Genomic DNA, 144,179 nt, shown 5'->3' on the forward strand with positions numbered 1-144,179 from the left:
AATCTCCAAATATAGACAATACCTAAGTAATGCTTCCACCTAACATGATACAAATATCCTATGTGTAATACATCTGAAAATGCACTAACTCACCAGAAAAGGACACAAAGTCTTTGGGTATTCAAACTTCTCTTTGATAGCCTATAACTTAAATACTATGGTGTAAAGTTAACAGTTCTTAAATGCTATGATGTAAAGCTAAGACATCTTATATGATAAAGGAATGAGGGAGAGAACAAAACAAAGTTATTTGCTATATACACATGAACAAACATAATCATAATGAAATAAGGAAGAAATACATGTAATAATTATAATTCTCATTTCTGCAACTGGTTACATGGTAATAGTTGGTTTGGTAACTACTTTCTTTCACTATCCATTCCATATTCCCTCTGCCCTTAGCAAGTACCTCAGCTGGTCATGGTTCTTTTCTCGGTCGAGTGACCTAAATATTCATTTTTAAAGAGTCTAGGCCTTTATTAGTCCTTCTTAAATTGAGTTGTTGTAGTTTTTCATTGACTTTAATCACAGAGCATGGTAGTACTAAGACATCCCCTAAAGGATCTCCTGTATTCCACACATACTCTTCCTTACCTCCATTGTGGAGTAGCAGTTCAATTTCCCCTTGGTAATCGGGATCAATAATCCCAGCTAGTACAGCAAGTCCCTTTATTGACTATTGATTCACAGACATGTGGAGCCCAAGTGGCTGGTGGCAGTCTTAACTTCCAGTTCAGTAGAATCATTGTTACATTTATTGCTAAAAGCATTCCTTCCTTTGGAACTAAGACCTTGATACCAGCAGAACATAAGATCATGGGGAAAGTAAGCAAAAACTTTGCTAGTGGATCACTAGAGGTGATAGTGATGCCACTTCCATTTCCACCCTTTGATTCCTGGACTCTTGAATCCTGGATATGGGAAAAACAGCAGTGTAAATTGGATTGCTGATTTAGAGCACATGCAGCTTCCTGGAGAACATTGCTGCTGTGTGGAGTAGCTTATAAGACATTGCCACCTAGTTGGTGCTATAACTAAGTCTTCAAAAGACCGTTCTATTATCTTATCAAGCTAGCTGCTTCGGGACAATAGGGAACATGGTGTAAAAACAGTGAATTCCACAAGCATGAGCCTATTGCCACACTTCACTTGCTGTCAAGTGAGTTCCTTGATCAGAAGCAATGCTGATGGAATACCTTGATGGCAGATAAAGTATTCTGTAAGTCCATGGGTAATAGTTTTGGCAGAAGCATTGCAACCAGGGAAGGCCAATCCATATCCAGAGTGAGTGTCTATTCCAATAAGAACAAAATGATGCTGCCTTACATGATGGAAGTGGTCCAATGTCCTGCCACCAGTGGTCTACTGGTCCTGCCACCAGGTAGCTGGTTGATTACCCTGGGGAATGGTGCCATTTTGAGGACTCAGTGTTGGCTTCTGATTTTGACAGGGTTAATCTCTTCAGAGAGGGATGGAAGGGCTGCCTTTACTGGCAAAGAAGACTCAGTTGAATTTAGGGGTTTAAGGTCTCCAGCTTCATCAGGATCTACCCATATGTTCTCATTCAAATTTTCAGAATACAGTTCGTTCCCAATCAATGCCCTCACTTTAACGGTAGATACCCCGGAAGTTGGGAATTCAATTTACATTGTAATTCAGTCACTTACAGGATGGGATTCTGGTTTTGTTTTTCAGCAATCTTGGCTCTGTGGCTTGAGAAGATAAGGGTTTCCTTCAACGTAGACATATAAATTTTTAAGTCCTTTATGCAATACTTGAGCTGGAAATTTGAAGCCCTGAGGTCATCCCTTTCTTCCTCCACTTCCTCCAGCACAATTAGGAGAAACCAAGCAATCTTGCCATTCTACTCATTAGTCTGACAAAAATGTTCTAAGGTATTTAATACATGGTCACCTGGAACCTTGACTCTTCCAAGTAAGTGATTATGAGTATCCAATGATGATATTTTATGTATCTCTGTTGCCTCATCATTCCACGGACTGTCAGTGCTCTCTTTACTATTAGAAATGAGTCATTAGTATCTTTAAATCTAATCAGGTTAGAGAATTAATTCTAAAATCCCAGAGCTCACACTTAAGATTCTTTATAGAAATAAGTAAAGAGAGTGAGAATAGTGCAGTAAGGATGATTTAAGTTTAACATTTAAAATTGATGCTGTTTATTCAGATAACTTAGTTATATTTTAAATCAGAAGTATGGGTCAGATCATGGGATATAACTTCTGAGAATATATATGTATTTTTTCACACATTCTTATTTGTAAAATCAGGAGGTTCATTTATCTTTCTGAATCATTTGCCAAGGATAAATTGGCAAGTCAGTACTTGAAAGAAAGATTTGATTGTCTTCAGAACAAAAAATTAGGAGTCATTTCATCTTTAATCAATAAGTAACTTTACAAAGATTAAATCTAATTTTTGATTAGATTAAATCTAATCAAAAGAGGGGTCCAAAAAGTGGACCCCTCTTTTGCCCCCAATGTTTAGCACTATAAAATTATAAGTGTATTTTCATTGGAAGAAACATTCTTCAATAAACAAAGTAAGACATTGTTACCAATAAAGTAATAAAAATTGGGTAATAATCCATGATACATTTTTCTCTCATTACCCCCAGCTAAAGGAAATCCAGTTCCCCAACTATAGTTATATTTACATCAAAATCCCTAACAAATGTGTTGTATAATTAGAATTTGATTTGTATCATAATATGGTAATCTCATACTTGAATAACTGATTTTGGTCAAGGCTTCACATAAAAGATATTTCTTCACTTTTTAAAATTTCTTCACTTTTGACACAAGATAGAAATTATATCCTATTTACTTACATGAGTGATTTATATTCAAAAACAATCTAATATGTGGTGTTTATTTTACTGAATGTTTAGATTTAAATACTGAGGTTTCTGTTCAAATTATGAGTTCTGTTCTGACTTTGTAAGAAATTTTACATATATTTGAAATAAAAATATGTTCTGAGTAAACAAATATTGCTATGGGAATTATCTGTTTAGATTTAGAATAACTATTCCAACTGTAATTATTACTTTTATATTTTGAAGTACACTGAGATAGTTAAAGAGTAGCAGATCTTTTAAAATAGTATTAATGTGGTGGCTCACACCTATAATCCTAGCACTCTGGGAGGCTGAGGTGGGAGGATCATTTGAGGTCAGGAGTTCGAGGCCAGCCTGAGCAAGAGCGAAACCCCATTTCTACTAAAAATAGAAAAAATTAACCGGCGCGGTGGCCCTCATCTGTAGTTCCAGCTACTTTGGAGGCTGAGGCATGGGGATCGTTTGAGCCCAGGAGTTTGAGGTTGCTGTGAGGTAGGCTGATGACGCGGCACTCTAGCCTGGGCAACAGAGCCAGACTGTGCCTCAGGAAACAAACAAACAAAAAGACAGTATTAGCGATGTGAAAAAAAAATAAAACAAACAAAAACCTTACTGGAAGGGCTAAAGAGCCTAATGGATATGACCAAAGAGGGAATTCTTTATTTGGGAGATGTAATCATGGAATTCTGGGCCGTGGGCGGTGGCTCATGCCTTTAATCCTAGCTCTCTGGGAGGCCGAGGCGGGCGGATTGCTCGAGGTCAGGAGTTCAAAACCAGCCTGAGCAAGAGCGAGACCCGTCTCTACTATAAATAGAAAGAAATTAATTGGCCAACTAATATACATATATAAAAAAAATTAGCTGGGCATGGTGGCGCATGCCTGTAGTCCCAGCTACTCAGGAGGCTGAGGCAGAAGGATCGCTTGAGCCCAGGAGTTTGAGGTTGCTGTGAGCTAGGCTGATGCCACGGCACTCACTCTAGCTTGGGCAACAAAGTGAGACTCTGTCTCAAAAAAAAAAAAAATCATGGAATTCTTCCTAAATTAGAAAGAGAAATTATAAAAGAAAGTTTGCATGACATAGGAATTAAATCCAGCAGATCCAATATCTACCCAAGGTCTACAGAAAATAAATCATTAAAAAAATAATAGAAAAAAGTTTTCCTGGAATCCTAGCTCTTGGGAGGCCGAGGCGGGCGGATTGCTCAAGGTCAGGAGTTCAAAACCAGCCTGAGCAAGAGGGAGACCCCGTCTCTACTATAAATAGAAAGAAATTAATTGGCCAACTGATATATATATATAAAAAATTAGCCGGGCACGGTGGCGCATGCCTGTAGTCCCAGCTACTTGGGAGGCTGAGGCAGAAGGATCACTCGAGCCCAGGAGTTTGAGGTTGCTGTGAGCTAGGCTGACGCCACGGCACTCACTCTAGCCTGGGCAACAAAGTGAGACTCTGTCTCCAAAAAAAAAAAAAAAAAAAAAAAAGTTTTCCTGGAAATCTTGGTCCTCTAGATCTAAATGACCCACCAAATGCTGAGTAAGAAAAATTTGAAAGCACACAAAAAATAGTTAGACACAGCCTAGTGAAATTTCTTAAGTGCATAAACATAAAACCCTACAAGCTTCCAGAGGAAGAAAAAAGGTAACTTTTAAAGAGAAGAAAATTAGAATGTAATTGGATTTTCTTAGTTGAACAACTTTATGCTAGAATATAATAGAGCAATGTCTCTAAAGTTCTGAAGAGGGAAGATCATGAACCTAGAATTCTGTACACAGCATGTGTAGTAGCAATACTTTGTGAAGTTTAATGCAATTATTAAGAAAGAATTTCTAAAATTGTAGTGACATACTATAATACAAGAGTAAGTAACAGATGGCCGGGCGCTGTGGCTCACGCCTGTAATCCTAGCTCTTGGGAGGCCGAGGCGGGTGGATTGCTCAAGGTCAGGAGTTCAAAACCAGCCTGAGCAAGAGCAAGACCCCGTCTCTACTATAAATAGAAAGAAATTAATTGGCCAACTGATATATATAAAAAAAAAAAAAAATTAGCCGGGCATGGTGGCGCATGCCTGTAGTCCCAGCTACTCGGGAGGCTGAGGCAGAAGGATCACTCAAGCCCAGGAGTTTGAGGTTGCTGTGAGCTAGGCTGACGCCACGGCACTCACTCTAGCCTGGACAACAAAGTGAGACTCTGTCTCAAGAAAAAAAAAAAAAAAAAAAAAAAAGAGTAAGTAACAGAGTACTAAAACTGAAATTCAAGGTGATGTGAAGACATTTGGAAGTGGAGTTAGGATAGAATTGAAAGCATATTACAAGTTATTTCTTTCTTTTTTTTTTTTTTTGAGGCAGAATCTCACTCTGTTACCCCGGCTAGAGTGCTGTGGCATCAGCCTAGCTCACAGCAACCTCAAACTCCTGGGCTCAAGCAATCCTTCTGCCTCAGCCTTCTGAGTAGCTGGGACTATAGGCATGAGCCACCATGCTCAGCTAATTTTTTCTATATATTTTTAGTTGTGCATCTAATTTCTTTCTATTTTTAGTAGAGCCGGAGTCTCGCTCTTGCTCAAGCTGGTCTCCAACTCCTGAGCTCAAATGATCCTCCTGCCTCGACCTCCCAGAGTGCTAGGATTATAGGCGTGAGCCAACATGGCCAGCCACAAGTTATATTTTATATGAGATTGGGAGATAGTGATATTGGTAGAAAATATGTAATTGTAGCCACTAATGTAGCATTACAATGTAGAATTTTCAAGTGACTAGAGGAAAAAATATGTCAAGGAAAAAAACCCCCCAAAAGAAGCAATAAGAAATCATGATTAATAGAAAACACAAAAATAAGATGGCAGGAATAAAACCCAAAATAAGTATTCACAATTAACATGGATGGTTAAATCCCCCTACTAAAATACAAAGACTGTCAGATTGGGCTATCAGGCAAATATGAATTAGAAAATCAGAATTGCTAAAATTAATGCCAGATAGATGAAATTGAAAGCAGAAAGTATTAAATCATGTAAATATAGTTTTTTTTTTTTTTTTTTTGAGACAGAGTCTAGCTTGTTGCCCAGGCTAGAGTGAGTGCCGTGGTGTTAGCCTAGCTCACAGCAACCTCAAACTCCTGGGCTCAAGCAATCTTGCTGCCTCAGCCTCCCGAGTAGCTGGGACTACAGGCATGTGCCACCATGCCCAGCTAATTTTATATATATATTAGTTGGCCAATTAATTTATTTCTCTTTATAGTAGGGACGGGGTCTCGCTCTTGCTCAGGCTGGTTTCGAACTCCTGACCTGGAGCAATCCGCCCGCCTCAGCCTCCCAGAGTGCTAGGATTACAGGCGTGAGCCACCGCGCCCGGCTTTTTTTTTTGAGACAAAGTCTCACTCATTTGCCCTGGGTAGAGTGATGCAGTGGAGTCATCATAGCTCACAGCAACCTCAAACTTCTAGGCTCTAGTGATCCTCCTGCTTCAGCCTCCTGAGTAGTTGGGACTACAGGCACAAGCCACCATGCCCTGCTAATTTTTTCTATTTTTGGTAGAGGCTAATTTTTTTCTAGTTTTGGCAAAGATGGGGTCTTGTTCTTGCTCAGGTTGGTCTTGAACTCCTGACCTCCAGCTATCCCCCTGTCTTGGCCTCCCAGAGTGCTAGGATTATAGGCATAAGCCACTATAATAATGCCTGGTGAAGTTATTTTATATTTATAAATGGTATGCTCCACCAAGAGTATGTAACAAGAAACTTCATTCATCAAACAGCATAGCATTGAAATATATAAATAAAAATTATTATAAATATAGCAAAAGTCCTATTATCTAATGAAATTTGGACTGGTAGCTTATCAGTTAATTGAAAAGTAATTGAAATATTGAAGAAAATAATTAGATATATTAGGCATTTTAACTTCACATTTATAAGTTTACTTTCATTTGGCCACCTTTGATATAGGACCAACAGCTTTCCTTTGAGTATAAGTCTTTTCATTAGAGTTTCACATCATTTTCCTTGTATAAACCACATCCATGATGCATCATCTATAATTTTTAGTTTTTTTAACTATAGGCACAATACTGTGCAGCAGATCTCCAAAACTTCTTCATCCTGTATAACTGAAATTTCATATAACATCTATAGAACACTCCTGAACATTTTTCCGAGTAGACCATATATTAGAAGATTTTAAGTCTCAATATATTCAAAATGATTAAAATTATACAAAAGGTGTTTTTTGACCACAATGGAATTAAATTATAAATCAACAACAAAAAATGGGGAGAAATTCACATATATGTGGAAATTAAACACACGCCTATGTCTCCAGTGGGTGGCTAACAGACATATAGATGTCTGTTAGTTCTTGTTGATTTATAGTGGTGTTGAATTCTTATATTTCCTTGTTGATTTTTTAATCTACTTTGTTCTATCCATTGTTAAAAGTGGGATTTTGAAGCCTTCATCTATTATTACCAAATTATTTATTTCTTCCTTCAGTTCTGTTTTTGCTTTTTGTATTTTTGGGCTTTGTTATTTGGTACATATATGTTTATAATTGTTATATCTTCCTGATTTTTTTCATTAGTATAAATGGCCCTTTTTTGTCTCTAATAATGATGCTTGTTTTAAGGTGTAATTTTTGGGGTATTGGTACCCAGTTGGTAAGGTACCCAGGTCCCTTTTGGCTACTGTTTACATTGTATATATTGTTTTATTTTTCTACTTTCAACTTATTGGTGTCTTTGAATCTGAAGTGTATCTCTTACAGACAGCATATTATTAGGTCATATGTTTTTATTTATTGATTGATTTTTAATTTAATTTAATTTTTTTTTTTTTGAGACAGAATCTTGCTTTGTTGCCCAGGCTAGAGTGAGTGCCATGGTGTCAGCCTAGCTCACAGCAACCTCAAACTCCTGGGCTCAAGCAATCCTGCTGCCTCAGCCTCCCGAGTAGCTAGGACTACAGGCATGCGCCACCATGCCAGGCTAACTTTTTATATATATATATTAGTTGGCCAATTGATTTTGTATTTATAGTAGAGACGGAAACTTGCTCTTGCTCAGGCTGGTTTCAAACTCCTGACCTTGAGCAATCCACCCACCTCAGCCTCCCAGAGTGCTAGGATTATAGGCGTGAGCCACTGAGGCCGGCTGAAATCTATATGTTTTATTTTTTTAATTTTTTTTTTTTTTTGAGACAGAGTCTCGCTTTGTTGCCCAGGCTAGAGTGAGTGCCGTGGCGTCAGCCTAGCTCACAGCAATCTCAAACTCCTGGGCTCAAGCAATCCTCCTGCCTCAGCCTCCCGAGTAGCTGGGACTACAGGCATGCGCCACCATGCCCAGCTAGTTTTTCTATATACATTAGTTGGCCAATTAATTTCTTTTTATTTATAGTAGAGACAGGATCTTGCTCTTGCTCAGGCTGGTTTCGAACTCCGGACCTTGAGTGTTTAGAAACAGGATCTTGCTCTTGCTCAGGCTGGTTTCGAACCCTGGACCTGGAGTGATCCACCGGCCTCGGCCTCCCAGAGTGCTAGGATTAAGGCGTGAGCCACCGCGCCGGCCAGAAGCCATTTATTGGTTAAAAGTTGTACTTAAGCTCCCCTTAGCCAATTATATTTTTAGTGAGTTTACATATTTTGCCCCTCCCCCCCCATTTAGTCACTGGTAGCTTGGAGCTTCCTTCTCCCATTGCTCCTGCAAGGGCATAGCCTTGGGCATGCACACATTCTTCCAGACTTCGAGGGATGACTGTGATTTTATTTTTAATCTTGGCTTTCTAGGATTTGTTCCTGGGTCAGAGTAGCTTATGGTACAGTCAGTGCTTGGTCAGAAGTTGTACTTAAACCCCTTGTGCCACTGGTGCTATCACCCTATATTTATGGGTCTGTGTGTGGCTTGAGGAATCCTTTCAAGCCTACTCCATGCCTTTCTCTGGTTTCTCCTAAGTGAATGCAGCCTAGTATATACACAGTATATACACATATATACATAGCCTTCCTGACACCCTCAATTGTATATCCTTTCAAGAAGGCTCTTATAGGTTGTCTCTTCCCCTGGCTACTTTGCTATTTATCTTATGTTAGTGCTACCAGCATCCTCTTAATTATTCTCCACCAAGATCTCTGCTGTTTTCAACAATGCCTGTAGGCATATATTTTTACCTTTTCCAAGTTAAGTCAGTCCTCTCAGGCAGAGCCGCAGAGTCCCTCTTTCTTATGTCTTGCCTTTCCTCCTGGGAAGAACCCTGGAACTAGAAGATGAAGACTCTTCAGACTAAATGAAAATGATATCAGAGGAAAACCTGGACCTCAGGAATGGAGAAGCAATAGAAATTGTAAATATCTAGGTAAGACTTTTTTCCTTCTTTTGTTCTTTACAATAACCATTATACTAGTTTCCTTTTGCTATAACAAATTGGATAATAAATCACCACACACTCAACTGCCTCAAACAAGACAAATTTATTGTCTTACTTTTCTGGAGATCAGAAATTTAAAACAGTTTGACAAGGCTGTGTTACCTCTGGATGCTCCAGTGGAAAATCTATTTCTTTACCTTTTGTTGCTTCTAGAGTAGTATCCATTAGCATTTCTTTCTTCTATTTTTTTTTTTTTTTTTTTTTTTTTGAGACAGAGTCTTACTGTGTTGCCCGGGCTAGAGTGCCATGGCGTCAGCCTAGCTCACAGCAACCTCAAACTCCTGGGCTCAAGCGATCCTCCTGCCTCGGCCTCCTGAGTAGCTGGGACTACAGGCATGCGCCACCATGCCAAGCTAATTTTTTTTTCTATTTTTAGCTGTTTGGCTAATTTATTTCTATTTATAGTAGAGATGGGGTCTTGCTCTTGCTCATGCTGGTCTTTAACTCCTGAGCTCAAGCAATCCTCCCGCTTCAGCCTCCCAGAGTGCTAGGATTACAGGCGTGAGCCATCGTGCCTGGCCCATTAACATTTCTTGTAGAACATATCTGCTGGCAACAAATTTTCTTGGTTATCCTTCATCTGAGAATATTTTTATTTTATTTTCATTCCTGAAAAGTATTTTTGCTGGACATAGCTTTATAAGTTGGCAATTCTTTTCTTTTAACACTTTAAAGCTGTTCCATATTACTTGGCCTATCCTCCCCCATCACTCTAACCTCTGATTCTATCATCATATGTCTTTCTCTGACCTTTCTACCTCCCTCCTTTCTTTTTTTTTTTCTTTTGAGACAGAGTCTCACTTGTTGCCCAGGCTAGAGTGAGTGCCGTGGCATCAGCCTAGCTCACAGCAACCTCAAACTCCTGGGCTCAAGCAATCCTTCTGCCTCAGCCTCCCGAGTAGCTGGGACTACAGGCATGTGCCACCATGCCCGGCTAATTTTTTTTTCTATATATATTAGTTGGCCAATTAATTTCTTTCTATTTATAGTAGAGACGGGGGTCTCACTCTTGCTCAGGGTGGTTTCGAACTCCTGACCTCGAGCAATCCGCCCGCCTCAGCCTCCCAGAGTGCTAGGATTACAGGCGTGAGCCACCATGCCCGGCCTTCCCTCCTTTCTTTATAAGGATCCTTGTGACTACATTGGGCCCACCCAGATAATACTGGATAATCTTTCTATCACAATTCTCTTAACTTAGTCACATGTGTGTGCAAAGTCCCTTTTGCTATATAAGGTAACATAAACAGGTTTCAATATGTAGATATTTTGGGAGGACCATTATTATTCCCATCACAGTAAACATCAAGGGTCCAATGATTCTTATATAAAGTGTTCCAGAACATAGAAAAAGGTAGAAATTTACCCAATTAATTCCATAAGGCTAACATAATGCTTATACCAAAATAAAGAAGAATAGAACTAAAAACGTAAACCAGAAGTCAATCTAACCCATATAGATGCAAATATCCAAAACAAAATATTAGTAAATTCAATCTAGCATTGTAGTAAAATAAAAGAATAGTGAAAATAGCCATATTTTTATTTCTTTGCTATCTTATGTTAAATTTTAGCATCAATGTTATGGAGGCTATGCATGGGCTCAACAACACGGACTTTCACTCACCAAGGTTGATCTTGTACTAACACTGCAGAGTGTCCAACCAACCTGACAGCAAAGGAAGACGTTGACGAGCCTCTACAAGACACCCTTATATTCTCTGAGGGTATCAGCAAGCTCCTATGGTGGTAGGATTATTATATGGAACACCTTTCATAGTGATGAGAACAGGAATTTTTCCTCCTATAATAAATATGGATTCCAGACACATATTTACCTTTTTTACTCACAATGATTATGTTAGTGCCATCATTTGTGGACTTCCAGAATGCCTTAATTATCAGAGCAGGACAGCAAATGGGTCAGAGGCAGAAACAAAAAGTCCCACCAACCACTGTACTGTCATGGAATAATGCTAATTTAGTCATATTCCGCACCTAAAACCTGATTTATAACAACCATTTATTTATTTATTTTATTTTTTTTTATTTTTATTTTTATTTTTTTTGAGACAGAGTCTCGCTTGTTGCCCAGGCTAGAGTGAGTGCCGTGGCGTCAGCCTAGCTCACAGCAACCTCAAACTCCTGGGCTCAAGCAGTCCTCCTGCCTCAGCCTCCCAAGTAGCTGGGACTACAGGCATGCGCCACCATGCCCGGCTAATTTTATATATATATATTAGTTGGCCAATTAATTTCTTTCTATTTATAGTAGAGACGGGGTCTCACTCTTGCTCAGGCTGGTTTCGAACTCCTGACCTCGAGCAATCCGCCCGCCTCAGCCTCCCAGAGTGCTAGGATTACAGGCGTGAGCCACCGTGCCCGGCTATAACAACCATTTTTTAGTATTTTTCATATACAAGAGAAAAGGAGGAGAAAAATGAATGATCAACAAAGATATGCTTAGCTGTTACAGTTCCCCTCTGAAGTTAGCCATGATGTAGTGAAGGTTAGGGTCACTACATCAGGGACATAACTTTAACCAGGCTGCTGTAAGGGGAATATAAAATAGGTAGTAGAAGAATAAAGTTATGATTACTGACTTTGGTGTTATGTTTCTGCCTCTTTATTGGATAAAGGGCAAGAATGGTGCTGAAAGTGAAAGGAGTGGACCATGCTGGTTAGTCTTTATTTTCCCACACATCCTGATCCATTTGCTGTCCTGCTCTGTCCGGTTCTGTGCCCTGGGAGACTGACCCTTATGGACTGCATCCCCCAGGATCCATTTGTGGTTGGCTTTCCTTGGGTTTAACCAATGAAATGCACTGAAAACTTTGGAGGGCAGAAGAGAGAAGACAAGGTATTTCTTCCCCGCTCCCACTCTGATTTGGGCTATGTCTTATTGGCAGTGATTTCATTCCTTCAAGACTTAAATTAAGCTCCCTGAAGAAGGCCTCTCTTCCATGACTCTAGCTGTCACTAGGCTCCAGTAATATTAATACTATTTCTTCCTCTTGCCCTTTCAGGCCTGGATAACAGATTCTTGCCATTGCTAGTCTCTGGGTGCCACAAAATCCCTTGTGGGGTCTCTCAATCTTACATATACCTCTGTAAGTAGTCCCTACACTCAAGTCTCTTGAACCCTCTGAGTTGAATTTGTTTTCCCCACTAGGATTCTGACTCATAAATATATGCTAGCGTAAGGCCTAGAACTATTGTAGTAATTTTGGTTCCATCAGAATGTCTAGCTTGAGGATGAAGCATATATGTAAGGAAGAGTATAGCAGAGAAAATTATAGGAAATTGAAGCAGAATTATAATCAAATCATACTTTAAGCCAGATACAATTTATTTTTTTATTTTTATTTTTATTTTTTTTTTTTTGAGACAGAGTCTCACTTTGTTGCCCAGGCTAGAGTGAGTGCCATGGCATCAGCCTCGCTCACAGCAACCTCAATCTCCTGGGCTCAAGCGATCCTCCTGCCTCAGCCTCCCGAGTAGCTGGGACTACAGGCATGCGCCACCATGCCCGGCTAATTTTTTGTATATATATTTTTAGTTGGTCAATTAATTTCTTTCTATTTTTGGTAGAGACGGGGTCTCGCTCAGGCTGGTTTCGAACTCCTGACCTTGAGCAATCCGCCTGCCTCGGCCTCCCAAAGTGCTAGGATTACAGGCGTGAGCCACCGCTCCCGGCCAAGATACAATTTATTGAATAGGTGAATACTTCTTAAACATGACAAAAACATATACATTTCTAACAAGAAGCCCTTCATGCTTAAGGGACAAATACTAGAAGCATCTCCATTAAAATCAGGAAAAAGATAAGTATGACAGTTATTTCCACAATTACTAATACTGCTCTGGAAGTACTAGTTAATGCGATTAGGCAAGAGAAAGAAATGTTATTTTAATATTGGAAAGGAGGCAAGATTATTATTACCACAAATGAAACAAATCTAAGAGAATGAACTAAAAACTACTTGAAACTGTAGGAACTCCATAAAGAGGCTGGTTATGAAATCAATATATGAAAACTAATCACTTTCACATCCACTTTGACTTTCATATATAAAAATGATAAACAGGCCGGGCGTGGTGGCTCACGCCTGTAATCCTAGCACTCTGGGAGGCCTAGGCGGGCAGATCACTCGAGGTCAGGAGTTCGAAACCAGCCTGAGAAAGAGGGAGACCCTGTCTCTACTATAAATAGAAAGAAATTGATTGGCCAACTAACATATAGAGAAAAAATTAGCCGGGCATGGTGGCACATGCCTGTAGTCCCAGCTACTCGGGAGGCTGAGACAGTAGGATCGCTTGAGCCCAGGAGTTTGAGGTTGCTGTGAGCTAGGCTGACACCACAGCACTCACTCTAGCCTGGGCAACAAAGTGAGACTCTGTCTCAAAAAAAAAAAAAAAAAAAAGATAAACAAAAAATGTAAAATAAGAAATCCAACTTATAATAGCCATGGGAAAAGATAAGCTACATAAGAGTAAACTTAACAAAAAATCTGCAAGACATATCAATTCATTCAGCAAATTATTTATTGATAATTTTATTATTCCAGGCAATGTTCTAGGAGCTATTTTTTTTTAATTTAGAAACACTGCTGAGAAAAATAAATGAAGACAAATAACTAGAAAAACTGTGGTTCTTGGATATAAAGATATTCTTGCCAATATGCCAATTAATCCTCAGTTAATTTATAAATGATATGTAATCCAAATTGAAATTAAAAACAGGATTTTCAGGGGACTTTAACAAAATAATACATTTTAATCTCTAAATAAATACATATGAGTAGGCAGGTAAATTATGAAAAAGCAGACTAATTAGAGAGACCTTACTCTTTCTGATATTAAAACATATTATGAAGATACTGTAATTAAAACAATTTGGTACTTAAAAAGAAATAAAAAATAATAGATTAGGCCAAGCGCGGTGGCTCGCGCCTATAGTCCTAGCACTCTGGGAGGCCGAGGAGGGCGGATTGCTCGAGGTCAGGAGTTCGAAACCAACCTGAGCAAGAGCGAGACCCCCATCTCTACCATAAATAGAGAAATTAATTGGCCAACTGATATATATAGAAAAAATTAGCCGGGCATGGTGGCGCATGCCTGTAGTCCCAGCTACTCGGGAGGCTGAGGCAGCAGGATTGCTTGAGCCCAGGAGTTTGAGGTTGCTGTGAGCTAGGCTGATGCCATGGCACTCACTCTAGCCTGGGCAACAAAGCGTGACTCTGTCTCAAAAATAAATAAATAAATAAATAAATAAATAAATAAATAAAATAATAGATTAAAAGAACCTAATAAAGAGTCAAGAAATAGATCCAAATATATGTTGATATTTATATTTTGAAAATTATGATAAACATGGCATTTTAAATCAGTGATTTAAAGAGGGTATTATTTGATAATTAGCATTAGGGCAGTTGGCTAAACTCTTGGAAAATATAATTTCATGTGGACCAAAGATTTAGATATAAAATGAAATAAAAAATTAGAAGAAAATACAAGGCCGGGTGCAGTAGGTCATGCCTGTAATCCTAGCACTTTGGGAGACCAAGGCGAGAGGATCACTTCAGAGCAGGAGTTTGAGACCAGCCTGAACAACATAACAAGACCTTGTCTCTACAGAAAAGTGCAAAAATTATCCGGGTGTGGTGATGCACGCCTCTAGTCCCAGATACTCTGGAGGCTGAGGCAGGAGGATCATTGGAGCCCAGGAGTTTGCATTGAGGTTGCATTGAGCTACAATGACACCACTGAACTCTAGCCCAGGCAATAGAGTAGACTCTATCTCAACAAGCAAACAAACAAACAAAAAAACCAAAACCAAAAACCAAAAAAAAAGAAAAAAAAAGAAAAAGAAAGTCTTCTTAAGAAGACTTCTTAAGCTGAACACAAACCGCAAAAAAATAAAGAATAAAATTGATAAATTTTATACCATAAACATGAAAAAATTCTGTATAGTAGAAGTCCAAAGAAGATTATAAATTGGGAAAATATTTATAACACTGATGACAAAGGACTCACTTAATTTACAGAAAGTTCTTATGTATAATAAGAAAAAGATGAACAGCCTAGTGGAAAAACATGAGGAAGAGCAGTTTACAGAAAGAAATATAAATGGTTAAGAAGATGCTTAATCTTACTTACAATGAAAAAAATTAAAAATTTTGGAGCACGACATAGAACGTATATATGTGTGTGTGTGTGTGTATCAAAATTTAAGAGGTGAAAGTTGGCAGAATGGACAAAATTTAAAATGAACATCGTGTTATACAAAACGACAGTGATCTGGCACCTCTTGTATTTTCCTGGATAGAGCTTGAGCCCATCCTCCGAAGTGAGGTATCACAAGAATGGAAGAACAGGCACCACATATACTTGCCATCAAATTGGCACTGACTGATCAACACTAAGGTGCTCACACAGTAGTAATATTCTTTGGGGGTTGGGGTTTGGGGGTGGGTAAACTCACAACTAATGGTTGTGGTGAGCATTGGTAGGGGGGGCAGGGCTCGCCTCAAATCATGGTTTGGATGTGGCAAAGTCATAACATGTAACCAAAATGTTTGTACCCCCATAATATCTTGAAATAAAAATAAAATACAACAAAATGAACGTCCCCTTGACACAGTGATTTTACTTCTAGGAGTTTATCCTAAGGAAATAACACTACAATTGCCAAAATATAGGTATACAAAAGTCTTCATCGCAGCATTTTGGTAATAGATCAAGATTGGGAAGAGGCTAAATATCAATCAGTAATAGATTGGTTAAATTCTGGCAAATCCTCACTACAGAGTATTAGTGTATCTGATAAAAAGATGTATGTGTTGGCCGGGCGCGGTGGCTCACGCCTGTAATCCTAGCACTCTGGGAGGCCGAGGCAGGCGGATTGCTCGAGGTCAGGAGTTCGAAACCAACCTGAGCAAGAGCGAGACCCCGTCTCTACTATAAATAGAAAGAAATTAATTGGGCAACTAATATATATATATAGAAAAAATTAGCCGAGCATGGTGGCGTATGCCTGTAGTCCCAGCTACTCGGGAGGCTGAGGCAGGAGGATTGCTTGAGCCCAGGAGTTTGAGGTTGCTGTGAGCTAGGCTGACGCCACGGCACTCACTCTAGCCTGGGCAACAAAGTGAGACCCTGTCTCAAAAAAAAAATAAAAAAAGATGTATGTGATATATTAGGAAAAACATGTTTTACAGAATAATACACATAGTATAGTCTTAAATTATTTTAGAAAGAAATATGTGTACACACACATATAATGTATCTACATATGTATTTTTGTTGATATATATGAAACAACAACAAACCTGGAAGGAATCAGCTGAAAAGTTAGCAGTGATTTTCACAGGATTTATCCTAGGATTGAAGTGGCTTGGTTATCACAGTAATTATTGGAGGGGTGAGGAAATTGAGACATTTTTATTTTCTGCCCCTCTCTTTCCTAGTTAACACTTGTTTTCCTTCATCTCGGCTCAAAATTTTACTCATTCTGCCTCAGCAAGGAAGCCTTCCCTGATCTTTAGACTGTGCTACTTCTTTTACTATATTATTTCTTTCCTTCACAGTATTTTTATCAGTTTGTGTGTTTGTGTGCTTATTTCATTAAGGTCTTATTTCCACTGTGAGAGCAGAGTCTGTGTGTGTTTTTGCTCACCAATATATTCCCAATAAATTCCCCACTGTGGCAGATCTCCCTGCTTCCCTCCTCCTCCCAATATCATGATGTGGGCAATTAAATTTTTCTCAGTCTAACATAAAGGGTTATGAATGTGTAGCTGTAGGTGTCCCCGCAAAATCACACATGCACAGGTGAAAAAGAACACATCAGAAACAAACAGCAAATGTCAAATGGTGAAATATTAATAAATGGTGAAATATTAATATTAAGGGAGTTCCCATTTACTTCAATCACTAGTATTTTTTTTTTTCTCTGTTTTTTTCGGAGAGCTGCCTGTGCGGAATCACCACTATTTTTCAGTGTAGTTCTGGAAGTTCTGGTCAATACAGTACGTGGAGAAAATGAAAGAGTAAGAGATATAAATATGGAAAAGAAAAATTGAAAAACCGTCATTTGCAGATATTATGTGTGTCTACTTAAAAAAACCAAAGGTTAGGTTCTCACTGTGTGTGGGAGAGTTAGGCAAGACAGAGGTGAGAGGCCCAGCGGGCTGCACTTCTCAGGCCAGGTGGTGGCAGCACACAGTGGTAGGAGCAACGTGCACCCCTCCACTCACCGTGAAGAAGGGCAGAGGGGTAGGTGGGAACAGTAATCCCTACTGTGCATCGCTGAGTTACCTTTCAGTGATGTGGGAATTTGGGGGAGGAAGGGATAGAGCCAAAGGTATTTAGTGAGGTTGGTGCCTGAATGCAGGGGGTGAAAGGGGCTGGAATGTGGGAGGGGCGGGAGGGCAGAACCTTCCCCTGCTTTTTACAAGGCAGGCAGGATGAGACCATTTCTGCGCCACAGCTGCCTCAGCCTTAATAGACTGGAATCCAATCCAGGAGCAGGTGTTCAGAGTAGCCATTAAATCACAAGAGGCTCACACAACAGACAGCCAAGACTTTGGGACATGAAACAAATGTTTTGATTTAACTGAACAAGACAGGATTGTGTTGCTTTTATCTTATCAAATTGCAAGTTGATTCAAAAGTAGAAAAAGCAATGAATCATTTGTGTAAAATGGCCAGAATTATACAACTGGTCGTCTCTTCGTGGACTAATTAATAGATCATGTAAAAAATTCCAGTTTTCAGTTTTAAAACAAATTAGTAGGTTTTGAAAGCTGTGATTTGGCTATAACCAGTAGAAACATTTTGCTTGTGTTACAAATAAATATAATGAAATTAATGAGGCCTTTTGGGCTTTTCTCTCCCACTTAAATTCTCCTCCACTCAAGTGAAAATAGCATCACTTCATGTTCTCAGTATAAAAGTAATGTATTACTGATTTTTCAAAAGTGAACAGAAAAGTTTAAGCAAGACACTCCCACTACCTATGTCCTTTTCTGAGATCCAGCCCCTCATTTGGTATAAGGGTGGAGAAGAAATGTTGGAACTTCATGCCTTGGAGGAGTGGGCAGTGAAGGGAAAGGCAGTTGCACTGGGAGTAGGGAAGAGGAAAAAATATTCCTCGAAGAGGAAGAAAAAGCCAGTGGACATGGGAACAGATGAAGTCTCTCCCTGTTAAATAAAGAGAGACAAATTCCAACCACAGGGAGAAGCCACTTCTGGACTCCAGGATTGGCAAAAGGGATGAGTGGCAGGACCCGGTGTGGCAGGGAAGGAAAGGGGAGGGCCGGCTCCTGCCGCACTGCTGGTGGGAGTGGTAACTGGGGTCCTGATCTCACGGGTGACGTGGCCCTCACGTGAGCAGGAGCCGACGTGTGCAGATGTCCTTCTAATCCTGGTCTTCGTTTGGTCGAGCTGCCCTCTCCCTGTTGCCCAGAGGGCGGGCCCGTGGCCGTGGCCGAGGAAAGGAGGAGGAGGAGGTGTATGCCTGGATCCCAGCAGGTCTGTGTGTGGATGGGCGCTGCCTGGGGATCCCTGCGGTGCGGGCAGCGGAGGATGGAGGCCGAAGGGGGACCCAGCCCGCTTTCTCCACACCCTTGCATTCTCCCTGGCCCTCCCTAGAACAAAAATGGTGGCCCTTGGGGTCGGATTTCAGAGGAGATCCCAGAGTAGGAAGGGGGCGGAGGAAACCCCTTCGGCATCCAGGGCCTTGAATGGGGGAGGGCCGGTATTAGGATTCGCGTCTTGTGTGCGGACCCGTCTACCAAGCCAGAATCCTGCAGCTGTGCGTTTGACTGTCATCCCCCTTGTCTTTCCGTAGAGCGTTATGCCATTTGGAGCAAAGGAATAATCTGCCTCGAATCCCTGCAGGTCAGTCTGGGGAAAGCTGGAGTTGCCCCGCGGCCCCCGGAAGGGTGGGGTTGGCTGAGGTCCTCGCCTTAACTTGGACCGGTTAATGACTCTCCAGCAAACTCACTGCCATTCTTAGCAGGAAAAAGGATGTAACAGTGCCTACAGGAAAAACAGTTGTCATTGGGGGTGGGGTGCGCTAAGGGGAGCGACGGAAGAGATTGTTTGGTCTTCTTTCCTTCCTCGGGTTTTCCATTAGCCCTCGCTGCGCCCTCCCTCCAGCGGTTACCAAGGGGTGTGGTTTTGCTGGGAAAATGGCCGCCCTCTGGCCCGGGGATGGGGTGGGGACCGGAGGGGGCTGCACGCCGTGTAGTGTAGCGAGAGGGCTGGTGCCAGCCGAGTCCAGAGAAGTGGGGGCAGGGTGAGAGACAAAAAGGTAAAATCCATTTGACAACCAGGACCCTGAATTAGGAAAAGCTGGTATTGGGACTCTCCGAAGTGCTGCTCGCCGAGCCATTTGTCTCTGCTGGGTCGACTGCGTCTGTGAATCTTGTGCCTGAAGGCCAATCCAACCCTGGGAGCAGGAAGAAGAGGAAAATCGTCCAGAACCAAGTAGGTGAAAGTGAGGGCCATGGCACGGTTTGGGGACCCCTGGGGTGGAGGATGACGGCGACAGCAAACTCCAACGGGTCCATGCACCTCCTTCTCCTTCTCCTCCTTCCTTCTTTACAACATTTCGGAGCTTGCAAAAGAAAGTGCTCTTCAGGTACTAGACAGGGAAGATAGTGGCTGGGAGGGGGTGGGGAGCACGTTACTCCAAATTACTGTTTGGGGTACAGTGTCCTTGGTGTTGGTGTGTCCACCAAGCACTCAGTTCCAGAGTTAGGTTTGGCGGAGGCGGAAACCGAGAAGAGGGAGGAAGGAAATTGCTCCCGAGCAATAGAAGTTGGTATAATTGGAGGGCGGTTGTCCTGGTCCCTTTGATTTGGTGGGGGTGGCAGAGGTAAGGGCGGAGTTAGACACTTTCATGCACTTCATGCCTGTCTGGCTTCTAGATATTCTCACTTCACCACCATCCATTTTGTTACAAGGAAGGGGGTGTGGGCGTCACCTTCAGAGGATGTGACCCGCGGGGGTTGGGGGGTGGGGGGTGACAGGGTGAAGTGGACAGTTAGAGGAGAGGATCATCAAGGGAGAAGGTGGAGGGAGATAAAGGAGATAATGAATTTCAAAGCTGCAGCTCGCAGCAGCTTGGTGAGGAGAGGGGTAAGGGACTGTGGGAAACATTGGGCAACTCAGGACAAGGGCTAGGGATTCAGAACAGGGACACCTGCCCTGTCCCGGTGAAGTTCATCTGTTCCCTGAGCGCTCAGTACCCCCCTCCCCACCCTGTTGTCTGCAGGTTTGCAGGACGCAGAAACGCCTGGACCTCTGTGGGTGTATGTGAGGGAGCCACTGCCCCCAGGACATCTGAAGGGTAGGAGTGGTAGGGAATCGATCAGATACTTTAAATTTAACGTTCTGAGGTGGGGTAGGGGAACTTAAGGGAAATCTGGAGATGGGAAAAATTTCCAAAATTAGCTTCCCGATGGAAGAAAGGGATCAGTGATCTAGATACCAAGCCTTGTGAGTCCCTACCAATATCCCTGTATTTTTGTACGTTTGTCAGTCTGTCTGCATGCAAAGGCACAAAAGGAGGAGGAGCCTGAAGCCTGAAATCTTTCCTTTATTCCTAGGTCTTGTTGTCTCTGCCACCCGCAAAGCCAGTCAGTAGCTGAAGACTCCGTCCCCCTCTGGGCCAGAGCAAGCCTGTTCTGTGTCCAGGTTAAGAGATTCTCCCTGGCTTTACCATGGGCCGCACCCGGGAAGCTGGCTGTGTGGCCGCCGGCGTGGTCATCGGGGCTGGTGCCTGCTACTGCGTATACAAACTGACCTGGGGGAGAGATGAGAACGAGAAAATCTGGGAAGACGAGGAGGAGTCCAGTGACACATCAGAGACTGTGATTGAGACTGGGAAAAGAGCTAAGGCTAATGTTGGGGCAGGGTCTGGGGCCAAAGTTCAGGGTTCTTTAAAGGCCAAACCTGAGGTGAGTTTGGGACTGGAGAGTGGTCCAGGTGTAAAAGTGAAGTCCCACGTGATACCCCAGAGTGGAGGTGGCCTAGAAGCCAAGGCCAAGGCCCTTTTCAACACCCTGAAGGAACAGGCAAGTGCAAAGGCGGGCAAAGGGACCAGGGTGGGTTCCATCTCTGGGAACAGGACCCTTGCATCAAGTTTACCTTGCCCAGGAGGCAGGGGTGGAGGCTGCCACCCCACCAGGAATGGTGCTAGGACTGGGAGCAGGGCAAGGGCAAAATCCAAGGGAAAGACCCGAAGTAAGAGCACCAAGGCCCTACCTACAACATGGCCTGTCCGCAGGTGCAAGTTCAACTTTCCCTATAAAATTGATGATATTCTGAGTGCTCCGGACCTTCAAAAGGTCCTTAACATCCTGGAGAGAACAAATGATCCTTTTATTCAAGAAGTAGCCTTGATCACTCTGGGTAACAATGCAGCATATTCATTTAACCAAAATGCCATACGTGAATTGGGTGGTGTCCCAATTATTGCAAAACTTATAAAAACCAAAGACCCTATTATTAGGGAAAAGACTTACAATGCCCTTAATAACTTGAGTGTGAACTCTGAAAATCAGGGCAAAATTAAGACATATATCAGTCAAGTGTGCGATGACACCATGGTCTGTCGTTTGGACTCAGCTGTGCAGATGGCTGGATTGAGACTGTTAACCAACATGACTGTGACTAATCACTACCAACATTTGCTTTCCTATTCTTTTCCAGACTTTTTTGCTTTGCTATTCCTGGGAAATCACTTCACCAAGATACAGATTATGAAACTAATTATAAACTTCACTGAAAATCCAGCTATGACAAGGGAGCTGGTCAGTTGTAAAGTACCATCAGAATTGATTTCCCTCTTTAATAAAGAATGGGATAGAGAAATTCTTCTTAATATCCTTACTCTATTTGAGAATATAAATGACAACATAAAAAGTGAAGGGCTTGCATCATCCAGGAAAGAATTCAGCAGAAGTTCACTTTTTTTCTTATTCAAAGAATCTGGAGTTTGTGTTAAGAAAATTAAAGCATTAGCAAGTCACAATGATCTGGTGGTGAAAGTAAAGGTCCTAAAAGTATTAACCAAACTCTAATTTGGAGTCTATCCCAAAAAGTGTTGAGGCAACTTTTGAGTTTGAAGTTGTGAACAATGTGTTTTGTAAATTTTTGTTTTTCACTGTGTTTATGTGGCAAAGAGATCCTTTCAACTACTATTTTGGAATAATGAATATTGATGCTGATTGTGATGGTCGGGTTTAAGCTGGACCATTTTAAGGATGCCAAATGAATATTAGAGCTTGTACAAAGAAAGGGGTTATTGATTTGATCTTGCTACTTAGATTGAGATATTTTTACTCTTTCCTCTACCTAAACTGACGGTGAACTAATTATACATCATAAATAAGCTATACTTTTGTATTGGTTTACATTTGTTAATCTAAGACTGTGTTTCATCAATAAAGTTGTGTTTTAAGCAGCAGAAAAAAAGACATTGTCCTTGTTCTTGAGTTTATGATCTGTTTGGAAAGGCAAATATATGGAAACAAAGAGATATTGATAGTAACAAAACTGAGAGCCACCAATCATGGTCAGATGCTTTCCGTTAGTGCTTAGAGGTAGCAGAGCTGCATGCTACAGGGCTCAGGGAAAGTTTTACAGAGGAGGGGGACACTTAAGTAAGCTGGGATAGGACACCAAAAGGTCAGAAGGACATTCAAGGAGGGAGGAGTGGTGGGAAAAAAGTGCTGGAGGTAGGATTCCGGCTCCAGAGAGGAGGTTGGCCTGCCTGGAGTGGAAAGTGTGGGAGGGGAGTGATGGCAGATAGAGTAGGGAAGTAGGGCTGAGTCCCCACTGTGGAGCACCCCCAACTGCTAAACTGGGGTGTCTGAATATTACCCCATCCACCCTGGGAGAAACCAGGGCCTTTCATGATCAGAGGAGTGACAAGATGAAAGGAACACTATGTGGTTGATTGGTGTGCAGGATGGGTCAGAGCAGGGGTGGGGACAGGAGTGGTGACTGGAGATCAGAAAACCAGTTAGGAAGTGACCACAATAGTCCAGGCATGAGATGATAAAGGCATGAAATTTCACCGGTGGCCATGGGAATGGTAAGGAGAGGATGAAAGTGAGAGATCCTTTGAACCAATAAGTGCTGGGATCTATTCTGGGGACATACAGGGAGGGCCAATTTTATTTTAGGGATCTGGGGGCATTTGATAAGAAAACATCTTCCTCCTTGGTCAATCCTAGTGTCTATGTAAGTGAATCAGATAAGTACTACTTTGAAATAACAAGAAAATATAGTAGAAGAAAGAACAAGTTTTCATGCTTCTATCAGATTTCTTTTATAAGGTTGGTTAAGGTGGGGCCTTTATGGAACAATCGAGAGTGCTGTTGGGGTCCACATTGGAGAAGACCCCCCTCTCTCCCACCCCATAGTGTTGATGAGGGTGGTAAGGGTGTGTGGGGAGGGGCACTCTCAAACTGCAAGTGGGAGTGCACATTGGTACAAGGTCCATTGGGATACAAGCTTCAGAAGCCTTCAAGATGTACATCTTGACCTGGTAATTCCACTTGAATTTGTCCTTAGGAAGTAATCAAATAGTTGGCTTGTACAAAGCTGTGCATCTTCAAACTGTTTTGAAGGGTGAAAAATTGTAAATGACTCAAGTATCACAAAATAGGCAGCTGGCTAACAAATTAAGGTATGTCTATACATTTAAATATTCTGCAGCTGTTGAAAATATTGATGGACATCTACACTTATTTTTTTTTTTTTTTTTTTTGAGACAGAGTCTCGCTTTGTTGCCCAGGCTAGAGTGAGTGCCGTGGCGTCAGCCTAGCTCACAGCAACCTCAAACTCCTGGGCTCGAGTGATCCTTCTGCCTCAGCCTCCCGGGTAGCTGGGACTACAGGCATGCGCCACCATGCCCAGCTAATTTTTTATATATATATCAGTTGGCCAATTAATTTCTTTCTATTTATAGTAGAGACGGGGTCTCGCTCTTGCTCAGGCTGGTTTTGAACTCCTGACCTTGAGCAATCCGCCCGCCTCAGCCTCCCAAGAGCTAGGATTACAGGCGTGAGCCACAGCGCCCGGCCTACACTTATTTACATAGAAAAAAATCCAGTGTATAATCTTAAGTGGGAAAGGTGGTTACATGACTGTATACACAGTATACCCCATTTTTGAGAAGTATAAAATATTTACATGCATTACAACTTCTGAAAGGCTGTATACCCAAATGAAAAGAGTAGTTATTTATGAGTAAAATGATAATGTATGAATTTCATATTTTAATCTCTTTTTATCACCTATGTTTTCTTATTTGTATTCGATGTTGAGTTTTTGTGTTATTGGAAAGAAAATTGTTGGATACAGATAATGTTGGTAATTTCCATTTCCATTAAGGGGATGATAGAATGGGAGAAGGGACAGAGTTTATATGGATATGTTTGGAGCACATACTGAGTGGAAAATACTTAGATCAAACAGGAAAATGTGTTAAAATGATAGATGTATTGTGAAGATATGGATAATGTCACATTGAAGTAATGTATGTAAAATGCTAACACATTGTTAGAGGATAGCAGTTAATTACTGAAAGTGAATGCCCTTAGTTCCCTAAAAAACACAGTTGATGATTTAAGGTTTACCTTTTTTTTTAAGGCGTCATTCTACCATACATAAGTGGCATTTAATAAACTGTTAAAATAATTCCTCTGATGAATAGGGTCTTTGTTTCTTAATAACTTAACTTAATAACTTTCTTAATAACTAAACATGTTTTCTTGATGTGATTTTATCAATTTCTACAACATCCCTGATGTCTGGGTGATGTTAATAGGGTTTAGACATGAAGTGTAAGTCAATATTTCTCAAAGCAATGTTGGTGAAATTCTGGGAATACAGGTATATGTTTTTGGGTTTCATAAGTTCCCTATAAATGTCTTTTAAATGTTCTTTTTTCATTATGCTGCTAATTTAAAGAAATTCATTATAAATATATTCCATATATTCAAGTGTTACCCAGTGACCTAGAAACCAAACTTTGGGTTTATGTTAAATATGGTCATGGTACTAAGTAGCATGTTGTATTCATTGGTCATAAGATAGAGTTGTGTTTTTTTTCAAGATCTCTAAAGTCACAACGCATCTTACAATTTATGGCACTTTAAAATTGTGTCATAGTTTAATTAGAAGTATTTTTTTTATTTCTTAGTGGTATATAAAATAATGATGTATTTAATAATCAAAGGCATTGTAGATCAATGAAATTCTGTTTCTCGTTAATGAGAGAAATATAAAGATATACTTAATTTGCAAGATCACTCTATTAGTAAGAGGCAGGGTTAGTGGCCTTCCAAACTTGAGCAATTGATTGCTTTAACATTGCTTGGTATGAAGCCAAACACCTGTATAATACCTCTATAGGTAAGCAACACAAAACCACCCCTTGATGAAGAGGGAGATGGAGATGAGATTCTTTATATTGAGCCCACAACTTTATAGACACCAACACAGCAAGGTGTAGAGGAAAGAGCAAAGTCTCAGGAACTGTCAATAGGTGAGGCTCAGGTGAGGAACAGAGAAACTGCGATTTATCTTGTTGCTCCTGTGTGACAGGTAGGATGAGCAGTTTGGGTATGGAGCAAATAAAAATAAGTTCTGTGTTGATATGTCAAACTTCAGGTGCAGAGTGGTTTTTATACCGGGGTGAAGGTGAGGTTAACTGGAGTAGTACACAGCCCCATCAAGGCAGGCACAAGCCTGACTAGTGACCATCTGCTCCTTTCCCCCTCCCCTTGCTCCTTCTCGCTCTTCTTTCCTCTCCCTCCCTGGCACTTCTGTCTTTATTTCCTCCTTCTGGGAGATCATTGGTGGTAGCCTCTCTGTGCTTCTGTGTCTCTCGGAGTGACCATTACATTTCCATGACACCATGCCATGTTCCGGTGGGCATTTAATACGGAATAATAATTGTGGTCTTAAAGGGACCTGGGTGTGACTGGATGCCCAGGTTTTTTGGAACCCTTGTTGAACAGAACAGAGACTGAGAAGGAGCTAGTCTTAGCGTGGCACAGCCGTAGGTGTGCTGCATGTACTTTTGATGTCCCACACCTGGTATTATTTAGACCGAATAACCAGGATCTTGGGAAAGTGCTGTGTGAGACAGGTATGTGACTGCCTGGTCCAGGCCACATGCTGATGTCCCAATGTTTGCACATAGGAGGTTGTCATTGTCAGCCCTTTGGGGAAGGGCAGACTTCTAGGATTGTGGCTATGATTGCGGGGGCTCACGGGAGCAGGGACGAGGCAGTGTCCTCTCTTAAGAGAGGATGGCAGCTCCTAGTGCCAGGTGTGGTAGTTCACGCCTGTAATCCTAGCACCCTGGGAGGCCGAGGCTGGTGGATAGCTCAGGGACAGGAGTTCAAAACCAGCCTGAGCAAGAGTGAGACCCCCCCACCCCGTCTCTACTAAAAATACAAAGAAATTAATTGGCCAACTAAAAATATATAGAAAAAATTAGCCGGGCATGGTGGTGCATGCCTGTAGTCCCAGCTACTTGGGAGGCTGAGGCAGGAGGATTGCTTGAGCCCAGGAGTTTGAGGTTGCTGTGAGCTAGGCTGACACCATGGCACTCTAGTCTGGGCAACAGAGTGAGACTCTGTCTCAAAAAAAAAAAAAAATAAATAAATCTTTTTAGCAGGTGGTGAGCAGGCGGTAGGGGGGAGGAGGAAAGGGATGTATGTTTCCATAACGTGTACGATGCACACCACCAGGGGATTGGACATATCGGGGGAGGGAGGGGGCAGGGGCAATATTTGTGACCCTAACAATATTTGTACCTCCATAATATGATGAAATAAAAGAAAAAAAATAAAAATAAAAAGAGAGGATGGCAGTTCCTGGGAAACCAAGAAATCAGAAACTCAGAGGACATCATGCTATTTGGGTTTTGTTCTCCTCTAACAGTTTGAGGAATCCAAGTGTGTCTATTCCAGTCCAGACACGTTTAAAGGTGATTTTACAAAGGTGGAGTTCAGTTCTGCTGTAAATTATCAACCAAAGTGTCATATTTCAAGGTTCAGGAAATTGGTTTTCTTTTCTTTTAAATTCATATTTTACCTATCTTGTTTCCAAAGAGATTCCAAGTGTAGGTTTAGCAAATTGATGTGGTTCAGACAATTTTTTTGTTTAGAGCTCTCTTGCATTAATTCCTCTGCTAAATTCCCTTGAGAATGGCTTTTAAAATGGTTACTACGGTTTACAACACTAGCTTTTTACATTAATCTTGCTTCTCATCCCAGGCTGAAGGTTTTCTCTGGTTTATCTAATGGTGGCTCTTTCTTGCTCCTAAGCCAGAGCTGTCTCACCACCATCCTGGGGTCCCTGGTCTGCCCTGTCCTGAGGATGTGGTATTAAACAGGGTGAGAAATATTGACTTCTCAGAGTGGTGTCCCTCTTGCTTGACCCTCTCTGTTGGGGCCCTCTCAGGCCTTGTGCTAATGGCTTGGGCAATGTGTGTGTGTGTGTGTGTGTGTGTGGTTTGAGGATAGGTGTGGGAGGAGGGAGAAGGGGGAGGAGAGGGAAAGAAGCCTTATTAGAGGGCAACTCTATCCTGACAGGTTCCTGCAAATGTAATTCATTCCACCTTGAGAGTGGGCTTAGTGTCATGCTCTGGCCCTGTTGACCACTGACATTTTAAAAAGTGAAAGAGTCAACGTAATAAAAGCATCTTTCTTTGGCCATAGAGCCTCCTTGTTTATTGAGCATTTCTAAGTTTGCAGAGGATATAACATGTTATCAAATTAGGTGAGATTTCCTTTTGAAAATAGAAAACAGAACAATAATTTATGTTATTGTAGAGAATATAATTATCGAGCAGACCAGATTCTTAGTGTTTGCTGCTCAGAATATTCTCTCCCAAAGATCAATTTACATCAGAAACCAAGTTTCATAGAAGGCTGTTTATTTAGCAATCACAGAATTTAGCCAACTTAGCTAAAGGTTGGTGCCCTCAAAGTAGGAGAACTTGGTGGATATCTAATTCACTTAGCTATGTTCATGTTTTTTTCCTTTATAAATGATTACCTACAGGTGGTCAAATCTTACATATTTTCCCTTTATGGCTTCTAGGTTTTGGGTGATGCTGAGCCATCTCTAGGTTATAAAAATAGACTCATATTCCCTTTAAGCTTTTGATAAACACATTTCAATGTTTTCTTTTAAATTTTTTTGTATTAACACAATCATGTGTATCACAAAGTTGACATCCATTCTCAATGCTTTTCTTTCCCCAGACAGACAGCATATTTTGTAGAAGAAACGTTATATTCTATTAGTCTTTGGTTACTTACAAAATATTATTTTTCTCCATAAATAGAAACATTTTTTTCACAGTTACTACTTTTGAGACATGGTGTACTGAACTACTTACTATTGGTGAAGTCCTATACCACAGAGCTCATTTTATTAAAAATAGAATTCATAATTTGTGTGGTTTCTTAGCTCAGGTTTAGAAAACAGAGCCTGGGGCATAAATTTACTTGGTGACACTGTTGGGATGTACAGTACAAGGAAATAAGAGTGAGGGGAAAGGGGAAGTGAGGCAGAGAACGACAGAAAGCAAATACAAGGGGGTGAGTTATGCATCTGGATATAACTTTTCAACAAAAACACAGCTGGTTACTTTATCGCATGTGATGTCTTCAGTCGAGGCATATAAAATTACTGCATCTAAGAACAGTTTATCTATATGGAAGGAATGAAAAAGAATTTATCTGTCAGGTCTTTTGGGTAGCCAGTTTTCCATTGATCAAAGTCTGCTCCATGGGGCATTAACTACCCTGTACTTCTGTGGGTCTAGTCTGGCTAGTTTGCCAGACTAGTCTCTCTTTGTTGGGTGATTCCTCAAGCTATGGCTGGAATAGCAGTGGCAGTGGCCTGGGCTTTATGAATGCAGAAACAACATGAATGAATAGGAAGTAAGGAAGTTGACCAGGGCCCAAGATAGGGGGTGGGACCAAGTGGATCTGGGACGGCACATAAATTGAGTTAGGGAAGGCTGTGACACTAATAACTGTGTTATGAGTCCGTTATGAAGGATCCTAAAACACCATTGGGTAAGCTACAATATACTTTGGGCTATGAAAATTCTACCATTTGTAAAAGATGGTCTGGATCAAGAATTCTGAGTCAGGAAGTAAAGTACTCACAATATCTTCCATCTCAGGACACATGACAATGAATGAGCTAATTAGTGCATCTGAGCATGTTAAAATCTGCTGGCTAGGCCGGGCGCGGTGGCTCACGCCTGTAATCCTAGCACTCTGGGAGGCCGAGGCGGGCGGATTGCTCAAGGTCAGGAGTTCAAAACCAGCCTGAGGGAGACCCCGTCTCTACCATAAAAATAGAAAGAAATTAATTGGCCAACTAATATATATAATATAAAAATCAGCCGGGCATGGTGGCTCGTGCCTGTAGTCCCAGCTACTCGGGAGGCTGAGGCAGGAGGATTGCTTGAGCCCAGGAGTTTGAGGTTGCTGTGAGCTAGGCTGATGCCACGGCACTCACTCTAGCCTAGGCAAGAAAGCGAGACTCTGTCTCAAAAAAAAAAAAAAAAAAAAAAAAATCTGCTGGCTAATCTCATTTTTCAAGTTCCATGTTATCTGTGCCTTGTAACAAAGGACAGGACGTTGGTGTCCTAGAAACACCAAACAAGCTATTGGATCTTGAAGACATGTGCAGTACTAACCAAGAGATCTTTGCAGACACCTGCAAGAGAAAGTGACATCATGTGTGACATCCTGTCTGAAAGTGGGTAAGATGCAAATACAACTTTAAAAAAGTTATTGAGTGCAAATAGAGAAAATAATATAAGAATAAAATGGAATAAGTGTAAGAGAGAAATTGGGACTGAGATGATTGAATTCTCATTGTGGCATTTGATTAATTTGTCATGGTGTATTATTTCTTTACCATACTTCTGGATTCTTTTTGTTATTACTATATTTAGAATTTTGCATATGCATTCATTGATGGGATTAAGGTATTATCATCAAGTGTTTTTTTTTATCAAGTGTTTTTTTTATCCTCAAGTTTTTTTTTATCAAGTGTTTTTTTATCCTCAAGTTTTTTTTTTTTTTTTTGAGACAGGTGTCACTCTAGAGTGTGGTGACCGATCATAGCTCATTATAACCTTGAACTCCTGACCTCAAGCGATCCTCCGATCCGTATCGGCCTCCCAGATTGCTAGGATTACAGGCAGGAGCCACCATGCCCACCCTTTAAATCAGTAGACTTTGAGTAAAGCAGATCACCGTCCATAATGTGGGTGGGCCTCATTCAATCAGTTGAAGGCCTTAAGAGAAAGCAAACTTAGGTCACCCAAGGAAGAAAGAATTCTGCCTGCAGACTGTCTTTGGACTCCATCTGCAACAGCAACTCTTTCCTGAGTGCCCAGACTGGCCTACCCTACAATTTAACTTGATACCTTCCATAATTGTGTGAGCCAATTCCTTAAAATCTCTCTTTGTCTGTCTATCTCTCTCCCGCCCCCATGTATATATATATACACACACACAAACACACACATGCATATTCTGGAGATATATATATATTCATTATTATTATTTTTTTTTGAGACAGAGTCTCACTCTGTTGCCTGGGCTAGAGTGCTGTGGCATTAGCCTCACTCACATCAACCTCAAACTCCTGGGCTCAGGAGATCCTCCTGCCTCAGCCTCCTGAGTAGCTGGGACTACAGGCATGTGCCACCATGCCCGGCTAATTTTTTCTATATATTTTTAATTGGCCAATTAATTTCTTTCTATTTTTAGTAGAGACGGGGTCTCACTCTTGCTCAGGCTGGTTTTGTAGCTCCTGACCTTGAGCTATCCCCCCACTTTGTTTCCCAGAGTGCTGGGATTACAGGGGTGAGCCATGTTGCCTGGCCAGCATTTTATAATCTTGTCATTAAATCTCAGATTTGGGGTGGGCCTGAGCTCTTGGGATGTGACATTCAGAAGTACTTCTTTTTATTTATTTATTTATTTTTTTGAGACACAATCTCACTCTCTTCCCTGGGCTAGAGTTCCATGGCATCAGCCTAGCTCACAGCAACCTCAAACTCCTGGGCTCAAGCAATCCTTCTGCCTCAGCCTCCCGAGTAGCTGGGACTACAGGCATATGCTACCATGCCCGGCTAATTTTTTCTATATTTTTAGTTGGCCAATTACTTTCTTTCTATTTTGTAGTAGAGACAGGGTCTCGCTCTTGCTTATGTTAGAGCGGGGAACCGTAGGACCACAGAACAAAGAGACAGGGTCACTGAGGCTGAAATCATCAAAAGGAATTTTATTGACTAGCTCGAGCTAGGGTCCAAGTCCCAGAGCACCGATATGATGGCCTCTATTGGGACAAAGACCCCCACGCACTGGGGGACAGAGCCCTTTATACCCTAGGTGCATAACTGGCCACACGCTTGACCTTTACATTGATTGGCTGGCCCCTTGTGCCCATGCACTTGCCTTTTACACTGATTGGTTGGCCCCTTGTGCCCATGCGCTTGCCCTTTTGTTTCATCCCAAAATTTACTTCGATCAGCCTGCTCAACCCAACTTCCTAAAAACAAGCAATATACACAAGCTAAAAGAAAGCAATTAGCCTGAGGCTTCACACTTAGGCTGGTTTTGAACTCCTGACCTTGAGTGATCCTCCCGCCTGGGCATCCCTAAGTGCTAGGATTACAGGCGTGAGCCACTGCACCCCAGAAATACTTCTTAACCCTTTCCCCCTCTCTTTATGTGAAACAGAAAGTGTAGTTGGGGCAGGAGCTGGCTAATTGCTCTAAATCAATATAGCCCTGTTAAAATAGTTTCTCTTTTAGGACAGGTCTTTGTTATGGTGAATATATGTCAAGATGGCTACTTTCCCCCTGTGCATATTTCAAAATGGTTATTTTCCTCTCCCTGTCAGAAACATGAGGGGATTTTCCTCATTTCCCTACAATCTTCAATGTGAGAATCTGTTGGGGTTCTTTGAAGAAAAATCAATGAAAGTGTGGCACTCCCCCAACAGTGGTCCCCCAGGAGTTTTGAATTCTCAAGCTATTAATGGTTAGTTCACACTTAGCCTTTAGCAGTTCATCAGAATTACTATTTAAGCATTCCTACCAGTAATTGGTTCCAGAGCATTCTGCTTCTGGCAAACTGGTCTTGGCTGTGGTTCTACTTGAATTTCCAGATTTGGGGGTGTTGGTTTACCTGGTGGCCTCAATTCTCTGTTGAATCCTAGAAAAGTTCATTTTATATTTGTTCAGCATTTTTTGTGAGGAGGTTAATGATGATTTCCAAACTCTTTATATGTTGAAGCTAAAGCTGAATGTCACTATTATATTTCTTAGTTTCAGAATTTCCATTGATTTCCCCCCTTATATTTCAGTTCTTAGATGAAATTATTATCTTGTCATCTGTTTTCATGAACTTATTAATCACAATTATTTCAAAGTCTATGCCTGGCATTTCTAATAGTTTAATTTCCTATAAGTCTATTTCTATTGTATATTTCTTTTTCTCCTTTTTTAAAAATTTATATTTATCCTATCTCTTGATATGCCGGTAACTGTTGTTTGGATGCTGAATATTATGTATGAAAAATTCTAGAAAATCCAGATTACATTTTCTTTTTTTTTTTTTTTTGAGATAGAGTCTCGCTTTGTTGCCTAGGCTAGAGTGAGTGCCATGGCATCAGCCTAGCTCACAGCAACCTCAATCTCCTAGCTCAAGCAATCCTTCTGCCTCAGCCTCCCAAGTAGCTGGGACTACAGGCATGCGCCACCATGCCCGGCTAATTTTATATATATATATATATATATATATATATATATATATATATATATATTAGTTAGCCAATTAATTTCTTTCTATTTATAGTAGAGATGGGGTCTCGCTCTTGCTCAGGCTGGTTTCGAACTCCTGACCTCGAGCAATCCGCCCGCCTCGGCCCCCCAGAGAGCTAGGATTACAGGCGTGAGCCACCATGCCTGGCCTTACATTTTCTTGATTTAGAGAGGATTTTCTTTGGCTTTGGAAAGAGAGTATAGGAGTAAATTCCCCCAAGTCAATCAATAATATAACTAATTTGAGATTGTTTTCAGTCTTTATCAAACGTATTCACCCTCATTTCTAGGGTGTAATCCTTCAGAGGTTCTAACTGACAGCCTGGGGCATTTATTAGGCTCCCAAACTTTGGATGTCCCCAAACTCCAATTTATCTGTCCTTTGCTATGAAACTTCTACTAGCTCTGTTTATCTTCCCAGCCTCCTAAATTGCCTCTTCCTACTTGGCTTCTTTGATTCTAGGTCTATACCTCTTAAGAATTGGTGAATGTCTCAAGGAGAAAAGCAATGCAAGACTGCCAATTCCATTTCTTTTTTTTTTTTTTTTTTTTTCCTCCAGGCTCTTAGTCCTTCAAATCCTGGTTGTCTAGGTAGCCCTGAATTCTAGATTTTGAGTCCTTAGCACTATGAAGCTTCTGAAAACCCTACTCAGGTTTTCTGCCTCTTAGCAGCTTCTTCTTCAGCCTCTCCTCCAGTGTTAATGATGAATTGGCAAATGCCTCAAGGAAAAAATTGGAATTTCACCTCATTAAGTTTCCCTTTTCTCCAGAATTTTGGTACTTCAAATTTTGGCTAATTTGGTAACTCTTCAATGTCTTTAAATAATTTAATTTGTATTTTTTTTTTTTTAGCTTTTCTTGTCCTTCTCAGTAGAAGGATTTGTCTTCTATTAGTAGGCTATCATATCCAGAAACAGACTATTCTTCATAACTTTGACATATAATATTTTCATTACCATTCCATTCAGAATGTTTTCTAATTTTAATTCTGATTTCTTCTTTGACCTATGAGTTATTTAGAAATGTATTTTTTAATTTTCAAAAGTATGGGGATTTTTAGTGATATTTTTGTTGTTGATTTCTAGTTAATTGCACCATGCTTAGAGAATATGTCCTGTATGTCTTTTAGTCTTTTGAAATTTGTTAAAACTCGCTTTATGGCCTAGAATATGATCAATTCTTATAAACATTCCATATGTTTTTGAAAAGAATGTCTTTTGTAGTTGTTGAGTGTGGTGTTATAACAATCAGGGATTCAGCTAATTAGGTCAGTTTTGCTAACCATGTTCAAATCTTCTATACCTTGCTGTTTTTATCTGCTTATTCTGTCAGCTACAAAAGGAGGTATGTTAAAATCTCCCACTATGATAGGAGATCTGTTTATGATTTTTTGTAGTTCTGCATATTTTCACTTTATATATTTTGAAGCTATATTGTCAGATGCATGCAAATTTGGAATTATTATATCTTTCTGGAGAATTATACATTTTTTTCCCCATGGAATGTCCTTCTTTATCTCTAATAATGCCTTTTACATAAAGTCCACTTTATTTTATACTAATATCAACTTTTTTGGTTGGTGTTTTCATGGAATATATTTTCTATTTGTGTACTTTCAATCTTCCTGTGTGTTCAAGTTTTAGATCTATTTCTTGTGAACAGTATATAGCTGAATTTTGTTATATTTATCAAATCTTATAATCTTTATATTTGAGTTGAAGCAGTCTGTTTTTATTTCATGTAATTTCTAATATATTTAGAGTTAAGTATCTTACTCAGTTTTTCTTATTTAACCCACCTACTCCATGTTCCATTTTATTTCCCCTCTTGTCTTTTTTTGAATTTATCATTTTTTTTTATTCTTCTTTCCTCTATAAGCTTGAGAGTAACACTACTTTACTATTGTTTAATGGCTACTTTAGGAATTATAGAATACATTCTTGATTTTTCAAGGTCTACTGTTAATTGGTCCTTTTACCCTCTTCCAAGACAATTCACAGAACTTAAAACATTAACTCAATTTACCCTCATCTCAATCTATATGCCATTGTTGTCACATATTTCAACTCTGTATTTTCAACTTAATTTTCTATATGATTTAATGTTTCAAGACATTCTTATTATTGCTTTGTATAGCCAATAATTGTTTAGATCTGCCTACCTATTTACTCTTTCTTTTACACTACTTTTCTTTCTATTTTGTAGGAAGATAAATTTTTATTCTGCCTAAATGATAACTTCTAGTATTTTTTCTAGTATGAGTTTGCTATTGATGATTTTTTATTTTGTTTTGTTTTGTTTTGCCTGAGAATGTCTTTATTTCACCTTCGTTGTTGAAGGATATTGTCTATGGACATATAAATATAAGTTGGCTGTAATTTTCTTTCAGCTCTTTAAAGATATCTTTCCATTGTCTGGTTTCCATTTTTTCCTGTTTGAGAAGTTAGCTTCTCAAAGAAGAGAAGTCCAATTATTGCTCCTTTGAATATAATCTGAGATTTGTGTTTTATGGCTGATTTTAAGATAGTCTCTTTCTCTCTCTCTCTCTTTTTGTTTCCAGCAGTTTTACTATAATGTGCATAAGTGCAATATCTAACATTTACCTTGTTTGAGGTTTAAAGAACTTCTTGAGTCTGTGGCTTGATGTTTTAGAAAGTTCAGAAAATTCTCAACCATTATTTCTTTAGATATCACTTCTGCCTGATTTATTCTCTCCTCTCTTTCTGAATTTTAAGTACACATATGTTAAACCTTCTCTCTACATTTTCTATCTCTTACTCTTAATTCTTCATCCTTTTGTAATCCTGTGATTCAGTCTGGATAGTTTCTTCTGACCTAACTTCCTCTTCAATAATTTTCTCTTTATCTATGTATAATGTGCTGTTAGATCCATCCACTCAGCTCTTACTTTAGATTATTCTATTTTTTAGCTCTAGAGTTTCCATTTTATGTTTTTTATAGTTTGTATTTATCTGCAGAAATTCTTGTTGTTGTCTTTTATCTCTGTAAGCAGAGTAAGCATAGTTATTTTAACTCTGTTTGATAAGTCTACTATCTGAGGCCCCAATGAGTCTTTTTCTATTGCCTGTCATTTCTTTTTTTTTTTTTTTTTGAGACAGAGTCTCAGTCTGTTGCCCAGGCTAGAGTGAGTGCCGTGGCATCAGCGTAGCTCACAGCAACCTCAAACTCCTGGGCTCAAGTGATCCTCCTGCCTCAGCCTCCCGAGTAGCTGGGACTACAGGCATGCACCACCATGCCCAGCTAATTTTTTCTATGTCTATTAGTTGGCCAATTAATTTCTTTTTTATTTATAGTAGAGATGAGCTCTTGCTCTTGCTCAGGCTGGTTTCGAACTCCTGACCTTGAGCAATCCGCCCACCTCAGCCTCCCAGAGTGCTAGGATTACAGGCGTGAGCCACCACGCCCGGCCTGCCTGTCATTTCTGATGGCTTTTGTTAATTTTGTCTTGTGTTCTTATGTACTTGGTTGTGTGCCAAATATTGTATTTTGCAAAACTTTGGAAATAATTTGAGATGCATGTTATTTGTCTCCAAAAAGGATTGGTATTTGTGTCTGCTGGGTGCCTAGGAGAGAATTAGCACTCTGGAATTACCTTAATCTAATTTTCAGTGGTTGAGATTTTTAAAAGTTAAACTAAAGTAGTTGTGACAGTCTGTCTACCTTTGGTTTACCCTGACTCTGAGGTGCAGCTCTTTCAGCGTCACAACCCAAAGACATTGAGGTTCACCAGGTACACCTTTTGGTAAAGGTTCCAATCTCTGCCTCCCTCCCCTCCAGAGGCTGTCCAAAATTCTCCATAGCCTCTCAACAGTCCCCTCAATAACTGCATACGCTCCACTGGGAAGAGTGGCTCTAACATTAGTCACAACTTTTCCCACCCCTTCTTATTCTGAACTATTTATTCTTCACTGTCTTGTTAGCCCTTTAGTGCCTTCAGAAAATTTTTAAAAATATGTTTTTTTATAGCTTCCCTAGATGAATAGAAGGATTGGTTCCATTTACTCATCTCACATTTCTCTAACCCACTATTGAGACCTTTTGGTAAACTTTTGTTGAAGTATACTATATATATAGAAAAATGCACAACTGTTAAGCTCAATGAATTTTCACAAAGTAAACAAGAAACAGAATATTAGCCACACCCTGGAAGTTCTCTCCATGCCCCCATCTAGTCACTAATGCATCCCAAGGGGTAATCACTGTTCTGACTTCTAACAACATAGTTTTGTGTATGTGTTTTTCTTTAAATGTTAGGTAAATGGAATGACATATATATTATTTTGTTTTTTGCTAGCATTGTTTGTAAGAATAATCCCATATCATTGCATGTATAGTAGTCATTTCCATTTATGAATGTAAATCCCATTTATGAATATTCTATATTTTATTTGTCCATTCTACTATTGATGGATATTTAGGTTGTTTCCAGTTTAGAGTTATTATGAATAATACTGCTATGAACATTCTTCTACATGTCTTTTGGTGAACATATGCATGCATTTCTGTTGGGTGTAAGGTCATAAGGTGTGCATATTTTTAGTCTGAAAACAAAATTAGTTTGGAGCCTGGAGTATATAGTGAACTCAGCAAGGCAAATGCTATCTTATGGAGGCTTGTCTGGAAAGCCGGGTGATCTTCTTGGCCAAAAGACAGCTTTGTTCATTTCCTGTCCCATTGACTTTAACATTTGACACTGCAGCTAAAATGTGTTTTGCCTTAAATCCTATTCTCAGAAATAACCAGTGGTGACATTCCAGCAAACATCATGCAAAAAACTCCCTATACATATAAAGGCATAAACAAATCTTTCTTAAAAAAATGAATAATTAAATTGTCTGTATTCCTCCATGCCTTATTTCATGAAATATGCTTTTCCATGGGTATAAGCAAGATGATGGATATTAGTTACTGAGGGGATAAGAAGTAAAGAGATGAGCCACTTTCTTTTATTCTAGAAAGATAAAGAAGTAGAAATAGAAAGAGATAGTTTGCTCCAGGAGAAGACATGAAAGGATCAGGATAAGTTTTTTCCTTGGAAATCAGAGACAGACAAGTTCCAACACAATGGAAATGCATTTTCTTTTGGCTTCTAGGATTGGCAAAGAAAAAAATGAGTGACAAGTCTGGTGTGCGGGAGATAGAGAGAGAGGCGGGTACATTCTTGCATCACTGCTGGTGGGAGGGGAAATTGGCAACCATGGCTCATTTGTGCTGTGTATCTCAGGTGACCAAGATCTGTGGAGAAGTTAAGTCTTTTTGATCCAGCTGTCAGCTCCCTGTCGACCTCAGAGAGACATGATTGTAGCTGAGCAAAGAAGGAAGAAATTGCTCTGATTATGTGCAGGTTGGTGTGAGAATGAGGGTTGCCTGAGAAGTCTTAAGGTCGGAGTTGGGACAGAGTCAGCTTCTTCTAAATGCCCACCCCACCCACCACATCATTTTAGTTCTCTAATGGTGCACGGGGTCAGGGAGAGAGCTGACGTTGGGGAAGCTGGGAGTGAGACGTGAGAAATGTTTGAGTCCTGAATCAGTGAAAGGTAGGAACTGTGGTCTAAAACCCAGCACTATATATCAGTTTGTCGGTCTGCAGGGGGCAGCATAACCCAAGGGAAAGGAAGAAAGAGGCAGCCCGTGACAATACAATTGCCTGAGACGGAAGCAAGCATGCATTTCTTCAAGGAAATGTGGGTCTGGAACTGGTCACAAGGGGGTGGTAGAGGCAAGCGCTAAACCAGAATGTGCCCTTCCACTCCCGTTTTCAGAAAACCCTAATCGCAGTGCTTTCTGGCTCTGGGAAAACAGTGTCAATATCTATAAGGCAGAACAGGGGGAGGAGAGAAGGGGTAGATCAGAAAAGTGGGCATTTGTGGGGCAGGGTGGGTCATAACGTGGCGGGAGGTCAGGGTGGAGGGGCGTGTGTGCGTGAGACCTAAATGGGAGAATTCTGAAAGCTACATTCCTTGCTCTGGAGAGGGTGGACCTGAGACTTACGTGCCAGTGCATCTACCAGTCTCCATTCTCTCTTATCTGTCTACTTGTAGACAATAATCTGGGCAAGAAAGGGAGGAAATTGCTCCACACAGTGTGATATGATGGAGATAAGGGGTGGGAATGAGGTGTCAGAGTTAGAACACAGAGTCCAGAGGTTACTCAGCTTCTCCCACTCTCAGCCTTTATTCTCCTCTCTTCTTGTTTTGGTACTGGAAAAAGGCAAGTGCTGTACATCTGGGGAAATAGTGGAAATGAGATTGATGTTCCTCATGGGAGGAACATCTGAAAATTAAAAGCCTAAATCAGGAAAGAGAGATACTGATACACGTGTATCCTGTGTGTTGACATGACTCTCTAAGGAGACTTATGTCAAAGCTCTATGTGCTTGCATTGCTTCTAGGTCCATGCTGGATGGCAGTTAGATAGCTTGTGTCCAGGAAAAGAACAATCTCTTTTTTAGAACAGGACAACTACATGATTTTTTCAAGAGTGAGACCCATGTGTGAGTTGTCATAGATACGGTATGGACTCAAATTAATCAATTAGTGAAAGCACATCTGGAAGTGGGGTCTAGAAGTTGGTACAGGGTTCACCTACTAATCAGAAGAAAGTACAACCAAATAAGAGAAGACTGTAAGAGAGGAGGAGCTACAGACAGGGCTGGGGACAAGTAAGGGTGCTGGTCTTCAGTCCAGGATCCAGGAAAAACCAAGCCCTGGGGATAAGGCTGCCATGATTCTTGGGCAATAAGAACCCAGGACTTCCCGAAAAAGACACAATCAAAATGAATAATTGTCTTTTCCCCAGTGAAAATCATGATATTGTGGGGGATACATTCCCTACAATGTTAGTTGTGAAGAAATGTTAGTTGCATTCTTGACTTTTCCAGGTACCTTTTCTTTTCTTTCTTTATTTCTTTGTTGTTTTTTTTGTTTGTTTTGTTTTTCTTTTTTGAGACAGACTCTCACTCTGTTGCCCCGGTTAGAGTGCCGTGGCATCTGCCTAGCTCACAGCAACCTCAAACTCCTGGGCTCAAGCAATCCTCCTGCCTCAGCCTCCCGAGTAGCTGGGACTACAGGCATGCATATTTACACCTGGCTAATTTTTTCTATATATTGTTTTAGTTGTCCAAATAATTTCTATTTTTTTTTTTTTTTGTTTCTTAGTAGAGATGGGGTCTTGCTCTTGTTCAGACTGGTCTCGAGCTCCCGAGCTCAAACGATCCACTCGCCTCAGCCTGCCAGAATGCTAGGATTACAGACGTGAGCCACCGCACCCAGCTTCTTCAAGTGTCTTTTCATTCAGGGTAAATTCTTGTTTGCTAAGCCGAAGGATGCGGGTTTGTCATTTAGCCACGATATCAATAGTCATTTGGCCAGCCTCTCAATTGTTGGAAACACGATCCCCACTCCAGACCCCACTGTTGGAGAGGCTTTGCGTGCCCCGGATAATGTGAATGAGAGTATTGAAAACCAGGGCCAGATTAAGATGTACATCAATGAAGTGTGTCGGGAAACTGTGTCACATTGCTGCAACTCATTTCTGCAGCAGGCCGGATTAAATTTGTTAATAAGCATGACAGTTATTAATAACATGCTTGCCAAGTCCGTTTCAGACTTGAAGTTTCTTTTGATTTCAGAGGGAAGTGGATGTGCTAAGGTTCAGCTTTTGAAAGCGCTGATGGGTTTGTCTGAAAAGCCAGTCTTGGCGGGGGAATTGCTCCGTGCCCAGATGCTGCTCTCATTCATGTCCCTCTTTATCAGAAATGGAAACAGAGAGATTCTCCTGGAAACCCTTGCCCGGTAAATGACCCTCTCGAACATAATGGGACTGAATCCACCCCAAACCCGCTTGTTTGCAGATGTCACAGAATCTGCAGAGGGTGCTACGGAAGATCCAGCCTTAGCCGATCGCCACATCATTGGGTGAAAGTTCTAGTGCTAAATCGAGGACCACACTCTTATTGGCCAGGCAGGGGCTCCCCCAGAGCTTTGAGTACCTCCTTGGTTTTGCAGTGTGCAGGCAATGTGCATTGTAAATTACTCCCTGGCAGCCCCCTTCATGTGGCAAAGGGCTCGCTCTGGCTGTCTGCCGTGCATAAAGAACATGATATCATAGCATCACGGAGCGCGGTTGCTGCCTGTGGTGATGGTGGTCTCCCTGTCTAAGCGGGACCACTTTGCAGAGACCAGCGGCATATCGGAGCTTGCGCTGAAAATGCCTTTGTTGCAGCTTACGTTGAATTATTTCTCATCTGTTCTTTCTTCTACACGAGCTGATGGATAGTGAACCTATTCATCAAAAAAGGGCACTCCCCTTCTGTCTATTGTACTGACTTAACCTCTTCCGCCCAAGCCCGCATCTGTGTGTATCATCAATAAAGTTGTGTGCTTTGATTGGCAAAAAAGAGAGAGGCATGGTCCTTGTCCTTGAGTTTACGGTCTGCACGAAGAGAAAGAGAAAAAGGCACGACAACGCCAGCAGAGCGGGGCGTGTGCTGCTCCCTGACTAATACACCCTTCTCAGTGCTCACGGGAGGCAGGGGTAGAAACGGGCTGCAGTGCTCAGAACGAGCTTCAGGAAAGGGCTGGAGCAGGCGTGGGAGTCCAGGGTGGGGGCAGCTGGTGAAACTAAGATGCACCATTGAGGGGACTAAATGAGAAAATACCGCTGAAGCAGGCAGCACAGTGGCCGGCACAGAGAAATCCCCCATAAGGGTGTCTTTCCTTGACTGCCTGCCTAGAGAGGAAGGTCAGTATCCTTGGCATTTGTCTGTGCATCCAATGCTGGGGGTGGGGTGGGGGTAGGGGTGGGGGCGGCGGGGGTGGGGCGCTCTGCCGCACACCCATGAGCACTTGATGCAGAATCATCACAATAAAGGTTGCCACTTGCCCGGTGCCTGCCTTGTGCAGTTCTGTTTCTCTGGCGCAGCCGCTGTTAAACCTGCTTACAGCCCTCCTCTCTTCCTCTGCATCCCAAGCATTACCTCCTGGCAGAGTGAGAAGGGTGGGCTGCCACCTCCCTTGGGAAAACGATCTTTGTCCTGTATCCCCAGCCCCCCCACATCCTGCACCTTTGGCCCAACCCAGGAAGGGGACAGTGAAGCCCTCCATCAAGTCCCCCAGGGTGGTAGGGCAGATGCTGAGGGTGTTTGGCACGGCCCTGGCTGGTCCATCCCTCAGGAGACACCTCCGTGTCCCCCACTGAGGTCCCATCAGCCCTGCCAGGGCAGGAGGAGCTCTTGTGTGCTGAAGCCACTCCTCCCCCAACATGTCCAGCCCCCACCCAGCAAGCCTCAGCCCTGCCTCCCCACAGCCGAGTTCCATGCACGTTCGTGACGTGTCAAGAAGTGGTCCCCTTCCCCAAAGTCATGGCAAACCCAGTAAACACATCTGCTTGCCTTGGGCAGGGCTGCTGTGCCCGGTGCCCTCTCCTGGTCGGTCTCCCTGGGCTGCTGCTGTGGGTCACTGTGCCCTGGGCAGCAGCAGCCTCCACAGTGCTCCGCCTTCTGCCTGTTCTCCTCCACACAGAGCATGGCTCTCTTTTCTGTTCTCATCCTCCCTTCCCCCGGAGTTTGTGTTCCAGGTGGGTTACAGCGTTCCTGCTTGGACCGTCTGCCCCCGCCCCCGGCTGACCAGCGGGCCTGGGCGCCTGCCAGGTCCCAGACCAACTCTGGGAATTCTTCCAGCCTGGGATGGGGACTCTGCCTCTTCCCAGGCCCTGGTGCCTGCGTGGGTGGGATGGCCAGCGGCCGACTTGCAGTTGCTGCGACACCACACCCCCATTAGGGCTCACCTGGCTGGGGCTTCCTTGGCTGGCCCCGGGGGCCCTGTCTTGCCTCCGGAGTGCTGCCGAGGGGGCCACCCCTTGCTCCCAAGCGAACCACGGCTTGGCTGGGCAATCTGTTTTTCAAGGAGGATTTCCCTGCAGACAGCTCCTGCATGCACTTTTCCCAGTGGAGCCTGCTTTGCCAATGCTGTCTTCAGTGACACCTCATTGCTCAGCCTCTTTAATCTCAGCACAAAGGCAGAGGCTGTTCTCCTTGCTCCTAGCTTGCGGCCCCAAATTAGCATGCACCTCCCTACTCTGCTGCACACTACCGAATGTCCTTTTGCCTGCAGTTGGCCACCATCTGAGGCACTTGCCGCAGGAAGGCCACAACTGACTCCTACCTAACTCAGGGAGGGCCTCGGAGGCTTTCTGCCCATCTCCAGAGCACCTCTGTCACAGGGAGACCCGCCAGCAACAAAGTGTCCTAATGGCGTGGTCTTGGCCCAAGTCAAAGCCTCCTGCCCATTTGCTGGCACTGCCCTCCTGCAAACACTCGCTGTGGCCGGGAGCACAGGCCTTCCGTCCTGCCCCTCATCCCTTGGCTGGTTGCGGTACCAGTGTCTGAGCCCAGCGTCCGTTGGATTCTGCCTCTCCGGGATGTGCGGGGGAGTCGGGAGCGTCCCTGTCTCCTAGGGCCTGGCCAAGACACTCAGAGGCTCTGAGCACTGGCAGGAGCACTGGCGCCCCCATGCCACATGACATGCAAAATTAACAACAGCCTCAATCCATCAATCAGAAAACTTCCCCATCTGCTGCAACCAAAAGACAGTCTCTCTGGGCCTCCCTCCCCATGGCAAATATTGGACAAGGTCATCAAAATGCTGAGCTTCCTCGTGCTGTGGGGAGGTGCCCTGCCTGGACGGTGCCAGCCCAGCCTCAGCTGTCTCTTGGGTAACTCTGGAAGTGGCACCACAGGCTGCCTTCCACCTCCAGAAGGGGCCCTGGCCTTGCTGCTTATCCACCCACCTCCTTGGGAAGTTGCCATGTGGCGCCTGTAGGCACCGGCTTCCACACCAAGTCCAGGGGCCCTCCACAGCCTGCTGCCTCTCCTGGGGACTTTGTGGTTTGACAGCGCCACCGCTCCCCCTCCAGGTAAGTACCCACAAGGTTGCAGACATCCAGCTTCCTGGCAGGCACATGCGGTCTCAAACGCCGCATCTCCACCGAGGCCTGTGTGTCCCTCTCGAAGCAGTCTCCACCGCAAGCCCCTCACCTTTGGGAGCCACCCGTGGACCGCACAGCCCTCAGCGAGTCAGTCTCTCCAGCGATGACCACGATGCAGCACTCGGCTCAGGGTCGGGCAGCTGTGGCAGGGAGGCGCTCCTGCCTCTCTTCTGAGGGACACCGACTGGTCTCACGTGCAGAAGGGCCTGCACCAGAGTCCAGCACAGGCCTGCAGAGGCCGACCCCTCCCAGTCTGTCACAGGTGCTGCCTGACCTCCTCTCAGGCTGCCACCTCCCTCTCACTCTGCTCATGGCCACCTTTCCACCTGGAGCTTCACTTTCCCTTCACTTTCACTTACTGCCTCTTGTTTGCATGTGGCTTGGGACAGCCTTTCCCCCTCTGCCATTGCGAAGAGTCTCCGTGGTGGTTTCCTTCTTCTTTTATACCTTTCCATGTAGAGTGTCGTCCCATGAATCTACTTGGAATTTACTTTTATGCAAGGTGGAAGATAGTGATGTGACTTGACTTCTTTTCCTAAATGGCCACGGAATGGATCCAGCCTCATGGGTGGAGCACTGCATTCTAGCGCTGCTGTGTGGCACCTTCTGGGATCCTCATGCTCCTAGCTGAGCACCCCCTCTGTGGCTCCCTGGTGTTGAAGGCCCTGCTGAGGCTCACCCCTAACTGACTTGAGGATCCTCAGCTCACTGGGTGCCCTAAGGCAGGTGGTGTGTGTGTCCTTAGGGAAGGCTGCTTTGTCACTTATGAGCAGGCCTCTAGCCCAGGTACCTTCTCAGGACACATGCTGGCCTGCAGGAAGCTTAGCACCACTCACCCTGCTGACTTTCAATCCATGTCCAACTTGGGACTGGTCTCTTCCCCTTTCCCAAATTACTGTATCTCTGCTGGACAAAAGCAAGTTTCAAAACAGCGTGTTTTGCATATAATTATGACCATTGCATATATTATGACATTATATATTCATATTGTCATATGTGATTGTACATGTTGTAATATAGAATTACTCTAGAATAATGTACAAAGAAAGAGATAGGAGCTTTGTGGGTTAGTGTTGGCAAGTACATTATTTAATTGTCTTTTTCTGTCCTTTGTGCCTCTTAAATTTTGTACTTTTATATGCATGTTCCATTCAAAACTAAGAATCTATTATTGCTGATTTTTATAAAAGCTATTGATGTAGCATTTTCATTCTACAGTGAGGCTGTTTTAGTGAATTCTATGATTAATTTTATTATTTTGTCTCTTTTTTCTTTCAATTTTTGTGTAGATAAACATAGTTTACAGATTATGACAGCTTTATCTCTTCCCATTCAATAGTTTATATAGTTCATTTCTTTTACTTATCTCATTGCGCTGTCAAAGACCTCCAGAACAACAGTATTGTTGATGCAGTGCATATTTGTCTTGTTTCTGATTTTAATGGTCGATGTTTCAGTGTAAGGCTGATGTTTTTGGGAGGTTTCTGAATAAGTTATATGTCATATATCTATATAGTAGAATTTATAAAACAGTAAGGATGAGTGAACTACATTTCTATATATCATTCTAGAAAACTCTCAGAAGCCTAATGTTGGGTGAAATAATCAACTTGCAGAAAGATATAGTATAATGCCATTTGTATAATTTTAAGAATATGGGACAATATTATATTTTTTGGATACATATATTTATAGCAAAATTAAAAATGAGCACTGAAATATGTGCATCAATTTTGCAATATTAATTGCCTCTGGGAAGGGATGGAGGGAGATTTGACTCCAACAATATATGTAGTTTAATTTTATCTATTAAGAAAAAGATTATAAATAAATACAAAGAAGTGTTGATGTTTGTTGTTAATTATGGATGATATGCATATAGATTGTCAACATTTTTTATTCCTATTACTCTTTAAATTAAAGCTAAAGATACACTGTGCACCCAACACAGTCCATAAAAAATGCCTTCACTTAAATATATCCTCAAGAAATTTTAAAACAATACAGTTTTAAGGAGATCCTAAAAGCTTCCCAAGGTAGGGAGAATGTCCCCTACAAATCAGACTGGCATCAGACTTCCTATTCATAATACTTGATACTAAATGTCAATGGATAAATGCCTCTAAATCCTTAGAGAATATGCTTCTCTCTCATCTTCTATTCCTAAACATACTCTCAAGCACGTATATTATGACAATAAAGACATTTTCAGGGCTGAAAGTACTCAGAAAGTTTATCGCCTGTACTTTTTCTCTTAGGAAGTTATTTAAACATGCACTCCAACAAAATGAGGTAGTAATCAAGTGAAAAGTAAATACGGAATCCAGGAAATAGCATCCCAACTTGGGAAAATAATGAAGTTTACTTTTATGATAATGGACAAACAGTAAGCTCTAATTAACCAGATAAAAGTGGAGCAGGATGACAGAGGATTTAAGTTAGTAGATGAACTCATAAATAAAAGGAGACTTGGTAAAATGAATTGAGAGGTTAGAAAATGATTGAAAGGTTAGAAGAACTAGTGTGATAAAGTAAAGGCAAATAATGGAAGAAAAACAATTAGAAGATCCTCTAAGAAAATATTACAGTACTGACCCCTAATGAACCATGCCTCCCTGTATCCACACTATTGTTTAGTCCCCTCCTACATTGACTCTGGGCCTGGATATGTGATTTGCTTTGGCCAGTTTAAATGTTAGCAAACATGGCCCAAGAAGAGGCTTGAATGTTATATTTTCCATGAGGTTTGCATTCTTCCTGCTCTAAAACCACCATGTATTAACCTGCCCAGGCTAATCTGTGGAGGGCGAGACCATGTAGAACAGAGATGAGTGGCTCCAACTGAAGACCCCTAAAAAGAGTTGTCAGATAAAAGATAGGACTCCCAGTTAAATGCGAATTTCAGTTGAACACAAATAAATTTTTAGCATATGTATGTTTGAAAGATTGTGTAGGACATCCTTCTACATAAAGATATTACTTGTTAATCTGGAATTCAGATTTAACTGAGCTACTCGTATTTTTATTTGTTGGATATGGCAATCTTAGCTACAGGAAAACCAGCACCCACCCCCAACTCCTGCTGATCCATCAGTCTGTTAGCTGACTCCAGCTACATAAATGACCTCAGGCAAGGCTAGCAGAAGAACCAACCAGATATACAAAACAAAACAAAAATGTATACTTGCTCCGAAAGCGCAGCAAATTAAGGTACAGAATAAGTTCTGCATTTGATGGAATATAAGGAAAAAGAATCTATTGAGAGTTGAATGTAAGAACAGTCTTCCTTAAGTGACTCAAGAGCCTTGAGCTTGGAACCTAAACACTTGTTTCTTGACAGAATCTCAGTCTGTCACCCAGGCAAGAGTGTAGTGACGTCATAGCTCACTGCAACCTTGAGCTCCTGGGCTCAAGCAATCCTCCTTCCTCAGCTTCCCAAGTAGCTGGGACTACAGGCACACACCACCACACCTAGCTAATGTTTTCTTTTATTTTTTGTAGAGACAGGGTCTCACTCTTGGTCATGCTGGTCTTGAACTCCTGGCCCCAAACTATCTTCCTGCCTTGGCCTCCCAAAGTGCTAGGATTATGTGTGTGAGCCACCATTCCTGGCCAGGATCTTAAAACATTTCTAAGCATCTATAGTGGGCTGGATTAAATCAGAAGCTAATCCCAGTCATCCCTGGGATCTGACCATGCCACATAGGATAGGGCAGGCTTTTGACTAGCTCCCAGTTTACAAAGAGGGTTGCAGGTAAATATTCCCAGGGTAAAATGCATTCATAACCTGAGGTTGAACGTGTGAAAATATCTGAGGGATTTTAACATTAGACAGCTGCTCTTATCATCAAAAGTGTACCTTTGTGGGGTCTTGAAATCAAAGGGAGCTTGCCCTCCTAATGGAGAGAATGTAGCTGAGTTTTCTGTTTTATATAACCATCTGCAGGGAGCTAAGTTCTAGTTTACTTTCACATTCTGTTCTATGACAACCAAGTCTCCCATTAAAGCTTTCTGCTTTCAATTCTAGACATTGAAAACCATGAACTGTATTTAGATGATTATGATTGTATAAATGCTGCTCATTGCTGAGCCAAGTAGTGTCTGAGCACTTGAACCCATCTTGTGTAGTTTTAGAAAATGATTCACATATCACCCATGGGGATGAGATTTTTAAGTAGACATGAGACTTAATAAAAGTGTAGCTGACAGAATGTGGGATATAAAAGAAGATGATAAAAGGCAGAAGAAAGAATAGCGGACTTGATACCCTTGTTTTACAAAGTGCAAAGTGAAAAAATACTGGTAGAAGTTTATGAAACAAAATTAAGTTTTATGTATGTTATTCAAAGTTAAATTTAGCTACTTTATGTATTTTAATTTATTTTTATTGCCTACTTCCTCTACAAGAAAGCAATCTTAATAAAGGCTATCTCTGTCTTGCTCACTACCAAATTCTAAATGCTTTCAATGGTGCCTGGCAAACAATGGTACTCAAGAAATGGTTGTGGAGGTTATGATTAAAATAAAATAATAATAACACTATAAAAATTTAGAATAAGAGAGAGGGAAGGAATAATGGTTATATAAATGAGATAAAGTGTCCTACTTTCATATCAGAAGTTCATTAGGGGACAAGTATATTTTTGGCATTTTGAAGATAATCACAAGAACTTCCTCAATTTTGGCACTATTAACATTTTGGGCCAGGGGCCATCCTGTGTACTATAGGATGCTTGGTCTCTACTCACAAGATGCCAATAGCACCCTTCCTCCCCCCCCCCCCCGTTGTGACAACTAAAAATGTCTTCAGACAATGACAAGTGTCCTCTGGGGAATGAAATCTCCCCTGGTTGAAAACCACTGCATCAGAAGGAACTAAAATCAAAAAGGTTAAGACAAGTTGCTAATCTAGAGAGTGATACTGAGTGTAGGGAATAGCAGAAGGGAAAACTGTTTGTTTTCATCATAAACTCTATACTAATCGCTTTGTTGTCAAGTGTATGCATTGTTCTGATACATATTAACTTTTATTTAAAAAAAACATTAATGAGGTAGAATCAATGGGGCTTTGTAACAAGCCAGCAATATAGAGTGAAAAAGAAGGAAGAGTCAATAATGACTAGGGTTCTGGCATGGGCAACTGGGTGGATGGTGGTTGTGTTCACTGAGAGTAGATACAGGAGGGGGAACAGTTTTGGTATAATGACTCCCACTTCAAATATATTGAGTGTGAAATATCCATGGGCTACGCAATCTGTAGGCATCAAATATATTAACCTTGAACTCAAGATATACAGACTTGTGAGTAATTAACATATAGGTGATAATTGAAGCCATGACAATGGATGAGATTCCCGGAAAGAGAAAAGACTAGAGAACAGGACGCCAAGGAACAGTAAGATAACAGTGTGTAACATTTGAGTCTTTTTTATACACCTGCATTTTAAAATTAATTAGAGCCATACCGTAAATACTGTTTAACACATTTTTAAAACAAAGTTTATCTTTTCAGGAAGGAAGCGAATGGGTGGGTAGGTGAGTGAGTGAGAAAAAAAAAGGAGAGAGAGAGAAAGTTTATCTTTTCAAAAATAATGCACATTTTAAAGCTATTTCAAAAATATGTACACAAGCGCAAACTCCTGTCCACAGCCATAATTGCAGCTCAAACCCAAGATGAGCAAATTGAGTAAACACTGAGCACTAATTACGTGCCAGGTAGATGGAGATTCAATGGTAAGCACAACAGGCATCTTTTCTATGTTCATAGAGCTTATATTCTAGTGGAGAATACAGTCAAAGGAAACAAGAAATACAATGGAGTGTGATGAATGCTGTGAAAATTAATAATGGAAAGCTATTTCAACTGAAGATGCAGTGGGGTGTGATTTAAGCATCTTCAATGTCTCCTGTTTTTCTCTTATTAGGCATGAACTCAGTTGTAAGGACAGGAAAAAACTGTTGTAAGTTTCTTTGCTCCCTATAACATGTAGTAAGATAGCTCAGGAAGGCTGGCAAAGAATGGGGAGTTGTTTGCCTTTCTGGGCCTAACTAGAGGCTCTGTCCAAAGCAAGCCTGGCAGTTTACTGGGTTCTGACTCCTTTACAGAGAGGGTCTCCATGGATTTGTAAATTGGTTTTATGCTTGACAGCCTGTTCAGTTAATTTTCCAGAAACTGTCCAGCTGCACTCTCAATGTCAGCCACTAAACAACACCAAATTCCAGAAGGAGGAGAAGCTGTTTATATATATTTTAAGATAAGAAGAATACACAAGTTTATAGTATCTCGATGGACTCTATTGGGTTATAAAAATCAGAAAGCGATTGGGCTAAAGAAGAAATCACAGACACAAGTTACATTTGCAGTAAACAATTAGTCTCTTTGGTAGCACTGAAGATCACTCTACCCCTGAGTAGCAGGGGAGAGGAGACTATACTTTCAACAGCCCCAGCTACCTCTCTCCAATGGCGTGGGCCATAAGGAAGATTTTGACATCATGGAATACAACTCTGGCCCTTGTCTCAGATGAGCAGTCTACAAATAACTGGTTCAAGAAAACCTGATATTTCTTAAAGACAGGGACTCAAAATGGAACTGGCATAAGAGTTAAACACACGGCCCGAGCCCAGTGGCTCACGGCTGCAATCCTAGCACTCTGGGAGGCCGAGGTGGGTGGATGACTCAAGGTCAGGAGTTTGAGACCAGCCTGAGCAAGAGCGAGATCCCGTCTCTACTAAATATAGAAGGAAATTAATTGGCCAACTAAAAATATATAGAAAAAAATTAGCCGGGCATGGTGGCTCATGCCTATCGTCCCAGCTACTCAGAAGGCTGAGGCAGTAGGATCGCTTGAGCCCAGGAGTTTGAGGTTGCTGTGAGCTAGGTTGACCCCACGGCACTCTAGCCCGGGCAACAGAGTGAGACTCTGTCTCAAAAAAAAAAAAAAAAAAAAAAAAGAGGTAAACGCACGTAATATATTTTTAAAAAAGGAGAAAAGGGATATGAAAAATAAATGGCAGATAAAGAAAACTCATCTGAAAAATGTTACCATGGGTAAAATTTTTCACCAAATATTTCATATGAATTTGGAAGTTTTAATGAAGCAAGTAAGCAAGAGCTCAAGAAAGGGATGGCAAGATAAGAATGAGATAAAATGTGAGCTGTCAGGCCTCAGGGAAGAATGTGGAAAAAGAAATTTAACAATCACAGATGAAGGCAAAAATGACAGAAGCATAGGTAAAAAAGAAGCTACAGCAAAAGTATAGCAATTAGCGTCAAATCTATGTAAATTTAGGACTAAGACCTAAACAAATGTGATGATTATGGTTATAGAATGAATGTAATAGTGATAAACTCAGAGGGAGTAGAAATTATATGATTAACAATAATTGGGAAAGGAAAGAAAAAGAAGATGGGAGGTAATGTAAATATGTTGATTTTCTTATTCTTAACATTAATAAGTGGGGTCAAAAGGTACCATCTAAAGCAAACAAATGGCAATAGAGATATAAGTACATTGAATAGTACAAAGATAAATACGCAGAAATATAATTTAATCAACTAAAATTGCATGAGTGAAAAGAGGAAGGGGAGAAAGGAAGAAAGAAATTTTTATAGAGTTAATCATTGAAGCATTATTTGTGATAGCAAGAAAATGGGAGGAAAATGCTATGTATGCACAAATAGGTGACTGACTCAATATGACATATTAATGCAATAAAATACTATTAAGGTATAAAATGAAAATGAGGCTTTTTATTTAGTGATATCCAAGGATTGACAACGTTATTCACATATTGTTATGTGTGTATGTGTGTGTATGTGTATGTATGTGTGTGTATGTATAATATATCTGGAATAATATACAAAAAACTGTTAACATTGCCTAGGTGGGAGAGAATTGAGTAGTTGATATAAGAAAGGGATTAAAAGGAGATTTTTTAACATGTACCCTTTGTTGTCTTTTGAATTTTGAACCACTGGGATGTGTTAAAAATAAATTGAATTTAAATTTAAGATAAAATGTAAAAACTTGATTGACTTGTCTTTGTCTAGCCATATGGATATCATGTAGTATTAGATGCCTGATATATGTTTTATAGAGTTTCTTCACATACGTCTCTTTTTGTTCTCCCTGAAGACTGAGGCAAACTACTAGGGCAATGTCCTGGTTGCCAGCTTGGTCCCCTGTGTCCCTGTCCATTCTCATTATTCACCACTGAGACTAAGTAATTAGGATAATAACCCAACACAAAGAATACCTTGCTCAAGAATCTTTGAATTCTCAAAGCTAATTTTTAAAATTCATAGTCATCAATTTGGAATTTTCCTAAATTCCAAACACTACCATTACATCTTGGAAGCTAGGCCTGGGAGATTCTGACCAAAGGTCTCTACTATAAGCCAAAGGTAGTGAGAACTTAGGATCTAAAGGAAGTGTCTAGCAGAGAGAAACTTTGTGGAGAGGAGAGAAGGAAAAACAGCCAACGTCATGTCTCCTGGCTCAAATTATTTATTTCCCAGATTGAAACTCTATAGAGTGGTGGGTACTAGATAAGATCGGACAAGTTACCGTGAAATTTAAGAAGAGCATTGGGGTTCGTTTTTTCATGTCCACACGCACAAGTTGCAAAAGTGCTGCGTCCCACATGGGACAGCTCAAGTGGTAAGCTCCGTAAAGGTTGTGAGAGAAGGCTGGTGATAACATCTCTTATCATTTCCCTTATCTCCACAACCCCTCCCCAAGTGAGGAGCGGGTCACCAACTTCATCTACTACCCAATTTAAAGGTCTGGATAATGAAAAACGCAGAACTCAGGATATAGGCCTACACGTTGACGACTGATCTTTGTGAGATGCGAATATTTATTCAGAGGGAGGTTGTGTGACATGGTTATTTGGAATGCTTATATGTGGTAATCGCTTCAGCCATCAAATTGCCTTTCCTTCCTTCAAAATCCCATGTCCAGATATCCAAGAACAAAGAACAATAGAATACTGATGACTAGACTTGATGGGGACCTTGCCAAGGATGAAAGAAACGTGATTGAATAAACCAGAAGAACTAGTTTGGACTACTCCACTGACAGGGGAGTGGGGAAGGAAGAAAATATAGATGTAAAATGAAGGAAGGGAAGGGTCTTTAGGGAGAGGTCTGGGAAAAGAATATTTGTGGAATAATAGGCCTGAATGCTCTGTCTTTTTCCCCTCCCCGCCTCTCTGACACTTGCAATGATGATGCTCTTAACCATCCACATTTTTTATAACTGTTCCCAAAGTAACAGAAGCCACAGATGTCCAGTGTGTTGGCATGTGGAACCAGGACAGCAGAATGAAAGAAACATAGCATTGTGGGACAAGGTAAAGATCATGTTTACACACATGAACACACATACACACACATACACACACACACACACACACGAGATAAATACTTAGGAAAAAACCCCAAAAGATATGTGAAAGAGCTTTATTTTTTATTGTTGTTATTGAGACAGAGTCTTGCTCTGTTGCCCAGACTAGAGTGCTGTGGCGTCAGCCTAGCTCACAGCAACCTCAATCTCCTGGGCTCAAGCGATTCTCCTGCCTCAGCCTCGCAAATAGATGAGACTACAGGCATGTGCCACCATGCTTGGCTAATTTTTTCTATATATTTTTAGCTGTCCACGTAATTTCTATTTTTAGTAGAGACGGGGTCTCACTCTTGCTCAGGCTGCTCTCGAACTCCTGAGCTCAAACAATCCACCTACCTTGGCCTCATAGAGTGCTAGGATTATAGGCATGAGCCACTGTGCCCGACCTGAAAGAGCTTTATAAAGAAAATTTCCCAAGTGAAAAAAGGGTCTAAACAGCTATACCTAGATGGGAAAATTCTAAACATGCCAATTCTAACCAAGTCAATCCATAAAGTTAATGCAATTTAAATCAAATCTAAAGGGTGGATTACATAATAAATGACATGAGTATAACAATGTATACATTTAGAGAAAGTTAAGGTAGAAATTCACGTCAAATCATTTCTACAAACAGACAGCCAGACACATACACACACAATACCAATAGGATAACAAAGGAGCTAATTCTAGAAAGTATATTGTCTTTGTGTTCCTTCTATGGAAATAAGCAAACATTTTTCGTATAAACTTGGGATAGGAAAGGTTATCCTAGCAACAAAAAAAAAAAAAAAAAAAAAAAAAAAGAAAAAGAAAAAGAAAGAAAAAAGAAAAGAAAAAAGAACAGGGTCTAAAGAGTGACACAAAGAGATAATTTAAATTTCCTGAGTGATGCAATATAACACACATATAAAAAAATCAAGACATGGGATGAGCAAAACCATTTACAGGATATAGACTCAAAATACAAAAATACAGTTATTTCCAGTGTGGCTAAATGCTGCCATATGGGACAGTGTAGCAAGTCTATAGGTAGAAAAGGAACTTGCTTTTGTCCAGCAGAGATACAGTAATTTGGGAAAGGGAAGAGACCAGTCCCCAGTTGCACATGGTTTGAAAGTCAGCATGGTGAGGGTTTCTAAGCTTCCTGCGGGCCAGCATGTGTCCTGAGAAGGTACCTGGGCTAGAGGCCTGCTCATAAGTGACAAAGCAGCCTTCCCTAAGGACACACACACCACCTGCCTTAGGGCACCCAGTGAGCTGAGGATCCTCAAGTCAGTTAGGGGTGAGCCTCAGCAGGGCCTTCAACACCAGGGAGCCACAGAGGGGCTGCTCAGCTAGGAGCATGAGGATCCCAGAAGGTGCCACACAGCAGCGCTAGAATGCAGTGCTCCACCCATGAGGCTGGATCCATTCTGTGGCCATTTGGGAAAAGAAGTCAAGTCACATCACTATCTTCCACCTTGCATAAAAGTAAATTCCAAGTAGATCCATGGGACGACACTCTACAAGGAAAGGTATAAAAGAAGAAGGAAACCACCACGGAGACTCTTAGCAATGGCAGAGGGGGAAAGGCTGTCCGAAGCCACATGCAAACAAGAGGCAGTAAGTGAAAGTGAAGGGAAAGTGAAGCTCCAGGTGGAAAGGTGGCCATGAGCAGAGTGAGAGGGAGGTGGCAGCCTGAGAGGAGGTCAGGCAGCACCTGTGACAGACTGGTAGGGGTCGGCCTCTGCAGGCCTGTGCTGGACTCTGGTGCAGGCCCTTCTGCACGTGAGACCAGTCGGTGTCCCTCAGAAGAGAGGCAGGAGCGCCTCCCTGCCACAGCTGCCCGACCCTGAGCCGAGTGCTGCATCGTGGTCATCGCTGGAGAGACTGACTCGCTGAGGGCTGTGCGGTCCACGGGTGGCTCCCAAAGGTGAGGGGCTTGCGGTGGAGACTGCTTTGAGAGGGACACACAGGCCTCGGTGGAGATGCGGCGTTTGAGACCGCACATGCCTGAAGGGAAGCTGGATGTCTGCAACCTTGTGGGTACTTACCTGGAGGGGGAGCAGTGGCGCTGTCAAACCACAAAGTCCCCAGGAGAGGCAGCAGGCTGTGGAGGGCCCCTGGACTTGGTGTGGAAGCCGGTGCCTACAGGCGCCACATGGCAACGTCCCAAGGAGGTGGGTGGATAAGCAGCAAGGCCAGGGCCCCTTCTGGAGGTGGAAGGCAGCCTGTGGTGCCACTTCCAGAGTTACCCAAGAGACAGCTGAGGCTGGGCTGGCACCGTCCAGGCAGGGCACCTCCCCACAGCACGAGGAAGCTCAGCATTTTGATGACCTTGTCCAATATTTGCCATGGGGAGGGAGGCCCAGAGAGACTGTCTTTTGGTTGCAGCAGATGGGGAAGTTTTCTGATTGATGGATTGAGGCTGTTGTTAATTTTGCATGTCATGTGGCATGGGGGCGCCAGTGCTCCTGCCAGTGCTCAGAGCCTCTGAGTGTCTTGGCCAGGCCCTAGGAGACAGGGACGCTCCCGACTCCCCCGCACATCCCAGAGAGGCAGAATCCAACGGACGCTGGGCTCAGACACTGGTACCGCAACCAGCCAAGGGATGAGGGGCAGGACGGAAGGCCTGTGCTCCCGGCCACAGCGAGTGTTTGCAGGAGGGCAGTGCCAGCAAATGGGCAGGAGGCTTTGACTTGGGCCAAGACCACGCCATTAGGACACTTTGTTGCTGGCGGGTCTCCCTGTGACAGAGGTGCTCTGGAGATGGGCAGAAAGCCTCTGAGGCCCTCCCTGAGTTAGGTAGGAGTCAGTTGTGGCCTTCCTGCGGCAAGTGCCTCAGATGGTGGCCAACTGCAGGCAAAAGGACATTCGGTAGTGTGCAGCAGAGTAGGGAGGTGCATGCTAATTTGGGGCCGCAAGCTAGGAGCAAGGAGAACAGCCTCTGCCTTTGTGCTGAGATTAAAGAGGCTGAGCAATGAGGTGTCACTGAAGACAGCATTGGCAAAGCAGGCTCCACTGGGAAAAGTGCATGCAGGAGCTGTCTGCAGGGAAATCCTCCTTGAAAAACAGATTGCCCAGCCAAGCCGTGGTTCGCTTGGGAGCAAGGGGTGGCCCCCTCAGCAGCACTCAGGAGGCAAGACAGGGCCCCCGGGGCCAGCCGAGGAAGCCCCAGCCAGGTGAGCCCTAATGGGGGTGTGGTGTCGCAGCAACTGCAAGTCGGCCGCTGGCCATCCCACCCACGCAGGCACTAGGGCCTGGGAAGAGGCAGAGTCCCCATCCCAGGCTGGAAGAATTCCCAGAGTTGGTCTGGGACCTGGCAGGCGCCCAGGCCCGCTGGTCAGCCGGGGGCGGGGGCAGACGGTCCAAGCAGGAACGCTGTAACCCACCTGGAACACAAACTTCGGGGGAAGGGAGGATGAGAACAGAAAAGAGAGCCATGCTCTGTGTGGAGGAGAACAGGCAGAAGGCGGAGCACTGTGGAGGCTGCTGCTGCCCAGGGCACAGTGACCCACAGCAGCAGCCCAGGGAGACCGACCAGGAGAGGGCACCGGGCACAGCAGCCCTGCCCAAGGCAAGCAGATGTGTTTACTGGGTTTGCCATGACTTTGGGGAAGGGGACCACTTCTTGACACGTCACGAACGTGCATGGAACTCGGCTGTGGGGAGGCAGGGCTGAGGCTTGCTGGGTGGGGGCTGGACATGTTGGGGGAGGAGTGGCTTCAGCACACAAGAGCTCCTCCTGCCCTGGCAGGGCTGATGGGACCTCAGTGGGGGGCACGGAGGTGTCTCCTGAGGGATGGACCAGCCAGGGCCGTGCCAAGCACCCTCAGCATCTGCCCTACCTCCCTGGGGGACTTGATGGAGGGCTTCACTGTCCCTTTCCTGGGTTGGGCCAAAGGTGCAGGATGTGGGGGGGGCTGCGGATACAGGACGAAAGTCGTTCTCCCAAGGGAGGTGGCAGCCCACCCTTCTCACTCTGCCAGGAGGTAATGCTTGGGATGCAGAGGAAGAGAGGAAGGCTGTAAGCAGGTTTAACAGCGGCTGCGCCAGAGAAACAGAACTGCACAAGGCAGGCACCGGGCAAGTGGCAACCTTTATTGCGATGATTCTGCATCAAGTGCTCATGGGTGTGCGGCAGAGCGCCCCACCCCCGCCGCCCCCACCCCTACCCCCACCCCACCCCCAGCATTGGATGCACAGACAAATGCCAAGGATACTGACCTTCCTCTCTAGGCAGGCAGTCAAGGAAAGACACCCTTATGGGGGATTTCTCTGTGCCGGCCACTGTGCTGCCTGCTTCAGCGGTATTTTCTCATTTAGTCCCCTCAATGGTGCATCTTAGTTTCACCAGCTGCCCCCACCCTGGACTCCCACGCCTGCTCCAGCCCTTTCCTGAAGCTCGTTCTGAGCACTGCAGCCCGTTTCTACCCCTGCCTCCCGTGAGCACTGAGAAGGGTGCATTAGTCAGGGAGCAGCACACGCCCCGCTCTGCTGGCGTTGTCGTGCCTTTTTCTCTTTCTCTTCCTGCAGACCGTAAACTCAAGGACAAGGACCATGCCTCTCTCTTTTTTGCCAATCAAAGCACACAACTTTATTGATGATACACACAGATGCGGGCTTGGGCGGAAGAGGTTAAGTCAGTACAATAGACAGAAGGGGAGTGCCCTTTTTTGATGAATAGGTTCACTATCCATCAGCTCGTGTAGAAGAAAGAACAGATGAGAAATAATTCAACGTAAGCTGCAACAAAGGCATTTTCAGCGCAAGCTCCGATATGCCGCTGGTCTCTGCAAAGTGGTCCCGCTTAGACAGGGAGACCACCATCACCACAGGCAGCAACCGCGCTCCGTGATGCTATGATATCATGTTCTTTATGCACGGCAGACAGCCAGAGCGAGCCCTTTGCCACATGAAGGGGGCTGCCAGGGAGTAATTTACAATGCACATTGCCTGCACACTGCAAAACCAAGGAGGTACTCAAAGCTCTGGGGGAGCCCCTGCCTGGCCAATAAGAGTGTGGTCCTCGATTTAGCACTAGAACTTTCACCCAATGATGTGGCGATCGGCTAAGGCTGGATCTTCCGTAGCACCCTCTGCAGATTCTGTGACATCTGCAAACAAGCGGGTTTGGGGTGGATTCAGTCCCATTATGTTCGAGAGGGTCATTTACCGGGCAAGGGTTTCCAGGAGAATCTCTCTGTTTCCATTTCTGATAAAGAGGGACATGAATGAGAGCAGCATCTGGGCACGGAGCAATTCCCCCGCCAAGACTGGCTTTTCAGACAAACCCATCAGCGCTTTCAAAAGCTGAACCTTAGCACATCCACTTCCCTCTGAAATCAAAGGAAACTTCAAGTCTGAAACGGACTTGGCAAGCATGTTATTAATAACTGTCATGCTTATTAACAAATTTAATCCGGCCTGCTGCAGAAATGAGTTGCAGCAATGTGACACAGTTTCCCGACACACTTCATTGATGTACATCTTAATCTGGCCCTGGTTTTCAATACTCTCATTCACATTATCCGGGGCACGCAAAGCCTCTCCAACAGTGGGGTCTGGAGTGGGGATCGTGTTTCCAACAATTGAGAGGCTGGCCAAATGACTATTGATATCGTGGCTAAATGACAAACCCGCATCCTTCGGCTTAGCAAACAAGAATTTACCCTGAATGAAAAGACACTTGGAGAGGTCAAGAGTGCAGCTGACATTTTTAAAATTTTGCGCACTCCAAGTATTTTTATGTTCATAGGGGAACGGCCGCTGTTTTATTGGGTGTGCTCGGTTGGCCTTGCCCCCCCCTGAAGGCCTGTCCTCAGTGCCACCTGGGGCCCCAGGTTCAGTCCAGTCCCCATCCTCACTCCATGGTCGAGCCATAGTTGTGAAATCAAACCAAATGTCGGACTCCTCCTCATCCAGCTCCTCGTCATCGTCCCATTCTTCTTCCTCCTCCTCCAACTTGTCACTGTCATCTCTTCCTATAGTCAGTCTGTAAACGCAGTAGCAGGCACCGGCCCCAATCATCAGTCCTGCCGCCATCCAACCCACTTCCCGAGCCCGGCCCATGCTCAAGTCCGTGCCAGCCTTGGGGCAGGACAGGAGAGGGCCTTGCTCTGCCTGACTGAAGAGGACACTTAGGGCCAGGGTGAGTAATGGCGGAGGGCAGTAGTCTTCAGCTTCTCTTGGTTCCTGTAGCTGTTTTATGATGAATCTAAGGGTGTAAAAGAGTATTAGGCTTTTCGGTTGTACCTGGGTTTGTGCCTCACCAGACAGAGTGGAATTTGAGTTCTTGGTGAGAACGGTGGATTATTAGGAAACTGTTTTTTTTTTTTTGTTTTCTGTCTTCCCCTATCTACCCTCAGGATCCACCGTTTCTCTTCCCTGCACCACAGAGAAGGGTGGGAGATGGGGCTGCGCTATGTTGGCCAGGAGGTCCACTGGGAGAGGCTACCCCTCAGGCAGTCTCCTCCTTCACCACACCTCCACCCCCAAAGACTCACGGCCAGTCTCCTACCAACCTCTGCCAGTCAGGTAAATTCCTTCTTCTTCCCTTATCTTCGGTTATCAGTGTTCCCTCCACAGTGACATAAGGACAGAGTCTGGCAGAAGGACAAATGGAAAGACAGGTAGGCAGCAATAGAGAACTGAAAGTGGAGTGAATGGAACAGCACTGAAGGACACAGGTTCCAGTATCTGCGTTCCTGAATTTTAGGCCCCTGAGTTTAAAAGATTTTTCACACCCTCCTGACTTTCCTAACGCGGGCTTCCCCCGCCCCCCTTGTCCGCCATTTCCCCAGCAAAGGCCGCCACACCCCTTTCCCTGCGCTGAGATGGGAGGGGGTGTGGAGAAGGAAGGGGCCAGGAGAGGGCGACTAGGACCCGGTCCCTACAGATCCCAGCCCCCCTCCTCCGCCACCCCCACCCACAGTCCCGGGCAAATCCCACCTTCACACCGACCTGTACGGTTCCGACCAAGGCAGTTTGCTCCTTCTCTCTCGCCGAGACTTGCGCTGCGACCTACAGGCCAACAGACCTACAAACCTGCAAAAGGACAGGGGACCGAGGGGACCCAGTGCTTGGTGGACGGACCAGCACTCGAGATGCGAGTGCCCCGACTGTGGAACCCTTCTTTTCTCGAAGTCTCTGGAACCGTCATTCTCTCCCCTCACCCCCACTCGAAGTCCGCCACTTCTATCTACTAAAATGAGCACGGGGTGGGCTGGGGGTCGGGGACGGTATTTAAAAAGTAGACAGGAAAGGGATCCAGTCCCGATCAGCCCGAACTTGGATCCGCAGTGCTCCTGGCCCTCTCCCACCCCCACCTCCTTCCAAGCAGCGCCCACCCTCGCACCGACCTGCGCGGTCTGAGCTAGTTCCCTTCTTCCTTCACACGCCTGCAGAGTAATAGGGGGCTGGTACCCAGACGGAGACGACTGGCAGGACTTATGCTCTCGGCGGCTCTTGGTCACGTGACAGCCACGTCACCAGTGAGCTCTGGCCCCCAGTTTCCACTCCCACAAGCAGTGCGGCAGGCGCCAGCCTGCCCCGTACCTCCCCCAATCACACTGGGCCCTGTCACTCTTTTCCTCTGTAACAATACCAGAATCCAGAAGTGGCCATGTCTCTCTGGTGTTCGAATTTGACTTTCTCTAATTACAGGAAGAAGCAGCATTTTTTCCTGGGTCTACCTTTCACTTGTACTTCTTGGGGAATTGTCTCATCCTTTCCTTGACTCTGAAACTCCTGCCTGACCTTCCTTAATTTCTACCCCTTTCCATATTCAATCTCTGCACCAAAATTGAGGAGGGACAGAAAAGGAAACCCAGATAGTAGTGAGATTTTTATTAATGTTGCGATACATTTATGTTCTATTTTGTTCTTTTTTATTGACTCGAGCTACACTATTTTGTAACTGGAAAATACAATAAAGCTATTTCTACTTGGAGAAAAAAAGAATTCAAATCTATTTTTACAAGTGAATATAACATAAGTAAGATTTTCCAGTTCATAAGGAGGTCTCATTGATTTGGTGAAGTTAATATGTTTTACATTGAAAATATTTTCTTGTGCCTGCACAGTAAATAGAAGCTTTCAGGCAGCATACTAAAATTTAAAAACATATCCTTACAAATAAAACCAGTGTGCTTCCAATATTAATTTATAAATTGATGGGTAAATAAATTTATACTGAGAAGGTCTGTGTTCTAATCATGACCATTTAGATAAGTAAACCACTGTCCCTTTCTTTCTCCTTACTGAACTCATAGTCAAAATGTCAGGGGACTGAGACCTTCATAGAAAACTACTAGATGGCTTTCACTCTGGCTTCAAAGGACAAATTTTATGCAGACCCCCAACTTCAGAGGAATCTTACCTCTTCAGATGAACTTTAGAGATTAGCAACTCCACAGATTAGCCTGCCTTTCATTTATTTTAAATCTATTTATTTTAAAGGGCTTTATTTTAAATCTATTCTGAAATTTTGTGGTGCAACCCATAAATCATCCAAAATTACAGAATTCCTTGTTATCCCACTGATGAAAAGGAGACTTGATAGAGGGAATTTTCATTCCATTATGACACTGTTGAGCTCTCTGTGGTGTCTGCCATTCATATACTATCCGTCATCCTAGCAGTGACCAGTGGAGATGGTGGTGAGGGTCTATGGGTGATTGTGAATCACAGCGACATCCCTGATGTCTGTGTCGTTTTCCCCCACAAAGGGGAGGACAATGTACAAGATCCCAAGTAGGTAGACGCCAGGAGAAAGAGGATTTTTCATTCCCTGCCTCGTGTGACAACTTCACTGTACCACCCGTACAAGCCCCTCAGAATAATCCCAGAACTCAGAGACAAAGTATGCAGAAGTTAGTCCCCAGACATCCACCTGTCCCTGCGGGAGAGTCATAATCTAAATATAGACGCCCCAGGAAGCCTCTTTCTTAGAACACTGAAATATGACACCCGGGAGAGAGGCCCCCCCTGCGAGGGGCCCCTGTGTGGAGGAGGCCCTTTCAGGAGGCGAGCCAGGGAGCCCTACTGCCTGGCTTACGAATATTCAGAAATCAAGAACATGTCGCAACTCTCTGTCCTTCCCTTTTATAGTCCAAACTCACTCACTAATTTCATACCCCATCTCTCTAAATCTCTACCTCATTTGTTTTATCATCATCCCCTTATACTGTTTTTTTTCCATTGCCCTTTACTTTGCCTAGACAAGTGAATTCTATTTATGAAGCCTTACTAGTAGATCTCTCACATTCAACTGGCCATCATTCAGTTTCCAGCTGCTACGTGCTTGTATAAAGTGCCTTTGGTTGTTTGGAATATATACATTAGAAAGAACTAAGCTTAACAAAAGCAGATGACTTGTTGTCAGAGACAGGGCTCCACAATATGGATTCATTTTCACAACATTTAGCTGGGCTTCAAGGACAAAAACTTTATTCCTGCTTCTCTTCGCTAGTATAAAATATCTTTTCCCTTTGGTATATCCTGCAATTATTCAAACATACAACCCCCGACTACCATTCTCCCAGTCTGTCAGAACTTTCCCGATTTAAATCCACTTCCTGTCTAAACCCCATGGGCATGATAACCCTTTCAATTCTATTACGTCTTTGTCATTCTGATCCACAATTACTTCCAATTTCTACCTGGGGACATTTAAAAACTTCTTTGATCTCCATTATGCATCTATTATTACCAACAAATATTTATTTAAGGACATGTTATGTGTCCGATATACTATTTCAAAAGTGAAAAAGGAAAATGCTTAAGCAAGTCCTCAGATAAGCCAGTTAAAAGTTCCTGAGCCCGCAAAAGACTTTGTGAAACCGCTGCCAAAAGGAACCTTTTGGTTTAAATCAGTATGTGGTCACATATGATATGTAAGTTATAAAGTACCCAGAAACAAAAAGGGATCAGTAGATGGTAATACTAATGGAATTGTCTGGTACGGTGTGTCACATCTGTAATCCTAGCACTTTGGGAGGCCAAGGCAGGAGGATTGCTTGAGGCCAGAAGTTTGAGGCCAGCCTGGTCAACATAGCAATATCACCCCCTGCCATCTCTACAAAAAATAAAAATGGCATTGTGGAGGGCAAAAAAAATCATAGACGGTTGTTATCTTGAAAAGCTACATTACTTTTTGCACTGTGTTATTTGTTTTTTTGTTGTTTCTTAGTTAAGGTTGTTTGGTTATAAATAACAGAAAATCAACTTGGTAAACTTAGGCAAGGAGGGAATGTTGAACAGCAGAGTCAGCTCTGAGGGGTCCTGGTAGAAGGAATTGACAGATGCCTCTTCAGGATGACATAAGTTCACTGATTTGGGGGTTTTTATCTTTCCACTCAAGATTCAAATTTTAGTAAGAGGCTTTTAGTTGGTCTTTTTTGGGCACAATGCCCACTCTTTTGCTGAAAAAAAAATAGGGTTTGTAAAATGTAAAATGCACTTTCTTTTCCCAGAGAGAAATGTGAACTGTTTTAGATGTTGTTGTCGATGGGCAGGAACCTGTTTACCCCTTTGGATGTTAACTCTTTGTCCAGCTATGACTGAGGTGCTGGGGACTTATCTTCCACAGCATGTCTTAGTTTCAATGTCCACATTAACTGAACATTAGAAAGGTACAGTTATGAAATGGCCATGCATAAGGTTGTTCTTTGAGCCAAGGCCACATGGCTTCCAAGATATAATTCCACAAGGTTGCATCTACAGTTCAGGGTCTTGTCCTCAGTGTTGCATGATCAAGCCTTGATTTTGTCTGCTTGCTAAGAGCAGATGTCTCTGTCAAGGAAAGACTCCCATTCATTGAGACATACATAAATCTGGATCTGAATGCTCAAACCCATGGGTCTCTGCATTCTCTCTCTGTAAGGAGGCCACAAGGGAAACTAAGTCGCACCAGGAGTAACAACTGAATAATTTGCCCTGAGAAATGCAACTGCCAGGGGTAGTGGAGGATTCTGTCAGTCTTACCTGCCCATTCTCTCCCTGTAGCCAGGCTACTACTTGGGAAACCATAACCTCAGAGAGTTGCTTATGAGCTTGCAGTCAGAGCAAGGGCATTCGTTTACCCTAAGAAGTGGCTTTCAACTGAGGAAGCTTGAAGTACTTTTACACATCATGGGGATGACTCTGCCAAGGAAAGCTAAATGTTCCATTCATCTTAGCCAACACTCCTTCTCCTCCAGACAGTACTTGGGTGGGAAATACCAACACTTTCCTCTGACTTGCCTTTTCATATATTCCTATGCTTGAATAAGCCCCTCCGCTGCACATGACCTTTCTCCAAACAGAGGATAATATATAGTTGATTTGGTTTCTGTTTACTAAATCTCAGTCTTGTTCTAGTGCTGCCTCCCTGAAGTTACACTGATATGAATTTTCCTGAGGTTTGCCTGTTCCCAAACTCCCCAGTCTTTTGATTTACTCCTGTATTGTTTGTGGATTGTAAAAGTTATGTAGTCAGATAACAACCTTATATCCAAACTATTAGGGAATATCCCACTGAAGACCCCATGTTCTAAAAAGCTTTATTACTTTTTGTATTGTTATTTGTACTGTGTATTACTTAAGGTTGTTTGGTTGCAAGCAAGTGAAACTAAACCTGGTTAACTTAAACAATGAAAGATTGTGATTATTTTATTCCCTTTCCTACTTTAAAAGAGTTAAATCATTGATGCTGGGTGAATTATTGAGCTCATCAAACAAGCCAGTGAAATGGATTCACACTAATTGCTAGATGCCAAGTTCAGCCAATATTATCTTGGTCTCACTGTTCCTCTAATACCTATTTCATTTACAGATAGTAGTCTCTATTTGTACCCAAGTATATTTTGTAATGTTATTTGTATATCACTCACATTGTCAGTGTGCATGCTGCTTTATCTTATAGACACCGACTCTGTGGTTGTGATTTCTACTCAGTTTTTTCCTGTGACTGGTTTCTGCAGCCTCAATGCCTCCTCCTTGCTAACTTGTGCAGGTAAAAGACTATAGCTCTCCTGTTCAGAAGACTGGCCTAGTCAGAAGATTTGCATATTCTCAGACACACTGACTAGCTCATTCAGGATTGTGTAATGTTTAAGCCTCAGAAGACATTAAGATTGCTTTGAGTGAAGTGTGTAACACTCTCCACCAAGTGAGAAAATGTGGGACTTTTGGAGGTCATCATCCAACACTCTCCACCCTCCACTCTTTTTTTTTTTTTTCTAAAATGAAAACAGCTTTATAGTATTTTTTTTCCCATTAAAAGAATGTAGGCTGGGACCAGGAACAAAAAAAAACCAAAAAAGTAATTAAGAAAGTAAAAGCTACATTCTCATTCCAGGTTTCCTTTTCTGATTGCTCGTTCATTTCACATCTGGGACTAGATTTCAGAGGAAATGGTAGACATTAATAGCTGGGAGGAGGGGAGGTGGAGGGAGAGGCTGCTGTCCCAGGAGTCTAGGGAAGGAAGAGGCAATTTTTCAAAAAAGTACAAGTGGCCGGTAACCCCAGGGGAAGATGCTGTCCCTTTCTGGTAATCAGGAAGGGAAACACAACTACAGGGAGCTGGGATTAGCGAAGAAAGAGTAACAAGGCCTGGTATGGGGGAGGGAATGGAGGGGGGCGGGCCCTCTTCTGCCGCACTGCTGGTGGGAGGGGAAATTGGGGACCCGAGTTGGTGGATGACGTAGCTGTCACGTGACCAAGAGCTGACGTGTGCAGAAGTCCTTCTTGTCCTGGTCGTTGTTCCCGTCTGAGTACCAGCTCCCTATTGCCCTCAGGGCGGGAGGGCCTGCGGCAGAGGGAAGAGGAGGAGGAGAAGGAAATTGTCCCGGATCCCTGCAGGTTAGTGCCTGGGAGATTCCATATAGTGGGGGTGGCCGAGGGCGTAGGGCGGAGACCGTCGCAGGTCCTGAGGCGCCTCCGTCGTCTCTCCCACTCGCCGCCCGCTTTCCAAGACATATGTCCCGCCTGCAGACCATTTCGATGCTGCAAAAAGGTGAGCAGGGGGGTGTTTGAGGAAGAGCCCAGAGATCGGGAAATGGGAATCTGCTGGGAGGTGAGGCCCGCAATCCGGAAAAGGAGCTGTGGCCTGGGTGTTGGCCCCTAGTCCACCAAAACAGTGACGGCGGGGAAAGGCTGGAACTGGGGGGCGGGGGTGGTGAGGTGCAACGTAATGTGTCAGTAGAACCCCAAGAGGGGCAATAGGGATGGGAAACCTTTGACAACCAGGCCTCCGAATTGGGAAAGAGTTTCGTGTTCTGGGGACTGGTCCGTCCACCAAGCACTCAGTAGCGGCTGTTTCCCGTCTTTCTGCCTATCGCTGTGTCTTCCTGACCATGGCTCTGTGTCTAGTGGGTCCGATCCTCTCCCGGGTGGCCAGTCTTTCCGTAGGTTGCGGTACAACGCCCGGCAAGAGAAGAGGAAGGAAATTAACCCCAATCGGCGAAGGTCGATTTGAGGGTAAGACCATCTGGGGACCCTAGGAGCGGCGCAGGTGGGGGTGGGGAGAAACAAACGGAGGTAATAATCTAGGTTCAGATCTGAGTCTGAATGTGTTTCTCGCACTCCCCGGACTGTGGCGAAATGGCGTGCGTTGTGTGTGTGTGGGGAGGGGGGATAACAGCAGGGAAACCTATCAGATAGTTTGTTCGTAATCCTCTCTCAACAGCACTTAGTCCTGTTTTTGATCTGTCATCCTGCAGGTCTGCTGTAGCAGGTGGCCCCGCTTGAAGCGAGGGAGGAAGTTTCCTCTGATCAGTAGAGGTCGGTGTGGGCGTGGGGGCTGTCTGGAATGGGGGAGGGGTTGGAAATCAGCCGCGGTTTGGGCAGGCTCACCCAATCCTACTTTATTTTCTTACATCCCTCCTATTTCAGGCTAGGGAGGGGTCAGGCATGTGCATGTTTCGGATGGCATTGAGAGGTAAAAAACAAATCTGAAAACCTGCACGGTGAATCAGGAAAGCAACAAATGAAGGGGCAATCCATCAAGCCCTCAGTTCTCACTGGCTCTGATCTTTCTGCAGATTGGAAGGTTGTTGGGCGTGGCACATCTCCAGGGAAGGGAAGAAGGGGTAAACTGCCTATCTTGAGGAGGTTAGTGCAAGGGTGCTACCCCCTGGGGACATCCAAGGCTGTGGTGACTGAGAACCTAGCAGAGTCTGTGGACTCCATTGCCTTTATCTAGACTGAGGGTGGGGGTGAACTGGGGGGGAGGGAAGGGAGAGGGTAAAATGAGCGGGATGGAGATTTTGTCAGCAGTCTACATTTACTACCCAGCATTCAATTACTACTCTCTTGTCCCTCTGTGCAACTCCATGCATGGGACAACACAAATACAAGAGAAAGTCAAACCCTATTTTCTTCTTCCACCTGTAGGTCCATCTCCAGAATCAACTATTGTGGCCTTGAAGTGGCTGAAGACGATCACCCTTCACAGACCTGCACCCAGGCACACAGCTTTCTTACCCCAGCCTGAGTGACTACTCTATTCCTTGGTCCCTGCTATTGTCAGGGACGATTGCATGGGCTACGCCAGGAAAGTAGGCTGGGTGACTGCAGGCCTGGTGATTGGGGCTGGTGCCTGCTATTGCATTTATAGACTGACCCGGGGAAGAAAACAGAACAAGGAAAAAATGGCCGAGGGTGGCTCTGGGGATGTGGATGATGCTGGGGACTGTTCTGGGGCTAGGTACAATGACTGGTCTGATGATGATGATGATAGTAGTGACAGCAAGAGTATAGTATGGTACCCACCTTGGGCCCGGATTGGAACTGAGGCTGGGACCAGAGCTAGGGCCAGAGCAAGGGCCAGGGCTACTAGGGCACGTCGAGCTGTCCAAAAACGGGCTTCTCCCAATTCAGATGATACCGTTTTGTCCCCTCAAGAGCTACAAAAAGTTCTTTGCTTGGTTGAGATGTCCGAAAAGCCTTATATTCTTGAAGCAGCTCTAATTGCTCTGGGTAACAATGCTGCTTATGCATTTAACAGAGATATTATTCGTGATCTGGGTGGTCTCCCAATTGTTGCAAAGATTCTCAATACTCGGGATCCCATAGTTAAGGAAAAGGCTTTAATTGTCCTGAATAACTTGAGTGTGAATGCTGAAAATCAGCGCAGGCTTAAGATATACATGAATCAAGTGTGTGATGACACAATCACTTCTCGCTTGAACTCATCTGTGCAGCTGGCTGGACTAAGATTGCTTACAAATATGACTGTTACTAATGAGTATCAGCACATGCTTGCTAATTCCATTTCCGACTTTTTTCGTTTATTTTCATCAGGAAATGAAGAAACCAAACTTCAGGTTTTGAAACTCCTTTTGAATTTGGCTGAAAATCCAGCCATGACTGGGGAACTGCTCAGGGCCCAGGTACCGTCTTCACTGGGTTCCCTCTTTAACAAGAAGGAGAACAAAGAAGTTATTCTTAAACTTCTGGTCATATTTGAGAACATAAATGACAATTTTAAATGGGAAGAAAATGAACCTACTCAGAATCAATTTGGTGAAGGTTCACTTTTTTTCTTTTTGAAAGAATTTCAAGTGTGTGCTGATAAGGTTCTGGGAATAGAAAGTCACCATGATTTTTTGGTGAAAGTAAAAGTTGGAAAATTCATGGCCAAACTGGCTGAGCATATGTTCCCAAAGAGCCAGGAGTAACTCCTTGATTTTGTAGTTTAGAAGCAACACACATTGTAAACTATTCCTTTTCTCCACCTTGTTTATATGGTAAAGGAATCCTTTCAGCTGCCAATTTTGAATAATGAGTATCATATTGTATCATCAAAGCTAATATTTAACCAACTTGGTCTTCAGGTTTAAGCTGGATTAATGAATATCACTACTTGTTGTGAAAACATGTTTGTTGCTTTTTATCTCGCTGCCTAGATCGAAATATTTTTACTATTTCCTCTGCATAAGTGACAGTGAACCCATTCATCATAAGTAAGCTCCCTTTTGTCATTTGCATTGATTTCATTTGTGTATCATCAATAAAGTTGTGTGTTAATGCTGGAAAGAAAAAAAAGAAAGAAGAAAGAAAGAAAGCATCTTTGTCTTTCAGTTTATAATCTAGTTGGAGAGATAAGAAACATGCAAACCAAAAGAAAACTGAGACTATCTGAAGCACACACTCACTAGCAGATATGTGCTCTCACAGCACAGAGGAGGCAAAGGCTTCTGTGGGGTGTGCTAGTCAGCTAAAGCTTCACGGAGCAGGTGGCCATTGAACATGAGTCCTGAGTGGGGTAGGGTGGCTAGGACATTCCACGGGACAGGAGCAAGGAGAGAGTGATGCGAGAAAGGCACGGAGGTAGGAACCCTCTTCCTATGACAGTCAGGAGACAAATCTGCTTAGAGTGGAAAGTGTGAGGAGTGAGAGTAAATAAATTTGGAAAGCCGAGTGAAACCAGCTGTAGAGAGCTGTTTGAATATTATCCCATTGGGCACTAAGAGCCAAGAAATATTTTTTACTAGAAAATATTTGGGATCCATTAAAAGTCCCTCTCTACTCTGGTGCAGTGTCAATGAGGGTGTGCAAAATGGAGCTGTTCAAAACCCTGGCCATTTGGTAATACATATCATAAACCTTAAAATATGTAAGCCCTTTGTCCTAAGGGAGTAATTATATAATTGGCCAAAGATTGTATGTACAAGGCTGTTCATCACACTCAGCAGTAGTAAAAATAGCAGTAGTAAAAATTGGAAACAACTTAAGTATCTATCTAGCACACTGGATTGGTTAAATAAATTAAGGAATGGTCACACAGTAGGATATGATAACTATGCTGATGAAAATCTATATTGCCAGGGAAAAGCTATTCATCATGCATTGTGAAGTAAGAAAGAAAGGTAGGCTACAAAGCAGTATTCAGAGTATGATTCCATTTTTTTGAGAATAATAAAACATATGTTTAAAAAAGACACTAAAACTCTGGAATTATAGACATCCAAATAGTAACAGTAGTTGTCTTTGGATGAAAGGATAATGAGTGATTTTTGCTTTTTTGCTTTTTATTCATCTATGTGTTCTTATTTATCTAAAATGAATATTGATTTTTAGGAAATATTTGAAAAAGTGTTGGAAATGAAGCAAGTGATTGATTGGAGAATGTACTGAGTCGAAGAAATATTTAGATTAAAAATGAGGTGGGTTGAAGTCTCTTCTCCTAAATGATAGATAAGTGGTAAAGATCGGGCTTTTCGTGAGGATTAAATGAGGTAATATGCATAGTACTTATAATGTTCTGGCACATAGCAGTTAATCAAGAAAAGTGAACACCCTTAATTATCTAGAATGCAGGGTTGATAGTTTTTTGGTTGACTTTTGTTTTGCTGGGGTATTCTGCCATGTTTCAGTGTCATTTAATAAATAATAATAACAACAATAAAGGTTCCCATTTATTAAGTGACTACTGTGTAGAGTTCTGTCATTCCTGCAAATCAACTGTTAAATAATTTCTCAAAGGATGAAAGGTTTATTTCTTTTCTAAGGACATAAGAGTGTTTCCTAAGACATGATCTTACCTGCCCCCATAATATATCTCTAGTTGGTTTGCGGATGTTATCCTGCTTTACATATGAGGCCAGGAAAGGGTAAAATCCTCTGTTTGGTTACAGTCTGGTTTAGCCCCAGGTTTCCATATGTGTACTGTAATATTGTTTGTATTGGACACAAGGAACAGGGACTGTTTGGCTTAAAGTTGTTGGGTATGGTAACCCTACTAAACCATGCATATATAAGGATTCATTTAGCACCAGTTTTAAGGTAGGAATTAGGGGGAAAAGAACTAACATTTTTCTTGTTTCTATTAGTAGAGGGAAAAAGATTTGCAGGGGGGTGGGTAAGAGGGGGTAGTGGGTGGATTTATCCATTTAAAATAAATTCAGTATGAAGTAACTGCCTGACACTTAGATGAAGTTATATGAATATATTGATCTGGTGCTCAGAGGAGAAGACTGGCCTGGAAGTAAGGATTTGAGGGCCATCAGAGGGTGGATGATAACTGAGGACTCGGGAGTGGATGTGATCTCCCAGAGAGAAGGGACAGAGTCAAAGAGTGAAGGGCCATGAAAAGAAATGTATAAGGGACTGTGAGAGCTGTGGAAAGAAGCAGAGAATTGAAACTGAATATGTGCCCTTCCAGACACTTTTACTATCCATATAGGTATGTGTTCTTTTTTTTTTTTTCTTGAGACAGAGTCTCACTCTGTTGCCCAGGCCAGAGTGCTGTGGCATCCGCCTAGCTCACAGCAACCTCAAACTCCTGGACTCAAGCAATTCTTCTGCCTCAGCCTCCCGAGTATTTGGGATTACAGATATGCACCATCATGCTTGGCTAATTTTTTCTATATATTTTTAGTTGGCCAATTTATTTCTTTCTATTTTTTAGTAGAGACCGGGTCTTGCTCTTGCTCAGGCTGATTTCGAACTCCTGACCTTGAGCGATCCTCCCGCCTCGGCCTCCCAGAGTGCTAGGATTACAGGTATGAGCCACCGCGCCAGGCCTAGGTATATAGTCTTTACACAAAATTGGATCATACCATAGATAAATTTTTAGAGCATGATTTAAAATTTTTATCCTCAAAAATAATAATAAATATTCATTGGGGATACTTGAGAGAATACAGTTGAGTACAAACTTGTCCCCAATCCAGATATGTATTAGGAACATCTGAAAAGAAATTCATATCAAGCCATGTTGAACTTGAAGTGCGGAGTGGCTTTTATACCGGGGTGAAAGTGAGGTTAACTGGAGTAGTACACAGCCCCATCAAGGCAGGCACAAGCCTGACTAGTGACCATCTGCTCCTTTCCCCCTCCCCTTGCTCCTTCTCACTCTTCTTTCCTCTCCCTCCCTGGCACTTCTGTCTTTATTTCCTCCTTCTGGGAGATCATTGGTGGTAGCCTCTCTGTGCTTCTGTGTCTCTCGGAGTGACCATTACATTTCCATGACACCATGCCATGTTCCGGTGGGCATTTAATACGGAATAATAATTGTGGTCTTAAAGGGACCTGGGTGTGACTGGATGCCCAGGTTTTTTGGAACCCTTGTTGAACAGAACAGAGACTGAGAAGGAGCTAGTCTTAGCGTGGCACAGCCGTAGGTGTGCTGCATGTACTTTTGATGTCCCACACCTGGTATTATTTAGACCGAATAACCAGGATCTTGGGAAAGTGCTGTGTGAGACAGGTATGTGACTGCCTGGTCCAGGCCACATGCTGATGTCCCAATGTTTGCACATAGGAGGTTGTCATTGTCAGCCCTTTGGGGAAGGGCAGACTTCTAGGATTGTGGCTATGATTGCGGGGGCTCACGGGAGCAGGGACGAGGCAGTGTCCTCTCTTAAGACAGGATGGCAGCTCCTGGGAAACTCAGAGGATATCATGCTATTTGGGCTTTGTTCTCCTCTAACAGTTTGAGGAATCCAAGTGGGTCTATTCTAGTCCAAACACGTTCAAAGGTGATTTTTACAAAGGTGGAATTCAGTTATGTTGTATATTGTCAACCAAAGCATTGTATTTCAAGGTTAAGGAAAAAGGTTTTCTTTTGTTTTAAATTCATATTTTACCTACCTTCTTTCCAAAGAGATTCCAAGTGTAGGTTGAGCAAATTGATGTGGTTCAGACAAATTTTTTGTTTAGAGCTCTCTTGCATTAATTCCTCTGCTAAATTCCCTTGAGAATGGCTTTTAAAATGGTTAATATGGTTTGCAACACTAGCTTTTTACATTGATGTTGCTTCTCATCCCAGGCTGAAGGTTTTCTCTGGTTTATCTGATTAAACTGTGGCTCTTCCTTGCCCCTAAGCCAGAGCTGTCTCACTACCATCCTGGGGTCCCTGGTCTGCCCTGTCCTGAGGATGTGGTATTAAACAGGGTGAGAAATATTGACTTCTCAGAGTGGTGTCCCTCTTGCTTGACCCTCTCCGTTGGGGCCCTCTCAGGCCTTGTGCTAATGGCTTGGGCAATGTGTGTGTGTGTGTGTGTGTGTGTGTGTGTGTGTGTGTGTGTGTGTGTGTGGTTTGAGGATAGGTGTGGGAGGAGGGAGAAAGGGGAGAAGAGGGAAAGAAGCCTTATTAGAGGGCAACTTTATCCTGACAGGTTCCTGCAAATGTAATTCATTCCACCTTGAGAGTGGGCTTAGTGTCATGCTCTGGCCCTGTTGACCACTGACATTTTAAAAAGTGAAAGAGTCGATGTAATAAAAGCATCTTTCTTTGGCCATAGAGCCTTAAATGAGGTGGGATTTTCTTTTGAAAATTAATGACAGAATGATAATTTGTTCCTATAGAAAATATATTAATAATTATAAGGCAGACCAGTTTCTTATCAAGCAGTGTATGCTGCTGAGAGTATTTGTTCTCTCCCCAAGATCAATCTACATCAGAAACCAAAATATCATAGAAGGTTGTTTATTTAGTGCTCAGGGAACTTGTCCAACTTAGCTAGATATTGATACCGTCAAAGCAGGAGAAGCTGGTGCATCCATCTCAATTATGGGGATTAACTTGTTGCTGAAATCCAATACTTGTATTAAAGACCTGGAGCACATTTCTCCTTGGACACAATTATAAATTTCATCTGCCTAGATGCCGCTTTGGCAGAGGGAAAAGAGAGTATCAGTGGTGGTAGTTCTATGACTATTAAGGTATATGATCAAATTGCCTATCAAACAATTTGAGAGATATTTACTTTTTTCAGCAATGTAATTTATTCTTTTTTCACTTTTTATTTTATTTTTAAATGGCATGTAATAATAGTATGCATTTGTCAGGTACGATGTGATGTTATGACACATGTATACATTGTGGAATGATTAAAACAGGCTAATTAACATATATATCACCTCACATAGTTATCATTTCTTTGTGGTAAGAACATTGAAAATCTATACATTTAGCAATTTTGAAATATATAATACATCATTAATTATAGTCACCATGCTATGAAATAGATCACTAGAACTTATTCTTTCTAACTAAAACTTTGTACCCTTTATCCATCATCTCCCCTTTTGTTGTCCATCTCCTCACCTCCCTAACCCCTAGTAACCACCATTCTACCCTACTTCTATGAATTAGACTCTTTTATTCATTTTTCTTGGTTCTTGCTTTATTTTTTATTATTTTGTCTTTCTAAAATTTTAATAGTTTAGGGGGTACAAATTGAAGTCCGTTACCTGTATATATTGTGTAGTGGTGGAGTCCGGCCCTTTGGTGTACCCATAGCCCAAGTAGTGTTAATTGTTCCCCCGTAGATAATTTTTCATCCCTCACTCCTTCTCACCCTTCCCCCTTGTGAATATCCAATGTCCATTATACCACTCTGTGTGCCATTGGATAGCCATAGTTTAGCTCACACATAAAAGTGAGAACATTTGGCATTTATTTTTCTGTTCCTGAGTTACTTCACTTAGGATAATGGTCTCCTGTTCTAATCAAGTTGCTGCAAAATACATTATTTAATTCTTTCTTATCATTGAGTAGTATTCCATGGTGTACTACACACCACATTTTCTTTATCCAGTTGATGGGCACTTAGGTTGATTCCATATCCTTGTAATTGTGAATTGTACTGTGATAAACATACAAATGCAGGTATCTTTTTGAGAAAATGATTTCTTTTCCCCTGGGTAGATATCCAATAGTGGGATTGATGGTAGATCTACTTTTAGTTCTTCGAGAAATCTCCATACTGATCTCCATAGAGGGTATACTAATTTACATTCCCACCAAGAGGATATAGTGTTCCCTTTTCAGTGAATCCATGTGAACATCTATTGTTTTATGATTTTTTTAGTACTGGTCATTCTAATTGGAGTAAGGTGATACCTCATTATGGTTTTAATTTGCATTTTCCTAATGATTAGTGGTGTTGAGCATTTTTTCATATGTTTTTTGGCCGTTTATATATCTTTTGAAAAATGCTTGTTTATGTCATTTGCCTACTTTTTAATGGGGTTGTTTGCTTTTTCTTGCTTAGTTGAGTTCCTTGTAGATTCTGGATATTTGTCTTTTGTCAGACACATAGTTTGCAAATATTTTCTCCCATTCTTAGATTCCACATATAAGCAAGATCATACAGTACTTATCTTTCTGTGCCTGACTTACTTCACTTAGCTTAATGTTCTCTAGATTCATTCATGTTGTTACAACTGATATAATTTCCTTTTTTTAAAAGGCTGAATCATTTTCACTGTAGAAATAACACATACTTATTAAAAATTAAAACAGGTAAATATATAAAGTAAAATATAAAAATTGCCCTCTCCTTGTCCATCTTTACAGTTACCTACTATTATCAGTCTGATGTTTTTGACACATACACAAACATAAGCAGATATTATACACACTCACATTTTTAACAGAAAATGAACTCACAGTCCCTGTAGTGTTCTATTCTGCAACTTTTTTTTTTTTTTACCTAAAATACATCATTCATATCTTTCCATGCATATGTTACCTCATATAACTTCATTCATGGTGTTTTTTTCTCTGAAAATGATCTATTTTCAGGTAGCCATATCCCTTAGCCTTTGTTTTTATGGCTTCTAGGTTTTGAGTCATGCTTAGACAGGCCTTTCCCACCCCAAGATTTTAAAAAAAATTTTAAATATTTTCTTCAAGCTTTTAAAAATAGCTCTGTGTGTGTGTGTGTGTGTCTTTTTAATCCTCCTGGTATGTACTTTTGTGTGTGATATGAAGTAGAGATGCTATGTTACTTCTTTTTCTTAGTCCCAAACATGGAATATGCCATCCTTTCCTCCACTTTTTTGGCAGGATTGTTCATACCCTATTAGCCATAGGTTTTTTTATAAAATGCTATTCTTATTTCTAAATGGAAACATTATTGCTCTGTTTCCATCTTTGAGGTATGATGCAGTGAGCATTGTTAGTGAGGTCCTATATCACAGAACCTGTTTTATTAAAGATGGAATTAATAGTATTGGCTTCTGATACTAGTAATTTTTTGGGCTATGGGGCCATTATAAAGACATTTAAAACACCAAGAGGATAAATAAAATGCACTGTGGTCTATGAAAATGCCACAGTTTGTAAAAGGTAGTCTAATAGGTAGACTAAGTGAGTGTGATAACACTTCACTGAAAGCAATCTTAGTGTTGTCCTGGGACATATGACAATGAATGATTTAATCAACGTATTTGAGAGTTTGAAAGTCTGCTGGGTAATCCAGTCTTCCAACAGGATAGCTATATATTGTCATATGTGCCTTCAAACCAAAGATAAGAAACTGGTCTTTTCGAAGCATGGAATGAACTGTCAGATCTAGGGGGATTAGGAACTATGAATTAAGACATTTTCGTGGATACTTACAAAATAAAGTAATATTCTTATCAAAAAAGTGGGTGAAATACAGATTTATATTTATGATATATACTTGGGTACAAATAAAGAAAATAATACAATAAAAAATGAAATAAGTATCAGAAGGACATTGAGACTGAGATAATTGGTTGAACTAGCAATTGATGAAATCATTCTATGGATGAGTTTGATAGGTGGTACTCATTTACCAGTAATATATGTCTTTTCAAGCAAAATAAATAAGAGAACAGTGTTAGCACGTGGGCTCTACAGTATGATACTCCCTAAACATTTGCTAGAATAGAGGAAAGCTATTGATTTTTTTGTATTTGTCTTATGTCCCACCACCTCTTTTAATTTGCTTATTGACTTTCTAAGTTTTAAATAGTCTCCTATGTTTTAGAAGAATACAATCATACCAATTATAAATAGAGATTGTTTTTTATCTTTTCTAATTTTATACTAATTTTGTTTTCATATCTTATTGTAATAGCTATAATCTCAAAAATATTGTTGAATAAAAATGGGAATTATGAGTGACACTGACTGACTTGTTTCTGATTTTAGAGGAAATGACTTTGCTATTTTACAGTTAGAATGAGGATTGCTGTTGATTGTAAAAAGTCCTTTTGATATTTAAGTTATTCCCTTGTATCTGTTAGGATTAGCTGCTGATTTGTTTTCCTAGTGAGTTTTCAACATTTATTGGCAGAATCATATACTCTTTCTCTTTTAATTTTTTGTGTAATGAATTATATGGATAGAATTCCTGGTACTTGACTATTTCTGTCTTTGTGGATCAATCCCTATCAGTCTTAGTATAGTTTCTTTTTTTGCTATACTTTTGGGTTCATTTGTTTATATGTTTTATAGTTTATTAATGTTGATTTTAGTTTTTATATTATTGATATTTGTTTATAGCTATCTTTTTTTTGAGACAGAGTCTGGTTTTGTTGCCTATGCTAGAGTGCTGTGGCATCAGCCTAGCTCACAGCAACCTCAAACTCCTGGGCTCAAGTGATCCTTCTGCCTCAGCCTCCCGAGTAGCTGGGACTACAGGCATGCACCACCATGCCTGGCTAATTTTTTCTATATATACTTTTAGTTGTCCAGATAATTTGTTTCTATTTTTAGTAGAGATGGGGTCTTGCTCTTGCTCAGGCTGGTCTCAAACTCCTAAGCTCAAGCAATCCTCCCGCCTCGGCCTCCCAGAGTGCTAGGATTATAGGTATGAGCCACCGTGCCCAGCCTTATAGCTATCTTTTTATATACTGTCTTTATCCAGTTTGGGTCTTAGGTTTGCTAATTACATAAAATTCATTAGTGAACTTTCAATTTTTTTCTCTGTTTTCTGATAGAGTTTATTATTATTTATTTATTTATTTTTGAGACAGATTCTCACTCTGTTGTCCAGGCCAGAGCGCCATGGCCTTAGCCTAGCTCACAGCAACCTCAAACTCATGGGCTCAAGCGATTCTACTGCCTCAGCCTCCCAAGTATCTGGGACTACAGGCATGTGCCACCATGCCTGGCTAATTTTTTCTATATATTTTTAGTTGGCCAATTAATTTTTCTATTTTTAGTAGAGACGGGGTCTTGCTCTTGCTCAGGCTGGTTTTGAACTCCTGACCTTGAGCAATCCTTCCACCTCAGCCTCCCAGAGTGCTAGGATTACAGGCATGAGCCACTGTGCCCAGCCTAGAGTTTAAATAATATTGGTATTATCTCTTCTTTAAAGGTTAGATAGAACTAAACTGCAAAACCGTTTGTTCCTGTTTCTTTTTTGATGGCAGATCTATAAACACATTTCCAATCTTATCTGTAGTAATCAGTTTAGTCAAATTTTCTATCTTTTGGGTTAATGTTGGTGACTTCTATACTATTAGAAAATTATACATTATGTTTAGATTTTCAAATTTGATGTTATAGATTTGCATACAAAATTATAATTATTTTAATCACATCTATATGTGTGGTTCAACCCTTTATTATTCATAATTTGTATGCTTTTGCTTTCCCTCTGGTTTTACTTACTCATACTCATGAAGAGTCTATTTATTTTATTAGTCTTTTCAAAGGACCATCTTTTTGTTTATCATTTTGTTTTTCTTGGTCATTATCTTTAACTTTACTAATTACTTCTACTGTCCTTGGATTAGTTCTATTGTGCTTTTCTAATTCTTCACAAAGAGTGCTTATTCCCTTTATTTATGGTATTATTGAATAATAATGATAATTAAGACTGTATATTTTTTTCTGAATATAGCTTTAGCCACACTCCATAGGTTTTGACATAATTTATTTTCCTTTTCTTTGCTTTCCATGTACCTTGCAATTTTAATTTTTAATTTTCTCTTTGACCCAGGGGTTATTTTGGACAATGTTGCTTTTTATCAGGTAGTTGCATTTTATGGTCTTTTATTATTTGTTTCTAATTTTGTTTTGTTAAGAGGACATGCCTATATATTTCCTCCTTGTTAGAATATATTAATGTATTTTTATGTTGTCAAGTATATGATCAATTTTTTTAAAGTTGCATAGATGTAAGAAAAAAAGATGTACATTCTCTTTTTATATGATGTAAATTTCTGCCTATATAGAGTTGAAATTTCTACTTGATTATTTAGATCCTCCATGTCTTTGATTATGTTCCTGTCTACTGGATTGGTCAAATTCTGATAGAGGTGTACTAAAGTTTTCCTTATACTTCTAATAGCTTTTGCTTTATCTGTTTAGTTACAATATTGTTTGGTACGCACAGGATTATAACTGTTACAAGTTCTTTTTAAGTTGAGCCTTCTTTTCATTCATACATATAATGTTTTAAACTGTTTTTAGAGCCCGTTTTGTCCTGCTTAATTTAAAATTCCACTTTGACTTATATTAATGTTTTCAATCCTGTTTTTGTTTTGCTTGCATATGCCTGATATCTCCTTGCCTATTGATTTGTTTCAATCTTTCTTTGTTGTTGTATTGCATTTCTTGTAAGCAACATGTAGCTCGATTTTATTCTTAACTCATTATGGTCTGTGCCCTTTCACATTTACTGTAACAGTTAATACTCTTGATTTTATTCACTCTATTTTGTTTTATGTTTCCTATTGTTTTTTACTATTAATTTTATTTTGTTGAGCCTCCTTTGCCTTTTTCTTTTTTCAAATTTCTATTGTCACACATTTATCATGTTGTTACTTTGGAAAACCTGCTATGCTTTTCTGCACATTTCATTTCATGGGTGCTGGCACTCAAAATCCAATGGTATTTCTCTACTGTTGAATTCAAATGATAGACTCATACCTCCCACTGAAGAACTGTGTTTTCCTACTGCTTCCTGACTTCAACAATAGGAAATCTTTACAAACATTTATACAAAGTCCAGGTAGCATTTAGTTCTTAGTGGCAAAATTTGTGGTCTCAGAAAGATAGTGACTGAGTTAAAGGCTATTTATTTAAAAGCTGTATGCTCTTGGGTCAGTTATTAACCATTGTATATGAAAATGAGGCTAAGAATAGTATCAATCCCATAAGGTTGTTGAAGGGATTAAACAAGATATGTAAAGTGCTTAGAGCAGTACATGGCAAGTATTAAGTGCTCAATAAATACTACCTGTGATAATTTACACATGGATTGTATTCTTTTTGAATCTTTGTGTGATTGAATATATCTTACTTCACCTTGACTTGTGAAGTGTATCTTGGCTGGGCACACTATTTGGGGGTTACTACTCTTTTTTCTTAGTAATATGTATATAATTGTTCCATTGTTTCCTTGCCTCCAGGATGGCAAGTAAAAATAATCTACCTGTCTGACATTTTTCAGTTTTATGTAACACTCTTTTAATAATATTCTCTACCATTGGAGTTTATGAATTTTATAAGGATACTTCTAAACATTTGTACTTTTATATTAATCCCATCTGTAACTTGGAGTAGTACCCTTTCACTCTTCAGCCACAAGACTTCATTTAGATTAGAGAAAATTTTCTTCATTATTTCTTTACCTGCCACTTCTCCATCTGTTTCCTTTTCTCATTCTAGAATTCATAAATATATTGGGCCTTGTAGATCTGTCCTTCAAGATCTGTTTTTCCCTCATCATTTTCATTTATTGTTTAAATTTTCACTTGATCCTCCTGGCTGCTTATTGAATTTTCAACAGTGACATTCCTTCTTTCATTTAATCTAAGTTTTTAAATTTGAAAATGTTTTTCAGTTCCAGAAATAATTTATCCAGTTTTAATTGTATTCCTTTCAGTACTATTGTTACTTTTTTGACAAAGATGATATTTAACTCTTCCAATAGTTCTATTTCAGTCAGAGCTAACATAAACTTTGAAGTACACAGACAATAGGTATGAATAGTCACCTATGGAAGTAATGCAGGGGACTGGAGAAATTTGGAGAATGGAAAAGTTCAAGAAAGTTCTTCTGGGAGATAGGTAGAACTAGAATTTGATTAAAATCAATTTTGTATTCTGTGTTTTTTCACTGTATCAACATTTTGCTTCATATATTGTTTCTTAGAAATACCCAGAGAGGCTTACCTAAAAGGTTGATTAATGGTTTTTAGAAAGTATCTTTAGATTGTTACCCATAATTAACCTGTTCTTCCAATCTGTCTTCCTCATTCTTTCCAAGTCTGTGATGTTTCACACTACCACAGTGCTCTAGTCACCATTACTGTATGTTGATTACCTTAGTTGTAGCTTAAAATAACTATGCTGAGAATTTAGTGTCTAGAAGAAATCAGGGTACAAGTAAATAAACTGGATAGAAACTGTGGCATGACTAACAGCTGATACCATTTCCCAATGAGCTCATCTTGTTTATGTCCCCAGGGGAAATCTATGAATAGTCAGAAAGAAGAATATACAATGATTTACTAAGGGATGGGATGATAAATACAGAAAATTGTTAAACATTATTATTACAAACATTATCAGTACTCTCTGACTGGAATCTGGAAAGAAAGTGGCATTTCTTCCTTTTCTTAAAGATGCTTTCTTATTTATTCTTAAAATAGACATTCAATATTGTACTAGAAATTATAAATATTTATATATGTATTTAGATGTATGCATATATGACAGAATGTTATGTTTTAGATGTAAACTTATGTTGTTGTTTTTCCCTCCCATAATACTTTTTTCCATTTTCCCCATTCTTTGCTTCAAGAAAGGTTTATGGACTTTGTGATTTCCCAAAGCCTAAACACATGAAAATATCATACTAGGTATAGTTGATGCTCTACACTAAGATGTGTCTAGTTATGGCTTTATTTTTATTTATTCTGCTCAAGACTCAGCATGTTCAATATGAGGATTCATGTCTTGTATCATTTGTTGAAAACTCTATGGTACAATCTCTTCAAATATTGCCTCTTCCTCATTCTCTCTAGACTCTATTTATGGAATTCCTTCCAGGTATATTTTGAAGCTTTCTTTTTTTTCTGCCATGTCTTCTAATTTCTTGTTCATATTTTACACTGTTATCTTTGTGTGCTGTACTCTTGGTGATTTCTTGAGATCTATATTTGAATGTCCTAATTTTCTCCTGGCTTTTGAGTTTGCCTCTGCTAGAGCCATACAAGTCTCACCAGTTACAGATAAATTTTTATGTTAATTTATGTCCTTTGGGTTCTCTAACATGTAGGAACTATGAATTCAACCCCACACCTATGGGTGTAGCTGGTCTGGTTGTTTTCAGGGACCTCTGTATCCACCCATGACCTCACATAAAAGACAAGCTTTCTTAACATGTACTTTGCTGTGGGGGAAAAAAGTTTTCTAGTCATCATTTCATGTACTGGTTGTGCATCTGTGAGATCGAGATTTAGATAGGAGTTCAGTACCAACTTGCCACCTTCCACAGCCTAAAAGTATTGTTTTCCTGTCCCAATGTGGGATTAAACCCTGGTCCCCAGCTCTTAAAGCCAGTATCTGTTTGTCTTTATCTTCAGCTCATTGTTGCTAACTTTTTCTTTGTTTTTTGGAGATTTTCATTTTGTGATCATGAGCATAACTACATTACTGTTTTTAGAGAAGGTGCATATTTGATCATTTCTGTGAGTTTCAAGTGGGAAGGGGGAAGCTTTCCAAATCAGTTCAGTCTGTCATTGGCTGGAAGTTCCTCAGTTACGTTTGTTGGATTGGATTGCGCAGGTGACATGTCATGCCTCTTAATAGATACCTCAGGGATGGGTGCTTTATTTTGCTTCCAGACAGATAGTATAGAATCTAACCAAGTTTTCTTTACTCCAGCATAGCAAAGGAAAGGAAGCAGCAGAGAAAGTCTTAATCATTCAAATATGATACAAGCAAAATAGAGAACCACCATATCTGAAGGGGCCATGAGAAAGGAATGAGAATAGTGAATTATGTAGGACAATGATAGTAGAACCACATGGACCTCTTCCTTTCAACTCTAAGGCACCCTTTAAGCATTCTTGAACTTAGGCACACCATGGAAAACACAGTAAATCTGAAATTGATTTCATTTCAACCACCCTGATGGAATGGGAAGACAAAATGGAAATTCTAACTATTGCTATAGGAAATAAAAGTTGGGTGTCTTACACACCTGAGTTTGTTGCCTGAGATTTATTCCAATTATACATAGATACATATATATGGATACACATATTTGTGTGTTCATAGTAAAACAGCTGGAAGAAAGCCAAACAATGTATTAGCTATGGCATTCTGTAGAATGTGCAAGACATTTGCTTAGTTAACTATGCTTTTCCTTATTTCAGCTCAAACTTTACTTCCTTAGGGAAGTTTTCCGTGTTCCTTCTCTAGCCCCTCCAAGTGTGTCTGGATCTTCTGCTATATACTCTTACATATCTGTGTTCCATTTCTTTTTTGTTCTTATGTGGAATTATAACTATTCATACACTCATGTGATTATTTGATTAATGTACATACCCCACTAGTCTGTGACCTTCATGAATTCAAAGACCTAGTCTGTTTTTCCTACCATTGAATCCTCAGTGCCTTGCATAGGCACTCAATAAAGACTTATTAAATGAATGGATGAATATAATTCTGCATTATTCGAAATTTTATGATGATTATATTAATTTCACTATTACAAGAAAATAAAAATCATCCTATTCAGAACAAATGTAAACATAGACTTTCTGGGCTAGTGGTTTTTAGCATCTTTGGGGACATGCTTCCCATTAAAAACATGTTGCTAATTATAGCCTGTTTCTTCTGGAAAACTCAAATGCACCTTCTCCTTACTCCCAACACACAACCTTGTATACAATTGCCAGGGATTTGTAGATTTATTCAATTGAGAACCCCTGGTTTAGGTTACTCAGTATGGTCAGCAGGTGAAAGTTCCTAGGACACTGGCCTAAGCCTGGCTGAGGGGCCACCAGGGAGCAAGGCAACTAGCAGGCAGCAACCCTGAAGTAAGGTGAGGCTCCTCCTGGGTGCCCTGGAGATGCAGGGTTTGGGGTGAGCGGCCTGCCACACTGTACCCCTCAGGCTATGTGGGTGACAGTAGACAGGGTCCAGGGAGGATTCCACTTCAGGCACTGTAGATAAGGGCAGAGAGTGTTCAGATCTAGGATGTCTCCCATTAGTAATCCCTTCTCCAGGCCTCATGATTCTAGAAGGGATGTGTTCTGGTTTCTAGTGGCAGGAACAGTGCTGCCCTCTCTGCTGGGGCTGGGTTACCCCTGTGGGAATTTGGGGGACGGAGGAGGGAAGGAGCCAAAGGTATTTACTCAGGTCTTCACCTTGGTCACCTGTCCAGGTATATTTTTTGATTGAGCAACAAAGTCAGATGCCTGAATGCAGGGGATGAGAGGCTATGGGATACTAGAGGGACTAGGGAAAGAGCACCTTCCCACCTCAAGACAGAGCAGGAGGATTAGACCATCTCTGCTCCCCTCACACCCTCAGCTGCCTTGGTCTCATAGCTTTTCCTTTTGTCCAGATTTGAATCTCATTGTTTAGAAAGATTCAGTCTAATCCAGGTGTCCTCAAACTATGGCCTTGGGCCACATGTGGGCCACCTAGAACATTTATCTGGCTCTCCGGGTGTTTTTGCCACCGCTGCCTGTCCTGCTTAGCAGCCGACTCGTCCTGGGCCCACAGTGCACACTCTCCAACGGTCTGAGGAACAGTGCGCAGCTGGCCCCCTGTTTAAAAAATTTGAGGACCCTTAAAAAAAAATTTGAGGACCCCTGGTCTAATCCTTCTAAATACCATATCAAAAACCTTATCAAATACCTTACCATATTTTTATAAACACTACTTCTGTAGAAAAACAATACGTTTGTAAAACTTAATTGGACTAAAGCACTTCCATGTAATAATGAAGCCTTCCTATTAAGTTGAAAATATTTTTTGATAGATTTTTTTCCTCTAAATTGATTCTTCATTAATTTTTCAGTGAAAATAACTTCATAGATTTTTCTCTGATTGTAAAAATGATTACATGCTGATGCCTATTTTTTAAGGCTGCAACAGTACTTGAAAGTATGAGGAAGTAAGTACAAATCTCATGTTTATTTCCTGCCTCTATTGCTGACTTCCTGTCCATTCTCTAACCCCAATCCCTGCGTGCCATTCTTCCCTCACATTTGGGTGATGGACACAGTCGCAGGGGAAATGGAAGACATTAATGACCATGGGCATTGAGGGTGAAGGGAGGGACCTGGGGATCAGACCAGCCCTGAGAAAGGTACCGAAGAGTTTGAAAACATTTGAAAACCATTACCCAGAGTCAGGAAAAGTAGGCACTGAGACCAGCATTGTGAATTACAGATACCTTTAAACAGCATTTTATAATTCCCTCCACAAACCTCTTGCACATTGTGGTAAAGGCTGTTAGTGCTCCCCAATATCCATGCTTTCTGCTTCCTCCTTGGAACCCAGCTAGACTACAGTGGTCAATGTCCCTTATGATTGGGTGTGACCATGAGACTCAGTTCTGGTCAGTGGATTGTGCCAGAGTTATGTGTTCCAAATTTTTCCTTATAAAACTTCCCCATGCCTGATCTGTGCTCTCTCTTTTCCCGTCTATCAGCTGAATGGAGAGAACTCTGAATATCTAGAGGAGGTTGGAGCTACAATATAGAATGAGTCTGGAACCCCAAATGGCCACATGGACCAGAGCCTCCCTGCTGACCTGGAACATTAGCTTCAGACTCTTTTGTGAATGAAAAAGGTTTTTTGTTGTTGTTTTAAAAGTCATGCCATCTTTGACTCGTTTGTTATAATAGTTTAAATTTTTATGCTACTACAACATTAATGGATTTCTTTCCTTCCCTTTTTTTTGATTTTTGGACCTCAGGTGATGTGAATTATACTAACCATATTCCTCCCTTCATAGCATATCATTTGCATTGATCTAAGGAAAACTCTTGCCTCTTTTCTTTATCCATTCATTTACTACTTTGTTTCTTTTCTTCTCTATTCTCTGCTTCCATCTTCCTCCCCAGAGGCAATTATGCTAATATATTTGATGTGGATATTTTTGTTTGAGTTCTTTTCAAACTTACATTAGTTTGTATGCATAAATTTAGATTGTAGTATGATGCTGTGGATCTCATTCTGTTTCTTTCCCCACTCAGTACTATTTTTATGAAAGATCCCTACATATTACTCTGTGTTTATGTAGTCTGTAGTTTCAAACTGTTTCATAATGTACCACAGTGTTCATCCACTCTAATTTACTTCTTCATTTCCCTGGAAATGGATTCTAGACTGCTTCTAACTCCCTGTTACCTCAAACACTGTGATGAACGTCTTCATGCATGTCCCCTTATGGGCCTATGTGAGAAGTGTTCTGGAATATATATAAAAGAAATGGAGTTGTTGAGCCATGGGGCATATGTATTATTCATTTGATTAAGTACTGCCAGATTGCTTTTTGGAATAGCAGCTCCAGTCTAAACTTTAATCAGCTGTGTATGTTAGAATTCTTTTATCTCTGCACCCTCTCTAACAATTGGCATGTCCTGGCTTTCTAATTTTTGCCAGCTGAATAGATATAAATGGATTTATAATTACAATTAACTGATTAATAATGAGTTTGAACATCTCTTCATGTACCTTTAAACATTTTGGTTTTCCTGTACTCTGAGTACACTTTCCATATATTTAGTCAATTTAGGACAATGTGTTCCTGTCCTTTTCTTTTGGATTTGTAGGAGTACTTTGTGTGATGGTTCATGCCTGTAAGACGTGAGGAGGAGGAGGAGGAGGAGGAGGAGGAGGAGGAGGAGGAGGAGGAGGAGGAGGAGGAGGAGGAGGAGGAGGAGGAGGAGGAGGAGGAGGGGAGGAGGAGGAGGAGGAGGAGGAGGAGGAGGAGGAGGAGGAGGAGGAGGAGGAGGAGGAGGAGGAGGAGGAGGAGGAGGAGGGCACTTTGGGAGACTCAGCGGGAAGGATCACTTGAGGTCAAAAGTTCAAGACCAAAAAAAAGAAAAAAAAAAAAAAAGAAAAAAAAAAAAAGAAAAAAAAAGTTCAAGACCAGCCTGCGCAACATAGCAAGACCTCATCTCTATAAAAAAACACTGGCCGGGCGCGGTGGCTCACGCCTGTAATCCTAGCACTCTGGGAGGCCGAGGCGGGCGGATTGCTCAAGGTCAGGAGTTCAAAACCAGCCTGTGCGAGACCCCGTCTCTACCATAAAAATAGAAAGAAATTAATTGGCCAACTAATATATATATATATATATATATATATATATATATATATATATATATAAATCAGCCGGGCATGGTGGCTTGTGCCTGTAGTCCCAGCTACTTGGGAGGCTGAGGCAGCAGGATTGCTTGAGCCCAGGAGTTTGAGGTTGCTGTGAGCTAGGCTGACGCCACGGCACTCACTCTAGCCTAGGCAAGAAAGCGAGACTCTGTCTCAAAAAAAAAAAAAAAAAACTAAAACATTAGCTGGGCATGGTGGCACATGCCTATAGTCCTAGCCACTCTGGAGGCTGAGGTGGGAGGATCACTTGAGCCTAAGACTTTGAGGTTGCAGTGAGCTATGATTGCTTTCCTGCACTCCAGTCTGGGCAACAACGCAAGATCCTGTCTCTTAACCACTTCGGTATGGCGCTCACTGGCTGCAAAACCTTGCCCACAGCCGGCACTCATACTCAGCACGATAGTTTGTGCTGTGCATTGACGACGAATCCATTTTGCTCCTGTGTGATGAGGAAAGCTTTAAAGCACTGAAAGCTTGCTTTACTTTATAGGCAGAGTTACTTGTAATGTAAATAAGAATAGGTAACATATACATATATGTTTTCATTATGTTATTTTTAAATGTTCACAATTTTTTTTTTTTTTAAGACAGAGTCTCGCTTTGTTGCCCAGGCTAGAATGAGTGCTGTGGCGTCAGCCTAGCTCACAGCAACCTCAAACTCCTGGGCTCAAGCGATCCTTCTGTCTCAGCCTCCCGAGTAGCTGGGACTACAGGCATGCACCACCATGCCTGGCTAATTTTTTCTATATATATTAGTTGGCCAATTAATTTCTTTCTATTTATAGTAGAGACGAGGTCTCACTCTTGCTCAGGGTGGTTTCGAACTCCTGGCCTCAAGCAATCCGCCCGCCTCGGCCTCCCAGAGTGCTAGGATTACAGGTGTGAGCCACTGGGCCCGGCCCACAAATAAATTTTTCATTTATTTTGATAAATGAAAAATTAGAAAAGTCATATGGCTGTCAGCTAAAGTCGCTGTGCACATTCATCTGTGGCTATCGACTATTAGTAGACACTGGTACCGAAGTGGTTAAAGAAAAAAAAGATGCTGCAGCTATCTTTTATCTGTCATCTATTAACATTGTTTATGGTGTGCTTTATTGAATAGAAATTCTTATTTTTATGTAATCAAATCTATTAATCTTTCGTCTCGTATGGTATCTACTTCTGAGGTTTTGTTTAAGAAATTATGTAGTTCTAGATCACAAAGATATACTCCTATGTTATCTTCTATTAACTTCTGAAATTTAGGTTTCATACTTAGATCTTTTATCCTCTGGAGTTCAGATTTACACTTGGAGTTAGGGAGGGGCCCAGTTTTGTTTTTCTTCAAATAGTGAGCCAGTCTTTCCAATATGCTATATTAAATAATACATCCTTTCTACATTGATTTGAGGTGCCAATTTTATAATATACTGTTTCTGTATCTACTTAAGTATGTCTCTAAGCCTTTCCATTTATCTATTTATCTCTTCTACTGTGATATAGCTAGCACTTACCAAATGATCTTTGTACTTACATACTTTCCCAGTTTGTCTTGCAGTTAGATTGGGGCCATATGATTAAATCTGGACATGGTACTATAAACAAAAGTAATGTGAATGGCTTCTGGACCAAGGTAGTTAAAAACCAGCGTATCTACTTCTGAAAAGTTTCTGTTCATGTCCTTTGTTCACTTTTTGATAGGGTTGTTTGATTTTTTTCTTGCTGATTTTCCTCAGTTCTAAATAGATTCTAGTTATTAGCCCTTTACCAGATGTGTAACATGTGAATATTTTCTCCCATTCTGTAGTTTGTCTGTTTGCTCTCGTGATAGTTTCCTCGGCTGTGCAGAAGCTTTTTAATTTGGTCAGGTCTCATTCATTCTTGTTCTTGCTGTGATTGTCTTTGGGGTCTTCTTCATAAATTCTTTGTCTAGACCAATGTCTACAAGAGTTCTTCCAACATTTTCTTCTAGAATTCTTATAGTTTCACGCCTTAGGTTTAAGTCTGTTATCCACTGTGAGTTGATTTTTGTGAGAGGTGAAAGGCGTGGATCCTCTTTCAGTCTTCTACAAAAAGTAGGTAGATTAATGGCTGACAAACATAGGAAAAAATGCTCAACATCTCTAATCATCAGGGAAATGCAAGTCAAAAGCAGAATGAGATATCACTTATCCCCAGTAAGAATGGCCTTTATCAAAAAGTCCCCAAACAATAAATACTGGTGTGGATGTGGAGAGATAGGGACTCCTACACTGCTGGTGAGACTGCAAAGTAGTTCAACCTCTGTGGAAAGCAATATAGAGATACCTCAGAGAGATCTACCTACTTGAGATACCTCAAGTGGATCTACCATTTGATCCAGCAATCCCATTACTGGGCATCTACCCAAAAGAACAAAAGATATTCTATAAAAAAGCCGGGCGTGGTGGCTCACGCCTGTAATCCTAGCACTCTGGGAGGCTGAGGCGGGCAGATTGCTCGAGGTCAGGAGTTCGAAACCAGCCTGAGCAAGAGCGAGACCCCGTCTCTACTATAAATAGAAAGAAATTAATTGGCCAACTAATATATATAGAAAATTAGCCGGGCATGGTGGTGCATGCCTGTAGTCCCAGCTACTCGGGAGGCTGAGGCAGAAGGATTGCTTGAGCCCAGGAGTTTGAGGTTGCTGTGAGCTAGGCTGATGCCACGGCACTCACTCTAGCCTGGTCAACAAGCGAGACTCTGTCTCAAAAAAAAAAAAAAAAAAAAAAAAAAAAGATATTCTATAAAAAAGACATCTGCACTCAAATGGTTTATAGCAGCACAATTCACAATTGCAAAGATGTGGAAGCAACCCAAGTGCCCATCAATACATGAATGGATTAATAAAATGTGGTATATGTATACCATGGAGTTCTATTCAGCCACAAAAAACAATGGTGATTTAGCACCTCCTGTATTATCCTGGATAGAGCTAGAGACCTTTCTACTAAGTGAAGTATCCCAAGAATGGAAAAATAAGCACCACATGTACTCACAAGCAAATTGGTATTAATTGACCAACACTTAAGTGCACATATAGTAATAACATTCATCGAGCGTAGGGCAGATGGGAGGAGGTGGGGGGCTGGGTATATACACACCTAATGAGTGCGATGTGCACCGTCTGGGGGATGGACATGCTTGAAGCTCTGACTCGGATGGGGCAAGGGCAATATACGTAACCTAAACATTTGTACCCCCATAATATGTTGAAATAAAAAAGAAAAAAAAAGATCATATTATGTGCAAAAAGAAAAAAAAAAGCAGTGTAAATGGCCTTGTGTTGAGATGGAGGAGCCATAAGATGGAAGAAGCCTGGATTTCTGAATAACTGGATGGAAGACTGTGAGCTGCCTAATCCTTATTAAGTTTTACGTAAGCAAGAAATAAACCTTTGTTTATTTTACTGAGATTTTTTTTGTGGTTCATATGTTACTGCAGTGTAGCCTATTGTTACCCTGGTTTTATGGTATATGTTACTATCCAGTAGTGTAAGTCTCTACTCTTTATTATTCTTCCTGGTGGGACTGCAGACTAGTATGATCTCCATGGAAAGCAATATGCAGATAACCTCAAAGAACTAAAATTAGAGCTACCTTTTTTTTTTTTTTTTTGGACGAGGTTCTGGGGCCCCAAGAGCAGCGGGCCCTGGAAGTCGCCCTAGAGCTACCTTTTGATCCAGAAATCCCACTACTATGTGTCTATCCAAAGGAAAAAATACCATCTTATAATAAAGACATCTGCCTTTGAATGTTAATAGCAGCACAATTCACAATTGCAAAGATGCGGAAACAACCCAAGTGCCCATCAATACTTGAGTGGATTAATAAAATGTGGTATATGTATACCATGGAGTACTATTCAGCCACAAAATCAATGGTTAATTAAACACCTCTTGTATTATTCTGAATGGTACTGGAGCCCATTCTACTAAGTGAAGTGTCACAAAAATGGAAAAACAAGTACCACATGTACTCACCAGCAAATTGGCATTAACCGATCAACACTTAATGTGCACATATGCAAGTAGCATTCTTTGGGTGTCTGGCAGGAGGAAGAGGGAGGCGGGGATGGGTAAATTCTCATCTAATGGGTGTGGTATGCACTGTCTGGGGATGGGCACATTTGTAGCTATGCCTCAAATGGTGCAAAGGCAATATATATACCCTTAATGTTTGTACCCCCCAAATATTTTGAAATAAAAAATAAAGATACAAATATCCCTGGTTTAAAGTTTTTTCCTGTATTAATTGCATACTAAGTTATATCTTATGAATATGGATATTAACAAAATGATATATTTTAAAACATAGTCTATGAAATGATTTGACAATTGGCAGGCAACTTTTGGCAATAAAATATACCTGATACTTCTCTTAATAAAATAATTGACAGATAAAAAAATTGATGTAGCTCTTTTTTTTTTTTTAATTATTTTTTTTTATTTTGGCATATTATGGGGGTACAGATTTTAAGGTTTCAATAAATGCCCATTTCCCCCCCTCCCCCCAAAAGTCTGAGTCTCCATCATGACCATCCCCCAGATGGTGCACATCTCACTCACTATGTATGTATATACCCGCCCCCCTCCCCCCTCCCACCTGCCCAATACCCTATTACTGTAGCACCTATGTGTCCACTTAGGTGGATGTAGCTCTTTTTGATCTTGAGATTTCCATGTGGTGTTAGAATGTATCAATAAAGGTTTGATAGATTTTTTGTAAATGCTAAGGCAACTCTGCATTACCACTTTGATCATGATTTTTTTCTTTACACATTACTATATTCTACTTGGTGGTGGTATTTTGTTTAAATTTTCACATCTATGTTTATGAATGAGACTTGTTTGTAATTTTCATTTTCCTACTTATTTTGCCAGTTTTGATATAAGGTTTATACTAGTCTCAGAAAATGCATTGGAAAGCATTACTTCTTTCTATTCTGTGGAAGAGTTTGTGTAAGATTGGAATTAATCTATTCCATCTGGTTCTGTTTTGTTTTTATGGGCAGGAAACTTTTAAACTACTGATTTATTTTTTTCAGTGATTATAAGATGATTTGGGTTTTCTGTTTCTTTTTGAGCCAGTTTTGGTAAATTTTGTTTTACAAGAAACTCATCCATTTCATCCACATTTTCAAATTCACTGTCAATAAAGTTAATCATAATATTCTTTTATCTGTTAAAATCACTACTTATTCATTATTATGTTCTCTTGTTTATTGTTAACATTGTTTATTTTCACCTTTTTCTTGACTAAGTCTCATCGAAGGTTTTCCCTTTTTTATTATACCTTTTGAGGAATAATTTTTGGCTCTTTTGATTCTATCAAATATATTTTGTTTTCTATTTTATTTATTTCTGCTCTTGTCTTTTTCATTCTACCATTTTTAGTTTTATTCTTTTGGCCTTTTTCTAACTTTTAATTTGGATGCTTAGCTGATCAATACTTAGCCTTTTTCTTCTAGTCTAACATAAGATTAAAAAATAGCTTTATGAGATATAATTCACATACCAAGCAATTCAATTATTTAAAGTGTACAATTTAATATTTTGTAGTATGCTCACAGAGTTGTGCAACCACCACCACAATCAATTTTAGAACATTTTCATTGCCCCAAACAGAAACCCTTCACCCATTAGCTGTCATACTCCATCTTGCCTCTGCCATCCCTCCAGCCCTCATCAACCATCATTCTACCTTCTGTCTTTATAGATTTGCCTATTCTAGACATTTTCTTTTAAAAAGGAAATCAGTATATCAATGGGATACCTGCATCCATTTTGATTGCAGCACTATTCACAATAGCCAAGATAGGGAATCAACCTAAGTGCCCGTAAACAGATGAATTGACAAAGAAAATAGGTATATATACACAATGGAATACTATTTGGCCATAAAAAGGTATGAAATCCTGTCATTTGAAACAGCATGGAAGGAACTGGAGGTCATTATGTTAAGTGAAATAAACCAGGCACAGAAAGACAATTGTATGTTCTCACTCATATGCGGGAGCTTAGAAAGTGGATCTCATGGAGGTAGAGTAGAATGATAGTTATTAGAGGCTAAGAAGGGGTGGGAGGGTATGAAGAGAGGTTGGTTAATGGGTACAAACATACAGTAGATATAAGGAAGACACTCTAGTGTTCAATTGCACAATAGGGTGACTATAGTTAACAACAACATACTGCATAATTCAAAATAGCTAGAAGAGAAGATTTGAAATATTCTCAACACAAAGAAATGATAAATATTCAAAGTAATGGCTATCCTAAATACACTGATTTGATCATTACACATTGTAGGGATGTATCAAAATATCACAGATACCCCATAAATATGTACAATTATTGTGTATCAATAAAAAGGAATTATACATTATGTGACTTTTTGGGATTTCTTTTTTCAGCCAGTATAATGCCTTTGAGATCCATCCAAGTTGTTGTGTGTATGAATAGTTCATTCCTTTTTATTGCTGAATAGTATTCTATGATATGAATGTAACACAAAGTGTTTAACCATTCACCTATTCTTTATCTTTAATAATACTCTTTTTTTAAGACAGAGTCTCACTCTTGCTCAGGCTGGTCTCTAACTCCTGAGCTCAAGCTATCCTTGCACCTTGGCCTCCCAGAGTGCTAGGATTACAGGTGTGAGCTACCACACTCGGTCAACACTCTGTCTTAAAATCTACTTTGTCTCCTATTTATTTGGCTATGTCAGCTTCTTTTTGGTTAGTGCTTGCATGGTATAACTTTTTCAATCCTCCTGCTTTCTAAGTTTCTGCATGCTTATTCTTTAGCATGTAGCTAGATTTAAAAACTCTGATATCTTTTAACTAATAAGTTTAACTATTTTCACTTATTGTGATTATGAATACATTTGAAGTGCGTGCTTTTTATTTGTCTTGCTTTTTGGAGGCTTCTCTCGTCTCATTTTTCACCTTTTGTATTAAAAATATTTTTTCTTAATGCATTGTTTTCTTTACTGCTTTAGATATTATTCACTGTATTTTTATTATTTTTAGTGGTCATTCTTGATATTTTACCATTCATATTTAACTTAAGTCTAGAACTAATCAGTATATTATCAATATATTAACAATAGGTATTTGGACTGATGTAAACTCATGTTCTTAGGCATGCTCAAAATCTATAATTCTCTTCTTCATTCTAATATTGCAATATCACCCTCAGACCTAAGGTATTTTCATATTTCAAAATATGAACCCCAGTGGGGACATATGAGACAAATTGCTGCTTTCTTTATAAGCAGGGCACAATGGTAACTATTTTCAAAAAGCCTAAAGAGACTCAGGATTTCTCAGATCACTTACTTTGGTTACCAGTGTTCCCACTTTCACTAAAGAAACATGATAAGGTGGTAAATTCACCAGATATTACAATTAAGTAACAGACAAGACCAATTTCTAAACTCATTCTTCAAGAGGTTTCTGTCTGACAGCTTTAAGTGGAAAAGGATGCTTGGAGTAGGATTCCTTAATTGCTCTATTTTATCTTTTACATTAAATTCCATATTCAAGCCTACTCATTGTTTTCACTGGATGTTTTTCAGTGTCCTTACAAGCAAATGTCTGATCTCACTCAGTTTCTCTTCCCCATGAAATTGTTCTTTCGGAGCAACTACCTTGTTGTCTAGAACTTATTGTCAGAGAGAAAGTCCTCTCAGTTAATTGTAGGTGGTTAGTTTTCCACCTCAGAGTGTGGAAGGAAGTGCCATTTTGCACTTTGGCCACCTCAACTCAAATATCCCATGTTTTCTGGAGACTCTATTGCTTACCACCCCATTTCTGGTCTTACTCTTAGTATGTAGCCTTTTGCTCAAGCACAAAGAGGGAATTTAAGGAAAGATATGTGATAATATCCTACAAGTAATGGAAAAGTTGAATAACCTGGCCTGGTAAAAGGTGGAAACAAATACAGCTCCAGAGACCCCAAGAGCAGGAGTTTGTATTACTTTATCCTTGTGCTCTGCTACTAACGTGACAGCCCTGTATTCTCAGTCTGCATTTATCAGATCATACTCTTTTTAAAAAAAAAAGAGACAGAACGTGACTGCTTCCTGATCCAATTGTTTACCCAGACGAATAAATTAAAGCAAGGAAAGCAGGATTATTCAGTGTAAACATAGTTGTGAGAACTGTACCACTTCACTCATGCCCTGGACACACAATATATAAGATAAAAACTATAGTACAGAATGTCTAAAGAATTTTTCAACAGTCACATTTCAGGAATAATAGAACACTACATAGCTGATACTCGATTCCTGGTGCCTATTGTTATTATTTTACTAAGTTACATCTTTCAAAGAAGTGTTCTTTTAAGTCTCAGCCACACCTGGACTATGGTGTTGTTCTTTCACACATGATGTGATGCAAAACAAAACAAAACAAAACCCTAGACTTTAGGAAAAGAAATATTTGCCTATTGTGTGATTCTGAGCTCACTCATTAGGTCAGACTACACACCTCTGTATGGGGATAGGTTTCACCTGAAAGAGATGGAAATTTCCACTGCTAATCAGAGCAAAGGAAGTTGGTTGGGTTATCTGAATAGCTGGGATCAAGCCAAGAGATGCTGAGCTCTATATATGAGCTCAAATGCTACCTTTATCTCACCCAGAAAAAGATATTACTCTTCCAGGACTGACATCTTTTCAGGTTCTTCTTAGTAGGGTCCAAAAATTCCTGGGTCTAGCTTCATCCAGGGTCATCTTGTTGCCACAGCAAGGGTATTCTTTGTTGAATGGCCATAGGCACAATGTCATATGGGTCTCAGTTGATCTTAAACTAAGATCGACCTTAGGCCCTAGGGTTCTCCCCTAGAAGCAGAAAAATAAAAAAAAGGCCATCATCTTCATTATTATCACCACTGATCTCTTCAGAAAAATCTTCAAGTATTATAAGTCATTCAACTTATGGGCATGGATGCAAGTTTTCCAAGATTTTAATTTTACTTGAAAGCTCACATTTTATTGTTGGTGACAAATAGTGTCAGTTGTTTCCCTTGAAGGCTCACTTCATTCTTTTTCAAGAAAATGTCTGCTAGATACCCAAGTCTGAAACACCACAGTTTGCTGGTTATTCTTCAAGTAAAATGATGTTCCATAAGAAAAGCAGCTAATTCAGTGCACAACTCAAATGATTATGCGGATATTTTACTTAGAGACAATTATTGTCCTAAGCTATGCAGTAGAAAAGTTTTGTGCTTACTTCCTATTTCATCGCACAGAATATTAAAAAACATTGAGATTTAATAAAACTTATACTTTTATTATAAATAAGGATTTTATTAAAGACATTTAAAAATGAAACTGGATTTAAAAAATTATCTGTAGCTATAAAGAATGCAATCACTACTAGCATAGTTTTGGGCCATTGCCTTTATCCATGCTAAAGCACCAGCAGTTTTACTCACCTCTGCTTTTGTACCGTCACTGCAAATGCCAACCCCGTGAAAGCAGTAAATAACATGTTAGTATTGTTCTGAAAATAGTTTTGACCTTATATTTTCAGGCACCTGCAGTAGTCCATGGACTACACATCGGGAACCACTGATGTACAATATGATTCCAATTCTATGTCAAAAATACAGAGTTGTACATGATTAACATCTGAAAGAATTTTCACCTAGATTCAATTGTGTTAACCTTTTTGACTGATGCCACAAGCCTTTAAATATGGTGAATGTTTTTATAATTTATTTTTAATAGACAAATAACATTTATATATATTTATGGGATACAAGATGATGTTTTGATATATGTATACATTGTTAATTAACATATGTATTATCTCATCTAGTTACCACATTTTTGTAGTTAGAACACTTCAACTCTCTTAACAATTTTCAAGTACATAATATACTGTTATTAACTATATTCAACATGCTGTACAATAGATCCTTACTTTTTTTTTTTTTTTTTAGACAGAGTCTCACTCTGTTGCCTGAGCGAGAGTGCCAAGGCATCAGCCTAGCTCACAGCAACCTCAAACTCCTGGGCTCAAGCCATCCTCCTGCCTCAGCCTCCCGAGTAGCTGGGACTACAGGCACACGCCACTGGACCCAGCTAATTTTTTCTAGTTTTAGTTGTTTGGCTAATTTTTCTATTTATAGTAGAGACAGGGTCTCACTCTTGCTCAGGCTGGTCTCGAACTCCTGAGCTCAAGCAATCCTCCCACCTCGGCCTCCCAAAGTGCTAGGGTTACCGGCGTGAGCCACTGCACCCGGCTGATCTCTTACTTTTAACAGTTGTGTAGCATTTTACTTCATGGACATACTATCTATTGTTTAGCCAATTCTATAGTGTTAGATATTTAAGTTGCCTCTAGCTTTTCTCTCTCAGAAACAGTGTTGAAATTAACAGCGTAGTATATTCCTCAGTGTATACTTATTTGATTATTTTCTTAGGAAAAAAACCTCCAAGTGGAATACTTGGCTGAGGGATAGGGAGATATTTCAAGCTTCTTATGAATATTACCAAATTGCTCTCCAGATAAATTGTATCAATATCTAAGGCCTATCTTTCCCTTTTCTATATGCTATCTTTCTTTCTCTATATGCTATCTATCTTTCCCTTTTCTATTCTCCTCCCAGGAGTCCCTATTTCTATCCCTGCCACAGCCTACCATACACTTACACAAAAATGACTTTGTGAGGGGTTTCAGGAAAGCAGGCTGGGTTTGGAAAAATCTCTGGGACTCCTCCCATTTTCATATTTCATTGCATTGGTGTGCCAGAGAGGGAAGGAAGGCTTTTTTGTTTGTTTGTTTTTGTTTTTTTGAGACAGAGTCTCACTCTGTTGCCTGGGCTAGAGCGCCTTGGCATCAGCCTAGCTCACAGCAACCTCAGACTCCTGGGCTCAAGCGATCCTGCTGCCTCAGCCTCCCGAGTAGCTGGGACTACAGGCATGCGCCACCATGCCTGGCTAATTTTTTCTATATATTATAGTTGGCTAATTAATTTCTTTCTATTTATAGTAGAGACGGGGTCTCGCTCTTGCTCAGGCTGGTTTCGAATTCCTGACCTTGAGCGATCCTCCCGCCTCGGCCTCCCAGAGTGCTAGGATTACAGGCGTGAGCCACCGCGCCCGGCCTGTACACCTGCTCTTAAGTGAACTGGATGGGGACTCCCATAAGGGCCCCACTACTGCCCCATTCTAAAAGACCTTTAACCCCAGGAACCAACCACCGGTCTGTGCTAAGAATCATTCATTCTGCCACATTGCTTTTTCTCATTCTAAGTGGTGACTCACTTTGCCATTGCGCTGTCCCCACAGTTGCCCCCCAAAGAGGGCCTTTCCCTGTCAGGACCTATATTGGGTCACACAGTCCTTCCTCTTTATTGCCCCACAACCAAGTGTCAAACAGCAGATCTTGGTCCTTTTGGGTTTTTTCTCTTTTTTTTGTAAGAGTCTGTTATTACTATCATACCGCAACAGTTCCTTTAGTTGCCACCCCGTTTTGCCCCACATCATCTCATGCTTGGTTTATTCTAACTTTCTAACAAGTGTCCTCGTTTCCAGTCTCCACCCCTAACCCCACCCCAACTCCAATCCATCTTGCACATTACCACCAGATTATTTTTCCATTTGTCAAAAATGTCCAGTGACTCCCAAAATATGACAGGATAATGTCTCATTATCTCAGCTTGGGGTTCAGGATCTTCCTCAAACTTTTCTCACCCTGGATTTTCACCTTTATCTCTCATCACTCCTCTTCCCGTGGCTTCTATTCCAGCCACACTGGCTTCTTTCCTATCACAGGAGCAGATTTCCCACCTCCATGCCTTTCATCAAACCATTTTCCCCTTCTGGAATGCCCTTCTATGCTGTCTTTCAGGGCCCAGCTTAAGTGTGCCCTTAAGTGTGAAGCTTTCTCAGCAACCTCTGCTTCATTTAACTAGATAGCATATATTTGACAATGAACATATGCCAGGGTACTGTTAGCAATCCTTCTGTGTTTGTGTACCTTATCTCTCCAGCTAGGTTTTAAATTCAAGCATGAGAACAATTTTTTTTGTCAGTTGAAACATACAACTTTATTGATGATACACAAATGAGATCTTTGGTGGATAAATTCAAGTGGAAACAAATAATAGAAGAGTAGGCCATTCATGATGGACAGGTTCACTGTCAAGTCACAGAGGAATCAGTAAAAATATTTCCATCCAAGCAGCACGATTAAAGTCACAAATGTGTTTTCAGTACAAGAGGACTATTTATTTGGTATTCATAAAATGGTTCAGCTTAAAGCAGGTGACTGTCACAGATAACATCACTCTGGATGATACATTATTCAAAACTGGCAGCTCAAAGGATCCCTTTACTATATGAACAAGTGGAAAAGCAGTAACTTTCAATTTTCAATGCTTCCAGACTGCAAAAACCAAGAAATTTCTTCAAGTCTTTTTGAGAACACATAGCCAAATCAGAATTTGTTCACTAGTTTTATAACTTTCACTTTCACCAAGAGGTCATGGTGATTTGCTAAGGCTCGAATTTTCTTAACGCACACTCCAGATGCAGTGCATAAGTAAAACAGGGAACCTTTATTAAATTCTCTGTAGTTGTAGACTTCTGCTCTGAGATTGTCATAGATGATCTCAAACAAAGTGAGAGCATTAATAAGAATTTCTGATTCCACATAAGAATTATAGAGGGAACTAAACGATGCTGGCACTTGGGTACTGAGAAGTTTTTTGAGCATATCTGGATTTTCAGCAAAATTCGAAAGTATTTTCAAAATCTCAACCTTGATTTTTCCACCTCCCTGAGATAGCAAACGGAAAAAGTTTGCAATGGAATTGACAAGCAGATGCTGGTAGTCATTAGTAATAGTCATGTTTGTTAAAAATTTTAGTCCAACTACCTGTACTGCTGAGTTCAGGTTAGAGGCCATGATATCATCCATCACTTTATTCATGTATACCTGAAGCCGGCCCTGATTTTCATAATTCTCACTCAGGTTATTCATGGCCATTAAGGCTTTTTCCTTAATGTGAGGATCAGTTTTGTTGATCATGTTTGCAATAATTGGGAGGCCTCCCAATTTGCGAATTGTCTCCTGGTTGCATGAATAATTGGCATTGTTGCTCAGGGTGAGCAAAGCTACCTGTTGGATGAAAGGATCATCCGATTTCTGAAGCAAGGCAAGGACTTTCCTGAGATCTCGGACACCTAGAATCTCATCAATTTCATAGGGAAATGGGCGCCTCTGCATGGAAACAGGTCTTTTCCCCCTGCCTCTGCGCTGGGTCTCAGGCTCAGAGTCTGAATCCGACTCTGTGTCAGTCCATCCAGACTCCCCTTCCTCAGAGTCAGGGACCTCCACCAGGAAAGCTTGTCCCCCATTAGCAGAGGCTGCAGCAGCTGCTGCAGCCCCATCTCCAGGGCGGAAGCCCATTCCCAATTCATCTACTTCAACCTTGTTTTTCTTGCCTTTGCCCTTGCCCCCATTCCGGGACCTGGATCCACCTTTGGCTCCACCTTTGGGTACAGCTCCAGTTGCTGACCCGGCCTTAGGTATAGCCCCAGTGTGAGCCCCAGGGGTTGCTTTCTTGGCAGTAGCTGTTCCAGGAACTGCCGCTGTTCTAAGGGACCCTGAAGTCCCAGGAACCTCTGCAGCCCCAGTAGGTGCTGCTGCCCCAGTAGGCATTGTGGGCACAGGAGCTTCAGCTGCTTCGGGAGGCACTGCCACTCCTGGAGCCTTTGCCACCTCGGTAGGCGCTGCCACCTTTGTAGGCGCTGCCACCTTTGTAGGCGCTGCCACCTTTGTAGGTGCTGCCACCTTTGTAGGCGCTGCCACCTTGGGGGCCTCGGCTGCTTCAATGGGTGCTGCTACCTCAGTAGGGGCTACTGTCCCAACAGGTACCACTGTCCCAGGAGGCGCTACTGCCTTGGGAGGCGCCACTGCCCCTGGAGGTGCCACTGCCTTGGGAGGCGCCACTGCCCTGGGAGGCGCCACTGCCTTGGGAGGTGCCACTGCCCCGGGAGTCTCTGCTGTGCTGGGGGCTTCTGCCACTTTGGGAGTCCCTGTCATTGCAGGGGTCCCTGAAGCTGTGGGAGCCTCTGCCACCCTGGGAGGTGGTGCTATTGCAGAAGTCACTGCAGCCCCAACCACTGACTCGGTCTTAGGCCCAATCCCGGCCCCATCTGCCTCTGGGGCCTGACTTCCTGCCCCACTCTGAACCTCAGCGCTGGATGCAGCTGGGGCCACTGCCTCAGTTCCAGCTGCCTCCGGAAGAGAGGCTTCATCCTGGGCTCTGTCCTCTGCCCCAGCGCCGACTGGGGTTGGGGGACTGAATCCTGGCCCAAGGTCAATTGTGAATCCGGCCCTTAGCCCAGCTCTAGCCCTGGCTCCAGTCCCAGCCACACCCCGGTTCTTGGGCTTGACCATTCTCTTTTTCATGTGGTCTCTTCCCCTAGTGTATTTGTAGACGCAGTACCAGGCACCAGCTCCGATCACTATCCCCGCCGCTACGCAGCCAGCATCCCGAACACGGCTCATGGCACAGCTGCGGTGATTTTTTGATCCAGGATGCAGAACTGGCTTGCCCAAGTGGATGTGTGTACGTCTGGACAAAGCTCTTCAGCTCAGGCTTGCAAATTCTGCGAGAGGCTGCAAGCTGAGCAGGACCTAGGGGTAAAGGATAAAATTGAGGCTTAAGGGCTCTGGCTCACTTCGTGTCTAACCAGGCTTATTTAGAGGAGAGTTTGGAACCACAATGCTCGTTGGGAGGGCTAGCACCCAGACACAGGTGCAGAGTTTGCTGATTCAGAGACCTAGTCGGTCAGTTTTCTGTGTCTTCAACTCTAGCCCGCCTTGCCAATGCCAAAGCCTATAACTTCCCAGCACCTAAGTGGGAGAATGAGAGGCAGTAGGGACGTGGGGTAAGCGGGTGGAGAGCGAGAAAAACAGTAGAGACGTCAGATTCTGCTCTGATGCCCCAGCTCCCCACTCTGAGGTCCCCACATCGTATTCATGCACATACCAATCTGCCGGGATCAAGACTCGTTTGCTCTTTTCCTGTGGTTGTATAGGGCCCCAAAGGCAGACAAACCTGCGGATAGATCATGGAAAGGGCGTTATTGAACCTTTGGTGGATGGATTCCCGTTCCCTTCCTGATTTGAACCGCTGTGCCTCAAAAGTTTCTTCCTCTCAGGGCTCCTCTTTTCCTCCTAGCCTTTCCTCCTCCTCCTATTAACCAAGAAAGTGGATGCCACGCCCCTTTCTTTGCACCAAAAAGCAAGGGCCCAGGGGCAAGGGTGTCTTTTAAAGAGGGAGAAGATGCAGGAGGAGAAGCCTCTGGCCCCAGCCTCTGCTCTGGCTTCAGCCACACCCACACCAGTGGTTCCCAGACAATCCCCACCCCCAAACTGACCTCTAAGGATTCGGAGCTGTTTCTCCTTCCTTCGGTTCAGTTAGAGCTTCATCCTAAGGACAGACTGAAGGGCAGAAATATAGACTGCAGACGCTGGAGACAGAGAGCCTGGTGGATGGATCAGCACCCAAGACAAGAGTCCCAGTAATTGCCTTTTAGTATTTCACAGACCAGAACGTCAAACTAGTCTACCTCTCAATTCCCTCAACTCTGCTCACCCCTCCCACCCCAATCCCCCCTTCCTGCGCAGGCTCCCCACTCAACCCCTCCTTCTGCTTTGCCCCGCCCCCGTCCGCCATTTCTCCGGGACACACCGCCACACCCCTTCTCCTGCACCGAAGTGGAGGGGGGCGGGGCGAGGGTGCAGAGAAAGCTGGATGGGAAGCAGCATGGGAGATTCCTGCCAAACAATTCTAGTGCCCCCTCAGGATCGCCAGTCCTTCGCTCCCCAGCCCCCAGGCCTAGCATTAACCCGCAGAAGTCTGAAGAACAGGGGCCCAAAGTCTGCCTTTTCAGTTTCAGGGTCGTGATTTTCCACGATTTCTCCGCTCCCGGCTCCGCCTTCAACCCCCCACCCAAATCCCCTGATAACCGCCATTTCTCTCGCCTGCATACCCGAACTCCTTTTCCAGGACTGAAAAGACGCGAGTGAACTGTTGTGTGGGCCGGAGGTGTCTGGAAAGCAGTCTGGGAGTTAGCACGGCGGTTTAATACCAGATTCTCTCGGGGTCCCCCCTCCTGTGAAGCCCAGACAGCACCAAACCCGCCATCTCTCCAACAGAGGCTGACACATCTATTTCCCAGCTCCCTCAAAGCACAGCGGGTGGGTCGGGGGAGGGGAGGGGGCGGAGGCGATGGTAGGGGAAGATGTCCGCAAAGTGAGGGTGGGATTGATGATCCAGATTGTTTCCAAATTGCATGCCCCTCAGATCACCCTTTCCCAACCTCCCCGCTGGCCTTATATGCGCTGCCACGTTTATTTCTCTTCCCTCCTCCTCTCCAAACAGGATGAGATGTGGGGTGCGGGGCCTGAATGTCAAAAACAAAACCAGAAAACACTGGCTGTGAGAAGAAGTAAGCGGATTCTTCTCAAAGTCTATCAGTGTTTTCGTTCCCCCCGCCCCCCTCTCCCCGCCGCCCACCAAAATGAGCTGCGTCCGAGCGCCCGGAGTCTGCAAAGCCGGCCAGCAGTCGGCGAGGCGGAGACACCCGCGGCCTCGGACGCCCGCATCCCTGGGCTACCCCTATTCAGGGGTCCCAGGCCGTATCCACCCTCACACCCACCTGCCCGAATCTGGGGGAATTTTCTCCTCCTCCTCCTCCTCGCCTAGGTTAAATGCGCGGCAGTGCGCGGCGCGATAGAGTTGGTACCCAGAGGAGGACGGAGAACGGCGGTCAGGGCTTTAAGTATCTTTGCCCACGTCAGCTCCTGGTCACGTGAGGGCTGCATCGCCAGTAATCTTGGGTCCCCAATTTCCACTCCCACCGAGAGTATGAGCCCCCTCCTTTATCCCCACTCCCATCTCACCCTACCACATCAGGTCCTGTCACTCATTTTTTGTCTTTGTAGTCCTGGAGGGCAAAAGTAGCCCCATCTCCCTGCTGTTAGAATTTGCTTTTCTCTGGTTACGGACGAGGAGCTGCATCTTCTCGGAGGGCTATTGACAATTTTTACTTTTGTGTTGGGGAATTGTCTCATCCTTTACTCGCCTATTGTACACTATTCCCTCTCTCCACCTGCAGTCCCCCAGCCCCAAGTCCCCTCTGCCCATATTCCTTGCACTGGGTCCCTCTCCCTGCTCCAGTGTAGTAAGGGGCAGAGTGTCAGAAAGGAGACAAGGAGTGGGAGGGGGCCTGTACGTCTGGAATACTCCTCTGTTTTGTTTTTTTAAAACGATCACCACTCTTTATTTTTATAGTTAGAAAATCCAATAAAACAAGAATTCAGTATGGGAAACAGCAACAAAAAAGGGTGGGCAAGTTTTGTCAAAAAAAAAAAAAGACATCTCACTTTCATTGGGAAGCACCATTAATTTTGGTTAATTTTTACCACATAGAACATGGATTTTATTGGTCACATAGGAAATAGTTTTCAGAACATGCTAAGGTATTTGAACATGCAAAAATGGAATTTTCTCAACAAGATAAGTGTATTTCCATATGATCTGTAAAGTGATCCACAGAGAGATATTCAGTTGTCCAATCTTATTTATTTTGGGCAAATAGTATCCTACTTTTTTTCCTTCTGGGGCAGCTTTTAAGTTGGATAAATAAATGATTCTGTCTTGTTCTGTTAGAAAAACACATTTATTTAACATTTCCAAACCATTGCTGACTGTTGTGTGAACCTCCTGTAATTTGATGGCTGTAACCATGACAGTTTTGAACACCTGTCCCCAGATTAGGTTCCAGTTTAGTGATTCGGCTCTCAGCAAAAGGAAGAGCTGTGAGGCCAAGGAAATTAAGGGTGTGAAGGGTACAGGGTGGTCAAATCCTCCTTGCCCTATTGAGAGGGTGGGGGAAGGTGATCTCCCCTTCCCCCTGCCATATTCCAGAGTTTCTCATCCTCTCCATTCAGGAGGTTGGTCAACTTAGTTGGTCACTCCCAAAATATATCTGGGCAGGTGACCAAGCTGGGGACCTGGGTAAATGCCTTTGGCTCCTTCCTTCCCTCCCTCAAATTTTCAGGGCTATCTCATGGATGCTATTCTCACCTGACCCTGCAGCTGAGGATTTCTAGGAAGCCTGAAGAAGTGCTTGCTGGAGGAAGCTCCCAGGCCTGCCTTCTGTTTGTCCTTATTCATGGTGCTTGGTCAACGTTGCTCCTAATACTGTCTGCTACTACCACCTGGTCTTCGAGGTGCAGCCTCCAGGGCCTTTCACCTCCTTACCTACAGGGCACCCAGAAAAAGTCTAGCTTGCCGCAGGGTCACTGCCTGACAGTTCACATCCACCAGGCCCAAAGAACAATCCCCACTGACCACACCGATTAACCCAGAGTAGGTGTTCTCATCTGGCCAACTCTGAGGACCACTTGAAATTGCATTCACCTGCAAGGTTTTGTTTTTGGTTGTATGTATGGTTAAATGCAGTATTCTCAGGAATGGAGATCATTGAACTCATCAGTTTCTCAAGGGGTTTGTGACTCCTTCTCCAAATATTAAGAACAAATACAGTGGCCTAGAGGATCTGTGTTATATCTATATCTATCTATCTATCTATCTATCTATCTATCTATCTATCTATCTATCTATATCCAGATTAGGAATTTTGTTTTTTGCTCTGGCAATAAAGTAATATATACTAGTGATTAAAAATATTCAAAACAATAAGGAAATGTATAAAGTATACAGGGAAAGAACTCTGTTCTACCTTTCCCACTCCTAGCCACTGCTAACAATTTCCAACTTTCCTTTTATGCACATATTGGTAAGTGCCTTTATGCTTATTAGTCAAGCTCCAAATTGAGCGACAATAACCAAAAAATAACAATAGGGATTTGTATTGTAGTTGCAGTAAATCTGCAGATTAATTTGAGGAACATTAACACCTTAACATTGAAATTTACCCAGGAATATGGTATGTACACTCCATTTTGCTCCATTCTAGTTTTATATTTGTTAATCAAATTTCATAACTTTCTTTAGCTAAGGAATTCATATTACTTGTTAGGTTTTTCTTAGGCATTTAATAGCCTTTGTGGCTGAAATGCTATTTCCTTTTATAAATTACAATTTCTGATAGGAAATTTTGTTTAAGGGAAAATGTTCTACTATTGTATATTTATTTCATATCTGCCAATATTTATGACCTGTCTATTAATTCTAATTGTTTTTAGGTAATACCTTTGGTTTTCCTAAGTACAGATTATACATAATCATCTGTAAATAATGATTTTTCATTTCTTCATTTCCAATATTTATGCCCCTTTTCCCTTTTCTGCATGTATTACATTGACCTCCTTGAGAGCCTTCTGATCTTGTTCTTGAAGTCAATGGGAATGCTTCTTTTGTTTCATCATTTAGTGTAACTTTTGCTGTTTCTGATATATTCTCTTTTTTTCAAGGTTACTTTCACTTATGTTTACCAGCATCCCCCCCTCCACGCGCACAGACACATACGTAGTACACAGAAATACTATCAGTGAATGGAGACAAATCATAAGTTCTGTGCTCTTAGTAGCCCACAGGGAGTGGAGTGATGAATCTGCCAGGTAAGAAGAGCTTCTAATATATTCTTCATCAGGTTAAGGATCTTTTCTTTTCTTTTCTTTTCTTTTTTTTTGAGACAGAGTCTCCCTTTGTTGCCCAGGCTAGAGTGAGTGCCATGGCGTCAGCCTAGCTCACAGCAACCTCAAACTCCTGGGCTCAAGCAATCCTGCTGCCTCAGCCTCCCGAGTAGCTGGGACTACAGGCATGTGCCACCATGCCCGGCTGATTTTTTCTATATATATTAGTTGGCCAATTAATTTCTTTCTATTTATAGTAGAGACAGGGTCTCGCTCTTGCTCAGGCTGGTTTTGAACTCCTGACCTGGAGCAATCCTCCCACCTCGGCCTCCCAGAGTGCTAGGATTACAGGCGTGAGCCACCGCGCCCGGCCAGGATATTTTCTTTTATATTGAATTTAACTTATCCAAGATTGACTCATAAAATTACATGTAATTCTTTGCTACACAAATGAAATTTCCTCCTATTCCTATTTTATTGCTTTTTTTTAAAAAAAATTAGGAATGGCTGACTTATTTTTATCAGACGCTTTGATTGTAAGGTTTCTTTCCTCCTTTGGTTTGCTGTTGTCATGAATGATGTGGATAGACCAGTCTCTCTGTCATTCTTGTCTCCCTATAGTCTATTCTCAACACATCCAGACACATGCCTCTTGTTCAAATGCCCCTTGTTCAAATGCCCCACCCACTCCCTGTGTTGTTTAGAGTAAATACAAATGTTCTTACTACACCTGACAAGGCCCTACCCTATTCAACCTCATTACCTTTCAGCCTCATCTTCCATTGCTCTCTATCTAGCTTGCTCTGCTCCTGTCACTCTGGCTTCCTTGATGTTCCTGGAACATTCTGGGCATGTTCCCTTCACAGAGCTGTTGCATTTGCTTGTCCTCCTCCCTAGGATGTTCTTTTCCCAGACATCACCATACTTAGATCCCTCACTGACTTTAGTTCTTTACTCAAAGGTCACCTTTCTAGTGAGTCCTTCCCCGGTCACCCTTGCTAAGTTCAACTCATTTGACTTTTCGTATCTTTTTTTCCTGCCTTTTATTTTTTTCTCTTTAGTACTTATCACTAACAATATACTAAATATTTTGTTTATATTGTTAATTGCTTATCTCTTTGGAATGTAAGGACCATGAGATTAGAGAGTTAAGTCTTCTTTATTTACTGCTGTAACCACAACGTTGAGAACAATGCATGACATGTAGGTAGGTGCTTAGTACCTGTGTTGAATAAATGAAGAAATGAATGAATGGATCTCCAACATTGAATTGCCCTTGCTCTTCAGAAATAAGGTTTAGTTGTTATGGCATATTATTAGATTTGTACAGTTTCAGATAAGTGATTAGCCAAATCAGGGTGTTGTCATGTGATAAGATGCAGAAGACATTAAGTTGTTTTGAGTGATGTGCAAAAGTCATTATGCAGTGAGAATTATTTGTGATACATGCCTTTTTTTAAAAAAAAAAAGTGAATCTTTTTTCTTGAATGAAAAATAGTTCTATCATATTTTCCAATAATGAAAAGAATGCATGTTAATGTAAAAAAAATAAAGGAATAGAATAGTGTTAACAAGAAAGTAACAGAATCCATTCCTACTCTCTGCTTTCTTTCCTGACACACATCCCCAATCCCCATTTCTGAGTATTTTCAGGACTGCAGAGGTGAACATTAATGTTTCCAAAGAAAAGAGGTGAAGGGAGCAGAGAAGAGGATGGGACCATTCCCCAGAGAGGAAGTAGAAATAGCCAGTAGCCCAAGGAGAAGATGCTGTCTCTTTCAGTAGTCAGAGAAAGACAATATTGTGTTGCATGTGCAAAGAGGAAAATGAGCAAAAGCCACAGTGCCCTGCATGGTGGGGGTGGCAGGAGGGAAGGCGGGGAGGGAAGGGCAAATCACCCTCTATTTTGTTAATAATGGGAGGGGAAATTTGGGACCCGGACTTACCGGTGACGTGACCTCACGTGACCAGGAGCCGACGTGCTGGAGTCTTGGTCCAGATAGTGGTTTCTGCTCAGGTACCAGCTCCCTATTTCCCTGGGTGCAGCGTACTGTGACCAGAAAGGAGGAGGAGGACGTGGAGGAAACCTGATCCCTGTATGTCGGTGTGAGGGTGGGTGTCGTTGGAGACTCCGGGGTGGAGGGTAGCAACACAATTTTCAAGTTGGAGAATTAGCTTCTCTATTTCCCCACGGAGACACCGGAGCCCAGCCTCGTTCTCCTTTCGTGCCTTTTAAGAGGCAGGACAATGCCAGCAGCAGGAATGGCTGGCGTCAGTGATTTCAGAAGACGGAGGGGAGGAAGTGGTTATCGGGGAGCAAAGCGAGGGGGACTGTGAGGTGAGAGACAGGCCTGACAACTTGGACCCTAAACAGGGAAGGGTTGGGGTTTGGACCCACATTCGGATGTTAGTGCATCCACTGAGCACTAAGTCTATATCGTTTCCTGTTGGCTCCTGTCTGGTTCTGGTTTTGGTCTGTCTGTGTCTGTCGGTCAGTCTGTCTGTCAGTGGTGGGTTGGTGATGTGCAAGGTGGAATAGCCGAAAGCTTCATTTTCTTCCTCCTTCCTTTCCCATAGACACTCCCTCCCCTAGATCCAGCTCTACTGAAGCTTCCAACTGCCGCCCCCAACTTGCTCTGAGGGTGCACCCTGAGACATTCGCACTACTCCAGCATGGGCCGTGCTCAGCATTTGGGCTTGATTGCAGCTGGACTGGTGATTGGGGCTGGTGCCTGCTACTACATATACCAACTGACCTGTGGTAGAGAGCAGAACGAAAAGACACCAGCTGACTTGAAAAACATTAATCCTGCCTACAAAAAGTTTAGAAAATACAGAAAACTGTAAGAAAGAGAATAAAAATAAGACACCAAGAGTTATCATTCCTTGTCTTTCCTCTCTGTGTGAGAATGTGGATGTATGTGTTTAACATTGTTGCAGTCATACTGGATATGTTGTCCTGTAATTATTTTTTTCAGGTGCATGGCAGGGTATGACTTTTACTAGTCAATGAAAATGCTTTGTAAACATCCTATTAACGGAACGTTTCATAAAACCATCATATAATAATCACAACCTTCTCCTTTTGCTGGCCTTCCCTGTAGGAGGTATGAAACTTACCTCAGGTATCAAAGAAATACTAGACATCTTTATTTTCTAAAAAAAAAAAAAAACCCTATGTAGTCTCCAGGATGGTAGGACATCCTATCGCTGGTATTTGTGGGTAGTGCCAAGGTTCTGGGTTTATACATTACCAAGGTTTGGGGGGATACCTTTGTATAATTGTTATAGCTGTGATACCCGTCATCCAGGTTTCCATGAGCCTTTCAGTGGGTCAGTTAGGCAGCTTGTGTGCCATGTTTGGCATAGAGGGGACAGGAATTTGGTGAGGCTTGGACCCTGGGCAGGACCCAGTCTCCCAGGTGTATCACACAGCCATCAACATTGAATTCCTACTCTTTCCCCTGGGCTGTTGGGGAGCAGGCCAGAGTTCCCATCTGCTCAAGTGACTCAGAGACCTCTTTCTTTCCCCCTCTACTGGTGGTGATGGGGAGGATTTTCTTTTTAGGGTGAAGGAAATATCTCCCTCCCCATTTCTGTTCTTTACAATGGACTTGGGGGTTTGGAAAATAAACCTTGGAAAGTCCTGCCAAAAACTTTCTCGGAGGCAAGGAAGTACATGTTTGGCCTGATTAAGAAGAAGGAAAGAGAAGAACATAGACACAGAGATGAGCTATAAATTAGTACCCTGATGTCTTTAGTGGGGTTCCCTAAAAGCAGAGTCTGAGATGAGGATTTTTGTGAAAGTGGTTTATTGAGATGAAACCTGTATAGCAGTGAAGGGAACAGCATGGAACAGAGGGAGAAACTAGGCATCGATGTAGTTCAGTGGAAGTTTAGCTCCAGCCTGAGCCCAGAAACTGGACCATGAAGGGCACTAGGGAATGGACCCATCTTGAGACAACAGAGGCAGGCTTTTGAATCCACTGGCTGCAAGCCAGGATGCATGGGTAGTGTGCGGTGAGGGGAGAGAGGCTTTAACTCCCCAGGTATCCTGGACAAAGTACTCTGGACAAGGGCACAACTATGAATCTTCAGCAGCCAACATTCCTAGCAGCTAGGGGATGGATGCACTGGCCCAGTAAATGGAATCTGGACAGGGCATCAGCAGCGTCTATTACATCTAGTATGACTAGCCAATCTGCATTCTTGCGATGAAAATGTGCTTTCTATCCATGTGCCTCGCCTCCCACCAGGGGCCTTAATTTTAGAATTACTAGCTGTAGAGTCTTTTCATATGTGCAGTCTATCAGGAAATGACCAGCTTCTCCATAAACAAAAGGAAAAGAGGAGAGTGCTTGTACTACTCTGATCTCCTAGTGGTTGCCTCAGAAATACGCCCCCTCAGAGGCTAATTTTCTCCCTTTAACCTAGAATCAAATCTCCTTCACTGTATAAATTTCAGAGAGGGACTGCGTGACATGCAATTTAGCATCTAGTGAAAACTGGTGTTCTGCCTGTAATGAGATTAGAGACTAGAACAAAGATTGAGGGGAGTTTAGACATAGGATGTATGGCTCTGGTCCATTTAGAACAGGTTTTGGCAGATGTTAGAACTGGCTGCTATACAAATCTCCTCTGAATTTTTTGTAACCAGTGGAGAAATTGCTAAAGGAAGGGCAGGCGCTATTCACTTATATAATCCAAGGTAAGCTAAGCAGAAATGGGAGGGTGTCAGGGCAAAGGGACCTTGCTACCCTGACAGACGGGCTACCCATTAATCTAACATCCATGTAGGCCAGGCACAGTGGCTCACGTCTGTAATCCTAGCTCTCTGGGAGGCTGAGGCGGGAGGATCGTTTGAGCTCAGGAGTTCGAAACCAACCTGAACAAGAGCGAGACCCCGTCTCTACCAAAAATAGAAAGAAATTAATTGGCCAGCTAATATATATAGAAAAAATATTAGCTGGGCATGGTGGCGCATGCCTTTAGTCCCAGCTACTCGGGAGGCTGAGGCAGCAGGATTGCTTGAACCCAGGAATTTGAGGTTGCTGTGAGCTAGGCTGACGCCATGGCACTCACTCTAGCCTGGGCAACAAAGTGAGATTCTGTCTCAAATAAATAAATAAATAAATAAATAAATAAATAAATAAATAACATCCATGTAGTAGCCCTGGTCTTTTGGAGATAGAGGACACTTTGGGATAATTTAAATTTTGAGTCCCCATATTGCAAATATGTAAGAAAACATCAGCCTTACTTATTTTTGTGGTTCTCTCATTAATTGAGTGTTGTCAAAATTTGGGAATCAAGATATCAGACAAACACGCCCCTCCACATAGGTTGTTGCTGAGACACATATTGTTCCACATTGCAAACTTTTGAGGCTTAATGGCTCTGATGTTTCTGTTCTGTGCCAGGGAAACAGCAATCATTGTCAAAGCTGAATTGGCTAGGCTTAGGATTCAGTATTCCTGGTGCATCTTATGGCTGTCCTGCATGGGACTTGCCACATCTTTGAAACATTTTTGAAAATAGGGCACAGGTAGGTCCTTGTTCAGGAGCCCTTGTTTCCTCATCTTCACTAACTCTTTCCTAGAACAGAAGGAATTTTTTTTTTTTTTTTTAACCAGGGAAAATTCCTGTGTCTTTAAACACAAGTTATCTTGCTCAATTTAACAGATGAGTTACAAGAGGATGAATAAATTAACCAAGACCCTATAGACAGTGATGAGTCATTGGATAAGTCTTTTCTCATTTTAAAAACGTATCTCCAAGTTAAAATAATTAAATATTGAGAAATTGTACTATCATTCAATTTAGCCCCCTCTGCTGTCCCCAACCAGTTTCATTTATAATGAAAAGTTATACCTTCTAATGTTGTTAGACAATTAAATATTACAACACGTTATAGGATACTATGTGAGAGTCTATAAAAATGTCTACATAACAGGCCAGGCGCAGTGGCTCACGCCTGTAATCCTATCACTCTGGGAGGCTGAGGCAGGTGGATCGCTCAAGGTCAGGAGTTTGAAACCAGCCTGAGCAAGAGCGAGACCCCGTCTCTACTAAAAATAGAAAGAAATTAATTGGCCAACTAAAAATATATAGAAAAAATTAGCTGGGCATGGTGGCACATGCCTGTAGTCCCAGCTACTCGGGAGGCTGAGGCAGGAGGATTGCTTGAGCCCAGGAGTGTGAGGCTGCTGTGAACTAGGCCGACTGCCACAGCACTTGAGCCTGGGCAACAGAATGAGACTCTGACTCCAAAAAAAAAAAAAAAAAAAAAAAAAAAAAGTCTACATAACAAAGGTTCCCAAGTCCCAACTAATGGCCTATTTTATTTAATACAAACATTTAGCTCCAACCATGTTTTCATAATTCAAGTTGGATATAACTTGATTGATGAATTAGAAAACCTAATTTGCATCATGCAAAGAGTGGCTGATAATAATGTCATCAAAATCAGGAGCCATTATCATCTGCATTTAAAAAAAAAAACAAACCCTTAACAACACACTACTTGGTTGGGATGCCTTTAAGCCTTGTTAATCCTAACAGTGGGTGATAAAGGTGATAAAAATTGATAAGAATGTATAAGAGGTTTTGTACTAATGATAGAGCTGGTGGTGATAAGAAAAAGAAAAGCCAAACTCCTGAGCAAATGTTCCATGTAATCAAACTCTAAATTTGTTCACCGAAGTCTATGTTTTATAGCTATACACTTACAGCTCTAATAAAACATTTATTATTGAAATTCCTGCAGCAAATATAACTTTGCTCTTACAACTTTCAACTTCTCTGAATTTTAATTCTATCTTCCCCATTGAAACAAATGTCTCTAGAAGGGAATTTTGAAAAATGTGGGTTTCTCTGAAATGCAAATACTGCTTTATAGGAGAGCAGAGTGTATTTGTGAATCATTAGAGGATTACGACAATCCTGACTACTAAATGGATAAGTACCTATCTGTTATCTAAATCTAGGGCCCCCCAGGGGCCTAGAAATCCATATATATATATATATATATATATATATATATATATATATATATATATACCTATTTTAGTTTTATTTTAAAGGGTGAGTCCAGAATTCTTTCACCAGCTGACCAAATTCTCATCAAGAAGGATTTTGGAACCACACCCAATCTTCTGGAATATGTGAACTGCCCATGTTATGTGTTGCAATAGATCAGATGATATCCTGGGAAAGGGAACTCTTACCTTTTGCTACCAGAATCAATACCTAAAGCTGCTCTACCAGTCTTAGACTAGCCCTGTGGCTTCCTCCTCATCTAGAAAGGACAAGTTTATTATACATCAAAGAGATAGTGTGCTTCTTGGGCACTCTTACTTTCTCCTGATGCCTGGCATAAAAGTCCTAGGGTTGCAGCCTTCAGATTGTCTGGGAGGAGCAATAGTGATAATAATTATAATAATAACAACAACAAATGTGATGAAAATTTGCCTGTATTATCTATTTCAATCTTTACAAAATCTCATGGGAGATAGGTATTAGCTTAGAGATGAGGGAATAGAGATTCAGAGAAGTTAAGCAACTTTGCCAGTGCACATACAGCTAGAAATTAGGGAGGTAGAGTCTGAACTGTCTCCAGAATCCATGTTCTTCACCACTAGATTATGCTACATCATAATGCACATGTCTAAGATGTCCCCATTGGCAGGCTCTAGCAGACAGAACCACGCAAACAATCTGGAAGAGGAAAAAAAACAGAAAAAGTAAACTACTTTCCTCAAAAGAGGAGGAACTCTAAGAGCCCTCAGAGGCTTATAGAACATAAGGATAGTACGAGGATGACAACCTCCAGCCCACTCCACCTCCAGAAACATAGACACACAGTAAGTAGGAAACCACAATAGTGGGGGAAAAAATAATAATGCCTTTAGGGTGTGTTACAAAAGTCCTCCTTCTTTTCCACATCATGTGATAGACATTTGGCCTCTGCTGTCTGTGCCTCATGGTTGTCCCCACTTCTCATTTCTCTTCTCCACTTTTAGGGTCTGGCTTCCTCTAGCCAGCTGATCCACCCTTGGGATTCTGAAGACTGGCAGCACCCACATCTTTATCTCCCAGGGCGGACCCCACACCCGAATTCAACAGCTCCTACAATCCAATTTTTCTTAACCTGGGCTCCCCCACTTCCTTCTCAAGCCTGTTTCTTCCCCTCCTCCCCTAAGGGTTCTCACTGTCAGGGAAGAGCACCAACAATACACCCCATTGCCCAAGCCAGACTCTCTTCTCCACCTTACTCCCAGATCCCATCTGCTGTGGTCTGAATGTTAGTGTCTCCACAAAACTCATATGTTGGAACCTAAAAGCCAATTAAGAGATGATGCCTTTGGGAAGTGATTGAGTCATAGGAAGGCTCCACCTTCATGAATGGGATTAGTGCCCTTAGAAGAGAGGCTTGAGCAAACTCCCTTACCCTCCTCTGATACAGCAACAAAGCACCATCCATGAAGCAGGGGAACCCTCACCAGACACCAAATCTGCAGGCACCTTGATCTTGAACTTCCCAACCTCTGGAACTGTGAGCAATCCATTTCTATTGTTTATAAATTACCCAGTCTAAAGTGTTTTGTTATAGCAGCCTGAAGAAGACTAACACACTATCCATGTATGTCTGAAATGTCTCTCAGCAGTCCCCTCCTCCCAGATGCCACTCCTGCCTACCTTGCCCAGGCCATCTCTTTTCCTCATGACAGTAGCAGCCTCCTCTGCTCCCTTTTATCTGGCTAGTCCCCACTCAACCTTGACTGGCATGTTGAGTGTATTTATACTCTGCTGTCATACCTGGACAGGCAGTCCTTTCATTATGTCCTACAGTGTATTCTTCACATCCATTGTGGCTGGATTTTACTTGTTTAGTTTTCAGAGAGAAAATCTTATTTCTAAATCCTTGAAACGTGTATATGTGTGTGTGTTTTATCTCACTGAAGGTCCTATTGACCAGTTATACCTCTCTTTTCAGTTCTAAGGAGAAATTGACTATAGGTGAATGATCTGTCCCATCAAACTGGATGACAGAATGATTTCGTTATTTATTACCAGAAGCAAATTTTAGCTCATTGTCTTGGTGCAAGCATTCCTTTATTTATCCAGTGTGCTTTCTCGTGACTGGTAATTATTGATAACCAGGAGTATGTTATGATCTAATAACTCATGCCTGCATTGTATCAATGTTGTCATCCTTGATGCCACTTTCTCCAGCAGCTGTGACTTTTCAAGACCCCATACTAGCTGTTCTTTCTGAAATTTTTACCTTTAGAATCTTTCACCATCACACCCTTGAGTAGCTTTTTGTCTTATTTTTATGTCCAAACTCCCTTCTTTTTTCTTTCCAATAGGTACTCAAGCAGAAGTATCTCCTGTCTTAAATACTTTGCTAGGTAGATGGCATTGTTTATTAGTCTGATATTCTTTCTGTTGGAAATACTATTACTCACAAATTCATCTCCATATTTCCTTAGTTTTTAACATTTATAAAGCAAGTGCGATGTTCTCTTACCCTCCTACCGGTTAACTTCTACCTCTTATAATTTATTTTCTAGTTGAGTATCAGTTAATTCATTCTTCTTCTGAGATTATATTCTCATCTGTTTTAGATTGTGCTAAATGGAATATTTTGGTTTCACAAGCTAGTAAAACAATATTCTCATAAGTATAAGGACTCTTTTATTTCTGATTAAAGTATATTATTTCTTTAGTGATTGCTTAATTCAAATCTTAATATTTGTCTCCCCCATATTCTACATTTGGCATCAATTTCTATGTTGTCTTTTTCCACGTGGACTAATGCTTGTCTCTTGCTCCCAAGCAAGGATAACTCTATTTACCTCTCTTATTTAGGACTGGTGCTCCTCCAAGTGGGGTGCATAGGCCCTAATAGATGTACATTTTTAGTTTTTATATCACCCTTTCAAATGATTAAGTTTCTGTTTTATATTGTATGTAATGTTAGTATAATATTATATATTTATTATTTATGAAGAGATAAATACTGTCTACATACATTGGTGTATGTGCAAATTGGTTTTTTGGGGGGCCAATAGGGGCCCATAATAAAAAAACCTTTGGAAACCACTGACTTAGAGTATTAGCCAGCATACTTGCGTATTCTAAGGTACAGCAATTTGGAGTAATCTCAGACACTATGGGCTAGAAGGACATTGAAGTTTCTCTGAGTAAAGTGTGCATGCATTCACGAATGTTCTAGTTCATTTTTTGTAAATTCTAGAGTTGTCATAGTCCAAAGCACACCATATCAAATCTTGCATGATGAACTGCATACATAATTAATTTAGCAGCATATGATTAGTATCACAAGTCTACATTATTAATTAAATTCATAATAAAACAGTTTCATTAATATTGACTCTATAGGCCTAATTTTAAAACTTGCAATTAAAAATTTTCACTGCCTATAACAAATAATTATTCTAATTTACAAGATAATAAGACCCTCAGTATATCAAAAAGTTCTTAATAATGAGTTAGTTTTGAAAATCAAACTAACAGAGGCTAGATGTACTCAAGCTGATGACTATCAGACTTACTCAAACAGAAGGTCTTATCCTATCAGGCTCCAGCAGTAATATGGGTTTGTTCTTAAGTGGATGGGCTTATAGTTATTTGCCCTCCAAACAAATCTATCTGATACTAGTACCACTGGTAGTTAATAAAATTTCAAGACCATATTTCATTAAATTTGTGTTCTAATTTCTCTAAATTCTAATTTGAATGTTATATTGACAATTACATTGACATTCCAAAACTATTAGGTTGAATTATATGTAACCACCATTTGTAGAGGTAGAAATGATAATACCACACTTGTGAAAACAAGTTTCATTCAATAAAAATGTGTGTAATAGTATTCATAATATTTTCCCATTGGAAGAGTATAGATAGTCCAAATCCTCCAATTACTGCTTCTTGAATGATAAATATTTTGTTTCTTGGTTAGAGGGCACATGATGAAAAAGGTGGCCCTAATGGATGTATGTCTCCTTTGGAGAATGAGAAAATGCCATAGCCTAATTCAGTTTATTCTCTAAAGGTGGTTTGTGATATATGTAGTCAAAAGCTGTCATACAAAAGTATAGATCCTTGTTTATTAATGTCTTTGTGTATTAATCAATTTGAATTGTTTAAAAAATAATCAGCTTTATTGAGGTAAAATTTACAAAGAACAACTATCTTCAAATGTACAGTTTGATGAAATTTGAAAAATATATTAAATGTGTCCAGTAATGTAAACTTCACCACAATCAAGATATAAATTATTCCCAGAACCCCAAAAGGAACCCCTTAGCAGTCACTCCTCATTTCTTCCCCACCTCTGCCCTTAGGCCCTAGGCAGCCACCAATCAACTTTCTGTCTGTATTTTTTTTTTTTTTTTTGAGACAGAGTCTCACTTTGTTGCCCAGGCTAGAGTGAGTGCCGTGGCGTCAGCCTGGCTCACAGCAACCTCAATCTCCGGGGCTCAGCGATCCTACTGCCTCAGCCTCCCGAGTAGCTGGGACTACAGGCATGTGCCACCATGCCCGGCTAATTTTTTCTATATATATTTTTAGTTGGTCAATTAATTTATTTCTATTTTTGGTAGAGATGGGGTCTCGCTCAGGCTGGTTTCGAACTCCTGACCTGGAGCAATCCACCCGCCTCGGCCTCCCAAAGTGCTAGGATTACAGGCGTGAGCCACCACGCCCGGCCTCTGTCTGTATTAATTGGCCTATTCCCTATATTTCATATAAATGAATTATGCAATATGTAGCCTTTTGTGTCTGTCTTCTTTCACTTAGCATAATGTTTTCAAAGTTTATTTGTGTATCAGTATGTATCAGTACTTCATTCCCTTTTATTGCCAAATAATAGTCAATTGTATGGATATACCATGCTTTATTTATCTGTTTAACAGATGAACATTTGAGTTGTTTCTGCTTTTTGGCTGTGGTGAATAATGTTGCTAATAAACATCTGTGTACAGGTTTTTGTGTAGATATATGTTTTCATTTCTCTCGGGTATATTCCTAGGAGTAGAATTGCTGATTCATATAGTGACTGTTTAACATTTTGAGGAATTGTGAAATTGTATTCCATAGTGGCCGCACCATTTTACATTCCTACCAGCAATGATAAGGGGTCAAATTGCTCTATATCCTTTCCAGAATTTGGTATTGGTAGCCTTTTAATTATAGTCATCCTTAAAGGGCAAGTGTGATTTCACTGTGATTTTATTTTCCATTTTCCTAGTGACTAACAATGTTGAGTATCTTTTTGTGTACTTATCTGCCATTCATATATCTTATTTGGTGAAGTATTTGTTCAAATCTTTTGCCTATTTTAACACTGGGTTATTTGTTTTCTTATAGATTTTTGAGAATTCTTTATGTATTCTAGATACAAGTCATTTATCAGGTATATAATTTTTAATATTTTCTCCCAATCTGTGGCTTGTGTTATCATTCTTTTAACAGTATGCCTCCCAGAACAGTAGTTTTAAAGTTTGATAAGGTAAAATTTATCAATGTTTTTAGTGGATTATGCTTTTGACATCATGTCTAAGAATGCTTTGTCTAACCCAAAGTCAAGACTTTTTTCTATGCTTTTTTTCTTCTAAGAATTTTAGAGTTTATATTTTATATTTAGGTCTGTGATCCACTTTCATATGGTGTAAAGTGAAGATCAAAGTGCTTTTTTTGCATATGGATGTTCAATTGTTCTAGCATCACTTTTTGAAAAGACATCTTGTCTCCCATGGAATTACTTTAACAATTTTGTGAAAAATTGACTGACCATGTAAGTTTGTTTCTGTTTCTGGATTCTCTAATCTGTTCCATTGATCTATGTGTTCATTTTTACACCAATATCATACTATTTTGATTACTGTAGCTCTATAGTTAAATTTTAAAATCAGGTTCACTATGCTTAATGAAGATAACTTACTTGCTTTCCTTTATGACTGGACAGTTGCCAAATCAATTCTTATTTTTATTCTTAGGCAGCAACATTTTAGTCCCAGGGACAACTTAATGAGGCATAATAGCATGTGGGCTAGATAAAATTATTTATTCACAAAAGTAGAATCAATTCTAGCTTCTATTAGACAAAATCACTAGCAAATTATCACCGTGTCTTTGTCTCATTAGCCCCTATGGTCTGGCAAACTGCTTATCACACAGTAGCTACTCAGTACATTGTTAAACAAATAAATGAAAGCATGAAGTAATTATAGCAATTTTTTCTGTGCTTTCTTTTCCTCCTACTCCCATGGTACTACTGGACCTGGAGGTGAGGTATTTTTCTTTCTTTACTCTTCCTTGCCATTTCCAGACCACATCTCTTCTCATCTTTCACACATTCCAGCTCCTTTGAACCCTAAGCTATCAGACCAAACCACTCACTACACCCCTTTGAGTTGCAGTCATCCACAATTCTGGTTGTTACCCCTCATTCACTAAAGATTTTAGCATCTTGCTCACTGTCTGATTTTCTCTTCCCTATTAATCTTGTTATTATTCTTAGTGACTTCAACACCATATAACAATCCAGCAAACATTTTTCATCTTCACAGGTCTTATCCTTTACCCTACATCAGCTAACTTCTCCCATTTGACATACTATAGGCCTTATCATTACCAGTAATGGCACCATCTTGGAAATACTGATTTCAAGAATCCCCTCTTAGATGGGCATGCTTGTAGCTTTGACTCAGGCAATGCAAAGGTAATTTATGTGACCAAAGCATTTTATACCCATAATAATTTGAAATAAAAAAAGAATCCCCTCCCCAGTCATCAGTTCTATCTTTCCAAAACACTTGCTCTCATATTTTTTACCCAACAATTGTTCAATTCCGCTGGTATCTCCAATCTATTAGCTCTATTACTGTATTTCACTGTTCATCACTCTCTTGTTCATACTTCTTTTCATATCCAGCTCATATCAATCTATGGCCCAAAATTTCATAATCACTCTTTTGCAAACAGCCTTAATTCCCTTGGCTCTCTTTATCTCCATCTTTACATATCTGGGAAAATCTGAACTTTGGTTAAACCCAACTTTCCTCTTCCTCTTCTTTTGTTTCTGACCAGCAGCTAAAATCACTCAATTCCACTAACGGCTCCCTCTTTTAAAGTTTGACAAGTGGACACTGAACATTGCCTGGCATTTGTACTACATTTCCCTAGTAAATTTAGTTTGCTAATCTTCGAGACATTATATCTCATCTCTTCTTCTTCAAAGCTTCCAATACCAAAGTGCAAAGTCCTTAACATACATTTCCATGTATTTCCACATGAGGGTTTATTATCATTCTTGGAGAGGTACTATAACTGATAGGAAAAAAATTACTGCTCAGACAAGTTCCTGCTGTTTCTTTCTGAAATTTTATTGGTGCACTTCTCTTGCGGTTTCTCTGCTATTCTATAAATTTAAGTTCATGTCAAAGGAAGATAAATGGTGGGGTTCTGTTTCTGATTATTCAGACCACCCTACCAACCAAAAACAATGAAAAAATGCTGCATAAAATATTTTAAAAGTATTTTTTAAAGTATCAAAGAGTTAACAAGATTTTAAGAAACTGCCAGGCCAAAATCTAAGTGAAAGCAAAAACCCAATAGGTAAGGAAAGTACAGAAATTCTTTTTACCTTGAGGGCATTTACCAAGCTAGTGAATTTTTCATGGGCTAGTGAGGTCTGAAGAACAGAAGACAAAGTCCAAAATCTGCTTACCGTGAACAGCCTAATAGTCTAAAAGGAGACATTGCCTGATAAAGGTGTGATCTCAAAAGTATTAGGGTGACCTTTCCCAGGGAAAGTTGCTTTGGCACTGAACAGATGGGGAGTTCTTAGGATGTTACAGACTCTAGTGGTGCTCTCCTTAAACTTGCAACCCAAATATTTAACACCTGGTAGTTGGAAAAACTTCATGTTACTATCAGACAAGTAGACTTTAAAGCAAAAAACATTACTGGAGATAAAGAGGAACATTCATAAAGATAACAGATTTGATTCACCAAGAGTAAATAACAATTTTAAATTTGCTTGCACCTAATAACATAGCGTCAAAAAGTATGTGCAGGTGAAGGATGAAAAATTATCTAATGGATACAATGTTCACTATTCAGATGATGGGTACACTGAAAGCCCAGTTGTCACCACTATACAATATATATAGGTAATGAAAAAAATTTAAAAAGTATATGCAAAACTTGGCAGACATATAACAAAAAGTAGACAAATCCACAATAACAGTGAGAGATTTTAATATACTTCTTAGTAATTGATAGTATGAGCAGATCCCCCTAAAACTCATTAGGGACATAAAGACTTGAACATCACTTTATTTTGTGGGCTGATTTTTTTTTAACTCATTGCCTATTCTGCATGAATAGGGAGTTAATAATAGATATATCAATATTGATAGATGTCAACCAAATGACATGCATCAAGTGACAATCTTGCAGGTATTATTTATGCACTTTGATTTCTTCAAAGTTTTAAGTATTTTTAAGGATAAATATTTAGATTCATCCATGAATCTAAATATTTTTTTATTTTTCAACAATTTTTTTGAGTGCTTACTATGTCCTAGGCACTGTTGTAGGTGCTGAGGATGTATAGGGAACAAAACAGACAAAAATCTGTGCTTTCATGGAGCTTACATTGTAGTGGGGGAAGACAGACATTAAATAGTAAATATAATGAATAAGTAAGTTATAGAGTATGTTAGAAGCTGATAAGAACTATGAAGTAAAAAATGGAACATGTTAAAAGAGATTGGAAGGTGAGGAGAGGGATTGCAAATTTAAAAGGAAGGAGTAGATAGACTTCATTGAGAAGATAATATTTACTCAAAGACTTGAAGGAGGAGAGTGATTGAGTCATGCAGATAATCTGGGTGAAGAGATTCCAGGTAAAAGCCAACAGATAGGATAAAGACCCCAAGGTAGTATAGGGGACATGGTCATTGCTACACCCTGATCTACACTTTGCTCCTAAGGGCTGACACCTGTTACTCTTTTGCCCTTTAGCTACTGGAGTTGCTTCACTTGCCTGTGCAGAAAGCCATAAATCTTGGAAGTTTATGTCCTCCAAAGTGGCCCCATAGGCAGTGATCAACTGGTTTGGAGATAAAAAAGCTCAGCTCCCTTGCCTCAAGGCAGGCCAAACTCTGAAGCATAATTTGTACTTTAGAGCTCCCTTTAGGAACAGGCTGAGGCTTCCACTTTGTTTGAAATCTTACCCTTGTTTGGCTTCCTTCCTTCCTTCCTTCCTTCCTTCCTTCCTTCCTTCCTTCCTTCCTTCCTTCCTTCCTTCCTTCCTTCCTTCCTTCCTTCCTTCCTTCCTTCCTTCCTTCCTTCCTTCCTTCCTTCCTTCCTTTCTTTCTTTCTTTCTTTCTTTCTTTCTTTCTTTCTTTCTTTCTTTCTGTCTTTCTCTCTCTCTCTCTCTCTCTCTCTCTCTCTCTCTCTCTCTCTCTCTCTCTCTCTCTCTCTCTCTTTCTCTTTCTTTCTTTCTTTTTTTTTTTGACAGAGTCTCACTTTGTTGCCCAAGCTAGAGCGCCCGTGGTGTCAGCCTAGCTTACAGCAACCTCAAACTCCTGGGCTCAAGCAATCCTTCTAACTCAGCCTCCCGAGTAGCCGGGACTACAGGCATGCATCACGATGCCCGGCTAATTTTTCTATATATTTTTAGTTGGCCAATTAATTTCTTTCTATTTTTAGTAGAGACGGGGTCTTGCTCTTGCTCAGGCTGGTCTCGAACTCCTGAGCTCCAAGGATTTATCCGTATCGGCCTCCCAGAGTGCTAGTTCTTGGCTTCTTTTCTTTCTCTGTTCTGCTTTACTCACCCTCTTACTGGTTTCCCCTGGGAGCATTTCCTTAATAAATCACTTGCACATGAATCTTTATCTCCGGTCTGCTTCTGGGAAACATGATCTGTGACAGGTAGTAAGTTGTGGAGTAGTGTGTTAAACTCAGGGCTGTATCACATTTAGGTCCATGACCTTAGCTAATTTTCCTAGTTTCCTACTTCAAGCTATTTGGAAAACAGGACTAACATAATAAACATATACATAGAGAATAAATGTAAATGTAAAATGTAAAGAAAAGTACAAGCATGATCTTGTATCCATAATCTCATTACCCATAGATAGACATTATTATCATTTTGGTGTTTATACAATTGTTTCATTTTATGTATACATGTATAACTGGTATGAATCCTACTTAAACTTTCCTGTGTAAGAAATACAACATTGTTATTTTAAAAATATCAAATTAAATATGACTTCTAGCTTTCATCCCACTTGACTGGTGGAAGATTCAATCTTAGTCGATTATTTTGTGTTGTAGTTGGGGTGGAGTTCTCTCTCCCTAAGGTCTCACTACAATCAAAGAGTGCCCAGAAAATGGGGTGCTATGGTTGATGCTATGTTCATTGTCCAAGCCTAGAAAGCAGTGAGCTGTGTTGTTTCTGTGCCAAGATGGGTCCCAAGACTCTTTGCTGAGGCTGAAAGTTTTGATGTTTGGCGTCGAATTCTTTTAACTGTGTCATAGAGATGTTCTCTTCTGAGTTCCTATCTCCCTTGGGTAGGGTAGTACTTGGGAATAGAATTTCCACTTAACAAAGGATTTGCAAACGTCTATCCCTTTTTCTTGTCTTGGGAAACTCTCTCTGTCTGGCTGCTTTCCCTTTCCCTCTCAATCACCTCTCTTTCTTTCCCTGCAGCACAATTGCCCCTAGGAACTCAGGCTTTCAGAAAACAAAAGCCAGGAAGGGAGGTTGTTGGCAGACAACATTTATTTTCAGCCCTATAGCACCAACCTCCCCAGGGGCAAGGGAGTACAATGGGCCTGATTATCTTTTTGGAATTGGGGGTGGGGGTGGAAAGAAAAGAAAAATATAGTGAACAAAATACAAAATAATGAATTGATACCTCAATACATTTATGTGCCACACATATTTTCATTAAATTGAAATCATATTGAAAGTACAATATTTTTGATTGATTTTTTAAAACAATATACCATGTCAATAATATACTTCAAAAATATTGTTATATAGACAAATGGGAGTGCATTAAACTAAAAAGCTTCTGTAGAGCAAAGGAAACAATTAACGGAGTGAAGAGACAACCCACGAATTGGGAGAAAATACTTGCAACCCATACATCTGATAGCAGGGGCTAATATCCAAAGTATATAAGGAATTCAAGCAGCTCAATAGCAGGAAAGAAAATGACTGGATTAAAAAATGGGCAAGGGATTTGAATAGACATTTCTCAAAAGAAGACATACAAATGGCCAACAGATACGTGAAAAAAATGCTAGATATCTCTAATCATCAAAGAAATGCAAATTAAAACCACAGTGAGATATCACCTTATACCTTTTAGGATGGCCATTATCAAAAAGAGGAATGATAACAAGTGTTGGGGGGGATGTGGAGAAAAGGAAACTCTTGTACACTGTTGGTGGGGATGTAAGTTAGTACAGCCATTTTGGAAAATAGCATGGAGGTTCTCCAAAAAACTAAAAATATAATTACCATATGTTCCAGCAATTCTACTATTGGGTATATATCCAAAGGAATTAAAATCAGTATGCTAAAGAGAAATCTGCACTCCCATAATCATTTCAGCATTATTCACAATAGCAAAAATATGTCAGCAAGAAAATGTCTATATATACACAATGGAATACTATGCAGCCTTAAAAAAGAAGGAAATTCTATCCTTTGAGACAACATGGATGAAACGAGGAAATTATGCTAACTGAAATAAGTGAGGCACAGAAAGTCAAATATCACACCATCTCACTTATAGGTGAAATCTAAGAAAGTCTATCTTATAGAAAGAGTAAAAAGGTGCCTGTGGCTAGTGGGGAAAGGAAGAGATGGGGAAAAGGATAATGTTGATCAAAAGGTACAAAGTTTTAGTTGGACTAGAATAATAAGCTTTAGTGATTTATCGTACTGCATGGTGGTCATGGTTAATAATAATATATCGTATATTTCAAAATTGCTGAAAGAATAGGTTTTTAATGTTCTCACTGCAAAAAATGTTAATGAGGTGATATATGTTAATTAGCTTTATTCAATCCTTCTACAATATATATATAGATCAAAACATCACATTGTACCTTATAAATAAACATAGTTATTCATAAATTAAAAACAAATATTAAATAAAAATATTATTGTCAACAATATCCCATTGTTTACAATAATTCAGTCTATTCTTGTTTGTCTTTTAGGCTGTGTTTAATCATTTTATCATTATAATTTCTGCTGCAATAAAGAACCTTATAACTATATTCTTTCACATCTGACTAATCTATGTTTTTCAGTTGGCAATAGCTTTACTATTTTTGTTTAGATATGGTTAAACTAATATAAAAAATTTTTAAATATAGAAATATAAAGTGAAAGAGCTCCATAATCCCTATAGTCAGTGATAAACACTTCAGTGAATAATTTTAAAGTTTTTTTTTCCTGTGCCTATTTAGCAATACCAACAGTATTTCAATTTTTAGTTAAAAGAAAATTACTGTGTATTATTCTTAGGTTTGTAATCTACTTTTTCAACCAAAATATAATATTGTGGACACATTTCATGTGTTTAAGTATAGGTTTAAATCATCCTTTTACATGGCTTCATAGTATTCCATTGTATGAATATACTATATTTCTAACTAGCATATACAGTAATTTAGATTTTTCCTATTTTTTCCTACTATGAACAACTCTTCAATAAGCAGCATGTTTATTGAAGCATGTTCATACATAAGGATGTACCAATTGATTGTTTCTTAGCAATAGAATTGCTGTATCAAAATGTAAATACATTTATAATTTTGATACATAATGCCGAAGTACCTCTAAAAATATTAAATACTTTTATGCTCAAATCAACCAGAAAATTAGAGAACCTATTTCTTATACTCTTATTAACATAGGGTATTAATCTTTTTCATGCTATCTATAGGCAAAAAAGATTATTTTATTATTATTATTATTTTTTTTTTTTTTGAGACAGAGTCTCACTCTGTTGCCCGGGCTAGAGTGCCATGATGTCAGCCTAGCTCACAGCAACCTCAAACTCCTGGGCTCAAGTGATCCTTCTGCTTCAGCCTCCTGAGTAGCTGGGACTACAGGCATGCGTCACCATGCCCAGCTAAAAAAAAAGATTATTTTGGTTGTTGATTATTAGTGAAGTTTAACATCTTTTTCTACATTTATTGGCTATTGGTATTTCCACTTTGGTGAATTGCTTGCCCATTGACCATGGGGTGTTATTTTCCTTTTCTTCTTGTGAGGTTTGTTTTTTATACCAAAGATATTAATTCTTTCTCTGACACATTTGTTGCAAATATTTTCATTTATTTTTTGCCTTTTACTTTGCCTATCAGATAGAGAACCAGTACCCATTGTTTTAATTTTTATTTATTATTCATGAATTTGAGCATATTTTTCTTGACATGTTTAGTATAATGCCTTCTTTTGAAATATTTCAAATAATTTTGTTTTAAAATGTGTGCCATCAAAAGTCAGTATTCTTTTATTTAAACAAAATGTTTAAAAGGAAACTGTTTTAAGCAGGCACTAATGAAATCTGGTAAAAATTGAATGTAATTGTACAAGATAAAAGTACAAAGCTTTGAAATTTCATTTATTTAACTGATAATATGTGTCTTTAATTTTGTAATTCTAGGTCTTTTTTTTCCCTTTCTGTGAGAAAAGCCTTTTCATGGCATGGATTAAAATATGTCATACCATGCAGAAATGGCATAAAAGAAATCTAGCAAACTCTCTGCTGTTATAACAAATATTTTGTAACACTTTTATTAATAAAAAATCAAATCTTTCTCTGAACTCCCAGACTTTATCCTCTAAAGTTAACAAATTGCTGTACTTCTTTTATACTATTAATATTCCTTGTAAAATTATTTAAATTTTCAATTGGACCACATTACACACATTCAGCCTCAGAATGAGACAACTGGAGGTGGTAAAGGTTGTTGAAAAGGTTGTTGAAACCAAGCACACAAGAAGTGCCTTGCATGCTGCCTGTCCTATTTGGGTGATGGTGGGCTGCTTAGGAAGGACAGGAGGAAGTTGCCCTTATAACAATATTACATTTCTGGATTTGGTTCCATGACTTCTCCCTCCACCCAGTCTTTTGTTTCTACATTTGGGATTGATTGCCTATTTTGCATTGGCTGTTTCATGATGTGGGCTTTCATTTTGCCCTTCAGGAAACAAACACTTTTCTCTCATGTAAAATGTGGGGCAATATAAGGGGACAGGAAAACCTGGGAAACAGGAAGAAATGGGTGGGTGGTGACTTCATTCTCTTACCTCAAACTCCATTCATGGGGTCCATGACTTGGTTGACTAGAAATGGTGGAACTGCCTTCTTTCCTTCCCCCCAGCCCCATCAGGGCACTCATTCTACCATGTAGAAATGAGCCTGACTCATGGGGAAATTGGAAACGTGCAGTGTTTTCCTTCTTCTCTCTAATGCTCTATAGATTCTGCTGCCCCTCAAATGTGTTTGCATTTGTAGTTCACCCTTTCTAGGTCCTTCTACTACTAGCGGGGTAAAGCTCCAGCAGATTCCTGACTCTAGGCAGATGCATCATCAGAAAGTGCAAGACCCTCTTCTTTTTCCCTTCAAATGTACTGCTCAGCCTCTGTCTCCACAGGCCCATGGAGAATGGAAGGGCAGGGGCAAGTCCTAAGTCAGACAGTGACTGAGTAGTATCAATGGGCTTTGGCACCTTGCATTCCCCGGGCACTGGAAGCTTCCTGGTGAGCATCTTTCTGAGTCCAGTGTGTCTGTTTAGGAGAGCAGGGAGGTAGAAGATCCTCTTTTGGGAGAAGGCTGTTTCTGGGCAAGAGTTGGAACTCATAGGTTCTGTTCAAGTCCAGAAGTTATGAACAGTGAGAGATTTTGTTGTGGAATAAGGTGGTTCATGGAGTAAATTCTTTTATAAGAATTAATTTAGGCCTCCTTGCAAAGCAAGGTGATAAACCTCTGTTGAGGACCAGGCAAAGGGCTTCTGAGAAACCACTTGGACTCACTGGGAGTGATGGGAGAGGAGGATGGAATGAAGGGCCTCGGATGTGATCACTCCTGGCCCTGGGGGAAGAGAAACTCTGTGTCCAGCATAATCCACCCAAAGCAAGAAGGATTTGCAGTGAAGCCCTGATGGAGATAACTACATGCAGTGAAGCAGTGGTTGGATGCTTTCGATAAATGCTACAGCATTTCTTTTCTTTCCTGATGTGCCAGTAGAAATGAATCACAAGTCATTTTTCTGTATAAAATGGGAAACATCAAAAAAATCAGCCAGTGAATAAGGGTCCTAGGAAAACTAGCAGTAGCTCCCCCACCCAAGGCTGAACTGGAAGCCAAGAGTCTGAAAAACAGTTCCGAATGAGAGGGTAATAATGCAGGTTTTGGAGGGAATACCAGAAGCAGGTTATAATGAAGTCACCCCATGGCCAGGTCAACAGTCATTGAACTCCTGTGGTCAGACTCCCTCTGAACCTCTGGACCAAATCACCCATCACTGTGAACTTAGAATGAGTGAAAGAGGAGACAACAACCAGGAGAGTCTTTGGCTGTGAGAAACCTCCTCTTCCAATGCCACAAATGATGAATTCCTTGCTGTTGGCGGAGTGAAGAGATTTCTTTCTATGCATGAAAAATTTATACATCACAATGAGTGGTTGGTAAGATATGATTCCCTATCACTGTTTCATGTTGCGGCTAATCCTCTCTCTTCTGCTTCTTTATCACATTAGCGTCACACATGGCTTTTCATGACATGAAATTTGAAAACAACTTTGACAACTCCAGGAGATGAAGCCTCTTTAAGATGAAAGATTCTCAAGCTCAGTGGATAGCTGCAACTTTCAGAAGAAGAGAACAAAGAATTTGCTAAAAGAATCTGTACCTTCTTACTATTGCATTTTGTTATTTAACATCTGGCTTTGACCTTACTCACAGAACCATGGATCTCCTTGCCATTTGGCTTAAGAGCAGAAAACATAAAGATACAGCAAATTTCCTTATCTCTGTCTATGCAAATTTTTGTCTTTATCTACCTAAAATTTCTCATTTTGTGTAGTTTTTGTAAAAACTCTTTACGCTAGATACCCTTTACTACATGACAGGGATTGGGTTAAGTGCTCTACTTGCATTGTTTAATCCTCACCACAAGACTATGAAACAGGTACCACTATTATGCTCTTTCTATCAAAGAGGAAATAGAAGCTGATGGGGTTTGTCTGCAGCATGAGCTAATTATATGTGGCAAGGCTAGGACGCAAACCCAGACCACATGACCTCCAGACATTCACTCTCAACCCATAAGATGTTCCCTGGAAAACAGAGAGTGTCACAGTTTTCTATGGTTGTGGGTGTACAACTTGGTGAGACAGGATGATTTCTCCTTGTTACCGCTCTCAATTTTTCCTTAACTTAACATGAACTTCTTTGAGGCTTGTAACTTGCTGCCAGAGTTAAGACAACCTAAGCATCTTAACATTTCATAAATAGTCTGATGACACACTTGTATAGAGTAGAAGAACTCTTCACATGTTAGCAAATAGTGTTCTTGTTTCATTTTATTTTTAACATATGAGGGCTGTCCGGAAAGTATCCAGCCATGGTTACAATGGATACATAGATACAATGGCTGGATACTTTCTTTTTCTTTTCTTTTCTTTCTTTCTTTTTCTTTTTCTTTTTTTTTTTTTTTTTGAGACAGAGTCTCACTCTGTTGCCTGGGCTAGAGTGCCGTGGCATCAGCCTAGCTCACAGCAACCTCAAACTCCTGGGCTCAAGCGATCCTTTTGCCTCAGCCTCCTGAGTAGCTGGTACTACGGGCATGCGCCACCATGCCAGGCTAATTTTTTCTATATATTTTTAGTTGACCAATTCATTTCTTTCTATTTTTAGTAGATACAGCGTCTCACTCTTGCTCAGGCTGGTTTTGAACTCCTGATCTTGAGCGATCCACCCACCTCGGCCTCCCAGAGTGCTAAGATTACAGGCGTGAGCCACCACGCCTGGCAAATACTTTCTAGACAGCCCTCATATTCTTCTTTGAAATACATTTCTTAGCAAATTCGTGTGAGGGTGAAAGATAACAAAATATAATTTCCTTGAAATTTTCTGTGTAGATAATAATGTCATCTGCAAGTAGTGACAGTTTTATTTCTTCCTTTTGGATCTGCATGCCTTTTATTTTCTTCTCTTGCTTTATTGCAATGGTTAGAACTTAGAGCACTATGTCGAATATGAGTGGTGAGAGCAAAAGTCCTTGTCATTCTCCTGATTGAAGAGGAAAAAAGAGCCTTCACCATTGAGTACAGTGATAGTTATATCTTTTGTAGATGCTTTTTATCAAATTGAGGATGCTCCTCCTCTATTCTTAGATTGATGACAGTTTTTTTTTCATGAATACATGTTAGATTTCATCAATTTTTTATCTCTGTCAATTGATATGATAATATGATTTTTGTCTTTTAGACTCTATATGGTAGATGGATTACATTGGTTTGGTTCAGCCTTACATCCCTGGAATATAACCACATTTAGTCAAGGTATGTAATTATTTTTATATGTTGCTTAATTCCATTAGCTAATATTTTGTTAAGGATTTTTGTCCTTATATTCATGGAAGATATTGGTCTGTAGTGTTTTTTCCTTTTTGTTTTTTTTTTAGTACTATCTTTGTAGTGGTTTTGGTATAAGGGTAATACTAGCTTAGTAAAATGAAAGTGTTCCCTTCTCTTCTATTTTTCTAGAGTTGGAATTAATTTCTCTTTAAAGTTTTGACAAAATACACTTATGAAATCATTTGGGCAAATTAGTGTGATTCAGCTCAGTTTTATTTTTAATGATTTTTTAAAGTCTTTGCCATTGAGATCTTGTCTTCCATTTTTTTCCCTATCCTTAAAATGGATGTTTCATTGTAATTTTATATCCACTCCAAAACTTCAGGTGTTTTAGTTAGTGGGGCTGGTCAGTCTGGCACTTTCCTCTTCAGAACTCTTGGGGAGTTTATATACATAACCCCAGGCCCAGTGAGAGGGCCCACAGGGACCGACAAAACTGATAGTCACTCTTAAATGCTGTAGGGGCTCATATCTTCACTTAGCTCCTTCTCCCACAGCTAGTTGAAGAGCACAAGGCTTTGGATTTCCTCTTACAGACTAGTCCACACAGAGGAAGATGCAAGGCAAAAAAGGCAGTCTGAAACTTAGAAATATAAGACAGAAAGGGGCGGAGGAGAAGGAGTGGTACAAGGGACCAAACCTGGCAATGTAAAATTGCCACACCACATCTTCCTCCTGCCCTACCAAGCTGTATTTAGACTGCAAAACAGTGTTTGGCTGGGCATTGATATTATAGTTGGAAAAGGGGAAGATCAAGAGAAACTCAATTTATACTGGCAATCTTTCTCTATTGCTCTTTTAAAAATGCCCCCTTAAAAGAACGTTTTTCCTCTGTTATTGTTTCCAATTATAAAAATCATTGTAGTAAAAATCCAACAGTGCAGAAGTACATGGCATAAAAGGTGGGTTTCTCCCCTCTTTTCTGACATTTCTCCTTTTTTTTTTTTAGACCTTCTGAGGTTCTAACTTCATACTGAACTTGCCCATGTTTCCATTTCCTTATTCTTCTTCCCTGTGCCTTTCCATAAGAGTTCTAAACAATTTTCAAAGTAAACCAAGGCATCAGAAAACCAAGGATATTTGTGTTTGCATAAAGCACTGGCCAGCAACCATTTATTACCTGCATTGTCTTGAGGTCCTACCCACTTTCTTCCCATGCAAATGTCCCTGCCCCGCAACAGAACAGTCCAGCTCTACTGACAGCATCTGGCTGAGCCAAGCCATTCACACTAACCTGACCACATAAAACTATTTCTGGCTAAATCCCTAACATCTTGGCTAAAGAATATATTCTTAGCACTTTCGAGTTATAATTTGAGGTAGAATATTATTGTGTGGATGACTGCTATTAAAATAGTTTTGGCAGTGAACTCTGAAGAGGAAAACTTTTCAAACTTTGCTCCCACTCCCATTAGCTGGCATTTAAAAGCTGCATAGCTGTGAATGGCCAACCATCTGGGTAAGGCATTCCTTTTTCCCCTTACTTTCCAGTTAAAGGAGCTGGATATTTTTATTATGCAAACATGCCTCAGGGTTTGGAGTTAGTTATAGTCCTCCTGATAGTCAAGTGCACAGGTAGCAAAGGTGAAGTGGTTCAGTGTGTGGATTCTGGAGAGGTATTTCCTGCCTGCTTGCCTACCTTTCCAATTCCTGAACTACCATTTCCTAATTGTGTGATGTGAGATCAGTTAGATAACCTTAGTGTGCATCAACTTTTTCATCAGTGGCAGTAATGATTATGGCAGAATGTACCTTGGGGGTTGGCGTGAGAATTACATGAGTTCATGTATGGAAAGCACTTAGAACAGGGCCTGGCACACAGTCAGTCCCATACAAATATTAGGTATTATAGTGACTACATTGAAAATATCCAGCAACTTGTATATGGCAGAGGGACCAAAGAGTCTATGGTCATGGCTTATATGGGATATAAACGTGTAAGATGGTTACTCACTGGACAGGAAAGAATCAGAAACCCTCACCCACACACACTCAGGAAAAAGGGTAAATGTTGTACCAATAATTAAATTATTTGATATCTCCATCAATATTCCATTCACTCTTCCCATCCTCACCCCACTGGATCATTTGTGTGTCTCTAGTGGGGACCGAATTCCTGGCGGTGGAACTGATGATGATGGCAGGCCTAATAGAATATTTATGATAACCCCTCTCTGAGGCAGCTTGGGTTGGGAGAATTGATCTCACTCCTGTAGCATGTAAGGATGTTATGCTGACAGTAAAAAGAATTTGCTTGCCAACAGCCTCTCTCTTAATTTATATTACACAAAGGCCCTAGATCCCACAGCTACTCTTTAAGGAAGAATATTTCAACCTATCTCCTTCTTAAATCTCAATGCCTTCTCCCCAGTATATTCTCCCATTACACTAACAAGCCTGCCTATTCTCCCAGACTGCCAGGTACTTCCTATCTTTCTTTAATCTTGACTCAGTCTGGACCTGCGGATAATGTCCCTCTCAACAGTACCTTCAATTCTCTCAATTTGTTGTCATTTCAATTCACATCTCTCTGCCACTCCTCAGCCCTGGATCAATTTTCTCTGTCACTCCAAAGGGCTCCCAGCCTCTGCTGCTGCTACTGCTGCTACTGCTGTTGCTGCCACTGGAGAAAATCCTGATTACAGAGTGCTCAGGGGCTTCATTTCCACATTCATGAGCCCCAGGCTCAGCTGGGCTCTCTGTCCCACCTTGTAACCTCTTTACTTGTCTTAGTCATCTCTCTGTGCTGTGGTGTATGGAAGAACAGGGCACTTGAGGTTTCACAAATGAAAAACCCCTTCTTCTTATGATGGTGCATTGATGATTTGGAAGGCCTGATCCGAGAGCTGTGCTGCTGAATTAGATGACCCCTCACTGATGTTACTAACACATGCATAATTTTGTATCCTTTCTTTGACCTTAGCCATGTGGGAGATAATATTTTGAGATATTAACCTATATTCTTTTTGCTTTTCTGGGTATCTCACTCTTTTGCCTTCCTGCCATTCAAGCAGATATCCGTGCTTCAGTGAAGGTTTGTAGTAGGGTTTCCTGGCTTTTGTGTTTCTATAAAAACCTGAGTCCATTATTCTAGAGCCTCTGAAGTAAACAACAAGAATAACAAGGAGAAGGTTTTTCCCCAGATTAGAGAAAAACCCTCCCCCACCCCATTGGAGAGAGGAGAAAAGGAGAGGAAGTGATGAGAGCCGGGAGTCCAGAGAGGAAATGAATGAAGGTTGTGTCAAGGTGGATGGGGCCCTGGACAACTTACAGAGTTCCTGTGCCTTGACCTAGAAAGGATACTGCTGACCAGAGGAATTGGAGTTTAAGGGGCCACCAGACAGGATTGAGGGAGTTTCAGCAGCTTTCTCCAATGATCCAATGACCCAGACCTGTGTGACTTATTACTCTAGAACCAAATGTCCACCCCCCACCCAATATCTTTGCTCCTCTCCCTCTTTTGCACTGGGATTTAAAAACAACCCTACTAAAAGGGAAGAACCCAAACTTTATGGGAACTAAATTTTTGCCACCCTAGGGGAGTGATAAGCTCGAAAGAGCAATTAGGTTCAAATAGTTAAAAACATTATGTTTCTTACTTATTAAGGTAGATTCCTAAAAGAAAAAATAATGCTTGTACACTTGAGTCTGTGAAAGGCTTGCACACCGAAGTTTGTGAGCGCCAAATTTGGGTAAACCTTTCTCCCTCTTTGTAACATTTTAAAATCAATAGTAATAGTCATACAAACAGTGGCTTTCAAACTGGTTCTAGGCAAGTTTCTTATGGACTTTGGTAGAACTTGAGGGGATAGCAAGTTGGTAGAGGTCTAGGCATCCTCCAGCACAGCTTTCAACAGAGTATTCTCCCTTTATCTCTTTAATGTGAAGATTATTAGAACATTCCTTTTATTTATTTATTTATTTTTTGAGACAGAGTCTCACTCTGTTGCCCAGGCCAGAGTGCTGTGGCGTCAGCCTAGCTCACAACAACCGCAAACTCCTGGGCTCAAGTGATCCTCCTGCCTCAGCCTCCCAGGTAGCTAGGACTACAGGCATGCAGCACCATGCCAGGCTAATTTTTTCTATTTTTACTTGTTTTTGGTTAATTTCTTTCTATTTATAATAGAGACGGGGTCTCGCTCTTGCTCAGGCTGGCCTTGAACTCCTGACCTCAAGCAATCCATCTGCCTCGGTCTCCCAGAGTGCTAGGATTACAGGCCTGAGCCACCGTGCCCTAGAACATTCCTTTTAAATAGAAGATTTGGATAAAAACTTTTGCAGCTATTCCATGAGATGTATCTACACAGGTATGGCACTTTTTTTTCAAACTATACCCACCAAGCAGTGCTGTTGTTGTTTTGTTTGTTGCCTGTATGACATTGGAACCAATTCTGGAAGTAATATCCAGTGTTTTTAAACCAATGACCACAGAAGTGCATGGCTTCATTCAGAGGGGACTATTTTGAAGGTCAGTACTTGTTTGCATTTTAAATTCTCATGTTTGTTAAAGAATAAAGTTGGTCTCTTGACTTCAGTGTCACATGTCACATTTTAACTGTCAATACAGTTTCAGTAAAACAGGATTAATACTTCTGTTCCTTAAAATGCAAGGGCAGAGCTGTGAATAAGTTATATTTCAATTGGGCTGACTGGGTTATTCTTTGCTAGTTGAGTTTATTATTTCCATTGTAATAATCATTTCTATTTCCCAATCGAATGGCACTCCAACCTCTAGCAGGACAGGAAATAGCTTTTTCTTTCCAGGGTTCAAGGAAGAGTGCTTCAGAATGCATATAGTTTTTCTTCATCATCCTTCACTCCCCTAATCCAATGCTAACCTACTGGGTATTTCTTATTTCCTGAGACTACTTAGAACTTTCCCCAGGGGAGCTCAGAGCTCTGGGTTGTAGCAGGAGCCCCCTAGACAGGACAAGAACTACTGCAGTAAAAACAATCTCTATCCAGATCATGGGTCTGTATCCTGCCTTGTCTTGCACACCACGGTCTGAGTGCATCTGGTTTTGGTTTGCTGTTAAGGGATGGGGGTTCAGCACACACACAGCAGGTAGCTGCTGCATCTTGGCAGACGCCAAAGGCTTCTTTTACTTCACGGAACCCTTAGTACTGACTCTTCTGGTAAAGAGGAGAGGCAGGAAGCTTCTAGGAAGGTGGTAGTGGATTCCATTCAGAATGCCTGCTGGTCATTAGTGGACAGAAAAAATTAGAACTGATCATAGGACACTAGAGATAATCTAGGAGGGAAGTTGTATCTTTAGTGCAAGATCCATGTATTTTAATGAAGAGTAGTGTCATTGCTGGTCTCTATCGCTTTCTCTCTTTTCTCAGCAAGTTAAGGTCTCTAAGCATCTATTTGTCATGTGGGATTTTATTATCTAAATGGTTTTGAAATTGAATTGATTTCCCAATTAAATGAATAGAATTACTCATTTTAGTCTTCTCTAGATGACACTTGAGAAGAAAATAAAAAGTACATGGAAACTGTTTGAGCTCAGTGGTCTCAGTGACTCAATTAAGTATAAAATTATGAAAGGACTAAATATTCAACAAGCTTAAACTGAATGCTATTATAGAAACTCATTTCAGTCCTACATTTCTATCTTGACTAAGAATAACAAAGAATTTACAAATATATAAAAGATCACTTAGAAGTTGTGAGTAAATATCTCATACTCTCCAATGAGATGCTGCTACTAATAAGTATAAACCATTTCTTTTACAAACATACATTATTTTTATTTTAGAAATGTACAGTTGTACTATATAAAGTATTTTGAAAATTTCCCCCTTTCAATATCAATTATTTTTTAAAGTTAATTAGTATTATAAAAATAAGCTATTAGCCAAAAATACATCTTTAATCTTTAAAAAAATTCCTATGACTCCAGTCAAGAATACAGAGTGTAACATTCATTCACATTTCCATCATTCTTCAAAGAATCACAAAACTAGGAGGACAAGTGACTTAAACGTTTTTGTACCAAATATCCCTTCTATGAAGAAGTCCTACCTTTGTGTGACCCAAACCTCTCAGAAAAAGTTATCTCAAATTCTTTAAATTATTTTTGTATGTTTTACTTACTTACCATCCTTTCATTACCTTAGTGGATAAGGACAGGAAGAAAGGAATAAAGGAAGGTACATTTTTTTTTCTTAAATAAACTCAATAGTATCATAAAAAGGCCTTACTATTGTCCCTATTCTAAAAGAAAACAGTCATAAACTTCTAACCTCATAAAACAAATCATGCATGAACACTAAAGGTTATTCTTTCCACCACTGCTCTTTTCTCATTATTCAAAATGGTAATTTTTTCAGTTACACAATCACTAGAGTTGATCAAGGAAAAGGGCATTTACCTTTCAAAATATGCATTGGATCATACAATCTTCCCTCTCTGTCACCCAGTTATGGCTGCTAGATTTAGCAAATAAAGATACGGAACACCAAGTTGAATTTAAATTTCAGGTAAACAACAAATAATTTTTTAGTATATCTCATGCAATATTTGGCATCCTGTAGTTTATCTGGTAACCTTGTCAGCTACCAGATTCTCTTCCTCTTTTTATTGAAGTGTCTTTCACTGCCATAACCACTCCCCCAATCCTAGCATTCCCACAGCTTCCTCCTTATGTCAGGCCTTATTCATCTCATGCTTGTCCCACAATAACTTTCAGATTGTTTTTCCTGTCTCCAGTCTCTCTCCTCTGCACATTGTTGCCAGAATAGCTAATCGTGTCACTTCCCAGATTAAAACTCTAATGGTTCTTTAAGATACAGATAATTCCTGTGTTATTTAAGCTATTCTAGAGCATAATGAAATTTAAAAATCTTCCAGATTCTTTTTTTATAAAGCTAGCAATAATTACCAAAGAAGTTATTACTATGGCTTTCCAATAAATCTTCCAAAATTGGACATTTGGCTTCCTTAGAAATAACAATACAAAAATCTCAAATAAAATATTAGCAAGTGGTAGCCAACATTACATTAAAAATAATAGTCCTTGTTGCGTTTCATTTCAGTAAAGTAAACATGAGGCAATGTTATGAAATTTATTGCTATAATAAATCAAAACAATAGTTAAAGGAGGAAAACCTTATGATCAGCCTTAGAGATGCATAAAAGGAATGAGCAAATATTCATCACCTAATCCTGACTTTTAAAAAGCCTTTATAGGCTGGGCCTGGTGGCTCAAGCCTATAATCCCAGCACTCTGGGATTGCTCAATCTCAGGAGTTCAAGATCAGCCTGAGCAAGAGTGAGACCCCATCTCTGCTAAAAACAGAAAAATTATCTGGGTTTGTGGCGCATGCCTGTAGTCCCAGCTACCCGGGAGGCTGAAGCAAGAGGATTGCTTGCGCCTAGGAGTTTGAGGTTGCGGTGAGCTATGATAACAATGACACCACTGCACTCTACCCAGGGTAACAGAGGGAGACCCTGCTCCAAAAAAAAAAAAAAAAAAGGCTTTATAAAATTGGTAAATATATTTCAAGTCCAAAGCCAGAATCTTTTTTTTTTTTTTTTTTTTTTTTGAGACAGAGTCTTGCTTTGTTTCCCAGGCTAGAGTGAGTGCCATGGCGTCAGCGTAGCTCACAGCAACCTCAAACTCCTGGGCTCAAGTGATCCTTCTCCTCAGCTTCTGAGTAGCTGGGACTACAGGCATGCGCCACCATGCCCGGCTAATTTTTTCTATATATATTAGGTGGCCAATTAATTTCTTTCTATTTATAGTAGAGACGGGGTCTCGCTCTTGCTCAGGCTGGTTTCGAAATCCTGACCTCGAGCAATCCGCCCGCCCCAGCCTCCCAGAGTACTAGGATTACAGGCATGAGCCACCGCGCCTGGCCTCAAAGCCAGAATCTTTAATGGGGTAACACTGCAGAAGCATTTTCAGCAAAATCAGGAACAAGGTAATAGTGCTTTTGCCATTTATTTTATTAATAACACGATTCTGGAAGTACTAGCCCAATGCAATTAAATATGAGAAAGAGATAAGAGGTATAAATATTGGAAAAGAGGAAGCAAAATTTATCTTTATTTGTAGATAATATGATAATAAATCATATTATTTTTCCTGGAAAAATCCAAGAAAAAGAACCAAAAAGCTATTAGAAGCTACAAACCGATTTAGTAAGTGGGCAGTTATAGGATTAATATATAAAACTTAATAGCTTTCCTGTGACTAAAAACCAGCTAGAAGAGCCAGGAGGTTTTGCTTTATTGCTGCATTTCCTGAGAAGCTCACTAAGGCTCTGTTGCTCAAATATGTGAAAAGCAATTATTTTCTTGGGGGTTAGAAATGATAATGTATCCTGATGTGATGAACTGACATTTAGCAGAGGCTCAATAGAAGTTATTTCCTTCTTTTTGGAAGTTCTGACTTCACCCTCCACCCCACTGAATTGGAGGTCAACTCTGAGCTAAGGCCCCAATAGGATCTGCAGTGGGTCTCTGATGGAACAGGAGCTTTCCTTGATGCCTGTGTATGAATGAACTGGTAAGAGCATGGCTGAGGTCGGGATTCTTAGATCTGCACCTCTTTAACAACTCACTGACAGCAGTCCCTAAAAGTGAAGTGGCTGTCTCTAAGCCCAGACCAGAAGTGGTGAAAGGATCAACCCACAACACTGGTATCAATACTCACAGTTCCTGATTCTGGTTAGTGGTCTTTAAATATTTATCACCTTATTATTAACCCTCTTGTGACTTCCCTTCCTATATTTTCCCACAAACACACACACACACACACATACACACTGATAAAGTTATGAATGGCTGGAGGGGTAGCAGTTGGTCTCTACTCCTCCTATCTAGAAGCCTTGGAAGTTTCCAGCTAAAGTGAAACTGAGATTATTTATACAAAATGTTTTCAACTATGTAAATAGGTCCCTAGATTGTAGCAGACTAATGTGGAATTAATTTCTTCTTCTTTATACTTCATTTCATTTGCTAAACTCCCTGGGTATCCTATTGCCTTGTCACTGGGTTGAGTCATCAAGGCTGGTCTCTAAGCAAATGGGAACCAAAATAGATCTAAATACTCAAGTTCAAAGCTGTAGGTAAAAGAAGCAAAAGCAAGTCCAGGAACGTATCAGTGAGACTTTCCTTGAAGCAAGACTGTAGGCTGGGGAAGCCTAAGATTGAGAAGCAAATCCTGTGCTCCTGAATGGAGAGGAAGGACATTGCTGGACTCTACTATCTGGGGCTGGGAACAAGGAATCCTTTTGAAGGTTATGAAGATTTTCAGTGGCCTGATGGGATAGGATGAGCAGAGGACCTGGCACTTGGGCAAACCCAATAGCTTTGTATAATCACCCCTTGGTATCTTCAAAAATCGATTCTAGAGAACCCCTAGTCTACCTGCCTACCTCCCACCCCTGTGGATACCAAAATCCACAGATGCTTAAGTCTTTGCTATAAAATGATGTAGCATTTGCATATAACCTACACACACACACCCGTATACTTTGTGATCACTACATCTAACACAATGTAATTGTCATGTAAATAGTTGTTATACTGTATTGTTTTTATTTGCATTATTTTTATTGTTGTATTGCTTTTTGCCTTGAATATATATTTTTTAAATTTCAGGGTATTATGAGGGTACAAATATTTTGGTTATATTTTATATCATTGCCTCTCCCTAGCGGGGGTTAGAGGTATGCCTTTCTCCCCCACAATGCTCACCGTGTCCTATACTTGTGAGTTTACACTCCCAACCCCTCATCCCTGGAGAATATTACTACCATGTGAGCACCATAGTGTTAATCAGTCACTACCAATTTGATGGTGAGTACAAGTGGATCCTATTCTTCCAATCTTGTGTTACCTCACTTTGAATAATGGGCTCAAGCTCAATCTGGGAAAATATAAGAGGTGCTAGATAGTTGTCATTTCTTAAAATTGAGTAATATTCCATTGTATACATGTACCAAATTTTAATAATCCACTCATGAATTGACGGGCACTTAGGTTATTTCCACATCTTTGCTATAGTGAATTGTGCTGCCATAAACATTTGGGTACAGATGTCTTTATTATAGAATGTCTTTTGCTCTTTTGGGTAGATGCCTAATAGTGTTATTGTTGGATCGAATGGTATTTCTATTTTTAGCTCTTTGAGGTATCTCCAAATTCTTTTCCACAGAGGTTGCACTAATTTGCAGTCCCACCAACAATGTAAGAGTGTTCCTGTCTCTCTGCCTCCTCGCCATCATTTGTTGTTTTGGGATTTTTTGATAGAGGCCAATTTCACTGGGGTTAGATGATATCTCGTTGTGGTTTTGATTTGCATCTCTCTAAAGACTAGAGATTTTGAGCATTTTTTATATGTTTGCTGGCCATTATTCTGTCTTCTTTTGAAAAATTTCTGTTCATTTCCATTGCCCATTTATTGATGGGGTTGTTTGATTTTTTTCTTGCTGATTTTTAACGTTCTAGATAGATTCTTGTTATCAGCCCTTTGTCAGATGTGTAGAGAGCAAATATTTTCTCCCATTCTGTAGGCTGTTTATTTGCTCTAATGATAGTTTCCTTGGCTGTGCAAAAGCTTTTTAATTTGATCGGATTCCATTTATTTATTTTTGTTGCTGCGGTGATTGCTTTGGGGGTCATTGGAGGTTGCTTGAATCCATGAATGCAGAAACCATGGATAATAGAGAGAGGACTGTATTTCCTTTCTCTTGAATCTCTGTCTTCATCCCTTTCCTCCCCAGTCCCTAACCTGAATTAGGATTAGATCCTAATTTAGAGCCCTAGTAAGACTTGCTGTCGGCTGGGGTTATCGCCCTATTTTCTTATGTGCATGGTGACTCTATTTCAAATCCTCACTGAAACTATGCAGAAGTGTCCAGATTGTCCTTTATCTACAGACATATTGACAGTATAAGACCCTGGAGATTGTTTTATGGACTGACCATTCTTCCTAAGCCATTGGCTCCAAAGTAATTCCTGATTAAGGCCCTGGTTTTTCACTGTTTTCTACTTTGTGATCTTGCTCTTAGGGGATTCCATGACACCTGTTCCTATCTACATTATCCCTCTTTCCACAGATCAGCATACAATCAGAAATTTTAACAGTATGAAGGGATGGGAAAAGAAGACACGGGAGAGACTGAGGCAGCCTCTCCCCCACAAAATAACTAAACAAATATTGAGTATTTAATGCTTGGGGGAAGGACAAATACTTGCAGTTCTTTATTCATGGCCATGTTTGTCAAACTTTTTGTGATTGAAAGTCCATTCCTCTTATGGCTCCCCAACACTCTCCACCTTCATACATCCCACTGACCAGAATCACACACCTGACAGACTGATAATTGGAGGTGTGTGAAGGTGGACTGGTTGAGAATAGGAAAGTAGTCAGGGAATGGGAGACAAGAATGAGAAAGAAGCTAGACTTTGAGCTGGCTCTCATTCCCTAGGCACACAGAGATTATCCATTAGGGGTTGCAGAGTTAATTAAGACAAAATAGGATAAGTAACATGGACTGGAAGAGGCAGTGTTTTCCCCAGTATCCCAGCTGGTTTCAGCCATCTCCATTCAACAGACACATTAGGTACTCAATGAATACCCAAATACTCAACTAGCCTCAAGACACAAATCTTAATACCAGTCTTTCCTGATTTAGGACCATGCTTGTCAAACACCCAATGTATCCCAACACTCAGTCCAGGCCCCTCTGCTACAAGCTACTTCCCTAGAGGGTCTATCTATAAAAAATCCCCTAAATTCTAGAAAGTTTTAAAAATATTTCAATTCATAAGTTTTTGGAAGGTAACCAGGGTATTTTATTTGGTATCGACAAGGCATTAGGCTATAAATTTTAGGATCAAGGAAGTATATACCATGAACTTAACTATATATTATAGCTCTCTCTTTCCCTCTCCCAATCTGTCTGTCTGTCATTCTCACTCTCTGTATCATTCTTTTTCTCTCCCTCTCTTAATCTCGAGAGTTTTTTCTTGATGGATGCATATGACCTTGAACCATTCATACACCTAAAAGAAGTAGTGTGATTGATTAATTAAGGTAAATTCTGAAACCGAGGCTTTCTGGTTTCCAGAAAATCCTGACATCTTGATACACTCAGTCACAGGATAAGCAGAATAATTTATTTTTCTTCTTCTTCTTCTTCTTCTTCTTTTTTTTTTTTTACAAAATCAATGCACACAAATCATAAGCAGAGCAATTTAAATG

General features: G+C 41.0%; 5 protein-coding genes across 17 annotated transcripts; 3 read left to right on the forward strand and 2 right to left on the reverse strand.

The window, feature by feature from the left end:
- The first annotated feature begins 18,627 nt into the window (after positions 1-18,627).
- Positions 18,628-22,754, forward strand: ARMCX1 (armadillo repeat containing X-linked 1). Of its 5 annotated transcripts, XM_075999216.1 has the most exons (6): positions 18,629-18,800; positions 19,120-19,169; positions 19,607-19,760; positions 20,551-20,625; positions 20,885-21,352; positions 21,990-22,103. In XM_075999216.1, the coding sequence occupies exons 5-6, from the start codon at positions 20,999-21,001 to the stop codon at positions 22,041-22,043; spliced, it is 408 nt and encodes a 135-aa protein (XP_075855331.1). In that variant the 5' UTR covers positions 18,629-18,800; positions 19,120-19,169; positions 19,607-19,760; positions 20,551-20,625; positions 20,885-20,998; the 3' UTR covers positions 22,044-22,103. The 5 variants fall into 5 exon arrangements, with proteins under 5 accessions (XP_075855330.1, XP_012622877.2, XP_020140639.1 ...); XM_075999215.1 differs by having other exon boundaries at positions 18,628-18,800; positions 20,551-20,634; positions 20,885-22,754; XM_012767423.3 differs by having other exon boundaries at positions 18,628-18,800; positions 20,885-22,754.
- A 7,310-nt stretch (positions 22,755-30,064) lies between these two features.
- Positions 30,065-41,587, forward strand: LOC109730261 (protein ARMCX6-like). The gene is made up of 2 exons (XM_075999131.1): positions 30,065-30,090; positions 40,461-41,587. The coding sequence occupies exons 1-2, from the start codon at positions 30,065-30,067 to the stop codon at positions 40,984-40,986; spliced, it is 552 nt and encodes a 183-aa protein (XP_075855246.1). The 3' UTR covers positions 40,987-41,587.
- A 16,530-nt stretch (positions 41,588-58,117) lies between these two features.
- LOC105872971 (armadillo repeat containing X-linked 6) lies at positions 58,118-61,033 on the reverse strand. 3 transcript variants are annotated; one of them, XM_012767424.3, is made up of 4 exons: positions 60,908-61,033; positions 60,510-60,593; positions 60,071-60,151; positions 58,118-59,763 (listed from the first exon to the last, which is right to left on the reverse strand). In XM_012767424.3, the coding sequence occupies exon 4, from the start codon at positions 59,616-59,618 to the stop codon at positions 58,719-58,721; it is 900 nt and encodes a 299-aa protein (XP_012622878.1). In that variant the 5' UTR covers positions 59,619-59,763; positions 60,071-60,151; positions 60,510-60,593; positions 60,908-61,033; the 3' UTR covers positions 58,118-58,718. The 3 variants fall into 3 exon arrangements, with proteins under 3 accessions (XP_012622878.1, XP_012622879.1, XP_012622880.1); XM_012767425.3 differs by having other exon boundaries at positions 60,071-60,196; XM_012767426.3 differs by lacking the exon at positions 60,071-60,151.
- Positions 61,034-66,226: 5,193 nt separating this feature from the next.
- Positions 66,227-70,959, forward strand: ARMCX3 (armadillo repeat containing X-linked 3). 4 transcript variants are annotated; one of them, XM_075999473.1, is made up of 6 exons: positions 66,227-66,389; positions 66,900-67,007; positions 67,250-67,310; positions 67,422-67,467; positions 67,571-67,640; positions 67,923-70,959. In XM_075999473.1, the coding sequence occupies exon 6, from the start codon at positions 68,069-68,071 to the stop codon at positions 69,206-69,208; it is 1,140 nt and encodes a 379-aa protein (XP_075855588.1). In that variant the 5' UTR covers positions 66,227-66,389; positions 66,900-67,007; positions 67,250-67,310; positions 67,422-67,467; positions 67,571-67,640; positions 67,923-68,068; the 3' UTR covers positions 69,209-70,959. The 4 variants fall into 4 exon arrangements, with proteins under 4 accessions (XP_075855588.1, XP_012622881.1, XP_012622882.1 ...); XM_012767427.2 differs by lacking the exon at positions 67,422-67,467; XM_012767428.2 differs by lacking the exon at positions 67,422-67,467 and having other exon boundaries at positions 66,928-67,007.
- Positions 70,960-99,632: 28,673 nt separating this feature from the next.
- On the reverse strand, positions 99,633-104,433 carry ARMCX2 (armadillo repeat containing X-linked 2). Of its 4 annotated transcripts, none has more exons than XM_012767435.3 (6): positions 104,294-104,433; positions 103,955-104,038; positions 103,625-103,684; positions 103,010-103,073; positions 102,619-102,687; positions 99,633-102,263 (listed from the first exon to the last, which is right to left on the reverse strand). In XM_012767435.3, exon 6 carries the CDS (start codon positions 102,132-102,134, stop codon positions 100,056-100,058), a length of 2,079 nt encoding a protein of 692 aa, XP_012622889.2. In that variant the 5' UTR covers positions 102,135-102,263; positions 102,619-102,687; positions 103,010-103,073; positions 103,625-103,684; positions 103,955-104,038; positions 104,294-104,433; the 3' UTR covers positions 99,633-100,055. The 4 variants fall into 4 exon arrangements, with proteins under 4 accessions (XP_012622889.2, XP_012622887.2, XP_075855317.1 ...); XM_012767433.3 differs by having other exon boundaries at positions 103,010-103,117; XM_075999202.1 differs by lacking the exon at positions 103,625-103,684.
- Positions 104,434-144,179: the final 39,746 nt, after the last annotated feature.

The sequence above is a fragment of the Microcebus murinus genome, chromosome X (genome assembly GCF_040939455.1).
Source record: "Microcebus murinus isolate Inina chromosome X, M.murinus_Inina_mat1.0, whole genome shotgun sequence".
Classification (NCBI taxonomy): Eukaryota; Metazoa; Chordata; class Mammalia; order Primates; family Cheirogaleidae; genus Microcebus; species Microcebus murinus.

Bases quoted from the DNA above. Each gene is read 5' to 3' on its own strand.
- LOC109730261 (XM_075999131.1), top strand. From the start codon at position 30,065: ATGTGTGACATCCTGTCTGAAAGTGG. The intron at 30,091-40,460 runs GTAAGATGCAAA...CACCGCACCCAG, and splicing joins GACATCCTGTCTGAAAGTGG to CTTCTTCAAGTGTCTTTTCA.
- LOC105872971 (XM_012767426.3), bottom strand. From the start codon at position 59,618: ATGGGCCGGGCTCGGGAAGTGGGTTGGATGGCGGCAGGACTGATGATT.
- ARMCX1 (XM_075999215.1), top strand. From the start codon at position 20,999: ATGGGCCGCACCCGGGAAGCTGGCTGTGTGGCCGCCGGCGTGGTCATC.
- ARMCX2 (XM_075999202.1), bottom strand. From the start codon at position 102,134: ATGAGCCGTGTTCGGGATGCTGGCTGCGTAGCGGCGGGGATAGTGATC.
- ARMCX3 (XM_075999473.1), top strand. From the start codon at position 68,069: ATGGGCTACGCCAGGAAAGTAGGCTGGGTGACTGCAGGCCTGGTGATT.